This window comes from Phaenicophaeus curvirostris, chromosome 36 (genome assembly GCF_032191515.1).
Source record: "Phaenicophaeus curvirostris isolate KB17595 chromosome 36, BPBGC_Pcur_1.0, whole genome shotgun sequence".
Taxonomy (NCBI): Eukaryota; Metazoa; Chordata; class Aves; order Cuculiformes; family Cuculidae; genus Phaenicophaeus; species Phaenicophaeus curvirostris.
The window spans coordinates 580,072-720,991 of record NC_091427.1 but is presented as its reverse complement, the minus strand read 5'-3'; the positions used below and the strand labels follow the sequence as shown (position 1 = coordinate 720,991).

The 140,920-nt window shown below is 47.6% G+C and overlaps 3 protein-coding genes and 1 long non-coding RNA gene across 4 annotated transcripts; 3 read left to right on the top strand and 1 right to left on the bottom strand.

The window, feature by feature from the left end:
- Positions 1-27,183: 27,183 nt before the first annotated feature.
- On the top strand, positions 27,184-55,181 carry LOC138732721 (serine/threonine-protein kinase SIK3-like). Its single transcript, XM_069879377.1, is given in 20 exon segments — positions 27,184-27,280; positions 28,413-28,476; positions 32,729-32,890; positions 36,562-36,686; positions 37,126-37,249; positions 38,193-38,311; positions 38,638-38,748; positions 38,909-39,052; positions 39,975-40,055; positions 40,166-40,275; positions 40,843-40,987; positions 41,436-41,591; positions 42,172-42,242; positions 45,783-45,926; positions 49,477-49,627; positions 50,372-50,497; positions 50,787-50,872; positions 51,830-51,939; positions 52,452-52,800; positions 53,106-55,181. Coding segments are annotated over 20 exon segments (3,360 nt in total). The 5' UTR covers positions 27,184-27,238; the 3' UTR covers positions 54,046-55,181.
- A 681-nt stretch (positions 55,182-55,862) lies between these two features.
- LOC138732708 (zinc finger protein ZPR1-like) lies at positions 55,863-59,772 on the top strand. The gene is made up of 11 exons (XM_069879365.1): positions 55,863-55,950; positions 56,127-56,197; positions 56,369-56,455; positions 56,533-56,655; positions 56,763-56,816; positions 56,908-56,974; positions 57,235-57,305; positions 57,676-57,765; positions 57,856-57,966; positions 58,082-58,168; positions 59,606-59,772. Exons 1-11 carry the CDS (start codon positions 55,863-55,865, stop codon positions 59,738-59,740), a joined length of 984 nt encoding a protein of 327 aa, XP_069735466.1. The 3' UTR covers positions 59,741-59,772.
- A 225-nt stretch (positions 59,773-59,997) lies between these two features.
- Positions 59,998-66,283, top strand: LOC138732692 (BUD13 homolog). The gene is made up of 12 exons (XM_069879345.1): positions 59,998-60,123; positions 60,702-60,789; positions 61,092-61,176; positions 61,310-61,367; positions 61,638-61,877; positions 62,145-63,018; positions 63,579-63,641; positions 63,975-64,083; positions 64,511-64,649; positions 64,985-65,166; positions 65,508-65,589; positions 65,912-66,283. Exons 1-12 carry the CDS (start codon positions 60,005-60,007, stop codon positions 66,003-66,005), a joined length of 2,133 nt encoding a protein of 710 aa, XP_069735446.1. The 5' UTR covers positions 59,998-60,004; the 3' UTR covers positions 66,006-66,283.
- A 15,532-nt stretch (positions 66,284-81,815) lies between these two features.
- Positions 81,816-84,274, bottom strand: LOC138732731 (uncharacterized). The gene is made up of 3 exons (XR_011339314.1): positions 84,168-84,274; positions 82,629-82,719; positions 81,816-81,901 (listed from the first exon to the last, which is right to left on the bottom strand). It is a non-coding gene; the product is annotated as an uncharacterized lncRNA (long non-coding RNA).
- Positions 84,275-140,920: the final 56,646 nt, after the last annotated feature.

Here is a 140,920-nt window from a genome sequence, read left to right as displayed (position 1 = left end):
AAACTGAGAGAACTTGTGGGTTGTGATAGAGGCAGTTCAGTAGGTAAAGCAAAAGCTTCAAATGCCAGCAAAGCAAACCAAGGAATTAATTTTTCACTTTGCAGCAGCAGGCAGGTGTTCAGCCATGTCCAGGAAAGCAAGGATCCAAGCAATATTCTGAAAAGGATTTTGATAATTCCCAGAAAATGTCTGCTTGTGGTTATTGCCCTGTTCTTGATACTCGTTAGGCCATATCTGGAATGTTGTGTCTCGTTTTCTTCTCCTGGAGACTTGAAAGCAAGTGCAGTGGAGCTCTGCCAAGATTATCAGGAGGCTGAAGCGCTTGTGCTGTGAGGAGAGGCGAAGGTGAGAAAGGCTGGAGAAGAAATAGTGTCAGGGCAATCTAGTCGTACCCCTCAAATACCGTGGGAAAGGATTAAGAAGACAGAACCAGGCCCTTTGTGGAGGTGCTGGGCAGGAACATGAATTCAAACGGGGGAATTTCCTACTTGCCATAAGGAAGTTTTTCCCTGTGAGCAGTCAAGCGGTGGAGCAGGTTCTCGGGGAGGTGGGGGGAATCTACATTCATGTTTTTAAGACCCGTGTCGACAAACCCCTGTGCAATAGCATTCAGCATCAACTGTGTTTGGAACAGAAGGGTTGGCATCAGCCTCCTAAATTATTCTGTGATGCTCTCCATAATCATGTTAATAAGTTCTGAGATATAGATGCAAAAGTTGTTTTTCCTCCGATGATTATTAGCGGTGCTGGGTTTGGAAAGAGTTGCAGAGCATAAAGTGTGACCTCAGGAGATGCGTTTCCCTATTTTCTAGAAACAACATTATCCTGAAATTGCAGAATCTGATGAAGTTCAGGGTAAAGGCTCCGAACTGAACAGAAGAGTCAGGCAAGTTGCATTAACAGGTGAGAAGGAAGAAAACAAATGAAGGTACATTTATTTAAGAATTCCACAAGTTTTATGTTTATTTATGAAGGAATGCTTTGGATGGTAGGAAAATCTTGCTTTTTTAACCTTTATTACAAGTTGGTTTTGTCAACTTAATTTTTCCAGGGTTACTCTGGGCACAGTTTCCCATCGGTCACTCCCATCACAAGTGTTTCTTCTGTTTGAAATAATATTCATGCTACCTGAGTCTATAGACTATGACTCTAGAGTGTAAAAATAGCACAAAATAGCTGTATTAATATTGTATCAATTCCCAGCTGCTATATTTTACCAATTTTACTTTTGTAAGTAATTTTTATATTATTATGTATCATTATATATTGTTATATTTTATATTATTTATATTAATTTATATTATTACATTTTTATATATTATTAATTTTTTTTTACTGATTTACTCATTTTTAGGACTATATTTTGCACCTTTTTTTTTTTTTAGGCTCTACTGAAAGAATTAATTCTGGTAAAAAAAACTTGGGGATGACTGTCCTACTGAGTTTTTGAATATCCATGCAACAATTTACAAGTATGCGTTTAATGCTACTGGTCTAATATCCTTAAAAAAACCCCAAAACCAACCTATGGGATAATTTTATCTGCAGAATAGGTAACATAAATGGGATTTATGTTTCGGTTGTTACAGATGCTCCACTAACGAGGAGGCGATGGTGAGACTGTAGGTGTGCTCAGTGCCATGTAGATTGTACATTGCTAGTTCGGGTAAACTCCCTTTGCTGAATCGGCCTGATTCAAGGGTGTCAAATTCCAAGATCTGGTCAGTCGTGTGTGCTTGTGTTCTAAGCTGCATTTTGTGTGGTTTCTATGGACAATCTGATGGATGAACAAGTTCTTCCGTGGGCAACATAACTAGAAAGACCTGGTTTACGTGGCTTTGTTTTCTCTCCCTCTTTCTGTCCCAGTTCCCCTTGCTTCCCAGGGTCCTTGACCTCTGGTTTCTTTTTATCTGGTAAGTGCCGTGGTCTCTGCAGTGCCAGCTACTCGTGAGCATTCTGGGGACCTGGGCAGAAGCAGCTGGTTGGGGCTCCATGCACGTGTTGGGTTTGGAGTCCGGAAAGCCAGACGTGATTCTTGAAGTGCAGCTGTGGCTCTTACCTGTGGGAGAAAACATTCTATTTCACTTGCCCTTGATAGAGAATTGTGGGAACGTCGTATCTGTGAGGCTTCTCCACTCAGTTTAATCTTTCAAAGCTCATCGTAGTGCAGTATCACCCCGATGCACAGGTGGTGCAGTTGCCCGTCCCTTTAGGAAATGGTTAAAAATTGGCATCCTTCTCAGACCTGCATGAAAAATAGAGCTGATAAAAACTAATGTTCCTAATGTGTATTGGCACGTAACTGGTGTCTTAGGATAGCTCAATAGAGATAATTAGAACATTATTTCTCTAATGATCTAGATGAGCAGTGTAATATTCTGAAGAGGAGAGATACCAGTTTTGAATCTAGGAAAGCATTTTAAAATAAGTTGAATCCCATCCAGATTATCTTTATTGACTGTAACCTATTGGCTAATGTGTTAATTTTGCAAAGGGCCACGTGGCATGCCCCCGTATTTGTAATATTTGTATCTTTTAAGACATTGATGTATGTAATTATAACTAGGGTATGAAATATTTAAAACTTTGTTATAATTTGTGGTTCATATTTAATATGCCATCACATAATAATGCTTATGAATTATTCTTAATGTTTGTAACTGCTAGTGTGGAGAAACAGAGGTAGTTGTAACTGAAATGCAGTTTTAGAAGCCCTCTCTATCAAGATAATGTCCATTGTGCTACATTTCAAGCGTGTTTGTGTAGATCCTGATGCAGACGACAGCCCTTCAAAAGCTGAAGTTCAGTATGTGGATGCGTCGCTTAGTAATGAAGAAAAATCAGTTTGTAAAAACAAGGATGGAAAAATGCCAGATTCTTTTCAAGGTAAGAGAAAAACGGGGAGGTTTGATTTTTTTTTTTTTTTTTTTTTTTGGTAACTTTCAGCAGTACACAAATCATTTGCTCTCTATGTACGTGTTCAGAGTTCCCATAGTTGTGTTCTTCTATAGCAGGTGAATTTGTGCCGTGTGCGGATGCATTTGGGGTCTGTGGCAGCGGAAAGACTAATCCCAGCGTCTGCAAAGAAACCCACACGCTTTTGCTTAAACTTGCCAGGTGCTTCAGAACAGAAACAAGATGAGATTAATAATCTGAAATTCTTACTATGTGTATATTTGGGGCAAGGGGCACAGACTCTTTTTGGGCGTCTAAGCTGTTCTTTGGTGTCTGGAAAAGAAAAACTGGGAGCAGCTGCATGCCAGTCTGTCTGTTTAGAGCACAATAAGACTAAAAAGCAAATTGTTGGATTAGGTTGGGTTTTTTTGACATCTAAAATATGTGACTAATGCTTAGGTTCTTGAAAACAAACCCAGCATTAAATATAAAAATCAATGAAGTCCAAGTTTATGAGTCTTTGTGTTCATTTCCATGGCTTTCAAATAACTGTAACGGCTCTTCATCCGGACGTGATCTGGTTCATGAAAATTTCAAATAAAGGGAGCTGATGAAAGTCAGATATATACATCTGGAAATACTGCTATTTCTACCTGAGACTGACCCTCATTAGATGAAATAATCACAGCTTTTACTGCCAGTGTCAAACTTTTTCCTTAACTCTGGGGTTTAGAACTTATATAGCAACTAATCACACTAAACAAAACCCTCATAAATCATTTTAATGATGGTATCTGGGACTGCTGGGATTTCTGCAAAGAAATAATATGTGTCAGAGTGTGTCAGAGCTCCTGTAGTGGTGTGTGTGTGTCAGGAATTGAAACTGAGTGTCAGTTATCGACTGGCCGCGTGTTTTTGATAGATTAGCCAACCGCACACTGTCTGATTTATTTATTCATTCTGTCTTAAGGTGTGAGAACAGTAAACAGTCGCAGGAAGAAGACGAAGTTGAGGTGAAGATTTTTCTGGTAATGGGTTGCTCCAGTTTGGACTATCAGAGGATAGCAGTCTGTCTCGTGGACCAGGGAAGGAAGTTTTCTAGCTGCCTCCTTCCCTGATGCCCCCGGTAAGCAGCAGGCCTCTCTGTGGAGCGGGTGCGGTCTGCAGATGGGTCCCTCCGTTCCTTTCAGGAGGGAGTCCCCTACAACAATCACCCTCCTCTTCTTCTTAATGGAGGATGTTTTTATCTTTTTCTGAGGATGGTGCGGCGTAGGGAAAGATTCTAGGCTGTGGGAGCCATCATCCTCATCCTCAGGGTGGATTCCACCTGCAGCACCTGGTACTTGTTCACCAGGGGGATCTGGGGTTTTGGTGTCTGGGTGAGGGGAGCAGGTTTCTTTTGTCTGATAGGAACTTGGTGCCATTTGCCATCTCTTGTAAGCCCAACCTTGCAGTTTGCAGGGTCTTGAAGGGGCTCTAGAAGGGGTCTGGGGGGCTTCTAGAAAGGCTCAGGGGGTCTCTAGAAGGGTCTGGGGGCCATTTTAAGGGTTCTCTATGGCTCTAGAAGGGTCTTGGTGCCTTTAGAAGGGATGTGAGGGGCTCTAAAAGGGTCTCGCGGCCTTTAGAAGGGCCCTGGGGGAATCTAGAAGGGTCTGGGGGCCTTCAGAACAGTACAGAGTGGCTCTAGAAGGGTCTTGCGGCCTTTAGAAGGGGTCTGGGGGGCTCTGGAAGTGTCTGGGGGCATTGAGAAGGGCTCTGGGGGGGCTCTAGAAGGGTCTGGGGGTCCTTAGAAGGGTCTTGAGGGTCACTAGAAGGGTCTGGGGGCCTTTAGAAGGGTCGTGAGTGTCTCTAGAAGGGTCTGGGGGCCTTTAGAAGGGATCTGATGGGCTCTAGAAGGGTATGGGTGCCTTTGGAAGGGTCCTGGGGGTATCTAGAAGGGTCTGGGGTCCTTTACAAGGGCTCTGCGAGGCTCTAGAATATTCCGGGGTTCTTTAGAAGGGCTCTGGGGGACTCTAGAAGTGTTTGGGGTCATTTAGAAGGGCTCTGAGCAGCTCTAGAAGGGTTTGGGGGCCTTTAGAAGGGATCTGGGGGGCTCTAGAAGGGTCTGGGGGCCTTTAGAGTTGCCCTGGGGGGCTCTATAAGCGTCTGGGGTGATTTCAAAGGGTCTTGAGGGCCTCTAGAAGGGTCTGCGGGCCTTTAGAAGGGCTCTGTATGGCTCTCGAAGGCTGTGGGGTCCCTTAGATGGGTCCTGGGGGGCTCTAGAAGAGTCTGGAGGCCTTTAGAAGGGCTCAGGGGGGCTCTAGAAAGGTCTGGGAGCCTTTATAAGGGCCATGGAGTGCTCTATAAGGGTCTGGGGGCCTTTAGAAGGGACATGAGGGGCTGTAGATGGGTCTGGGGTCCTTTAGAATTGTCATGAGCGACTCTAGAAGTGTCTGGGGGCCTTTAGATGGGCCTTATTGTGCTGTAGAATGGTTTGGGGGCCTTTGGAAAGACTTTGAGGAGCTCGAGAAAGATCTGGGAGGCTTTAGATGGGCTCTGGTTGGGGCTCTAGAAGGGTCTGGGTGCTTTAGAAAGGACATAAAAGGCTGTAGAAAGGTCTGGGGGCCTTTAGAAGAGCCCTGGAGGCATCTAAAGGGGTCTGGGGGCTTTAAGAAGGGACATGAGGATCTCTAGAAGTGTCTGGGGTCCTTTAGAGGGGCTCTGGGGGGCTCTAGAAGGGTCGGGGGGCCGTTAGAAAGGGCGTGAGGGACTCTAGAATTGTCTGGGGTCCTTTAGCGGGGTCTTGTGGGTCTCTAGAAGGGTCTGGGTAAATTTAGAAGGGCTCTGTGGGGCTCTTGAAGAGTTTGGGGGCCTTTAGAAGGGCCCTGGGGGGCTGTAGAACGGTCTGCGTTCCTTTAGAAGGGTCCTGGGGGGTCTAGAGTAGTCTGGAAGCATTTAGAAGGGACATGAGTGGCTCTGGAAGGGTCTGTGTGCCTTTTGAAGGGCCCTGGGGGGCTCTAGAAGGTTGTAGGTTCCTATAGAAGGGCTCTAGGGGACTCTAGAAGTGTTTGGGGTCATTTAGAAAGGCTCTGAGCGGCTCTAGAAGGGTCTGGGGTCCTTTAGAAGTTCTCTGGGGTGCTCTAGAAGGGTCGGGGGGCCCTTAGAAGGGGGGTGAGGGACTCCAGAAGGGTCTGGGGGCCTTTGGAAGTGCTCTGGGGGACTCTGGAAGGGTTTTGGGGCCTTTATTATGGCCCTGGGGGGGCTGTAGAATGGTCTGGGGTCCTTTAGAAGGGCCCTGGGGGGCTCTAAAAGGTTCTACGTTGCTTTAGAAGGGCGCTGGGGGGCTCTAGAAGGGTCTGGGGGCCATAAAAAAGGTCCAGAGTGCCGCTAGAAGGGTTTGGGGTCCTTTAGAATGTCCCTGGGTAGCTCTAGAAGAGTCTGGGGGTCTTTACGTGCGCCCTGGGGGTCTCTAGAAGGATGTGGAGTCTTTTAGAAGGTCTCAGGGGAGCTCTAGAGGAGTCTGGGTTCCTTTAGAAGGGCTCTGGGGGTCTCTAGAAGGGTCTGGGGGCCTTTAGAATGGCCCTGGGGTGCTCTAGAAGGGTGTGGGGTCCCTTAGGAGGGTCCTGGGGGGCTGTAGAAGAGTCTGTAAGCCTTTAGAAGGGCTCTGTATGGCTCTCGAAGGCTGTGGGGTCCCTTAGATGGGTCCTGGAGGGCTCTAGAAAGGTCTGGGAGCCTTTATAAGGGGCCTGGAGTGCTCTATAAGGGTCTGGGGGCAATAAGAAGGGACATGAGTGGCTCTAGAAGGGTCTGGGTTTCTTCAGAAGGGTTCTGGGGGGCTCTAGAAGGGTCTGGGTTCCTTTAGAAGGGCTCTGGAGTGCTCTAGAAGGGTCTGGGGACCTTAAGAATGGACATAAAGGGCTCTAGAAGGGTCTGGGGGCCTTTAGAAGGGCTCTGTATAGCTCTAGAAGGGTGTGGGGTCCCTTAGATGGGTCCTGGGGGGCTGTAGAAGAGTCTGGAGACCTTTATAAGGGCTCTGGGGTGCTCTACGAAGGTGTGGGAGCCTTTATAAGGGCCCTGGAGTGCTGTATAAGGGTCTGTGGGTTTTAAGAATGGACATCAAGGGCTCTGGAAGGGTCTGGGTTCCTTTAGAAGGGCTGTGGGGCCTCTAGAAGGGTCTGGGGGCCTTTAGAAGGGACATGAGGGCCTCTAGAATGGTCCGGGGGCCTTTAGAGGGGCCGTGGGGGGCTTTGGAAGGGTCTAGGGGCTTTTAGAAGGGACATGAGGTGCTGTAGATGGGTCTGGGGGTTCTTAGAAGGGACGTGAGAGGTTCTAGATGGGTCTGGGGGTCCTTAGAAGGGACGTGAGAGGCTCTAGATGGGTCTGGGGGCTTTAAGAAGGGACATGACGGGCTCTAGAAGGGTCTGGGTTCCTTTAGAATGGCTCTGCATGGCTCTAGAAGGGTGTGGGGTCCCTTAGGAGGGTCTTGGGGGCTCTAGAAGAGTCTGGAGGCCTTTAGAAGGGCTCTGGGGTGCTCTACGAAGGTCTGGGAGCCTTTATAAGGGCTCTGGAGTGCTGTAGAAGGGTCTGGGGACCTTAAGAAGGGACATAAAGGGCTGTAGAAGGGACTGGGTTCCTTTAGAATGGCCCTGGGGGGCTCTAGAAGGGTCTGGGGGCCTTTCGAAGGGCCCTGGGGGGCTCTAGAAGGGTCTGGGTGTCTTTAGAATGGCCCTGGAGGGCTCTGGAAGGGTTTGGGGGCCTTTAGAGGGGCCCTGGGGGGCTTTAGAAGGGTCTGGGGTCCTTTTGAAGGGCCCTGGGTTGCTCTAGAAGTGTCTGGGGGCCTTTAGATGGGCCTTATTGTGCTCTAGAATGGTTATGGGCCTTTAGAAAGATTTTGAGGAGCTCAAGAAAGATCTGGGAGGCTTTAGATGGGCTCTGGGGGGGCTCTAGAAGGGTCTGGGTGCTTTAAAAAGGACGTAAAAGGCTGTAGAAGTGTCTGGGGGCCTTTAGAAGGGCTCTGGGGGCCTCTAGAAGTGTCTGTGGGCCTTTAGAAGGGCTCTGGGGGGCTCTAGAAGGGCATGGGAGCCTTTAGAAGGGCCCTGGGGGGCTCTAGAAGGGTCTGTGGGCCTTTAGAAGGGCTCTGTATGGCTCTCGAAGGCTGTGGGGTCCCTTAGATGGGTCCTGGGGGGCTCTAGAAGAGTCTGGAGGCCTTTAGAAGGGCTCAGGGGGGCTCTAGAAAGGTCTGGGATCCTTTATAAGGGGCCTGGAGTGCTCTATATGGGTCTGGGGGCAATAAGAAGGGACATGAGGGGCTCTAGAAGGGTCTGGGTTTCTTTAGAAGGGTTCTGGGAGGGCTCTAGAAGGGTCTGGGTTTCTTTAGAAGGGTTCTGGGAGGGCTCTAGAAGGGTCTGGGGGCCTTTAGAAGGGCTCTGGAGTGCTCTAGAAGGGTCTGGCGACCTTAAGAATGGACATAAAGGGCTCTAGAAGGGTCTGGGGGCCTTTAGAAGGGCTCTGTATGGCTCTAGAAGGGTGTGGGGTCCCTTAGATGGGTCCTGGGGGGCTGTAGAAGGGTCTGGAGACCTTTAGAAGGGCTCTGGGCTGCTCTACGAAGGTCTGGGAGCTTTTATAAGGGCCCTGGAGTGCTGTATAAGGGTCTGTGGGTTTTAAGAATGGACATCAGGGGCTCTAGAAGGGTCTGGGTTCCTTTAGAAGGGCTGTGGGGCCTCTAGAAGGGTCTGCGGTCCTTTAGAAGGGTCCTGGGGGGTCTAGAGTAGTCTGGAAGCATTTAGAAGGGACATGAGTGGCTCTGGAAGGGTCTGTGTGCCTTTTGAAGGGCCCTGGGGGGCTCTAGAAGGTTGTGGGTTCCTTTAGAAGGGCTCTAGGGGACCCTAGAAGTGTTTGGGGTCCTTTAGAAGGGCTCTGAGCGGCTCTAGAAGGGTCTGGGGACTTTAAGAATGGACATAAAGGGCTCTAGAATGGTCTGGGTTCCTTTAGAAGGGCTCTGTATGGCTCTAGAAGGGTGTGGGGTCCCTTAGATGGGTCCTGGGGGACTCTAGAATAGTCTGGAGGCTTTTAGAAGGGCTCTGGGGTGCTCTAGAAAGGTGTGGGAGCCTTTATAAGGGCTCTGGAGTGCTGTATAAGGGTCTGTGGGTTTTAAGAAGGGACATCAAGGGCTCTAGAAGCGTCTGGGTTCCTTTTAGAAGGGCTGTGGGACCTCTAGAAGGGTGTGGGGTCCCTTAGGAGGGTCCGGGGGGGCTGTAGAAGAGTCTGGAGGCCTTTAGAAGGGCTCTGGGCTGCTCTACGAGGGTATGGGAGCCTTTATAGGGGCCCTGGAGTGCTGTATAAGGGTCTGTGGGTTTTAAGAATGGACATCAAGGGCTCTGGAAGGGTCTGGGTTCCTTTAGAAGGGCTGTGGGGCCTCTAGAAGGGTCAGGGGGCCTTTAGAAGGGACATGAGGGCCTCTAGAATGGTCCGGGGGCCTTTAGAGGGGCCCTGGGGGGCTTTGGAAGGGTCTAGGGGCTTTTAGAAGGGACATGAGGGGCTGTAGGTGGGTCTGGGGGTTCTTAGAAGGGACGTGAGGGGCTCTAGAAGTGTCTGGGGGCCTTTAGATGGGCCTTATTGTGCTCTAGAATGGTTTGGGGGCCTTTAGAAAGATTTTGAGGAGCTCAAGAAAGATCTGGGAGGCTTTAGATGGGCTCTGGGGGGGCTCTAGAAGGGTCTGGGTGCTTTAAAAATGACATAAAAGGCTGTAGAAGTGTCTGGGGGCCTTTAGAAAGGCTCTGGGGGCCTCTAGAAAGGTCTGTGGGCCTTTAGAAGGGCATGGGAGCCTTTAGAAGGGCCCTGGGGGGCTCTAGAAGGGTCTGTGGGCCTTTAGAAGGGCTCTGTATGGCTCTCGAAGGCTGTGGGGTCCCTTAGATGGGTCCTGGGGGGCTCTAGAAGAGTCTGGAGGCCTTTAGAAGGGCTCGGGGGGGCTCTAGAAAGGTCTGGGAGCCTGTATAAGGGGCCTGGAGTGCTCTATATGGGTCTGGGGGCAATAAGAAGGGACATGAGGGGCTCTAGAAGGGTCTGGGTTTCTTTGGAAGGGTCCTGGGGGGCTCTAGAAGGGTCTGGGGGCCTTTAGAAGGGCTCTGGGGGCCTCTAGAAGGGTCTGTGGGCCTTTTTAACGGCCCTGGGTGGCTCTTGAAGGGTCTGGGTGTCTTTAGATGGTCCCTGGGAGGCTCTAGAAGGGTGTGGGTTTTTTTAGAAGGGACATGAGGGCCTCTAGGAGGGTGTGGGGTCCCTTAGGAGGGAAGTGAGGGGCACTAGAATGGCCTGAGGGCCTTTAGAAGGGTCAAGAGGTGCTCTAGAAGGGTCGGTGAGCCTTTAGAAGGGTTCAGGGGGGCTCTAGAAGGGTCTGGGGGCCTTTCGAAGGGCCCTGGGGGTCTCTAGAAGTGTTTGTTGGCCTTTAGAAGGGCTCTGGGGGGCTCTAGAAGGGTCGGGGGGCCGTTAGAAAGGGCGTGAGGGACTCTAGAATTGTCTGGGGTCCTTTAGCGGGGTCTTGTGGGTCTCTAGAAGGGTCTGGGTGACTTTAGAAGGGCTCTGTGGGGTTCTTGAAGAGTTTGGGGCCCTTTAGAAGGGCCCTGGGGGGCTGTAGAACGGTCTGCGTTCCTTTAGAAGGGTCCTGGGGGGTCTAGAGTAGTCTGGAAGCATTTAGAAGGGACATGAGTGGCTTTGGAAGGGTCAGTGTGCCTTTTGAAGTGCCCTGGGGGGCTCTAGAAGGTTGTGGGTTCCTATAGAAAGGCTCTAGGGGACTCTAGAAGTGTTTGGGGTCATTTAGAAGGGCTCTGAGCGGCTCTAGAAGGGTCTGGGGTCCTTTAGAAGTGCTCTGGGGGACTCTAGAAGGGTTTGGGACCCTTTATTAGGACCCTGGGGGGGCTGTAGAATGGTCTGGGATCCTTTAGAAGGGCCCTGGGGGGCTCTAAAAGGTTCTACGTTGCTTTAGAAGGTCTCAGGGGAGCTCTAGAAGGGTCTGGGTTCCTTTAGAAGGGCTCTGGGGGTCTCTAGAAGGGTCTGGGGCCTTCAGAAGGGCCCTGGGGGTCTCTAGAAGGGTCTGGGGACCTTAAGAAGGGACATAAAGGGCTCTAGAAGGGTCTGGGTTCCTTTAGAAGGGCTCTGTATGGCTCTAGAAGGGTGTGGGGTCTCTTAGGAGGGTCCTGGGGGACTGTAGACGAGTCTGGAGGCCTTTAGAAGGGCTCTGGGCTGCTCTACAAAGGTCTGGGAGCCTTTATAAGGGCCCTGGAGTGCTGTGTAAGGGTCTGTGGGTTTTAAGAAGGGACATCAAGGGCTCTGGAAGGGTCTGGGTTCCTTTAGAAGGGCTGTGGGGCCTCTAGAAGGGTCAGGGGGCCTTTAGAAGGGACATGAGGGCCTCTAGAAGGGTCCGGGGGCCTTTAGAGGGGCCCTGGGGGTCTCTAGAAGGGTCTGGGGCCCTCTAGAAGGGCCTTGGGGGTATCTAGAAGGGTCTGGGGACTTTTAGAGGGGCCCTGGGGGCCTCTAGAAGTGTTTGTTGGCCTTTAGAAGGGCTCTTGGGGCCTCTAGAAGGGTCTGGGGGCTTTTTAAGGGCCCTGGGAGGCTCTAGAAGGGTCTGGGGGTCTTTAGAGAGTCCCTGGGGGGCTCTAGAAGGGTGTGGGTGTTTTTAGAAGGGACATGAGGGCCTCTAGAAGGGTCTGGGGTCCCTTAGGAGGGACATGAGGGGCTCTAGAATGGTCTGAGGGCCTTTAGAAGGGTCAAGAGGCGCTCTAGAAGGTCGGGGGGCCTTTAGAAGGGTTCAGGGGGGCTCTAGAAGGGTCTGGCGGTCTTTAGAATGGCCCTGGGGGGCTCTAGAAGGGTCTGGGGGCCTTTAGAAGGGCCCTGGGGGGCTCTCGAAGGGTCTGGGGGTCTTTAGAATGGCCCTGGAGGGCTCTGGAAGGGTTTGGGGGCCTTTAGAGGGGCCCTGGGGGGCTTTAGAAGGGTCTGGGGTCCTTTAGAAGGGTCCTGGGTGGCTCTAGAAGTGTCTGGGGGCCTTTAGTTGGGCCTTATTGTGCTCTAGAATGGTTTGGGGGCCTTTAGAAAGATTTTGAGGAGCTCAAGAAAGATCTGGGAGGCTTTAGATGGGCTCTGGGGGGGCTCTAGAAGGGTCAGGGTGCTTTAAAAAGGACATGAAAGGCTGTAGAAGGGTCTGGGGGCCTTGAGAAGAGCCCTGGAGGCCTCTAAAGGGGTCTGGGGGCTTTAAGAAGGGACATGAGGGTCTCTAGAAGGGTCTGGGGTCCTTTAGAAGGGCTCTGGGGGGCTCTAGAAGGGTCTGGGGGCCATTAGAAAGGGCGTGAGGGACTCTAGAATTGTCTGGAGTCCTTTAGCGGGGTCTTGTGGGTCTCTAGAAGGGTCTGGGTGATGATGGCTGGGATGATGGCTGGGTCCATATGGCCATCCAAAATCATACAGCTTAGTTTTATTTCAGGCGCTGAGGCTCACAGTATTCATTTCTGTTGGAAACACAGTGCTATGGCGAGGCTGGTTATTTTGACTGAGGTTTTCCTTTATCTCCTATGCAACCCCCTTGATTTACTCCCTATTAATTACATCTCAGCTATGGGGACAGCGGGATTTTTTCCTGCGAGCATTCAGCCCTTAGAGCTTATTTCTGGCCCTGCTGTTGTGGAAAGAGATGTGAGTGGAGGGGAAGGATGTGGTAGAGGCTGTTTTACTCTGAAGCTTCAAGCACATCCCAGCTGTAGGATGCCCGAGAATTATTATTGTGTGCAATAAGTTACGTTCTACTTGCGAACAGCACAATGTTACTTGTCACAGCCCCTTCTTTTTCTTTTTTAAACCCTATAAGCATAAGCAAAGGAAATGCCAACAAATTGCTTTTGAACTAATTATAAGCAACCCAGTAACACCGGTACCTTATTCCTTTCTGAACAAATAGAATGAGATTAGACTATTGCTTTTTCAGGAGAGTGACTGGATACAGTGGCTTATTGAACCGTGAAAGATTCATTAAAACTACCTTGCAAGGGTTTTTGGAAGCTGTTTGATGCAGTTGTTTCTAAAAGGGTTGAAAAGCCGAAAGCGGTTACTTGCACGTATTTGCTTTTATTCCTTTTGTAACACTAGACAACATAATTTGTTCTTAATGAGCTCTGATGTTGTGAAGGCGGTTACGGCAAGATCCTCCCGGCTGAGCTGTAGCTCATTTGTTGGAGGCAGGGATTCGTAGCCAGAAGACTCTGCAGGCACTCGGGGATGTTGCACAGACAGACTGGAGCTGGTGGTGATGTCCAAAATCCCAGAGAATTTCCGTCCCCCCTGAGCCAAATGAAAAATCTGTCCTTTTTGTGTGACGTGGGCTTTGTGTTTTACATTGAGAGAGAAAGACCAGAGCTGTCTCAGGATGAGGTATAGAAGGTACTAAAAGGTAAATGATGGCATTTTTAATTGAAATGTCACAATATTTTGAGGCAGCTGGTTAGGGTCTGAGTTTATTTTCTTGGTCTGGTCTAGTGATGAAGTGTCTGAGTGAGAGGACTTGGTTGTGTCTTGTCCTCTGTGTTTTGTGTAGGATATTTCTGGGCACGGCGCTTGGAAGAGGCTGAGATATTTCCAATGAGTTGTACGAGTCTGAGTGCCGCCGTGCTCGCCTGTGTGTGGTGAGCACACAGTGCTCCCTGTGCACTGCCAGCTGTGTGGGTGTCCCCTCTTGTGCCCCGGGAGTCCATCAGGTGTGCTGATTCCTAAGGTGAAGTGAAAACTTCCATCTTTATCTATTATCCACAACCCACGTTCCTTCTCTTTCCTGGATTTTCTTTGCAGATGTCCATAGTGGCAGTGTCTCTGTACACCTTTTGTGAGACAATATCCCTCTCCCTGATAGGGCTTTAGGGCCACTGACTTGTATTGGTTTTACTCCACACTTGACAAAAGATTGTTACCTAAGTTAAGAACCCAAAGGGAACGTGACTTTCAGTAAGCAAGGGCTGCCTGGGAAGCAACTATCCATGTGCCTTTTCTACTGTACTCTGTTAGAATATGGCATCATTGTGTGTATTTTTATGGTAGCTCAAACCTTCTCAGCGTGAGATTTCTATCTTAAATATAGAGGTTATAAAATAGACCTCATCTGTTCTCTGACAAACAGATGACTTTTTATACACCAAACTTAGCGTAATAGCCTCCCATTTCAGTGGTCCCTAACTACCGTGAGTATCAAAGGGCAACTTAAAATGTGTCTATATAGTTGAAGTCGAATGGATGCGAAGCTGGTGGGTAAATGGAAATTGTGTACCCTTCAAGATAATATTTGGGTTTGATAAGTAAGCCTGTTTATAATTGTTGAAAACAAACAAAAAGCTCTTGTCTAATAATAAACATATCCATTCTGTATTTGTTTTATTAAAAAATGACCTTTTTTATTGAGCCAGCTGGTAGTGGGATAATAACACAGGTGTTATTTACTGTAGTGCTTGTGCTGCAGCCTGTTCTGCCAAAGCACGCTATTGGTAATGTAGGCAGGTGTGAGGTGTTGCATTATTTTATGTTGAGAAATTTAATAAGCTTTCTTTAGAGACTATCCGCAGCTCCCCCAGCCAGCGAGAGTGACAAGAATGACAGGGAAGCTGTGTCTGTCTGGGGAGGGTGGATTGAAAAATAAGTAAACCTGGATTTATCTGGTCTCATCTTCCCACTCATTTCAGCAAGCGATCTCATGTGGCAACTGGATAATCACCTGGGGAGGAACGCTGCTCTAATTAAAAGCCATTCCATGTCACGGATGGTCTCTGTGTGCTTGTTGGACACAGAGGTTGGGTTTGTGTTGAAGTATTGGAGAGGGATTCCACTCACGCCACTGGGTGGATGGAGCTTCATTATGCTCGAAATGTTTTGGCTTAAATCTTAAAACTGGATACGTACAACAGTATTTCTCAATGTACATGTTTTTCCTCTCCTTTGTTTATTTAAAATCCGACTTTTAAGGGTCTTTTTTCCCCCTGTGTGAGGCAGCCAAGTGTGCCTGTGGAGTCCTCCAGCTCAGAGGTCATTGTAGTTCCCTGGCTGCACCTGAGGATCCGTCATGGGTGTGTGTGGTGCCTGTGGGTGGGAGAGAGCTGGGAAATGGCATCTACAGGCTAACGAGGGAGGGGATGTGCTGCCTCTCGTGTTGAAGCTGGGGTTCTGTGTAAGAAGGGACGTCAGATTTGTATCATCAAAGCCTGAAAGCAAGCGGGAACATGATTTTGTAGCCTAGTGATGAGGGAACTCCCCTGGGAGGGGATAGGCATCAGCTTCCAGCTGTGCTTCAGGGACTGTTGATGTGTTTTGTGTTGAACTGCTGGATAAAGCAGGTCCAGAGCTGCCGTCTCACAAAGAAGCCAAGGAGTTTCTGGGTCGCAATCGTAGGGCACGTCTGGGTGGGTTTCACTGACATTGTCTTTGCAGGCAGTCAGGTTTTGGGCAGGGAGCTGGGTTGTTTGCAGCTGACTACACGCTGCTAAGTTACTGTACCTTGCTGAGTTAATCCCTCTCTACTTACCTGAGCCCTGCATCCAGCTCTAGAGTCCTCAGCACAGGAAGGACATGGATCTGTTGGAGCGAGTCCAGAGGAGGCCACGGAGGTGAACTGAGGACTGGAGCACCTCCTGTATGAGGACAGGCTGACAGAGCTGGGGTTGTTCAGCCTGGAGAAGAGAAAGCACCAGGGAGACCTTAGAGCAGCCTCCAGTACAGAAAGGGGCTCCAGGAAAGCTGAGGAGGGGCTCTTGATCAGGAAGGGCAGGGAGAGGACGAAGGGAACGGTTTTGAGCTGAAAGAAGGAAGATTGAGATGAGATTTTAGGAAGAAATGTTTTGCTGTGAGTGTGGGGAGGCCCTGGCCCAAGTTGCCTAGAGCAGGGGTGGCTGCCCCATCCCTGGAGGGGTTCAAGGCCAGGCTGGATGGGGCTTGGAGCCCCTGATGCAGTGGGAGGTGTCCCTGCCCATGGCAGGGGTGGAACCAGATGGGCTTTGAGGTCCTTTACAACCCAAACCATTCCATGGTTCTATAACTGCTGGTATTACCCACCCACAGGAGCACTGCTGGTCTCTGCCAGGGCAGTACAACACGTGTAATCTCCAGCCAGCCAAAGGTGTGAAGATCATGGTGTTAGACAGCTTGTGTCAGAAGCAGAGGTGGTTATCAGGAGCTGCAAGCTGGCAAAGGACCAGTGTTGTTTAGGTCTCATGAGTAAGAACCTTCCTTTCACTTCTGACTCGTAAGTATCCAAATCACTTAATGAGAAAGTGAATGATATGAAAAACTAGCTGGGTAGCGAACACTGTTTCCTGTAAAGCTTAAACCACCAGTTCATCAGAACCTTTTTCGGGGGAAATCCTACTGGATATTTATTGGTGCAGAAACCCAACCTGGAGGCGCAGCTCAGGAGAGAGAATATCCTTTAATTTGATATTGTTTTGATTTGGTGTTGTTTTAATTTGGCATTGGTTCGTAGAAGGTGGAGGGAGGAAGGCAGCTGGTGGCTGGGTGAGGTGTGCAGCCCTAACTGCTTGCTATCAGGAGTGGAAGCACTGAGGGCATTGTTGCCTAAAACAAGCCTGATCCTGTAACCTTTTGTTTAGATAAAAGATAGTGTTTGGCAGTGACCTGCAGTTACAGCACGTGGCGACTTAATGAGCCCTCGCCGTCTGGCTGCCCGGCTCGGCTGGGAAGGTGTGCGAGGGCAGGAGCGATGTGGCACCCTGAGGGCAGGAGAATCTGTCACCATAAAGGGATGTGTGCGTGGGTTTATGGCACATAAGCTTTGTTTCCAAGGTGTCCTTGTGGCTCGCTTCGAGCTGTAGGCTCCCTGGAGGCTTCCTCATCCCTAGGGCTGGTCCTCGCTCCTCATAGCCAGCCAGCTCCCGACGGAGACTTCGATCCTTGGCAGATGCTCTGCAGTCAGGCAGGTGCTGGCTGGGCGTCCAGCAGGCTGTTGGGCAGGGAACGTTTAGATGAAAGGGATCATCCTTGGCTATGGAAGGATGAAGGTTTTCCTAGCAGACACCAGGTCCTCATCAAGAAGACGATCAGTTCATGCAGGAGAGAAGGGTCTGAGCTTTATAAAACAGATCGGTCGGCTTGAAGGCTGCGGAAACAAATGTTACGCTTGAGCTAGAGGCCAATTACAGCGATCTATCTGCTGGCATTCAGTAGGAATTAGAACGGCTTCAGACCTGTCCATGTGCTCTCTTCATGGCAGTATTTTTCAACAGACCTGAATGCAGTTGAGGAGGGGCTCCAGGAGGGTGTGTGGCATGGGGAGGGTTCCAGCTTCCCTCCCACTGAGGTGGATTTGCTGCCTGTCTTCCTGACTCCCAGTGGAATGGCGATGCAGGGAGCTGCCTCTGCTTGTGCACTGTTATGTTTCAGGTCATAAAATGTGATGGGATCATAAAATCAAGTTGGAACAGGGAAGACACGAGCTCGTTCTGTAACCCTTAGTAAAGACCCACGTGTAGGATCACCGTGGAGCTCAGTCTTTGTAAATGAACATCCTTAAACCACCCCTGCACAGCTTGGTTCTAACAGGGCACCCGCACTCTTGGCTGCTGCTTTGGGAGCCTGGGACACACATGTGTGCAGTGCAGGGTTTGTGCTGTTTTCAGCCAAGACTGCGTTGTTTCCCTCTTTTCTTTGCAGGTGAAGAGCTGCAGCGCTCCAGCAGAGCCTCTGTCAGCTTCTGGTAACGCTTGCAGGAGCGTGCAAGTGCCGCTGTGACAGGCACGTCTGTGGATGCAGTGAGAGTGGGGCAGAGCTGCAAACCTGCCTCAAACGTGATCCTCTTTGAGGTTCAGTGGCTGGGAAGTGGCCCTGCTGCGCCAAGTTCTTGCGTCTGAGGTGGTTTGGGTCTTGCTTTATGCTTTTTATGGCTCTTACCTGGTCGTTTTGTACCACAGCTGATAACTTATTGATGCTGCTCCTCCTCCTTTCCCCACACCTCTGCAGTGAGGTGCAGCGGAACAGGATGAGTAATGCTTTTTCCAGAAGCGTTACTCTAACCTTTTATGCTGGATGTGTAGAGTGAATGCTTTAATCTCTAGGTTTTCCATTGCGTCGGGATGACTGTACATTCCTATCAAATGATTCACTCGATGAACATAACTTCTTCGTGAACTGAAATATCTCCTCAGCCCCTCAGAGCAAAGGGATGTAAAGCACAAGCCCAGCTGGGCTGTCAAATGCTCTGTGTTTTCTACAGCTGAGAGCTGCATTACAAACAGGTTGGAGGGTGAGGCTGTCCTTTCTCTCCCCCTACCAAGCGCCCTTGGTTCCCTTGCGTTCCATTCCAGTGACGTTGGAAAGCTTTTTTCTTCCATTCTCCCCAGAGGGACTGAGCAGAGCTGTTTACCCTCAGCTGGCCGGCTGCCCTGGACAGGCAAGAGCCAGGTTCTCACGTACAGCGGGAGGAGAGAGCGTGGCCAGGGACTGAGTTGGAGCTGGGATGTTGGATCCTCATCTTACGAGGTGCTGTGCTGCCGTTCATCTAGTGGAAGGTGTTCCTGCCCATGGCAGGGGGGTGGAACTGGGTGGGCTTTGAGGTTCCTTCCAACCTAAACCATTCCATGATTCTCTAAAATGAATGTGTTAGGGCTTGTGCAGGTCAGGGGCAGAGAGTGGGGATTTGGCAATGGAGAGAAGAACAGCGTGTTGCCTTGGAGGCTTCTTCACTGACCTGGCTGTTTCTCAGGGTGTTCTTTCTTCCCAAGAGGAGCTACTGCAGCCTCTCTGGGTTAGCTAGTGCCCAGCATTGGGGGCAGCACTGATCGTTAGCATTACCAGCCCTGCAGTTGGTAAATGAGCTGTTCTCATCCACATTTAAAGAGAGGAAAAATAACAATTGGCCTTGTGAGCCAGTGCCTTTGTTTTGTGTGGGTACAGTTGAAGTTAGTAGGAATTTCATGTATCTGCTCCTGGTAACAGCTGTCCCTGGAGAGCAAGGTCATCATGAGCAAGAGAAGTGAATGAACAGGGGAGATGGGAAATGTGAGCTGAAATTCCTGCCGGCTGGCTCATCCTGCACCCCTGGCCTGTCAGGGGAGACTGTATTTACGTCACCGGCCCTTACATAAGGATCTCTAACACGACAGCTCCTGGGGTCGGGTGGCTCTGGAAACCACCGAAAGGTCAGACGTTATCCCTGGGAGTTGGCACATACACAGGGTGCAGAGACTCTGCTGCTCCATGGATGAAATGGCAAAGCTTTTTTTCCCCTCTTGCCCTCGGAGTGGTGCTCGTGTGGGCAGGGTGCATCACGTGTGTGACAGAATTCCTGGAGCCGCTTCTTCTGCAGCCAGCATGGGACAGGTTTCATTTTCCTCTTGGCTTCCAGGGTGATGTTGTAAGGGGGACAAGCAGGGCAGGCTCTGCTCGGGGGCTCTGCTTGGAGAAGGAGCCAGGAAAAGGGAGGCTGTGACTCGGACTAGGCAGTGGTGACAGTGACCCGTTCCCTTTCCCTGTGCCTTTCTCTGCTGCCATTTCCAGTTACGAGCTCTTTAAGAAACCAGTCCTGTAAGGGGAATCGGATCCTGACTTGGCAGCCCATCCACCTCATCCTGGGCAGATGCAGATGTGCATCTTGGAACAATTTACTCCCGGTTGCGTTCAGGGCTACCAGAGCAACTGTTCCCACATCTGGAGCAGGGTTTCAGGAGGTAATTTAAACAAATGGGAGTGCCACTTGCAATTCCTCAGGCTTCTAGTTTGGGAGCCAAAACTGTTCTCCTGGCTCCAGCTTGCCCGCCCCAGTTGTATCAGTTCCCACATGGTCTGCCAAGTTTGCAGGGAACTCCCTGGAGTCCCTGTCCCCTTCTGAGGAGGCACAAATGCCTTCATCACTGGTGAGGCTGCAGCTCAGATCCTGGGTTCGGTTCTGGGCCACTCGTAAGGACATTGAGGGGCTGGAGCGCATCTGGAGAAGGGAATGGAGCTGGGAAAGGGTCTGGAGCCCAAGGGTTGTGGGAGCAGCTGAGGGACCTGGGGCTGCTCAGCCTGGAGAAGAGGGGGCTGAGGGAAGACCTCATGGCTCTCTGCAGCTCCTGGAGAGGAGGTTGTGGGGAGGTGGGTGCTGTTTTCTTCTCCCAGGTACAAGCGATAGGACGAGAGGAGATGGCCCCAAGTTGTACCTGGGGGGTGTTAGATTGGATATTGGGAAAAACTTCATTACTGACAGAGCAGTGAAGCCCTGGAAGAGGCTGCCCAGGGCAGTGGTGGAGTCTCCATCCCTGGCGGAGTTCAAAACGTGTAGATGTGGTACTTGGGGACCTCGTTTAGCAGGGACAGTGAGATTGAGCTGACAGTTGGAATGGATGAGCTTAGATGGCTTTTCCAGCCTTCGTGATTCTTCAGCTTCAGCTTCATTCAGCCGTGCATCAAAGGCAGGGCAGGTGTTGTGGCTCTGGGCAGTGGGACATATCCAGCCTGGGAGCTGACAGGGAAAGCCCTGTCCTGGTGGATGCACAGAGCTCATCTGCCTCAACTGAAGCTGCACGATTGTGCAAACTTCCAGCTGTGCCTTCCGCTTTTGTCATGGCTTGTTAGGTTTGTGTTGAAAGAGCAGTTTAGCTGTGTGAGGGCATTAATGCTGGGATGTGCTCGCAGAGGGAAGCTCAGTGCTTCTGGAGAGCACAGGATGCTGCTAAACAGCGTTTGTACCAGAAATGCCTGTTATCCGTGGGATACAGCCAGCGAGAACTCACGGGGAACACATGCCTCTGGGTTTTGTGGCTGTTTGAATGTGAGAGTTGCCGGAATACGGAGTTCCTTTGCTTTTTCCTGCATCCTGCTGTGCTATGAGATCTGGGATAAGAGCAATAATCCAAAAGCTGCTGTGGTTTGATCTTGGAAAGTCAATGTTTTCAGTCGACTGAAGTAAAAATCAAACTGTGTCGTCAGCTTCCCGGTGCAATGGGCGAGAAATGGGAAGACCACTGTGTGTTTAGACTGGAAGGGAGCAGTGTTTGCTGTGCAGCCTCTTCCCCAAAGACGTGCGTTGCAGTGATCATCATGGACCTCTTCCTCCGCATCACTATCCTGCCATGGTTCCTAGAGCTGGAAGTACTCTCTGCCCAGCCCTCAAGCTTCATACACAAGGGAAAGCTCGGCTCCTGCAAAGCTTTGCATTGCAGCCCTGGTTTAAGGTCCCAACTGGATCTGCAGATTGGCTTTATGTGTTTGGGTTTTGTTTTCCTGCAGTCTCTGTGAGTGTCAAAGAGGCTTTGTTCCCTGCTGGCCCCGCGTTTCACATGGACAAGGAGCGGCATTGAGCAAATTCCAGGCTGCGGCTCGGCTTCCCCGCACCCCTGCTGCATTTACCTGTGTTTAGCCCTGTCCCTGACTTGCTGTTTACTCCTCAGGATTTAAACATTCCCTAGAAATTAAATCCCTTCAGGACATAATTGCTCCCACCAAGTGCTCAGAGAAGCCCGTTTGTGCGGTGCCTGTGCTTGTGTATCAGCTGGTGCCTGGCTCCCTCGCAACAGGATTTACGGTGGCAAAGCAAAGCAGCAGCCACAATCAGAATTCCAGTACAGCAGCGCTGAATCTGCTTTCAAACAGCAGCGTCTTCCTGCTCCAACAGTGCTCCCCGTCCCTCGCTTTTGAAGCTGGGATGCAGCGATGGGTTTGTTACGGATGCGAGGACTGCTGAGCGCCTCCAGAACTCTCTGCGCACCCTGGGCCCTTGGTTCCTGCTGGTGTCTCTGTTTTCCAGCCAAAGCTGCTGGCTCGTTGGGATAGAGGAACAGAGCTGATATGCGTGGATGAAGTGGCAGTGGTGAGACTGTGACACCTTCACTGCCTGTGATGTTTGGCCTCGTGCCACACGCTGTCCCCAGCCTGGGGTTGACGGCTCTGCGTGGTGCTGGGAGAGCACGGGGCCGTGTGGGGAAGCTCTGGAATTGGCCTCTCCTCTGAAGAGCCGTGTTGTGCGTCAGCGTGCGCAGGAAGGTGGATCACGGACGCAAGATCCGACTTCCTGGCTGCTGGGATGGTTTAGTTTACTCTCACCAAGGGTTCAGGGGGATGACATTGCCCCGGCTTTGCAAGTTTAGCTGGAAGTAACATCTCTCCTCTGTCCTTGCCCAAGGCAGGGAGGTGGCGTTGAATGGGCTTTGAGAACCCTTCCAACCTGAATTATTCTGTGATTCAGTGGATGTTTTTCTGGGATCCAGGCTTTACTTGGCTTGGCTCCCTCATCAGTTGTTAACGTTAAGCCTTCAGGTGCTTGGATTTCTTTCTGGGGGAAGGGGATGAGTGATCTGGAGAAAAGAAATGTGTCATGGAAGGTAAGAAACACTCAGCCTGCATGCTGCTTTCACCTTGGTATTGCTGTTCCTTTCCCAGAGGTGGGCATCTTCTCTGAGCTGGTTGTGTTGAGGCACCAGTGCTCTGCTATCACTTGTGCTTTTTCCCCAAAGAGGAACGCTCTCGGAACGAACATTCTTATGGGCAGGAGCAGTCGCCCAGATTGAAGCAGATGTTGAAGGGATTGGCCGCTGCTGGGCATCCATGAATCCCGTTGGCATGGACAGGCTTGCAGAGCCATGGATATTCGCTGTACGTGCCCACGTGTGCTGCCCTCGGCACTGGGAGCGCGGAGGAGCCTGGGATCCTGCCTCTCTGGATGCTCCGCACGGATGGTGCGTTCCGTGCTGAGCCGTAAGGAAGCGCTGGTCACAGGGCAGCTTGTGACGGGGCTGCTGCGTAGTTGTTCCCGTAGAAACGGCCATCTGATCCCTGCTGCGGGAGTCGCAGTGGCGAAAAATTTCGGAATGCATCATCTGGAGCTGGCATTTTGCTTTATCTTTCACCTTCCTGTCAAAACCTTGGTCCTTTCCCACTCTGTAGCTCCAGATCCCACAGCATTTGGCACCTTTATAAACAATTACAGGAAGCAAGGTGATCTTCTCCCCTTCCAAGTGTGCTCTCGCAGGCAGCGGGTGAGGGAGCAGGGTTTATTCAAGTAGAGAAGCCAAGTGGGGAAGGAGCTTGTTCCTGGAGTGCCTCCCACCCTCCTTGTACGGATGAGTCTGGTGTCCGCATGCTCTGCTCTGCGCAGCCGTCCCTCCAATGTGCTCTCATCACAGCTGTGTTCCTGGTACAGTCCCTGCCGACTGCAAACTCCCAGTGCGTGTGGGCATGTTTCGTGCCTCTGAATCTTTAACTTCTACGGCAGTCCAGTTTTCCATGTGGATAGCTCACGGCTGCCTCAGGACGTGGCCTGGGAATATCACAGCCCAGCTCCCTTTTCTGCAATGCCTGTGACTTTTGGTTTGCTTTGAATATCCAAGCTGTTTCACTTCAGTGAAGAAAAGACCAAACTCTCTCAGCCTTAGGAAGATATCTACTCAAGTTTGCATTTCAGAGCCTGGAGTGCCATATTCCCAAATGGACTTGACGGCATAGGTAGCAGAATAGGGATTTGTTCCATCTTATCCATCACTGTCAATTTGCTCTGGTGCTGCTGTGATCCCAGTGTGGTGTTTAATGTCCTTGCAGCCTGTTTTAACACGGAGCTGTTGTGCCCCTGGCTGTAACTGCACATGGTGTAACTCCATCTTAAAAATCCGGTGCCTACTGCCGAAGCCGGCCTCCCTGGGCACGAGGGCCTAATCCGGTGCAGGGGCTCAGCACGGAGCCACTGCCGCTTTGGTTGGCAGGGCAGAGGGAGCAGCTGAGTGAAAGGGATTGTTATTCGGGATGATGGATCCCTCTGGAGGCTGGTGCTGTTTTTGGGAGGGAAGCCAAGGTATTGGTGCTTAATCTCTTCCAGAAGTCCCTGCTTTAACCCTTCAGGAGCCTGAGGAAATCTGTTGGAAGCCGTCACTGAGGCTTCCTGTGGCTCTGGTGCACGTCCTGGTGTGATGCCGGCTGGTTGCCCTGATTGCAGCCTAGGGCATGCTGGCAATGGGAATTCCGTGTCGGAGACTGAGGAGCCGAACCAGAGCTGCTCTTGTTAATCAGCTGGCTGCTCTTTCCGTACGGGGGAACCTGGTGCCGTGCACCGGTACTGGCTGCTCTATGCGTGTTTCCAACACGAGCAGGGTGATGGTGTTCCCTCCTCACACTGGAGATCCCTTGATCTGAGGAGAAATCTGTGCTTTGTAAGTATTGCTTGAAGATACCCAAGCCCAGAAGCACATCGTGTTTCTCAGCACTTTGCTTCCTGCGTGCTGGCTCTGTCTCCAGGCAACCCGACCTCCCGCAGGATCCGTGCCTGTGACGTCCTGGTGCTCTCTCCCTCCTCTCCTCGTCAGATGCTCAGCTCTTCCCATCGCTGCCGTGGTGCGGAGCGCATCTGAGCTGCTTTGTGTTTCTCCTCCTACACACAATGCTCAGCGGGTGTGGGAAACACGGCAAGATCATCCCGTGGTGTCATCTTGCTTTCCCAGACCTTTTTCCTCCATCCTGTTGATTTAACATGAGGTCGGTGCCATGTCCTGAGGGCCAGCGTTATGCAGACAGGTCCAGAACTTGCTGCCTGTGGACAGTAGTTCAGCTGCTTCATGGCTTTATGGGTGGAGGGCAATGAGGAAAACTGTGACTGCGGTGCCCTGAGGCGGAGGAAAACCCGTACAGAAAGGGACCCGAGCTGGGAATCACTTCTTGGCTTCTCCTGCATCCAGGCCGGAGTCTGGTCAGGTCTAAGAGGAATGCTGCATTTGCAGCCACTGGATCTGGAGCCTGCAGGAAAGCTCGGGAGGGTCTCTTGATCAGGCAGTGCAGGGATAGGATGAGGGGAGTGGTTTTCAGCTGAAAGAGTGGAGGTTTAGGTCAGATCTTGGGAAGAAATGTTTTCCTGTGAGGGCAATGAAGCAGTGTTGGCAGCTGGGACAACCTGCACCAGCAGGTTGGAGGATGGAGCAAAACCCGGGGCCTCTTTCCTGGTCAGGAGGGAGGCTGAATCATCCTTCAAGGGAAGGGAGACTATCAGCCAGCTGGGATATGCAGGAATGGAGAGACCAACTTGATCTGTTCTGGAAAGCCTTTTAATTCCTTCTTCCCTCTGGAAGAAAAGGCAGTCCTGAAGCCAAGTATGGAGCTGAGCTCTGACACAAACCCAGTGAAGTCCCTCTGCAGAGCCCCAGGTGAAATGCAAACCATCACCCCTGAAATTTCCTACTCTCACCAAAAGAGGTTCTTGAGGATGCTCTGAATTTCCTGAAGCTGGAGCCCAAGGTGCTTTCTCCAGGCTTTTTCGGGACGCTTTTACCTTTCACGTTCCCTCAGTTGCTGAGGCAGTGGCATGCAATGAAACTGTTTTGAAGAAACCCTTGGGAGATGTCATGTCCTTCCTGGCCATGGCTTTGAGGGGCTGAACTCACCGTAAGATCCTTCTCACGGAGAGCTCTGCTGGCTGGTATTTGCATCCATTTGCTGGTGATTCAGGTGCTGTGTGTGTTGTGGGTAGCGCTCTGGTCCTCCCTGCTCTGTGTTATCTAAGAGGAAAACGGAATGATCCAGGTCTTCTGTTTGATCCAGGCCTTCTGGCCAAGTTGTGTTCAATCAGAAGCTTTACAAACCTTGAGCTTGGCCAAGAGCATCAGCTCAAGCCATGTCATTAACCTGGGAAGTGGGATCTCCTTGGAGCAGAGCTGGGAAGTGAGTAAGGAGCTTGAAATACTCAGAGTTGTGTTTTCATTTACGTATTTGGGCCTGAAAATGACTCATGGCTCCTGGTAGACATCTTGGATCCCCTTGGCGAGGAGGCCGCTCTTGGCTTTTCCTATACAGATTGGTTTAAGCTTTACAAACGCTCATTCCTGCAGGGAAAATCCGTGGTGAAAAGCATGGAGAGAGTACTTTCCAACCCCTTCTGGCTCTCTTCACTTTTCCATGTGCTCCTGAGCGTTGCCCTTGAAACCACACGGTGCAGAGCTCCCGGAGCTGTAGCCGATGAAAGACGGGCTTCGCGCCTGTCTGCTGCTCAGCGAGAAACGAGCCGCCCCTGGGAGGCTGCCAGCCTGGAAGGGGACAGCAGCGCTTGTCCCCCGGTTAATCCCTGCCAGTCGGTGCCTGCAGCCTGGCTGAGTGGGCTCCGGTTCTGCCGTTTCAGCCCGTGTCCCGGCTGCAGCGCTGCTCCTGCCAGCAGTGCCGAGTGCCAGGCCTGGCTGCCGTTCAGTTTCTGTTCCGGGTGCAGGAAGCGTGCGCAGCAGCCGAGGAGTCTGGATTTGTTCCTGTGCTCGGAATTAAAGTGTTCAAATGAAAGGAACAGCTCATTGTACTCGGTGGTGCCTTTGTGGGATTCGACTTCCATGCGGGATGGTTGTTCCCCTGACAAGGACTTTATCATAAATTGTGGAGCTTAATCTTGATGTGCTCCCTTGGAGGCCCTAAGGATCCTTTTGTTTGTCTCTGAGCAGCACTGTGCCCGTTAGAGCATCGTTTAGGGCTTTGGCACTAGAGGAAAGGTACAGGCGCTGCAGATCGAGTGCGGTGCCACCGTGGTTTTCTGCCTGTAGCCAGGGCTCGGCTCTGTCTGCAGAATGCTCGTTCTCGTCTCCTGCAGGTGCTGGGGTCAGGTAAAAGCTGAGCTTTTAGGGAATTGGGCTTTGGGCTCCTGGTTGTGCATCATCAGCATTTCTCACCGCGGTGCTGCTTTACATGCCCTTCCCCGTGGCTTTGCATGATTCTGCACTCCTCCTTGGCAGCAGTTCTGTAAATTCTGCTGCAGCAAAGCCACCCGGAGAGGGTTTGTAGAAGCAGTTCTGTTCCCAGGGGAAGCACCATCTCCGAATGAGAGATCTGCCTGGGGGATGGTAACGCAGCCCATGAACATGGAGGGAGATTCCTCTCTCGCAGTGGATTCGAGGGGAGGTACTTTTTCACAGTGGGATGGGGTGGGATGCTTTGGTTTTGGTGCCTGCAAGGGCTGGGAACCGCCAGCGCCAGGGAAGATGGAAGAAGGAGAAGTGAGAAGGTTTAAACTGCATTAGTGTAGTGTTCTAGAGCCCTTCTGGTTTAAAATAGATAAATAAGTGCCTTGATTGTGAGAAGCCTGACCCCCTCTATTTCCCACTGCCTCTGGGAATGCTGCTGTCTTGACAGGTACTGTCTGTGGAGACAATTCCCTGAGAGTTGGGGAACCAAGCTTCCTCCTACCAGAACAGGATCCCAGGCTCTCCAAGGCTGGGACAGCGTATTGTGTTTCCGTACAGTGCTCAGCAGGCTCTGGTGCAATATTTGTGTTTTAAAAAAGCTTTCTCTAATGTGCCATTGGCTCAACTGCTCTTTGTTTCCACTCTGCCGGGTCGCTATCAAGATAATTGATAAAACACAACTAGATGAGGAGAACCTGAAGAAGATCTTCAGGGAAGTTCAGATCATGAAGATGCTTTGCCACCCCCATATCATCAGGTTGTACCAGGTAAGAGCACCCTGCAGTGGCTCCTCCATCCCTCTGCGCTGCGTGGCAGTGCTTCTTCTAGGGTTATTCCTCTGTTTCTCCTAGGTGAAACACTGGGAAGGTCCTTTATCTTTTCAAGGTCTCCAAGTACTTTGATTAGCAGGGCAGGAGGGGGAAAGTGTGGCTGATCCTTCTCTTTTCTGGAAGATGACGCTTCCGCTGTGGGCTGGCCTCTTGCCATTTGTTTATGGCTATTGTGTGCTGTGCAGTTTCCCAGTTGGAACCGGGTGCAGGCTTTCCTTCTCAGTTTAAGGGAGAGAGTAAGTGTGATCCGCCAGCAGGCCTGGAGGCGTGCGGCTCCCCGGCTCTCATCCACCTGCCCAGCTGCCCTATGGCCCTAAGGACTTGCTGGTCTGTTCCGTGCTTTCCTAGAAGAGGATCAATACCGGCAGTAGACACTCTATAGAAGCTGCTTTTCCCTAAAACCAGACCCTGTCCATTCATCCCAGCCTGCTTCTCCCCGTCCCTGACAACTAGAAGCAATTGTTTGGATTCCAAGGAGTTAAACCTGAACAGAAGCGGCAGAGGTTAATATTTAGCCAAGGCTGAGATGCGTAAGCAGGCACTGCAGAACTGTGGTGTTCTTAAAGTTCTCAGGGAATGCTTCTTTACAAGCTGACTCCTTATACTTTATTTTTGAGCCAAAAACCTGTTTGTACAACCTGTTTTATTCTATCTAAAGCTTTTGTTGTGATGCTGAGGAGGTGACACTTGTAGCTCGGCTTTGCTAGGGTGAGAAAAGAGAACCAACTGTGGAGCGTGTTTCATCTGGGTACTTTCAGTGGCATTTATTTTTAGATAAAAACTACTAAAGCCTGGTGTTGGGAATTCAGAGCCTTTCACAGCTTTTCGTCAGGAATCCAAGCTTAAAAATCCTGTTTTCCCTGAGCTTATAAAGCTTAAAAGGTGTAAGTGAAAAAGGAGAAAAGGGCCTATAATGATAATAGTCAGAAATTTGGTCTGGAATCAGAATCCCCTTGAGGATGATAAAAGCAGTTCCGGGTGTTGGAGAAGGAATAAAATTTCAGTGAGCTGCGTTTCTTTTCACACCCAGCAGCCTCCTTATCTGTCCCTTCTCTGTCCTTGTGCCCAGGTTATGGAGGCGGAGAGGATGATTCATCTGGTGACAGAGTATGCCAGTGGAGGGGAAATATTTGGTAAGTACAGTTCTTGCATTCTTTAATCAGGTAATGCACTTGGGCAGTGCCAATAAACTGAAAATAGCTGCTACCCGCTCCAGTTTCACTGAGAGGTGCCCTTCAGCCAGAGAGCTTTCCATTGACAAGAGGGGTAAAGAAATAAAGGACCCCATCCTGGTGGAAAAATGATTCCCATAACCTCCGCGTCTTCTTTGGGTTCCATTGGCAGGTGGTGCTGGTGCTCTTTTGTGCTGCCTTTGGGTTTAAAGAGGTTGGGAAGACTCATCTAGTTGGATTTTGAAGTGGTGCTGGATACATTGCCTTTCCATCGATCAACTGTAGTGGAAGTGTTGGTGTTCGTCAGCAGCCTTCCACGAGGGTGTCCAGTGCCCAGCCCTTCCACAGGAGTGTTGTGGGGATTTCCTGCAGGAATAGCTGTCACAGCACCTGTTCCTGGGCACTGGGGGATCCTTGGTGTTCAGTGAACTCCTGCTGCGTCCAGCAAGTTTCCTTTGATGCTTTACAAAGACTTTCAAAGGCTTAAACTGTAACTGTTCCATAGGCAGTGATACAGGATAGAGTTTTTAGCTGAAAGAATGTGAGTTTCTCTGTACGGCTGTGGTTCAAGCCACCTGATAAGGGCTGGACACTTGCCTTTCCAGTCGCTTGGTCCGAGCTCTGCAGGTTCCTCTGGGTTAGCACTGAGCGGGCCATCCCAGTGAGATTATCTGAATTTGCAGTAAATAGCTGGGAGCTCCAAGCTGTACCCTAAGTGTCCTTGATTCAGCTCTTACTGGAAACACTCAGATAGTTCCCCCAGACCGGGTAGGAGCCTCGCTTTGCTGTGGGCTTCGGCAGCAAAATGTAAATTGTTATTTCTGTCCCTGTACGTCTTTTGCCTGTGGTTGGGTCACTGGTTTGACGTTACGAACAAATGAATGTCTCACCTTAAACACAGGGTGCTCTTTGTTCCAGGTCCCTCCAGTGTCCTGTTTTTGAGGTCAAACAGTCTAAAAGTCTGTTTTGATTTCAGCTGCTTACCATGAATACCGTAAATGCTCCGCAGCCCTCACGGACAAGAACACGGGTGCTTGGTTTGTTAACAAACATTCTCAGAAGTAACAAAATCGTCATCTGGTTAATGCAGTTACTGACTCTGCCCCATCTCCCCGTACCCTGCCGCTTGTCCTGAGCTGGAGGCATGTGCTGAGCAACACGGTACCAGGCTCTGGAAGGTCAGGCTGTCTTTGAGATCACACGGTCACTTAAAGGGGCTCCAGGGAAGCTGGGGAGGGGCTCTTCATCAGGGAGTGCAGGGGTAGGATGAGAGGAATGGTTTGAAACTGAAAGAGGGGAGATTGAGATGAGATCTTAGGCAGAAATGTTTTGCTGGGAGGGTGGGGCAGCCCTGGCCCAGGTTGCCCAGAGCAGGGGTGGCTGCCCCATCCCTGGAGGGGTTCAAGGCCAGGCTGGATGGGGCTTGGAGCAATTGAATCGAGTGGGAGGTGTCCCTTCATAGGGAGATGGAACTGGCTGGGCTTTGAGGTCCCTTCTGACTCAAACCATTCCATGAGTCTATGACTGTGCTGGAAATCTGAGTTAGTCCCTCAGACGGAGATGGGACATTTAAGCAGCATTTGCTTTCTGGACAGAAACCAGCTTAAAAGCAGAGGTGACAAGTGTGATCTTGTGCATCAGCCCTGTCTCTCGACCAGCCAATACTTTCTCTTTGATGCAGGAATTTACTGTGTTAACAGAGAGAGCAGCATCAGGTGCTTTGTGTGCGTACGGAGAACAGGGACTGATGTTTTTAAGGACTGGGAATTGAAACCATGGATTCCTCCCTCTCTGGAAGGCCAGCATCGTGCACCTCTTAAGCTCTGACATGTGCACAGCGAGTCTGTGCTCGTGGGCTCGGTGCAATCGGGCCCAGCGTGCTGGCTCCCAGCTGGGCGTTTGGGTCAGCGCTGTGACCTCTGTCGCAGGATCGGTCTGTGCAGATGAAACTCGCAATGGTTCATTTTGGCGCACAGTTGCCCTCGGTGGTATGCGAAGTATTCTGTAGCTTCATTGTTCCTGCCCTTCCTCTGGAGCTTGTGCAGAAATGTCAGCGATCTCTGAGCGCTGCATCTACGTGCGGGGACCAGCCTCCACTGCCAGTTCTCTAGGAAAAGTGGAATTTCACGCCTAACCTACAGAGATATTTTTCCAGCCTGAGCAGGATGGGGCAGCGGAGCTTCCTGCACAAGCGGGCATCTGGCAGGACAGTGAAGTGTGTGGGACCCAACAGGACATGTCACTGCCGGGGGCCAGGGGAACCCAGTTTGGATACAGATAGACGTGGAAGGGCCTGGTAGAGACACCCTGCTGCAGCAGCTGGGTTTGGTTTCTTGCCTGCAGGAGACTCTCTTAATAGAAACACTTGCAAACATCATAGCATCATAGAATGGTTTGGGCTGTAAGGGACCTCGAAGTCCATCCAGTTCCAATGCTGTGAGGTCCCCACCTGGCCCCAGGTTGCCCTGAGCAGTGGTGGCTGCTGCATCCCTGGAGATGTTTAGGTCCAGGTTGGATGGGGTTTGGAGCCCCTGATCCAGTTGGAGGTGTCCTTCCCCTGGATTTCCTTCCCCAGCCCTGGTTCAGGTTGCTCCTGGAGTTGGTGTATCCGATGAATAAAACCTAACTGACAAGGTCTGTAGAAAACAACCTCGCTCTTGGCCAGCGCAAGTGGTCGACCATCGAGAAGCCGGTGTCTGCACAGTCGGGAGCCAGCAGAACTGCTTTGATGGATCTCGGTAATTAGTATTTACTACTAGTCAATTATGTCACAGGTATTTTAATTAATGAGTGAATGGGAAAAACACAAACCACCTGGTGAGAACCCTTCAGAAGTGATTTATTCTGATTATTTCCAGCACCAGGTATCTCTGCCGAGCCCTGGGGTTTTATGGAGCGTAGGGAGTGGGATGAACTGCTTCGGCCTGGCTTTAAATATATACTTCTCCTGGCAGGGTTTTGTTGCTGGTGCCTCACAGGCTGGGGGGTGCTGCTTCTCCTCCTTTCCCTGCCATTCCTACTGCCCGGCTCTGGCCTGTCCATCCCCGAGGAGTGGCTGCCCTAGGCCTGGTGCTTCCAGGTTTTAAGTGGGTGGATTTATGCTGGGATGCTGCTGCCCGCCTGCCTTTGGGATCTCTCAGAGGGACTTTTCCTGTTTGTGTGTGTGGTTATGGCTTCTGGGGGAAGCCTTGCTGGTACCTTTGAGTGAGAGGATGGATTTCCAACAACCTTCCAGAGCACTCAGGTTTCCACAGGAGAGGTTGGCTCTGTTTTTATCACGAAACGCATTGGTGAATGTTGTGTGTGTTTGCCCCAGACCCATAACGGGGACGCAGGGACCTGTTCTGAGCATCAGGAGCCCCTGGTTGTGCATTGAAGGGTGTGTGGTGACCCTTCTGTTGCGTTGCAGAAGTAAAACCATTCCTGAAGCCATGCTTTCATACGGAGTTGCAGAATTTCCAGGGGGAACTTGTGTGCTTGGGGCTGGCTTGCAGCCTGGCTGAGCCTTGCAGAGCACCCCGTGTCCAGCAAGGCGAGGAGCACGTGGGTTGGAGCTGCTGAGCCTCCTGCAGCAGAGCTGGCCGGTGCTGCGGAGCGTGGCGGAGTGTCGCTCCCATCCGCTCACGAGTGGCTCGCTCTTGGGAGAGGGGTGTAGGTAGTGGTCAGTGCTTCCTGCAGCTGGCAGGGATTTTGCTGGAACGCTGGTGGTGAGGAGCTGCCTGTCTCTAGCCAGGACTGCACCGTTTTGGTGCGTTCTCTTTGGTGCGGCTTGTCAGAGCACAGACAGATTTCCCGTGAAAAACCAGAGGGAAGGAGGATGATGTGTGGCCACAAACCTGTCCCTCGCTGGTCAGGTGCTGGGATGCAAGGTGTTGGACTGAAGGAGAAGGTTGAAGGTGTTTTATTTCTGTTTTGACGTAGAAAAAGATTTAAAACCTTTATGCTTTTCACAAACCAGTTGTGACTTTCCTGCTGACCCCATCAGCATCCTCTAAATCAAGGAGCGTTGGTCGTGTTTAGAGCCTTCCTCTCGGAGCAGCTCTGGTGAGGTAGCAGTGCCAGTGTCTCTTTCTGAGTACCTTCAGCTGTGATCCTGTCCGGTGCTGGACCCTGGAAAATATCCTGTGCTCCATCTCCATCCTCTGCGAGTGTGTGAGAATCCTCTGTCCAGCTCACGCTGTAACCACTTTGTCCTTCTCTTCATCCCTCACAGATCACTTGGTGGCCCACGGCCGCGTGGCGGAGAAGGAAGCCCGGAGAAAATTCAAGCAAATAGTGGCTGCCGTCAACTTCTGTCACTGTCGGAATATCGTCCACAGAGATCTGAAGGCAGAAAACCTCCTTCTAGATGCCAACCTCAACATCAAAATAGCAGGTGAGCTTGGGGCAGCGGCGTGGGAGGAAGGCAGCTGCGCTCAGGAGTTCATAAATGTAGGCATTGGCTGCTTCCAGGTATTCAGAACCAAGGAAGCGCAGTGCAGCTAAAGGAAGCTTCGGATTTCTGTGTGGCCCGCTGCCCAGAGCTGGAACTGCCAGGTTGTAGCTGGGAGATTTCTATCTCCCTTCGAATAGCACGTAATAAAAGGAGAATTAAAAAAGAGCAGGTTTGGCTCCACAGGCCGATATGCGGATCGAGATACCACAGCGTTCCGATGCATTGGGTGATGGGCCAGGCTGGTATGAAAAACTGACCTTGTTTTGAGTCCCGCTGCTGGTTGAGGACGTCTCCGAAGCAGGTCAGGCTGGGTGAGAGAGTGGAAAAACGAGGCTGAAGACGTTTATGGCAGAGCAGCAAAGGGGAAGCAGCACTTGGAATCATTTCCCTGCACTGTCTGCTCTGGATATTTTATTCCCTGCAAGGAGAGCAGCTGAAGTTACTGAATTAAAGGTCCTTGGAGTCCGTTCCAGTGCTTTGCTGGGCAGCAGGTATTTTTGTGAATAACTGCCCTTCCAAGCTTGCACCCCAGGCAGTTCCTGGCCTGACCTAACAGAGCCTGGCGTGTCTGTGATCCTCTCGCACACAGGATTGCGCCCTGGCTGTGGAGCACTCCCATGTACTGACTATAGGCTTGACTTTATTTAGCTTTGTGGGATTATGTAGCAAGCGATTGGAACAAGAGGATTTAACACTGCCCTGGTCATCTCATTTCATGGGCTTTGGAATTGGAAGAGCTCATCCTTAACGTTTAATTCTTATGTATAGCAGAGCATTTCTGGAAAGCACTTTGCCCCTGCTCTTAATCGACTTCCCTGGAGAGCTTGTCGGCTTTCACAAGGGTTTGAGACTTGATTTAAAGAGAAAAGTGCTTAAGGCTACAAAAGTTCTCAGTCTGGGAGCAGTTTCAATGCTGGGAGTTGGGGATGCTCTTCCAGCTTGGTGGCATCTTGGAGAGTGGGAACAGTCTGGTCCTGTTACTGTTCTCTTTAAGGCCATCCACAGGTGTCAGATCAGAGCTTAACATTTGATTTGGGGTAAAATGGTAAGTAAATGCTTAGGCGTCTCTCATCCTCACTTTGTGAGGATGGAATGGGGAAAGAATATAGGAAAGGGCTCCAGGAAAGCTGAGGAGGGGGCTCTTGATCAGTGAGTGCAGGGATAGGATGAGGGGAACAGTTTTAAGATGGAAGAGGGGAGGTTGAGATGAGATCTTAGCAGAAATGTTTTCCTGTGAGGGTGGGGAGGCCCTGGCCCAGGCTGCCCAGAGCAGGGGTGGCTGCCCCATCCCTGGAGGGGTTCAAGGCCAGGTTGGAGGGGGCTTGGAGCAACCTGATCCCATGCCAGGGGGTGGAACTGGATGGGTTTTGTGGTCGCTTCCAATGCAACCCATTCTGTGGTTCTGTGAGTAGAAAGGAACAAACCTGAAACTTCTCTGGGTGCTCAATGGGACAAACCATGTCCTCCGAGTGTGCTGACCTGCTCTCGCTGCTCTGGGAGCAGGCGCTGAGCAGGAGAGGCGTCACCATGGAATTACAAGTGGACCTGCTCCTGGAGTGGCTGGCCAGAGGTCCTTGCAAGCAGCACTCTCTAGTATTTGCTTTGTGCAGGATGATGATTTGAGGCCACCTTGTGTTTGTGGGGTGAAATCCGACCTGTTTGTGTGTATGGGGGTGCTTGGCAAATAAAAAGAAAGATCGAGCCACTTTGAAACTCAGCCAGGTAGGAACTGGAATGCAGCTGGGTTTCCTACAGCAGCGAGCGTGCTGACAAGCTCTATGGATGTCTGAAAATCATGGAATTTTTATCTCAGGGCGCTGGAAACTCTTTTCCTTCCAGAGCTCGGCTCCCAGAACAGCTCAGGAGATGGTTCCCACCCTGGGGGTGGTGTTTGGCTTGGCAGGAAGGTGGAGCAGTGATTTGAAAAGCTGCCTGGAAAAGCTGATTTCTCGTATAGGATTTTCCAAGTGTTTTGTCCCTATAGCTCATCAATCACAGCTTGACACTGATTCTTCCATTGTTTCAAGAGAAAGAAGCAGCGATAGCAGCTGATCTCTTTCACTCCCAGAACAAATACTGCAGCGATGCACAGGGTCAGCAGAAGCTTTGTTGCTGGACCCGTTAGCAGAGTCCGTCTCAAACCTTTATAATCATGTGTTTAAGATATGTCTTCCATCGGCTGAACGCCTAGGGGGTCGTCTGGGACATCTGGTCATGTTTTTTATGCCAGGCAGCAGCATGGATAGTCCTCATGACCTCCGTGCGTGCCACACAGGTGGGTTCTAGAAGCCGTTCCCACCCTTTGAGACAGAGCCACCTGGCCCCAGCTCCGAGATGAGCAGTGTGACTCACCTGGCAAGTGCATGGTAGAGCAGCAGCTCTCCATGAGGAGAAGCTTTTCATCCTGAAATCCAGGACGGCCCATGGGGTGACTGCAGGAGCTCCAGGACCTGCTAGCTGAACATTGACGTGCTCACAGCATCTCTGCCCTCCTCACCCATTTCTCCAAGAGGAGACTCCACAGAGCTGTGCGCACTGCCCACTCCACCATCAAGAGAAGCTGCAAACCCGTGGGTGAATTCCACCCCGATGTGAGAGAGGGGCAGAGTTTCAAAGCAAGCCAGGCGCCAGCAACTCCTCTGGGAAGCAGAGAAGGTTGCGGGAAGCAGCTGTGGTGTGTCTGTTTGGTGACGGCCACCAGCTGGCACGAGGCGGCTCTGTCCTGGCTGCAGGATCCACTGCCGCTCGCTCTGATCGGCGTGATGCGGTTTGTGGGTCAGAGCGGCAGCTCAGGGAACAGCTCCTTCCTCTGTCCTGTGCAGGGAGAGAGCCACCGCTTGGAAAATATGTTTGGTAACCAAAGCGCTGCAAAGCCCACTCGAGTACGTACAAGGATAAGTAAAAGGAACCAAACCAGAGCAATTTGCCCAAAATACATGAAGTACCAAAATTACAGCACATTCTTGCACAGTCAGAGTGCGTTTACATCTAAATTTGACTACAAACGCTTTGTTGTTAGGAGATGGAAAGGCGTTCAGTGCTGTAGTTTGTATCGCATGCTCTGGTAGCCGTAACTTAAGCACTTGTTCCACATTCTGCTCTAAATGGGAGCCAGAACAGCTCCAAAGCTGGCAGAGGCGGCAGAGACAACTGTGCAGCTGGGTACTGTTTCCCTGGAATCATCCTCTGAAGGCCGACTGCTCCTGTGTTTTGGAAATTCAGATGACTTCATTTCCAACAGTAACAACCGAGCGGGTGTTTGACTGCCATGTTTTGATTCTGTGACGCTTTAAAGTTCATCCTCTGTCCCTGTGCCCTGGTTTGGGGCTGGATATGAGCAGCACTGTCTGTACTCAAGCTATTTCCACGGGAACATGCAGTGCTTGGTGTTCCTCACGAGTGTAAACCATGCCCACACTGAGGGTTTAGTCCCTGGAGTGGGAAGAAGAAAAGTCTGGCTGTGTCCTCCTGGAGCTGAGTGCCCAGGGGTGCGCCAGCTATGCTGTGTGAGGTCTGCTGAGTTCCTTGGAAACAGGAGAGGGGAATCACCATGTGTTCAGGACCATTGGAGCGGTTCGTGTTCCTCTAACCAGTTCTCTTTGTTCTTTCAGATTTTGGGTTCAGTAACATCTTCACGCCTGGGCAGCTGCTTAAAACCTGGTGTGGGAGCCCTCCCTATGCTGCTCCAGAGCTCTTTGAAGGAAAAGAGTATGATGGGCCAAAGGTTGACATCTGGGTATGCGATGTACTCCTTTCTCTCTTACTTTCATCTCATTTTTGCTCTGTTTGTTGGGCTTTGCCTCCCGGGTGCTCAGTACGTGATACAGCAAAACATATTTGTCAAAAAGATACTGATACAGTTTTATTCTGGCTGCTCTGTCGCACATTTCCTTCACTAGGAGCACGGTGCTATTGTAATTAGTTCCCCAAAATACAATTCATTCCATTGCATCCCTGGAGGTGTTCAAGGACAGGATGGATGGGGCTTTGAGCCCCCTGGTCCAGTGGGTGGTATCCCTGCCTAGGGCAGGGAGTGGAACTGGGTGGGCTTTCCAGCCCATTCCATGATTCTATGATGATTGTTTTATTCTATGTATCCAACATTTACTGCGATTAACCGCGGCCTCCTGGTCTCTCCTCTCCTGCTGCTTTCACGGCTGCTGTTGGGGATGCAGAGCCTCGGCGTGGTGCTGTACGTGCTGGTCTGCGGTGCCCTGCCCTTCGACGGGAGCACGCTGCAGAACCTGCGGGCCAGGGTGCTCAGCGGCAAATTCCGCATTCCGTTCTTCATGTCCACAGGTAAGAGGTGCATGTGCTGCAACATCTCTGTGCACAGGTCCTTCAGAGCACTGGAATTATAGCATTCCAGTTGATTTTGATGCCAGGGAAGCGGTATGCTGGCAAGCTTATCCGCTGCATGGTGATTTGTAACATGAAGCTAAAATGAGCTCTGAATCTAAGACTTAGAAGCCAACATACTTGTATTTAAACCCTCAGCTTTCATGCATAGAACTACGCAAACTATAGGAAAATGTTAGCAAATATTTACTCTTAAATGTTAGGAAATCCAGAAGCTAAAAATGGAACAGTGATTTAGAAACACACAGGCTTCTGCTGTACCTGTTCTAGACAAGAAGCCCTTCACAGCATTACAGCACAGGAATGTCCAGCCACAGCCCCATCAGAGATGAACGTCTGTGTCCAGTGTCTGCAGAAATGCTTCTGTTATGAATATTCTATCTGAAAAGTGGGGTTAAAATCTCTGATCAACTCAGCTTTGCTCAAGAATGAGTTGTGTGTCTTGCTTGCCTGCTCTCAGATTAAGGAATCATTTTGCATGGTTTTATGGAGTTTCTTGGCTGAAAGCATCGTTGCTTGGCACCTTATTCAGGGAAGAGGTTCTCTTCCTACGGAAAACACTTATTACAACGCGTGTTGCTTTTAAAGCAAGTGTGGATCCCACTACACAGGAAGGAAAGCCTCATCAGTCCGCCACGGTTACAGCACACACATAATACGATGGAGGAGTCCCTCACAGTGAATTATTGCTGAGTGGAGAATGTCCACTTTGATGAACGTGATGCTTTTCCCTTCAGCCTCCAGAAGCTGGTTGTGTCCTGAGCCAGAGCTGGCAAGGCAGGGAGGGACACGATGACGGCTTTTGCCCTTGTGATGTGAGGCTGCCTCCAGCAGAAGCCGTGTCCCTCCTGATGTAATACCCAGCCCCTCTCTTCCCTTTCAGAATGTGAACACCTGATCCGCCACATGCTGGTCCTGGACCCCAGCAAGCGGCTCTCCATGGAGCAGATCTGCAAGCACAAGTGGATGAAGGTCGGGGAGGCAGACGCCGAGTTCGACAGGGTGAGAGGCAGGAGCAAGCTGGTGTGCGAGTGGGGCTCTGCTGGGCTGCAAACAGTCTCTGTACTTCTGTAGTGTTCGTTTCAGCTGCCGTGTTCATTTCAGCTGTTTGAGAACTCTCATTCTGAGTGCTGGCGAGCAGCCTTTCTGCTTTCTGTGTCTCCTGGGCTTGCTTTCTGGTCACCCCTCACCTGCATATCCTTCCCCTTGGCGCTGAGTCCTAAGGCACCACACTTTGAACTGTGTGCCATCAGCATTCAGAGCTCGCAGTCTGCGCCTGGTGCTTTGGTGGGGAGCGCCTGCCCTGAAGTCTGTCTCTGCCCCCCCAGCTGATAGCAGAGTGCCAGCACCTGAAGACAGAAAGGCAGATGGAGCCGCTGAACGAGGACGTGCTGCTGGCGATGGCGGACATGGGCCTGGACAAGGAGCGCACGATCCAGGTAAGACCATGCAGCTCCCAGTTGTGTTCTGCCCGTTCCCCCAGAAGAACAAATGGCTGTGTTTGTTGCCCATCACCTCTGGAGGCTGAGCAGCCTCAGTACAGCATGGAGAGTTACGGCTTGACCAAAACAACTGACCGCTTCCCTTTTCCTCTTTCAGTCGCTAAGAGCCGATGCTTACGATCACTACAGTGCAATCTACAGCCTGCTCTGCGACCGCCTGAAGAGACACAAGAATCTGCGTATCGCATCGTCTCCAAGTATACCACGCACCATGACCTTCCCCACCTTGGCCAACATCCAGGTAGGTCCTGCTCGCACAGTCTGCTTCCAGCCCTGGAAGGGCAGCCAGCCCTGCACTTGCTAAATTTGCTTGTGGGTGTCTTTATCCTGGCAGAAGCATCAAAACATCCCTCATCCGAGAAGAGAAGGCTGCGGGGAGACCTTAGAGCAGCCTTTCAGTACCGAAAGGGGCTCCAGGAAAGCTGGGGAGGGGCTCTGGATCAGGGAGGGCAGGAGTAGGATGAGAGGGAACAGTTTGAAGCTGCAAGAAGGGAGATTGAGGTGAGGTCTTAGGAAGAAATGTTTTATTGTGAGTGTGGGGAGACCTTGGCCCAGGCTGGCCAGAGCAGTGGTGGCTGCTCCATCCCTAGAAGTGTCCAAGGCCAGTTTGGATGGGGCTTGGAGCCCCTGATCCAGTGGGAGGTGTCCCTCCCCATGGCAGGAGTGGAACTGGATGGGTTTTGAGGTCCCTTCCAGCCCTAACCATTCCATGATTCTGTGATTTAGGATGCCATAATCCCAAGGTTAGAAACAGTTTCTTCACTGGCTGAGGGTTTAGCTGATGCCCTTTGAGCCAAGTTTTGTGTTCGGTTAGTGACAGGGGAGGAGGCGATGGAAGTTGAGAGTTGGAGTCTGCAGGCCAGGACTGCTCTGTGATACTTCTTTCTCACCTTGTGCTGCTATACAAGAAATTAATATTTGCTTTAAGAGAGGCCAGGTTGTAAAGGAAGCACAAGAGATGCTGACCCTGCTTTAGCAGGAGCAAGGAGGGGAATGAGGCAGCCTCTAGGGAATAAAGAATAAACAGGTCTGCTGTTTTCTGGGTAGCCTCCCTCTTCCCAGGTGGTTAGATCTGTGTGCTGGTGCTAGTCCAGCACTGTTTGTAAAGGGGTTGTAAGAGATGCTACAGCTTCATGACTTCCAATCTCATTCTCTCTGCTCAGCTGACAGAACAGACGGGCAATACCATGAGCATCAACGTGCCGCAAGTCCAGCTTATCAACCCTGAAAACCAAATCGTTGAGGTAACGTACTCCACTTGATGACCCTGCAAGTTCTTTACCTGGGCCTGCAGTGAAGCATTTTGATCCTTGCATTATATTTCAACTTCTCCAATGTTTTTTTTTCTACCCAGACTGATGGAACAATGAACTTGGACAGTGATGAAGGGGAAGAGCCATCACCGGAAGCTCTGGTCCGTTACCTTTCGATGCGAAGGCATACAGTTGGAGTGGCTGACCCACGGTTAGTGTTGGACTTAACTCCCTGAGGGAGGGTTTAAGGAATTGTAGATTCACTCCTAGCACCACACGAGTTTGGCTCTCCTGAGATGTCACAGGTTTATCCATGTCCTGTGTGGATTTGTTTTCCTGCTCCAGCTCTGAGTGGCCTGGAGTTATTTTTGCGAACTTGATTTTCCCAGACAAAGAAAGACATCCAGAGCATCTCCATTCTTTTAAACGTCCTGGTCCCGTTGCACAACCTGGTTAATATTTCAGCTGAGGATGGGATTCTTTCCTTCTCCTGTATAAGGTCTCTGTTAGCTATACTGGTGTTAACTGGTGCACAAGCCAGTTCTCACCTGAGCAGCACCACTGTTATGTCCCACCTCAAGTTCTTTGTGGTACAGGTGGTTTAGGTTAATGCAAAGAGTGAAATTGGGCAAATCTCAGCTTGGAGGGGGAAAAAAAGGACAAATTAAAACCACGCAGTGCCTGTGACCATTTTCCAGAGCTGAAAGGGAAGCTGGGCCAGTGCGCAGTTCTCTTTGCATCACTGCTAACTCACCTCTCTCTAAATGTGATTGCGCAGCACGGAAGTCATGGATGATCTGCAGAAGCTCCTGCCTGGTTTCCCCCGTGTCACTCCTCAGGCTCCGTTCCTGCAGGTGACCCCGAATGTGAACTTCATGCAGAATGTGCTGCCTCGGCAGCCCACGGGGCAGCTGGAGTACAAGGTACTGAGCGACACAGCGCTCCCTGCCGCGGTCTGTGCCTCACCGGTGTGCAGGGGGGCGTCTGTGTCATGTTTGCTCTCTGTTTTCCAATCTATAAGCTTCAAGGTTTACCCTCTTTAGGTATGATTCTAGTTGGTTACTTTAAAAGCTGAATAATGACAGAATGCTGCAATTTGAAATGAATTCCTGGGCTGGGGAGAAGCAGGACTGTGCTGCCTGGCTTTGGAGCTGACAATTGTGGCCTGCTGAGTGCAGGGAAGAGGGATGTTAAATGCTTCTTTTCCCCTGATGCTGCCTCTCTCTGCCCCGCTTCAGCTCAGAGATGTCAGTGATATTCCTTCATCTCTCCTAAGCCCAGAAGCCACATCTTCTGGGTTTGTGACTGGGGAGCTCAGGTGCCGGAAGGCTCTGGCGCGGGGTTGATAACGGCGCTGTCTGTGCTTCCCAGGAGCAGTCCCTGCTGCAGCCGCCCACCCTTCAGCTCCTGAACGGCACGGGCCCTCTGGGGCGCAGAGCTTCCGACGGCGGAGCCAACATCCAGCTTCACGCGCAGCAGCTGCTGAAACGTCCGCGGGGCCCGTCTCCGCTCGTCACTATGACGCCAGTAAGTGGCTGAAGGGAAGAGGGAATTGGTGGCGTGGTTATAAATATCTTCTCCTGCAGGCAGAGGGGGCTGCCTCCAGGTCGTAGAAGATGGAGCTAGAGGCTTGGTCTGTGGTGCTCTGGAAGCACTGTGGGGATTGTTGCCTGCTTGCTTCTAAAGGTTCCTTGCTCTGGAGTGGCGAGGTGCTTTGGTCCCATGTGGGAGAGCAGCTGTGCTCTCCTGTAGCCAGCAGCAGAGATGGCTTTTTCTCTCTGGATTAGCAAAGTGTTTAGGAGCTGGTTTTAAGGGTCGCTTTTCTCCTTTGCTGATCAAACAGAGAAAACTAAACTGTCCATCTTGAGTATTGGTCGTGTTCTTTCCTCCTTGATGCACCCATGTCAGTGAGTTCTGGCAGCACCAAAAGAAGCAGCAGCCTTGTGCAGCTGTATTTGGGGAAGGAATGTTGGAAGGCGCCCTTGGTGCTGCAGAGGAGCTGGCAAATGTCCTCGTGGAAGCCGGTTTGGGAAGGTCAGGTGTCCGCTGTGCGGATGGGGCTGTGCTTGCTGCCTTCGGGAACTTATGGCTTCTCTCCTCTCCACAGGCTGTTCCTGCCGTCACCCCTGTGGATGAGGAGAGCTCCGATGGAGAGCCAGACCAGGAAGCTGTGCAGAGGTAACCCCTAGTCTGTTAACGTTTGCCCTTATCACCCTTTAAGAGTGTTCTGCAGCTGAATTAAAACACGGGCAACCTCGTCACAGGTAGCAGTGTTGAGTACAGCAAAGGCTCAACACTTCCTTTGTTTTTGTGGGTGTTGATTACCATTGGCAATGGCTCCTCTGACACTGCTGGGTGCTTGCAGAGCTCGATTTCCCCTGCAGTGGTTCACTCTTTGAGCAGTAGGTTCTCCAGAAACTCTGAGACCGCTAAATTCCTTTGCTTAGTGTGCACCAGCATGCGATCCACACTAACCTGCCAAATGAGTGCTGAGGGATCCTCCCCTCCCTGCTGGGTCGTGGAGACAGGAGGATCTCATCTGTGGCCTTGGGTGTCGACGCAGCTTTTGTATCAAGACGTGCAGTAAACATCCAACTCTGATGCCTTAAACAAAGTGAGCTTGCTGGAAATCCGGGTACCTCTAGCTTCTAATGTACTCTAGCAGTAGGCTGAAAAGATTCTGCTCCAATAAGGGGAATCATTAGGTGTCGGGCTGGAAACCTCTGTTCCCTTTGTCTGCTCCACACATAGTGGGAAGCGGGTGGAATATGCTTTTACTTCCTCAGTCCGTGAACACACTAACCAAGTCCTTGCTAACATCTTCTTAGTAGCTTTTGCGTAGTTTCTGCTCTGCTAACCAGCTGGTGCTCTCCGTGTGGTGGGTGCAGTTATGGAGTTGCTCCTCCTTCCTACCTCCAACTTGGAAAGCTTTCCGGACTCCCCCCAGCCTGTACAGGCCACCGCCTCGAGCCAGGTAGTGATTCCGCAGGGGCTGTGCTCAGGAGAAAGATTCCAGCTGGGGGTTGGATGCAGGCAGAGAAACCCTGGGGTGGGTGGAGGTGGCACTCCAGAGCTTTGCCTGCTCCTCTCCTGTCAGTGCTCCAGAGCGGAGGGGGGATTTGGCCGGTGGGTGACAAATTGTGCAGAGTGTGCGCTGAGACCCCTTTTGCCTTCCTGAGCTTAGAAGAAAGGCAAAGCTGGTACACTTGAAAACTCGCTTCCAGCTCTGCCTTAGTGTCCACCTAGCCCTTCAGCAGAGCACGCCTCATGTTTTCTGCGCAGCCTTACTCTCCAGTTCTTCACCACCCTTGTCTTTGTGCTCTTTCGCCCAGTATTTCCCAGCTTCCCGAGCTGCTGTTCATCCACTGAGCCACAGTATGGGGATGGTACCTGCTCGTGACCTGCCTCAGCTGCAAGGCAGTGCCATGAGAGAAATGAGGTTGAGTTGTAGAACTGAGCAGACAAAGCACCTGCATCTCCAGGCTCTGGGGGCTGTTTGGCCCCTCTTAAGCTGCTGTGCCCTACCTGAGCAGGGCTCAGGAACTGACTCCCTACGCAGATGAGCTGCCTAGAGAGCTATTGGAATTGTAATGTAAGGCCCGTGATGTCCTCTGATGGCACCTCACGTGGTAGGGTAGAGAGTCTGGCTGTGCAAACTGGATAAATCCGATTCCTGGCCTGGATGTCTTACCTGGGCGGATTTGCACCTCTCCTATTCAAAACTCTAAGCTTTCAGTTGAGTCGAAGTTAAAACATTCGCTCATCTAGAAGCCTTCTGAATCCCCATGCAGTATTCTGTAGGTTGCAAGCCACCAGAATGTTCAGATCCCACTGAAAGGCAAATCTCCTTGGACCCGTAAGTTGCTCTGCGGCTCTGTACGGCGCTGCCCTTGGTCCTCTCGTACCTGATGTTCTTCTTCCACCAGGTGGCCCAGAAAAAGCCCCAGCCAGGCTGTGAGTTAACTCGCTCTCCACCCCCTTATGTCGCAACATGCCAGCAGCCATCAGAGAAGGGTAAATAGCGTTAGCATCAGGGACAGATGCAAATATTTAGCTTCTCAGGACACCACTCTGGACACCCTGTATGCAGCCACCAGGGAGCAATTTTTGCCCTCCTTAATCTGACCTTGAAACGAGAGCAGAGTCTTTGCTCTGCTCCAGGGAACGGTCACATCGCTGAGCTTTGGGAAACTTTCTTCCAGCCAAAGTGCTGTTACAGCTCGGGATCAGATTGTTCCCTGGAGGTCTGAAATAAAACGATCTTAGCAAACCACAGCTGTAAAGCTCTTTGGGAAACTTTCCCTGCCTGCATCAAACGATTCTTAAACAGCTAGTGGCACAGCCTTTGGCAAGTTACCACTACGCTAAGCACTCTCCATTCTGTTAACTTGCTGTCTTCTGCTTAAGTGGCTTCGGGAGCTGGCAAGGAGAGACTGGGCTTGGAGAAGGCAACGACTTTATTGCTTGCTGCTCTTCTCTGCTTCCCCAGCTGCAGTCGCAGGGAGCCTTAGCAGGGAACAGAGCGAGGGTGAGAAATCCCTGTTAGTATCCCCAGTGTCTCTGGCCAAGTGATCTTTGTCACCGTTACCACAGCTGCTCCCTTGCTGCTGGTTCACGAGAGTTGAGTTCATGAGGAGGCGTTCATCCTGCCTGGCCTTCAGTGGGCAATGTGCTGCCTCCCCTGCTTGCCACAAGCCCGGGTGTCCTGGGTAGGCGCCCCGTTTGCTCTGTCTTCTGGCCCCGTGCCCCGGCTGCTCTGAGCATCGCTGCAGTGTTCGGGACAGCAGCTGCCAGATCCACACGGCCCTTCGGCACATCCCTGCCAGGCCCGCGCTCTCCCCTCATCTTAGACGGTTTGGAAAAGAGCTGAGGTCTCTTAATTCCAATGCAGAGGGGCTTTAATTGAAGCTGCTGCCCCAGGCTCTGCAGTTAGCGGCAGCCCAGCCTTGGTGCTGGTGGCTCTGTGCCCAGAGGAAGGGACCCTGCTTGCTTTCCCGTGCAGGATTTTCCCTGCAGATCCATTTCCCTCTTCCCAGAGAGCGGAGCAGGGACTGGATGGCGCCCTCAGACCGGCTGGCCAGCAGCCCTTCCTCAGCCCAACGCCCTTCCCCACGCTCGGCAGCAGCTGTAGGCTCTGTGCACCCTGCCCTTGCTGCTTCAAGCCGGCCGCTGCTGGCGGCCTGGCCACGGTGGGTCTGAAGTGCAAAGGCCGCCCCACAAGGGTGCAGCCAAGTGGCAGCTCTGCTCCACGCCCGGGCTGCGGCCAGCTCTTGCTCAGATTATTCGTGCCTCGTCTCTTGGCTCCGTGCAGGCAGTGGGGTTCCCCGTGGCTCGGCCCGAGGAGAGGGAGCCAGACCTGCTGTAGCGGGGTGAATCCACGTGGAGGGCAGGCATTCCCCTGGGTATTCCCAAAGGGATATACCAGCGTTCCCCTCAAGGCGAAACGTGCCTTTTCTGCTGGGACGAGCCCACGGCTGCTCTCTCCTGCTGAGGCTGGCGGCAGCGCACAGGCAGCTGAACCCACACTTGTCCCCTAAGCACTGAAGAGCCAGTGATGTGAGTGTCATGGGCGACGTGTCCATGGTTTGCTTCTCCCCCATCAGGTCTGAGCACTGCAGCAGGCCTTCTTCCTCCCTGTTTACTCTGGGTTATCTAACGCTCCCTGGTTTTGGGGTACTCCCGTCAGTCTCTTATAAAATGTGCTCCTGCTTGTTGCAGATCCTTGGCAAATAGGTGAAAAAGGCACACTCTGGCAATGACCAACCCTACAGCTGAAATCCCTCCCGACTTGCAGAGGCAGCTAGGACAGCAGTCCTTCCGACCCCGGGCATGGGCTCCACACCTGGTACCCGATCAGCACCGGTGAGTAACGGCACCGGCCCTTCGGGCAGCTTTGCGCCACGAATCCTGCTCCCACGTCGTCTGGAATGGAGCGCTGAGGACATCCCGCTTGGCAGGGAGGGGTGAGAAGGAGGAACAGGGACAAAGAGCTGGTCTGCAGAGCAGAGGGTGTCCAGCCACGCTGGGGAACCTGGAGTTGTGTGCCGGCACGGGCTCTGTGCCTGCGGATGGAAGCAGCACCGGGGCAGGAATCAACAGGCTCTTCCCCTGCAGCCCTGTTTGTGTGGCTGGAGGGGATCTGCCAGTGTGGCTGCTCTCACTGAAGGGCTGGGGATAAGCTGTACATCCTAGAGGAAGATTTCCTCTGTGGTAACAGTAGGTGTCCAGCTAGGAACAGATAGCAGGCTTTCCGCAGAACGCTTTTGAGGCAGATGCCAGCAAAAGACTGCACCGAGTCATCTGTGCCAGGCTGAAAACCCTCACTGTTCCGCACCAGAGTTGTGTGTTTTGACTGCAAAGTCTCTTTGCAAAGCTCCTCCAGAGTCATTTCATTTCTGATACGAACCCCTGATGGGAATGACGTGGGGAAAGGGAGCTGGACTGTGAAGGGAAAAATCGCAGTGTCTGGGAAAGAGGGGACCTCTGCAGATTGGGTCGAAACACACTCAAAATGGGGGTCACTCCTGGTGGAGAGAGGTGTTGATGTGACATGGAGTCCTTGGCACAGCAGCAAACCGGAGACGCTAATGCCACAGAGGAAGCTTAAAAACCAGCGCTCTGAGACTGCAAACCAGCTGCAATCTGCAGTTTGCTGCCTGTTGGTCTCGACTGCGTGGAAAACAGTTGTCGACCAGGCTAGGCCGGTGCTTGTGTTCGGTCTTTCAAGCCAGCTCACACTGGGAAGCTTGACAAAGTGCTTTTTATGGCAGCCAGATCCCTGCTGAGCTGAGCACTGATGTAATCAGCAGGGACAGGTGAACTCTGAGCAGACCGAGACAGCGCTAGTGCCACGCTGGAACTCCGGAAAGCCGAGATAAGCACCTCTGTACCCTGGAGTTACTCCTTTGGAGACACTCGGGGGGTGGGAGGAGCAGGAGGGGAAAGATTTCTAGGGTCACAGGAAAGCTTGATAGGATGAGAAGTGCAGCTTGCAAAACACCCAGAATGTGCTGTGTCCTGCTTTAAGGATTGCTTCAAACCGTACAGGTAAGCTGGGTCACTCAAACGCAGCAGGAATTGATTCTTTATAAGGCTGTTAAAACACACTTACCCTGTAAATATGCTGGTGTCACCGCTGCCTCTTGGCTCCCGAGTCCTGAGGCTGTTTTGTTGCATCACGAACAGGGTGGTATCTGCTCATTCCACCCTCAGTGTTGTAACACGCTGTGAGCCTGCCTCGTGTTTCGCCTGCAGAATCACAGAAAGTTTACCTGGCCATGGCCTAAACAGATTGTCCTGAGTTGTGTCCAAGACAAAACGGGACAGAAACCGTTAGCAGTCTTATGTCATCGTGTGAACAGATCTCAGTCACTGAATGGCAGCTGGGTTTTATTTTAGCACGTAATGTATTTTGAGCCATCTTAAGAATCATAGAATCCTGGAATTGTTAAGGTTGGAAAAGGTGAAACTCATCCAGTCCAACTGTCAGCCCAACCCCACCGTGTCTGCTCAACTGTGTCCCCAGGTGCCACAGCCACATGGTTTTTGAGCCCCTCCGGGGGTGAAGGCTCCACCACTGCCCTGGGCAGCCTCAGCCAGGGCTTCATCACTCTTTTGTTAAAGAAACTGTTCCTAATATCCACTCTGAACCTCCCTTGGCACAATGTGAGGCCATCTCCTCTCAGCCTGTTGCTTGTCATTTGGGAGAAGAGCCCAGCACCCACCTCACCACAACCTCCTTTCAGATGAGCTGCAGAGAGCAAGGAGGTCTCCCCTCAGCCTCCTCTTCTCCAGGCTGAACAGCCCCAGAACCCTCAGCTGATCCCAGAATCCCTGGGCTCCAGACCCTTCCCCAGCTCTGTTTCTCTTCTTATTTAGCACTGAGTTTTGGTCGTGATCACTTGATATCTGAGAGCAGAATGGTACAGAAAGTACAGCAGAAAATACAGCAATGGTACAGGGCACTGCAGCTGTTCTGCTAGGGCTGAATGGGTTAGAGACACGGTTTAGTGGTGGAGTTGGCACTGTAAAGCTTGTGGTTGTGCTTGGTAATCTTAGAGGTCATTTCCAACCCAAACAACTCTCTGATTCTGTGATTCTGTTTTCCATCAATACAACAGGAGATGGAAAGGATCAGAGTAATGGAAGGGATGGCATCAAAAGGCAGGGGCAGGGCTTTGTCCTTGGAAGAAAGCCGTGTGTAATCCATAGGAACTGCAGTACCTCTGGCTATGGCAGGGCAGGTGCCAGGAGCTGAACGTGGTGTGCTGGAGATGGTCCAGCATCAGTCACCTCCTGATAAGGAGGAGTCTCCCCAGGAGAAATAGCTTACTTCTTGGAAGAGGCTTCAGTGGAGCCCTGTTCCGAGTGGCCCCATGGTGGGATCCTGCTGGGTGGAGTGCCAGGATGGCAGAGGGTCTGTAAAGACCGGGTCTCCATGACCTACTGACAGACAAAGAAGCCTGCACTGGGTTTTATAGATCGTATTTGCACAGAAACCATTTGGGCAGACAGATAAACCCAATTCGATTTGTGTAAGGCGCGATTTGACACGTGTGTGCACAGATATGTTTGTTAGCGATAATCCAGGTTGCACAGAATGGCAGGGCAGGGGCTCAGTGCTTGGCTTTGATAATGGGGAGCCCCAACTTGGCGAGAAAACAGCTCTAGGAAAATAATCTGGCTCCCTCTGATGGTGGAGAAGCAGCCTTGTGAAAGGAGAGTGCCTTGGGCACGGCTGCCTCGATACTGGCTGTGTCTGTTTTGCAAGCATACCTGTCCTGATTGCCTAGTGCCAAGTGTCCAGGCAACTGGGAGACTCTAGATGTGCACAGACAGCGTGGTTAGTGTGTTAGAAAGATTTCCCTGCTGTGCAGAGGTCCCTGCTCTCTGTTTTTAACTCAGTGCATCCCCAAGCACAATGCCAGCCCCTTTCTCCGAGGCTGCGCCACACGCCAGGCTCCATTCTCCGTGTGCCCCTCCTGTTTTCCGCAGGAATCAGGTGTAGCCAGGGGCCCTGGGGAGCTGGAAGGCTCAGGAAGTGGCCATTGAAGAGGTTAATTTAAATTTTTAAACTGCTGAATGGTTTCTGTTCACCTTTTCAGTCTGCAAGACATATGAATTTGTACAGATGGACAATGAGTCACTGCCCCTCTGGGGTCTGGTTTGTGGCTGAGTCGTCTCCATCCTTAAAGCACGTTGATCTGCCCAGGCACTGAGGGTGCCGGCTCATCCCGTGTCCTTTTCACAGAGACAGTAGCACCTTGTTTCTTGCTCTAAACCATGATTTATTCTGGGTGAGCAGGCAGGTAGGACTTGATGTGGCTGATGTAAATGAAATATCTCTGTCTGAAGGACTTTCAGAAGCTTCGTTTCTCACTGGCATCGCTAACCCGCTTCCCTCTGTGTTCAGTTCTATTTACAAGGACTCCAATACTCTGCACCTCCCCACCGAAGGCTTCTCCCCGGTTCGGCGCTTCTCTGACGGTGCTGCCAGCATCCAGGCTTTCAAAGCCCACCTGGAGAAGATGGGCAATAACAGCAGCATCAAACAGCTTCAGCAGGTAACGGAGAGGGGTGGGGGTCTCAAAAGAGCCTCCGTGAGGGCTTTCTACTCTCTTAGCCTTCCTCCTTCCTGAAGTGAAAGGTGAAATCTTACTGCTAATGGCTGAGGACGTGCAGTGCCTTCTCCAAGGAGCTGGTCCCCTCTGTGTCTGCTGAGTGCCCTCCAAATGTGCTGCTCACCTGCGGGCTGGGAGCCTTGGGGGCTTCCCCTCACTTTATCCGGAGAGCAAACCCCATTCCGAGCCCACACGTGGGCTGTTCTGCCTGCCCTTGTGGCTCTAATCCAGCGCTTCTGGAGCTGCTGCTCTCCCACATCTGTGGCAGCAAAGTTCTGGGGCTGTTCCAGTTTGTGCTGGGAAGAGGACAGGCAGTTCCTACCGGCGGAGGCTGGAGTGCACTGTGGGCTATTCCCTACGCAGCCGGCGCATGACTTGGGTCAGATCTGGGCCCAGGACAAGACTTTTACCTTGCAACATGGTTGAAACACGAGATGCTCTTTTCCCCTTGAAGTTACCGTCCCTAGAGCTTTGTGCTTGTGTTTTTAAGGGAACGCGATGGTGCCACCGTGGTGTCGCATGCATCCATTCCTTTTCCGTTGTCTAAGGCTTGAGCTAGTTGTCAAATTAAATGGGTTAGGCTTTCTTTACTCGCTTTTTCAGTCTGGTGGGCTTCAGAGAGTGCTTTTTTGCACAGTATGGGTTGCACAAACAGGTCACTTAGAGAGTGTGCTGGCTTTGTTACAGGAGTGTGAACAGCTGCAGAAGATGTATGGTGGGCATATGGACGAGTGGACGCTGGAGAAGACGCAGCAGCAGCACATGCTGTACCAGCAGGAGCAGCACCACCAGATTCTTCATCAGCAGATCCAGGTACTGGGGCCCGAGCCAGACCTCCTGAAGGCTCAGCTGTGTTTTCCTGCATTGCTGCGGATACAACTGCTGAGCGGGTCCTGGGGGGACCGGGGAGGGCGGATTGCTCAGCTTGCTGGAATGAGAAGCCAGCCTGAAGGAATCGAGTAGTGATGTTTGCACAGCTGCTGTGAAAGCCAGAGCTGCAGAATCTGGACGTGTCCTGCTTCACCCATCAGCATTGCTAAATTTGCTAGTTATTATTGACTATTGATTGCAAACCCTTCTTGTTTTCTGGTGCCTGGTTCAGGACTGCATCCGGCCGCCCCAGCCTTCTCCACCCTTGCAGGCTCCATGTGAAAACCAGCCAGCTCTGCTCACTCACCAGCTTCAGAGGTAAAGAAACGGCTTTAGTAACGCTTTGGGGAATGGGTTTTACTCTCGCTCAAGCCCAGTGATGAGGACAATCCAGGGCCCCATTGGAAGTGTGTGAAGTTAGAGCGGCAGAGCCAGTTCCCAGGTGACTGTGCCTGGTCCTGTTGGCTGGATTCTGTCTGAAGGACTTTCAGAAGCAGAGAAACGTGATTCAAAGGCACAAACCCACTTTGGACAGACGAGTGATGGTTCTGCCTCATAACTGGCCTGAACGCATATTACCTTCTGTTGCCAGTTTCTTTCACGTTTTTCACTCAAAGCTGCTGCTGGACATCTCACACCTTCCCAGGCTTCTGCTTAGGGAACCGTCTCTGCCTTCAGCCTCCTGACTTGGGTGAGGCCCTGGCCCAGGTTGCCCAGAGCAGTGGTGGCTGCCCCATCCCTGGAGGGGTTCAAGGCCAGGCTGGATGGGGCTTGGAGCCCCTGATCCAGTGGGAGGTGTCCCTGCCCACGGCAGGGGTGGGACTGGATGGGCTGTGAGGTCCCTTCTGACCTAAGTGACTCCACAATTCTATGAGTTGTAGACGGGGCTGAACTATAGCAAAGGAGATCAGAAGGTTTCTTACAGTCCACGGTGAGTCAGGAGGCAACTGCGGTGTCCTTGTCCCTGGGTTTACGTTGTAGCCACTGGGCTATGTTCACTCTGGCAAGTTATGTGGCTCCAAAGAAAGGCCAAGCTGTAAAGAGCTTGGGATCCCAAACAAGGGAGGGGAGACTTCATCCCTCTCTACAACTACCTGAAAGGAGGATGGACTCGATGATCTTAAAAGGTCTTTTCCAACCAAAACCACTCTGTGATTCTGTGAAGGGCTTTGTGGTGTTTATTTAAAGCAAGAGCAACACAGCATTTGGCATCAGTTGAAAAGGTGTCTTAGTGAGGAGCAGGCATGGTGACAAGGTGCTTGTTTCGCTGTGCAGGTTACGGATCCAGCCATCCAGCCCACCCCCAAACCACCCTAACAACCACCTCTTCAGGCAGCCGAACAGCAGCCCGCCCCCGGTGAGCAGCAGCGTGCTCCAGACCCACGGTAAGCGATGAACCTTCTGCTCCACTGGGCTGGGACCACTTGGCACAACTGTACGATCCCACCAACCTCCAGGAAAACAGCGCGTGGGTATGGTGGGACCTGCGGTTCCCCGCCGTGGCCTCGTCCTTGCGTGGTTTGCTGATGGTGCAAAAGATTCTCCATCTGGCAGCAAGAGCTGGTGTTACCGAGAGCGTGCGAGGAGCTGCCAGCTGGAATGTGCTGTCGGGTTTCTTGTCATGAGATCCTTACTTATCGCTCCCGGGGGTGGGGAGGAAGGGCTGATGTTCTTGGGTTTATGCAAATCACTGTCAACTCCGCTTTGTTTCTCTTTCTGTGCATGGGGCTCGAGGTGCGACCTTTGCACGCTGGGCGCAGTGTGATGGAGCGGTTGGGAGCGGCGCTTCTCTTGCTTACTGGTGCTCCCAGTATGGCCCGCTATCTCGCGGGGCAGATGGCGCTTCCAAGCCTTGCTACAGGCCAGCACGGCTACTGAGGGTCTTTGTTCCTTGGAGGTGCTGCTTCCCAGTCCCAGTTCCAAGGGATGCCATCCCACAGCACAATCTTCCCGCAGTCTGGTAACTGTTCCCTGTCCCCCGCCATGGGGCTGACGTGCCTGGGCCTGCAGCAGCAGTCGCAGCCTCAGCAGGTCACTATTCAAGTGCAGGAGCCCAGCGATATGGTCAGCAACAACCTCCTGCAAGGTTCCGGGCAGGGAATGTCCTCCCACGCGCGGGGAATGCCCATCAGCCCCAGTGCCAACCAGATCCAGATGCGGCACCGTGCGAACCTGATGGCCTCTCTCACCTACGGCCACCGGCAGCTGTCCAAGCAGCTCAGTGCCGACAGTGCCGAGTCGCACAGGTAAGGCCGCTGGTTGTCTCCACACCGCTTCCCCGAGCCAGGAGCCGGGAGAAAGAGCTGGGGGGGCCATATCTCAGGGTGACGCATGGTTTCCTTGCCGTGCTGCCCTTGTTTTGGGGAGTGAGCTGTCTCCTTGTCTCTGAGTGTTGGTTCCTGAGACTCTGAGAAGCTGCTGTATCGCGTGCCACAGGGAGCACCTTCTGCCCAGGAGCAGCTCTGTCTGCCTCCTGACTGGAGAAGGCAGCCTGGCACGCTGAGCTGGAGTTGTTGCAGTACAATCACTCGTTCTTTTCCGTTCTTTGCAGCCTGAATGTGAACAGGTTTCCCCCCACCAGCTACGACCAGGTGCACTTACACCCCCACCTCTTCCCAGAGCAGCCGCGCGTCTCCCCCAGCAACTACAGCCCGTCAGGAGGAGTTGGCTTTCCTCCAGCTCAGCAAGCTCTGAAAGTCCCCCAGCTTGAGCAGTATCCCAGTTTCCCTCAAAATGCACATCAGCAACAGCAGCACGACACCGCATCGGCACTACAGCAAGCACTGTTGTCCCCAACGCCTCCCGCCTACAGCCGACACCAGCAGGTACCGCACATCCTCCAGGGACGGCTTTCCCCCTGGCACTCGCTCACGGGGCACACGGACACGCGGCTGCCCCAGGCAGAATTTGCACAGCTCATCAAACGGCGGCAGCAACAGCAGCAGCAAGAATTCCAAGAGTTGTTCAGGCGTATGAGTCAAGGGGATGCTGGGAACATGGGCGCCAGCGTGGGACAGAACCTCTCGGAGCGCCAGTCGTTGTCATTGCCTTATCAGAGTGCTGACACCTACCACCCGCAGAACAGCCCCCAGCATTTCTTAAAAATCAGGGCGCAGGAGTGTATCCAGCAGGTACCGGCGCCGCACCGATACGTACACCAGCCGGCCCTGTTCCATTCGGAGAGCATGGAGGAGGACTGCGCCTGCGAGGGGGCCAGGGACAGCTTTCCAGACAGGAAGAGTTCAAACACATTGACCAAAGGTTGCCACGAGACCCCTCTGCTTGTCAACGCAGGAGGGCACGGGGACCCGGAATCTTTGCTAGGAACTGCTAATCACGCGCAGGAGCTGGGGACGCATCAGTACAGACATCAGCCCGCTGCTGCGTTCAGTAGGAATAAGGTGCCCAGCAGAGGTAAGGCTCGTGTGGAACCAAACGCTCTTCCGTGCATGCCGTGTGCCTCCCTGCCGGAGGACGCCAGGTCTTCGTGACATGCTTTGCATAGCACGGGATTACCTGGATTCTTGTTGGCTTTTGTGGCCTTAAGTAAATTGCAGGCAGAGTCTGTCTAATAAACAGTGTTAAATAAGAAGGGAACCCAACCGGCTGCCTCTCCTTGGAATGTGACCTGCTTCTGCAGGCAGGTACAGGCCAGATCCCAGGGTGCTGCTGCCTTTTCAGGGATGCTTCGTGCTGGTGATGGATTTATTCCTGGTGGTGATGTTCTCCATCCCATGTAAACCACAGGCTGGAAGCAGTGAAGTCACCAGGGTACCCCTGACTGCAGCTGTGTTTCCTTCTCTTCCAAAGACCTTCGAGTCCAGGCTTTGCTAATGTTTCCATAGACATGGAAGAGTGGTCATAAATGTGGCTAAGGCCACCTCACAGCCTCTCCTCCAGCATGTTGGGAAGCAGCGGCAGGACTAGCCCTGCCTGAACTCAAAAGGGTTGATTCCAAAGAAAGCAAGTTTAGACTGGCTGTTAGCACTGGGAGACCTTTCCTGCTGGTTGGAAGCGGCTGCGCCTTTGCTCCTGGGTGGCTGTGTTGGCAGTGGAACGCTGTAAGAGAAATTCCTGCTGGAGCTGTAATTATAGCTTCTCTGTATGGAAAACACCATCCCAGCCCCTTGCTAAGAGGGCTTTGAAGAGAGGCTTTCCAGGCTGAGCCAGGCGGATCAGTATTCACTGTGGCACTGAGTTGTGCTGGTCTGAAGCCACCAGCTTGCCCTTGGCACAGGGAACCCTATTGCAGAGGAGCAGTGGCCCAGGCACAGGGGGCCCGGCTTTGTTTGGGGACACAGCACGGGTTTGTTGGGAAAGTTCTGGGTTGGAACAGGCTGGCTGAGAGGGCAGAGCGGGCACGCCAAGCCCCGGGCCCCCAGAGCGCGGCCAGGGGCAGGGACACGGCATGGCTGCTCTGGAGTTGTCCTTAATTTTAGGAGACTGGTGTGTTTTCCTCCTGGACCTTGGTTTCCCAGATGGAACTGGATGGGCTTCAAGGTCCCTTCCAACCCAACCTATTCCATGATTCCCTGTGGTGCTGGAAGTAGGAGGGAGAAGAATTGCTCTGGGTTAAGTGGAGATGGGAAGTTGTGGAGGGTCATTCTGTACTGAATCAGGAATTTGCATCTTAGGTGAACAAAGAAGTGTAAAGAAACCAGGAGCTGAATTTCTGCCCCAGTCCTGATGGCACTGGGACCAGTTACACAAGGGAAGGGGACTTCAGACTGCAAGGCTTTGTAAATGAGTACAAGCAAGTAAATGTTTACAAATAGTGTTGTGCAAGCCGTGCTTGGAGGATTCAGGGAGTAAACGATGTCCTGAGATGTGGCTGCTCGCACTGTTTTCCTCCCAGTTCCAATAACCCACTTGGAATCAGGCCTGTGCTGCCGCGGTTCCGGGCGGAGCAGGGTCTGAGCCACTCGGGTACCCTTATCTCCTGTTAAATCCCATAAAATCTCGGCATACAAACCACTGCTGCACTGGTGTTGGGCTCGCATCTAACGCAGCTGAGCATTCCCAGGCACACGGTGCCCGGAGAGACTCATCCCAGCCAAGCGTGGCTGCTCTTCCCGAGCGCTGGCCGCTCTCAGCCATGGCTATAGCCTTTCCCACTCTTTTCTTTGTGCTGTGTTGCAAAGCCACAGCCTCTCCCGAGACAGGGAGTATCCCCACCAAATGTGCTTTCCCCTAGAGCTGTGTGTAACTTCCCAGTGCTTCTGGAGCATTTTTAGCTTCCCAGGGAGTGCATTGACCCTGATTGAAAGGCCCTGGCTGCTCTGCGGAGCATCCTGCCCCTGTGCAGGACATGAACAGGGAGGTGGTGAAGACCGACTGTGCCACGGCTCGAATCCCAGAGCTGGACTTTGAGATCCCTGCTTTCACGCAGAAAGGAGGTGGGTGCGTGGGCTGTGCCCCTTGCCATGCCAGAGGCGCTGGTCAAGGACCTGGTCTCCGCTCCAGGAGGTCAAACGCGCCTGACGGGGCTGGTGTGAGGATGCTGTTAGGGCCAGCAGCCCCACGGCGGTGTATTTATCGACGCCGTCACTTCTGTTCTCTTTCCTTTCCCAAGTCCTTACCACCATCGAAGGGATAATTGACAGAGCCATTGCGGGCCTGGAGCAGGACCAGCCCGTCCGCAGGGTAAGGAAAGGGGAGGCTCCTCAGAGATGTTGGCTTGGCAGATGCTGGTTTTGCTCATCCTCTGGCTGTTGGTGTTGCACGGTGTTACTGGCTCCGGTTTGCTCTGTTGGCAGCGTTGCCTTCGCCTCTGGGCTGCCCCGACGTAGCTCCCATCCATGTCCTCTCTTGCAGGCAACAGACAAAGAGGTGGCAAATAAAATCGAGGAGTTCATTGATAAACTGAAGCAGCTGAAAGAAGTGCATTTCCCCTTCACCTTTGTGAGTGCCGTGGGAGCACAGCCCCTTTCCACACAGGGACTCCTGGGCTGTTTTCCTCAGGTTTCCTTCTCCCGCAGATCCTCGATGATCCCTCAGGGAACAGCTTCGTGGAGAACCCTCGCGCGCCGCAGAAGGACGATGCTCTGGTGGTGACGCGGTACCGGCGGACTGCGGAGCAGGCTGCCATGCTGGGGCTGGAGGTGAGGGGAGCGGCTTGGGAAGTGGCGCTGCTCCGTCCCCTCGTGCTCTGGGTCACTCAGAATTTGGGAACAGAACTTAATGCTGCTCCTCGTGCCCTCTCATGCAGGGAGAGGAGCTGGATGAGAAGCCGGCTGATTCCGCAGAGGATCTGAGGAACGAGGTGGGTGGCTTTGCAGTGCAGCGGTGGCCGTGCCTGGGTGGCTGAATCCAGGTCAGGCTTCCCGGTTCTCCTCTCCGTTCCTGTGACGCAGGTGCTGCAGTTCAACACCAACTGCCCTGAGTGCAACGCGCCAGCGAGCACGAATATGAAGTTAGTGCGTATCCTTGGAGTGTGGGTGTGGATCGAGGCCCTCCACGGGGTCTGCACAGAGGCTGGGGATGGGGGAAGAGTCTCTCCTCTTCCTGCTTCATCCATAAGGCAGGAGTAAATCACATCCAGCAGAGCCTGCCTCGGCGCTGGTCACAGCTTGCCAGTGAGCTTTTACTGTACCTCGGGAAGGATGGAAGCTGTGAGGAGAGCACAGGCTGCTCCTCCGAGAGTTCTCTTCCATCGAGTTTTCCTTGACTGGCTGCTCCAGAAATCCCACACTTCAAGGAAGTGATTATCATGGCCACAAACTGTGACTCCTGCGGGCACAGGACAAACGAGGTGAGCTGTGAAGCTTCGGACCCTTTTTTGGGAGGGGAAGCAGTGTTGTGTGTGTCGGTGGGCAGGTGTCCTCAGGGCCCCTTCCCTCTGCTGTGTGGGAGGGAGGCTGGATTTACAGGCAGCGTTGTGAGAGGAGCTTCCTTGCTTGGGTCCGAGTGGGAGCCAGAGCCTTTGCGAGGCCAGGTTGGGTCCAGCTTCCCTTCCCGAACAAGGGAAGGGGGAGAATGTGGTTTGAATAGCTCTCTTTGGTGCACATTTGCCATCTCCACGATGTTGGGACACTGTCTTCAGGTTGGAAGCAGCCTTTGAGCTGCCAGGGAAAACCCTCTGAAGTGTAAAATCCAGAAAGCTGACTGCTGGCTGTTCCCAGGTCAAGTCTGGAGGAGCAATCGAACCACAAGGCACCAGGATTACTCTTCGGATTACAGACCCTTCCGACACGACGAGGGATATCCTAAAGGTACGGTGCCTTCAGAGAGCTGCCTTCTCTTCTTGGGGTGGGTGTCCGTCTGTCCATCCCTGGAGGCTCACGGGGTGCTTGCCCTTGCAGTCGGAGACCTGCAGTGTGGAGATCCCCGAGCTGGAGTTTGAGCTGGGGATGGGAGCACTGGGTGGGAAGTTCACCACGCTGGAAGGGCTGCTGAAGGACATCAGGGAGTTGGTGAGTGATCCTGTGCCGCTTTCTAATGGAGTTCTGACCCTTCTGCATCCATACCAGGCCTGGCGGTGGGGCTGGCGTGTCCCAGCAGGCTGAGGGAGTGGGTCTGATCTTCCAGGTGGAGAGAAACCCCTTCACTCTGGGGGACAGTTCCGTGCCCAGCAAGATGAAAAAGCTGCAGGAGTTCCTTGGGAAGCTGCAGGAGGTGAGCATGGCCCTTATTTTCTGTGCTCTGCAGTGTGGATTCATTCCTGTTGCTGCAACGCACGAGTCTAACAACTCCCTGACACAGCTGCTGGACCTTTTTTGGCTGTTCAGCACTTGCCTCAGCATTTTTTCCTAATGTCCAGCCTAAACCTCCCCTGGCGGAGCTTGAGGCCATTCCCTCTTGTCCTGTCCCCTGTCACTTGGGAGAAGAGCCCAGCTCCCTCCTCTCTACAACCTCCTTTCAGGTAGTTGTAGAGAGCAATGAGGTCTCCCCTCAGCCTCCTCTTCTCCAGGCTAAACACCCCATCTCTCTCAGCCGCTCCTCATAAGACCTGCTCTCCAGCCCCCTCACCAGCTTTGTTGCTCTTCTCTGGACTCGCTCCAGAGCCTCAACATCCTTCTTGTGGTGAGGGGCCCAGAACTGACCCCAGGATTCGAGGAGCGGTCTCACCAGTGCCGAGTCCAGAGGGAGAAGAACCTCCCTGGACCTGCTGGCCACGCCGTGTCTGATCCAAGCCAAGATGCCATTGGCCTTTTTGGCCACCTGGGCCACTGCTGGCTCATGTTCAGTCGGCTGTCAACCAAGACCCCCAGGTCCCTCTCCTCCAGGCAGCTTTCTAGACAGACTTCTCCCAGTCTGTAGCACTGCTCAGGGTTGTTGTGCCCCAAGTGCAGGACCCGGCATTTGGCCTTGTTAAACCTCATCCCATTGGTCTCAGCCCATGGATCCAGCCTGTTCAGATCCCTCTGGAGCCTCCCGACCCTCCAGCAGATCGACACTTCCACCCAGCTTAGTGTCGTCTGCAAACTTGCTAAGGGTGCACTCGATGCCTTCATCCAGGTCATTGATGAAGACACTGAACAGGGCTGGACCCAGCACTGAGCCCTGGGGACACCACTTGTCCCTGGCCTCCAGCTGGAGTTAACTCCATCTCCCACCACTCTCTGGGCCCTCCAGCCAACCAGTTTTCCACCCAGGAGAGTGTGCGCCTGTCCAGGCCAGAGGTGACAGTTTCTCAAGCAGAATGCTGGGAGAGACTGTGTCAAAGGCTTTACTGAAGTCCAGGAAGATCCATCCACAGCCTTTCCCTCATCCAGCAGCCGAGTCACTTTGTCATAGAAGGCAATGAGTTCCCTGAAGGCGCCGGAGTTAGTTTTCCTTTATTCTTTGATCGAAGTTGGTGGGCAATGAGTCCAGGGAAAGGAAATGTTGTGGGAGAGGGAACAAAGGTGGCTTTGTGGGGAGGGAGAAGGGAGTGGTGTCTGCCTCCTGGGCTTTGGGGCTGGGAAGGAAGAGGGGAGCAGCGTCTGCTCGCTGGGCTTTGGGGCTGGTGGTCTGGCCGTGCTCTGCTTGGGTGACGGACAATTCCTGCTGGTGGGAAGTGAATCCCATCGCAATCCCTGTGCCTTCACCGGGCACCGTCTCTCCCTGCAGAACGTGTACGCCCCGGAGGACGACCCGGAGCTGCGAGTGGAGCGCTACCAGCGCACGTTTGAGCAGAACGAGGAGCTGGGGCTGAACGACATGAGGACGGAGGGCTACGAGCCAGAAGGCGCCCCGGGCCGGTAGCCCGGACCCTGCTGGCCTCTTTCCCTGCTGGATCTGGGCCCAGGACGGGGTCGGGAGGGGAGCAGGGGGCTGCGCTTCCCCAATAAAAGGTGTGAAGAGAGGGGCGGTGTCTGCGCTGCCCCAGGCCACGCCCCCTCCCCGAGGCCACGCCCCCTCACGAGGCCCTTTCTCGAAGCCCCGCCCCCTGTGCTAGCCCCGCCCACCCGCCCCTATATAAAGCCCGCGCCCCCTCCCCTTGTGACGCCAGTTGCGGCCCGCGTCACCATGGCGGCGCAGGGCCTGTCGATGGCTGAGTACCTGCAGCGCTACCTGAGCGGCCCCGAGGCCGCCCAGCCCCGCCGGCGCCGCGAGAAGAAGCCGGCAGGATCCGCCGGCAGAGGCGGGTGAGCAGCAGAGGGGAGCGGGGAGGCCGCGGGCTGCGCGCGGCGCCGCTTCTTCGCGTTAGGCCCGGTCCCCCCCCCGCGCTGGGCCTGGGCTCGGGCTGTCTGGACCCCCGAGCCCCTCACGGTGTTAGGAGCCGCCCTGAGGCCCCTTCTCGCTCTCCCGTGCGACCGGGACCGGGACTTTCACCCTGCCCGGAGCACCCACATCGCTCCCGTGGCTCGGGGCCCGGAGCGGAAGCTTGCCCGCCCCCACCCGGTCGCCCCCCCCCGGTCGCCCCCCCCGTCGCTCCCCCGGTTGCCCCCCCGTCGCCCGGGCGGCCGTTGCGTGTGGTCAGGACCGGGACCCTCCCCGGGGGCGGGCTGCTCTCACTGTTGCAAGGCTGGGACTCTCCTTGGAAAAGCCCCTTAATCCCCATCGTATTGGACTTGGACTGAACCCTTCCCGGGGCCCCCTTCTCCCCATCCCTCGGGGCCAGGACGCTTCCCAGGGCCCCCTCCTCCCCTCTGCAGGCAGCAGCTGGGGCTGTTCCCTCTCTTGGTGAAGGGCTGATGGCACGACCCCTGTCCCCCTCTCCCAGGATGCGGATTGTGGATGACGATGTCAGCTGGTATAGCATTACTGCTACACAGGAGGAGGAGGAGGAGGACGATGGGGACATGCCTGTGGTGAGTAGGGGGTCGCAAGGATGGGTGCATTGTTTTTATTAGAGGGAAAATCATACATTTGTGGTATGGTTTGGGTTAGAAAGGATCTCAAAGCCCATCCAGTTCCACCCCTGCCGTGGGCAGGGACACCTCCCACTGGATCAGGGGCTCCAAGCCCCATCCAGCCTGGCCTTGAACCCCTCAAGGGATGGGGCAGCCACCCCTGCTCTGGGCAGTCTGGGCCAGGGCCTCCCCACTCTCACAGAAAAACATTTCTTCCTAAGATTTGCTGTTGACTCTGTTTGTTTTTTTTTTATCATCAGGTCTCAGAATTTATTGACGAGCGTCCAGATGTAGTGAAGCTCATGGAGGCATTCCGGACAAATACAAAGTGGAAACTTCTAGGAGGTGAGCCCAGACCTTTGTTTTTGATGTTAAACTGCTCCAAACAATGATCTTGCAGGTTAAAATTAATACTGGCTAAATATCCTGAACTGCTGAGAACCCAAATGATGGTAACTTTCTGCTTGTTTCTTTTTAGACCGGAATGGAGACTCGCAGAGTTCAGATGTTTTAGCAGCCTATCGTTCTACTGTGAGGTATGAGGCTTATCTAGAAACTCTTCTGTTGGTTAACTTTGGTTTGCTGGCATCGTCCATCTCGGTCTGCAATTTTAGCAATACACTTTGGGAAATCTGTGGTTCAGTGATGCAGGTCACTACCCAGAGGCTCAAAATCAAGTGTGAATCCATGTTCAGAAAGTTGTTTCCATTGTGGACTGCTAACGCTTTACAGGTCTCGCTCGGGATTTGTCTCCAGGCATAAGGCAGCAAAACAAACAAATCTAACTTTCAATTTCACCCTCCCAGGCGGCGCCGCCACGACACCCCGGAGCCCACACCACCGGAAAATGTGTGGTTCAATTCCTTGAATTATTCTACTCCAAGGCGACAGCGCCATGACACCCCAGATCCGTCCCCTCCCAGGCGAGAGGGAAATTATTCTCCCTACTCCTTGCTTCCTAAGCGACAGCGTCACGACTCCCCAGACATATCACCTCCCAGGCGGCAGCGTCACGACACTCCAGAGCTCTCGCCTCCAAGCTGGAAGCGTTACAACTCTCGGTATATCTCGCTGCTGAGACGGAAGCGTTACGACTCTCAGTATATCTCGCTGCTGAGATGGAAGCGTCATGACAACCCAGACCTGTCACCTCCGAGGCGGCAGCGTCACGACACTCCAGAGCTCTCGCCTCCAAGCTGGAAGCGTTACAACTCTCCGTATATCTCGCTGCTGAGACGGAAGCGTTACGACTCTCGGTATATCTCGCTGCTGAGACGGAAGCGTTACGACTCTCGGTATATCTCGCTGCTGAGATGGAAGCGTCATGACACCCCAGACCTGTTACCTCCAAGGCGGCAGCGTCATGACACTCCAGAGCTCTCGCCTCCAAGACGGAAGCGTTACGACTCTCCGTATATCTCGCTGCTGAGATGGAAGCGTCAGAACACCCCAGACCTGTCAACTCCTAAGCGAAAGCGACATGATTCCCCAGACTTATCACCACCAAAACGGAAATGGCATGACACCCCAGACCTGTCACCTGCTAAGCAAAAGCATCGTGACTTGCTGGACCTTTCACCTCCGCGGCGCCAGCGCCACGACACCCCGGAGCCGTCACCTCCGCGGCGCCAGCGCCACGACACCCCGGAGCCGACACCTCCGGTGCGCCAGCGCCACGACACCCCGGAGCCGTCACCTCTGGTGCGCCAGCGCCACGACACCCCGGAGCCGACACCTCCGGTGCGCCAGCGCCACGACACCCCGGAGCCGTCACCTCCGCGGCGCCACGACACCCCGGAGCCATTACCTCTGGTGCGCCAGCGCCACGACACCCCGGAGCCGTCGCCTCCGCGGCGCCAGCACCACGACACCCCGGAGCCGACCCCTCCACGGTGCCACGACACCCCGGAGCCGTCACCTCCGCGGCGCCACGACACCCCGGAGCCGTCACCTCCGCGGCGCCACGACACCCCGGAGCCGTCAACTCCGGTGCGCCAGCGCCACGACACCCCGGAGCCGACACCTCCGCGGTGCCAGCGCCACGACACCCCAGATCTCTCGCCCCCAAGATGGAGGCGTTGTGACTCCCCGGATGCCAGTTCAGCGCTGGGGAAAAAGAGCTGTAAAGCCCCAGAGAAGTCGCAGTTATGGGGAGCCCAGGGAGAGCAATCTCGGCTCTGGCCTGGTGTCTCCGCGAAGTCGACGTCGCGCCTGAAGCGTCAGGCCACTCCAGATCTGTCTCCTCCACGGAAGAAGAGGTACAATTCCGACTCAGATTCATCACCGCCTTGGAGGAAGAGAGCTGCTTCACTGAGTCTGAAAAAGCAGAGCAGAACAAAAGGTGAGTGTGTGGAGTTTGTTCCTTCTGTCTGGTTCTTTGCCCACCTTGTGGTCATGTTTGCTCTGGAGAGGTGAGTGGCATGGAATTTGTGGTCTCCCGTCATGGTATGGTAGCAGATAGGTTGTTGCTTCTGTTGGTAAAGCTAGTTCTCATAATTGTCTTTTTTCATTCAAATGGATTAGAATTAGATTAGCGTTGGTGTAAAGTTAGGTGACTAAGTCTTAAATGCGTTTGAAAGGAAAGTTTAAGTACTGTCTCCAGGTGGCACATGTTCAGGAAGAAAAGAATTCACGGGCTGTTACCCTATACTTGTCTTTTGCCTATGGTTTGTCATCTCTTAAGGTCTTGATTCTGTCTAATTCTGCATTTTTTACTTAACTATTTCTTTACTGCAGGGGGTTTCCAGAACACCTCCGATGCTGACCTCTCGCCTCCCCGCAACCGTGAGGCTAGAGGGTCTCCCAAGAAGGTGAGTGTTTTGTCTTCCTATTTAAGCTGTGGATTACTTCCTCTTGATAGAAAACCAGGGAAATCCAATGATTTACAAAGCGTGTAGTAGGAATTTAATCTAACTCGTGCATGCTGCTGTGCCAGACCCTCTGCTTGAGATAAGAAGGAGCATGAGGTAGGCGCTAGGCATAGGAGAGGAGCTCTGCCTCAGTCCTCTCAATTTTGAGGATCAAGGGAAGTTATTCCTGGGAATGGCAGCAGAAAGTCTCTGTAACATGGTTGTCTCTTCCTGCCTCTGGATTGCTGCGCAGCTTTCAGCCAGCAGTAAGTGTGAGTTGTGTTTGATTTGCAGGCAAATGTGATGTTTTCCGGGGTGAAAGCTGGCTTGGTGTCGGCTGATGTGCTGCGGAGGGAGCAGCAGGAGCTCCGGAGGAATGAGAGGAATACCAAGCACTTGGAAGGTAGGGGTGTAAAACCGCTGAACAGGGCCAGTTCGCTTTCTTTTTCCCTGCTCTCAGGTGGCTCTGGATGCTTTATCGAGCCCTGGAGAGCATCCTTGTGGAACAGCGTCGAGCTGTGCTGATGGATGCCTTGGCTAGGGTCACTGAGCTCGTGAAATAAAAGATTTGTAGAATTTGATTTCAGAGCAAAGGCGCTGAAATCACAGGGAAGGGGAGAGGTTTTTTCTCTGTCTGCACCAGCTGCTCTAAGGTCTCTCCAGAGCCTTCTCTTCTCCAGGTTGAACGAGCCCAACTCTTTCAGCCCGTCCTCGTATGGGAGGTGCTCTAGCCCTCGGATCATTTCTGTGGCCTCCTCTGGACTCACTCTAGCAGATTCGTGTCTAAAAATGTTTCAAAACGCCTGACTTGAGGCATCTGTCCCCTCCAGAGGAATCCCGACATGCTGAGACCGTCTATCGAGACAAGTCCGGCTGTAAGAGAGACCTGATGCGGGAGTGGCTGGAGCAGAGGCAGAAAGCCGAAGCACAGTCCAAGAGAGATGCACAGTACGCCAAGTGGGGAAAAGGGTAAGGTTCTCCAGAGCTCCCAGCCCAGTCCTGGGCCCTTGTGTTACACCTTCGGACTCTCTGCTCCCTGCTTTTTAGCCCAGTTACAGTACTGTTCCTAGTGGTGGTGTAGGTGGAATGTCACTTCACAGGGGTGGGTGCTGAAGCTCACTTACGCTCTGGGTTTGAGCCTGGGACGCTGAAAGTGTGGGTTCCATGTGTCTTAGAGACCACTCTCTGTTGCTGGATGTGCATTGGGAATGCTGTACCAGTGCTGGAAGTTCAGGACTGTGAGCTATCCTGCAAATTGAGCAAATGTTTGCTTGGTTAAGGGGTGAAGCCGTGTGTGTTTTCAGGCTGGTGCAGGAGAGGCAACAGCAGCAGAATGTGGAAGATGCGATAAAGGAGATGCAGAAGCCGTTGGCCCGTTATATCGATGATGAGGATCTGGATCGGATGCTGCGGGAGCGAGAGAGAGAAGGGGACCCCATGGCTGACCTCATCAAGAAAAGGAAGGCCAAGGAAAACAAAGAAAAAGGTTTGGCTGTTGAGTTACACTGGGTCGTGGTTTATGGCCCTGACATCATAGAAATACAACTACTGTTAAATAAGTGGCCTAAGACTACTGGGATGGCTCAGCCCTAAAGGGGTTCTGCTCTGGAGCCAGCGTAGCAGTACCATTTGCTGTTATTAACAGTTCCTGTTATTTGTTTGCTTAAGGAGCAGGGTCTGGTGGGGTAAAACTCAACAGATTTGGTTTTCTGAGGGAGTTTCTTCTTTGCTGGCTGAGTGGCAGCCTCTGCGCTATGCCTGTGCAATGGGGTGACCGCATGATTCCGCTGCAGCAACTAACTGCTGTGTTGCTCTTTCTGTTCCTAGAAAAACCCAGGTACAAGGGACCAGCACCTCCGCTCAACAGGTTTAACATATGGCCTGGGCATTGCTGGGACGGTGTGGACAGGTACGTGTTCCTGGTGCTGGGATGTGGGAGAATCAAATGAGCTTTTGCTTCAGAGAGTTCACAGTTTTAAGATTTGCAGATAGCAGGTGAGGGAGGTTAAGTTATAGCTGGGTGATGGATGCAGGGCAGAAGGGAGCGAGGATGGCGCTGTCAGTGAGGGTGTGAAGAGTTTCAGTGATGCTCACTGCTGCTGACCACAGACTGTGGCGGAATCCGAGCTGGAGTAAAAGCAGTGGAGAGCTTGTTATGTCCCTGAAAATTTATCTTGCCTCAGAAAAGCTTCGGCGCAGCAGCCCACCATCTTCTTGCTGTCACTTTATAGGTCCAATGGATTTGAGCAGCAGCGCTTTGCCAGGATCGCCAACAAGAAGGCAGTTCAGGAGCTCGCCTACAAGTGGAGCGTTGAAGACATGTAGATGTGATGAAGAACCACACAAAGTATCAAGGAGAAACAGAATTTCACCTCCTGCTGCTGCCACGGCTTGAGGAATGGCTGCCCAGCCCCATCCTGTGCTTGGTGTCCAACATCCCAGGGGACAGGAGGCAAGGCTGAATTTGGAGGAGAGCTTCCCAAGGAGGATTTTCTTGTTGCACAGGGAGAACAAGTGCAGAGAATGGCAGCAGCGCTTCCTGGAGCAGTGCAGCAGCTGAGCATGGAGGGGGAGCCATGATGGCTGATGTCTGCCAGCACACGCTGGCTCTCAGGGGCTGCCCTGAGAGGTGCTGTGGGGTTCTGGTCACTTTGTCTTCAACAAACTTTAAAAGTTGTGTGCTTGTTTGATGCCAAATGATTTGTCCTCTGAGGGCAGCTCACAAGTCTTCAGGTGTCAGGTTTTTCTGGAAGTCTGCTGAGCACTCGGTCACTGGAGCGTGAGCCTCATCCCGTGGGTTCCTGAGCTCCGCTGCAGTTCCAGTTGTGTTTGAATTCTTCCAGAGAGCAGCAATACCCTAGAACTACTTAGTGTAGGGAGTTATCCACCTCTGGGTTGGTGTTGGATCCACCTCGTGTCCTTCCCAATGCACCCAGAGGGCTTCCTTTGAGTCTGTGTGGTCACCTCTGGTCCACAGAGTCGCTGATTGGCAGTGACTTTTGGGAAGCTTGGCTCCTGGCCCTGTCTGAGCAGGAAGCAGCTGGCTGCCTGCCCCTGGTGCCCTCCTACAGGAGGCTGGGAGCCCAGCAGGCAGCGCTGTGTTTGACAGCAACACCTCAAGGAACCCCGCAACTCCTTGGGGGACAGTTTCCTGTGGAAATACACGTGTAGAGGGGATTTAAGTGGCTGGTTATCTCGGAGGAGCTCCTGGGGGCAGATTGGTCCCCCCCAGCCTTCTCTCCGGACAGTGGTGCCGATAGCTTGGCACTTCCCAGCGCCGCTGCCTGGAAGTCAGCGTGAAGTAACTGCTCTCTTGTCGTCACCTTTGTCAGGCTCTGAGCTGGAGGCCAGGCAGAGCTTCCCGCTTGTGAGAAACCACGTGTGGAACAAATACAGTCGTTCCTGAGGGCATCCCAGGGTGCAGGTATGAAACGCAGGCAGTGGTTTCCATGGAGATTCCTTCTCTTCTGTAGCGGTCAAGGGCCAGTTGTTGGAATCGCTCTTGGCTGTGCTTGAGCATGGGGAGGGCTGTGATGGGAAGTCGAAGGACAAAGCCTTCTCTGGAGGGGAAGCGCTTTTGGGAATTCCTTCCCTGCTTTTTTATTCCCTGCGTTGTGCTCCTGGAATCTCTGTACATTTTTAAATAACACTCTTCTTTTTTCACTTGGTTCAGCGTGGTGGTGGTTTTTCCACCACGGCAGGGACAAGAATTGCTGGCAGAAGGTTCACTGTGTCCTTGTGTTCGCTGCGACCATCGCCGTCTCCCACTGACTCTGCCAAGCAAATTGTGCTTTTCCTGATACCTTTTCTGAAGTCTCTAGGCTACAAGTGGGAACTTTTGGACCCCGCCTGTGTTCGTGAATGAGCTTTTCCAACCTTAATGATTCCACCCTGCTCGAGTGAGCTGCTCTGACAGCAGCAGGAGCTGCTGCAGCTCCCTGAGGGCTTAGACACAGTGGGAGAGGGAGAGGGGAGGTGAGGATGGGTGCTGTATCCTTGTGTCTGGCTCTGGCAGCTGCTGTGGTGGTGTTGGAAGGCTGTGCTGTTCCCAGAGGAGCATGGACAAGGTCAGATTCCAGTCCAAGGTGGGAGAAACCACTTCTTCCCACACATCCATGCATGGGAGGTGGGTTTGTCCTGGTACCCTTGGTCTTTATCCTACCTCCTCACAGCTCTCCTGTCCCAACTGTGCCTGCGGCTGAGTGGCTCTGGCAGCAGAGCGATTGGAAAATGCTGCAGGGGATCCTCTGGGATGAGAAGGGCGATGGAGATAAAGGGAGGGACACCGGGAAGCGGATCTCTTTATTAGTGCTCCTGGAAGGGCAGCAGCCTCGGTCTTGGCACCGAGCAGCACCTTTGATTAGCTCGAACCACAAAAAATGAATATTAAAATCTTAATTTAATTTAAAACACTGTCATTCACAGTCGTGGCAAACACTGAGCAGAGTAATTATTATGCAAATTAGGCAGATAGAAAAATGATTAATAACTGTGCAAATTAAAAATTATTGTAAACATCCTGTGAGGGGTGATAAGTCGGGGAGGAGAGCTTGCGCAGGAGGCAGCTGTGCTCAGCTGCATGCCTCCTCCATCCCGATTTCCTCATTAGTAGCTGGATTTAATGAGCAAAGGATGCGAAGGAGCCGCCAGGGGAGGTCGAGGGCCAGTGCTTGGTTTTGAATGAGGGGAGAGGGGTGGATGCCACCCAGGCAGGGATGGATGAAGGAGAGGACTGGCTTCAACACTGAGTCCTGCTCCCAGCTGTGAGCTTGTGGCTTTGTGGAGAAGTGGATGTCTCTGTTTTGGAATAACATTCGGAGTGGATGTCTCTGTTTTGGAATAACTGCACTGCCAGGATGGTCACACTCTGGTCAATGTGGGGATCCTGTCCCTCCAGGCATGGGTGAGCTTCACCCTGGAGCAGCCGCCAGCTGGGGATGGCTAAGGAGCAGCAGAGCTCGCTCCCTCTAACGATTAACGAGCTTATTTGTCTGGTGGTTTGCTGCTAATTGCACAACATTATTTCCCCCCCCCAGCCCCGTTCCACTGTTTTACTTTTATACTTTTGACAGTGAGCACGATAATAACAATAATAGGCTTACAGCGGCTAATAGGCTTACGCTGTGCATTATTCATGTCAAGGACAAGCAATTAAGCTCGGCCTCACACATCATAATTAGATTTTTGTTGATGAGCTTATCGGGAATGGTTTTAGTTAAGATTAAGGGGTGAATTCCTCATGCGTGACCCCTGCCCAGGGGGTGGGAGGGTTGCTGGTGCCAGGGGGTGCACGGGGGCTGCTGGAGTGCGATCTCTTGGGAGCGGGATGAGGAAGGGCTGGGGTAGTGGCAGCCCTGGGAGTGACGTGGTGAAGGGTTGGCGGAACAGGAGCGTTGGAGCAGGGTGGCAAAGGGCTGATGGAGTGGGATCCCTTGGAGTGGGATCTCTCGGGGTGGGATGGTGAAGGGCTGATGGAGCTGGATCCCTCTGCGTGGGATGGTGAAGGACTCGGAGCGGGATCCTTTGGGCTTGGAGTTCTATGCTCTGAGTTCTATCCTGGCAAGGGTAAATGTGGCTTTTCCTGCGCCTCCCTCATGGTTGGGTTTTCCCAGTAGCTCCCACCAAGCAGGCTCTGGCAGGTGAGCCTTTACCGTTGCCTACTGACATCTTCTATTTTTTAATTAAAGAGAGCCCAAGACATGCAATTTTTATTTCCTTCTAAGCAGTAATGGCTCTGGGGTGTGGGTGCTCCGGGCTTTGAGTGAGGAGCGCTGGAGGCCAGGGACATCGAGGGGTCCCCTGGCAGCTCCGATCCACCCAGGGGAAAATCCCTTTCCCCTCCCGGTGTTTCCAGTGTGGCTGGGAAGGCAAATCCCCGAGACTGACAGGTTAGTGATTGTATACGCATATGTGCGCTTTCCCTAATTATTCCATAATTAGGGACACGCAGAGATAAAAATTACTAATAATATTTACTCTAGACTCTATTTTTTTAAATAACCTCTCTCTCTCTCTCCTGCTCATTCTCCGAGTCTTGGTGGAAATAACTTTGCAGATCCCAGTTAATGAATATTTGTAAATGCAAGAATGTTCGGCGCCGGAATATCCAGAGGGCATCCTCGCTCTGCCTTGTAATTCTTTCTTCGCTAGATATTTAATATTTATGGTTCCGCAGCCTGGTGAGTAAAGAGCCGCCCGCAAGCCCCGGGAGCGCGGCGCCGGGGATATTTATGGCGCTGCCTCTTTCCCTTTTCAATTACGAAGACACCTCACATAATTAAGTGCTAATAACCTTGTTAATCTCAAATTGATACTCTTTTCTCTTGGCCATCTCTTAATAGAATTAAAAACAGATTAATAATCAAGGGTAGGACAACTCCGGGTGTAACTTGAGGCCCCTTTCCCTTGTCCTCATACTGGTAACTTAAGAGTAGAGATCAGCATCTACCTCACCACAACCTTCTTTCCAGGAGCCTAGGAGAGTGATAATGTCCCTCCTCAGATTCCGCTCCTCACAATTACACACAATTTGGGACATTTACACCAAATTTGGGGAAAATTACAAGGAATTTGGGGACAATTACTCAAAATTCTGAGTAAATGATGCAGAATTTGGGGACAATTTCCCAAAAATTGGCGAATATTACCGAGAATTTTGGACAGTTACTAAAAACTTTGGGTAATTACTCAAAATTTGGGAACAATCACCCAGAATTTGGGGACAATTACTCAAAATTTGGGGACAATTACTCAAAATTCTGAGTAAATGATGCAGAATTTGGGGACAATTTCCCTAAATTTGGTGAATATTACGGAGAATTTTGGACCAAATTCTGGGTAATTTTCTCAGATGTTTGACTAATTATCACCAAATTTTGAGTATTTACCCCAAATTTTGAGTAATTGTCCAAAATTCTCAGTAATATTCGCAAAATTTTGTCTGATTGTCTCAAAATCTTGGGTAACTGCCTCTAAATTTTGAGTAATTGTTCCAAAATTTTATGTAATTTTCTTCAGAATTTGTGCAACTGTTCCAAATTTTGGGTCAGTTGCCAGAAATTTTGAGATATTGTCTCCAAATTTTGAGCAATTGTCTCCAAATTTTTGGTACTTGTCCCCAAATTTTGAGTAATTGTCCAAAAATCGTGGGTAATTGTCTCTTAATTTTGAGTAATTGTCCAAAATTCTCCGTAATATTCACCAAATTTAGGGAAATTGTCCCCAAATTCTGCATCATTTACTCAGAATTTTGAGTAATTACCCAAAATTTTTAGTAACTGTCCAAAATTCTCGGTAATATTCGCCAATTTTTGGGAAATTGTCCCCAAATTCTGCATCATTTACTCAGAATTTTGAGTAATTGTCCCCAAATTCCTTGTAATTTTCCCCAAATTTGGTGTAAATGTCCCAAATTTTGTGTAATTTTCCTCAAATTTTGTGTAACTGTCCGAAATCTGGGGTAATTGTCCCCAGATTTTGAGTAATTGTCCTCAAATTTTAAGTAATTGTCACAAAATTTCATATAATTTTCCTCAAATTTTGGGTCATTTTCCTGAAATTTAGAGTAATTGTCCGCAAATTTTGGGTAATTGCCCTCAAATTTGGGGTAATTGTCTCAAAATTTTGGTAAACTGTCCCCAAATTTTGAGTAATTGTCCCCAGATTTTGAGTAATTACCCAAAATTTGGATTAATTGTCCAAAATTCTCAGTCATGTTTGTCAATTTTTGGGTTATTGCCCCCAAATTCTGGGTAATTTTCTCAGAATTTTGAGTAATTGTCCCCAGATTTTTGGTAAATGTCCCCAAATTTTGGGAAATTGTCCACAAATTCTGGGCAATTTTCTTAGAATTTTGAGTAATTGTCCCCAAAGTTCTTGTAATTTTCCCCAAATTTGGTGTAAATGTCCCAAATTTTGTGTAATTTTCCTCAGATTTTGTGTAACTGTCCCAAATTTGGGGTAATTGTCCCTAGATTTTGAGTAATTGTCCTCAAATTTTGAGTAATTGTCACAAAATTTCTTATAATTTTCCTCAAATTTTGTGCAATTGTCCCAAATTTTGGGTCATTTTCCTGAAATTTAGAGTAATTGCCCGCATATATTGGGTAATTGCCCGCAAATGTTTGGTAATTGTCTCAAAAACTTGGGTAATTGTCTCCAAATAGTAAGTAATGTTCCCAAATCCTCGGTAACAGTCAACAAATTTAGGGTAATTGTACCCGAATTGTGGGGAATTTTCTCAGAATTTTGAGTAATTGTCCCCAAATTTCTTGAAATTTTCCCCAAATTTGGTATAAATGTCGCAAATTTTGTGTAATTTTCCTCAGATTTTTTTAAACTGTCCCTAATTTTGGTTAATTGTCCCCAGATTTTGAGTAATTGTCCTCAAATTTTAAGCAATTGTCACAAAATTTCTTACAATTTTCCTCAAATTTTGTGTCATTTTCCTGAAATCTAGATTAATTGCTGGCAAATTTTGGGTAATTGTCTCAAAATCTGGTGTAATTGTCTTCTAATTTTTGTTAATTGTCTCCAAATTTTGAGTAATTCACCCCAAATCATGAGTATTTTTCGCAAATTTGGTGTAAATGTCCAAAATTTTGTGTAATTTTCCTCCGATTTTTTGTAACTTTTTCGAATGTGGAGTAATTGTCCCCAGATTTTGAGAAATTGTCCCCAAATTTTGGGTAATTTTCTCAGAAGTTTGAGTAATTGTCCCCAAATTTCTTGTAATTTTCTGCAGATTTGGTGTAAATGCCCCAAATTTTGGGTAATTTCTGTCAAATTATGGGTAATTGTCTCCAAATTTTGGTCTCCTCAGATTTTAGTCTGAAAATAATAAATAATTTAAAACCCCAGAAACTAGAAATGTGAGTAAACTGTGTGTTCCGGCACTGACAGAGTCACCAGGAGAGTTCTGGAACAAGCTGCGCCCTTGAAGACATTCACAGACAATCTGGAAAACTGAAATAGAAGTAGAGTGAGAAAGTTTATTAATGACAAATACCTTTTTCAACATGGGAGCAACAAGGTTCTACTGTGAAAAAACCAGAAGAGTCTTATAACAGGGAGTGGCTGGCAGATGAAAAGTGATGTAGATAAATATTAAATAATGCACAAGGCAAAAATAATTATAACTCCACACATAAAATGATGCATCTATGGGTCTTGGTAAATGCACAGCCCTTGTATTTTTTTTTAAAATCTGAAGAAAGATTAAAGAAACTATAAATAAGGAAATCTCACTGGTAAGAGTAAATAACTGTTTATTCACAGATCCTGACTGAAAAGACACTAGCACAAAAATAAAAACCAGAAATAGAGGAGACTGTTAATATTAAGTTAATTTTGGTTTGGTTCCACTTCTGCTAATATTTCTGTTGGGTTCCCACTACTGTTCACTTTAACTGAGAGCAGCTTCTGTCTAAAGGAAGGACTTGATAGAATCATAGAATAACCAGGTTGGAAGAGACCCACGGGATCATCGAGTCCAACCATTCCTACCAATAACCTGCCCAACATCACCTTATATCGAAGCTCTCTCGTCTGTTGTTGTGAAACACAAGCTGTCAGTAAAATTCAGTGAAATGAAAAACAATATGCTTGATGCCAACTCAAAGTTCAACATTTGCTTTAGTATCAAAGGAAACGGCATTCTTTCATGTAATACTTTTTTCAAGAAATGTTTCAGAATGCAGATGTGACAGAATAAACAAGATTTATTCTGCTTATATTCCAGTCCACTAATCATGTTTCAAAAGAAAAACACACATTTCTTCATGAATTACAGATCTCGAGAACGATACTAAAAAAACCTAAAATGCATTTTAGACTAGTCTAATGTTATTCATTCTAAATGGGGATCTCTAATGGAATTTCCAAACTATTCTTTCCTCTCTTTATCCCCATCAGTGCCTATTTGGTAGACATTTTTATTAGGTAAATAAAAATACGCTTGAATTACTCCTATGGATATACTGAGCTTCCATAAAAAGGTTATAGCTAAGTTTAGAGAGTTGGATTTATTATTTCAATAAAAGGCTTACTAGCATATTAATTCTTTCAAGATTTTGCACGCTATTTTGTGAAAAAAACCACGCTTGAATCCGGTGACCATGTGGCAGCTGCAAAAAACCCCAAATTTTGTCATTTTGATACTAATTTTCATGTGTTTTTATTTAAATTAAACATTTTTGTCCTAAGGAAGATGAGTCACAGCAATGCGGGATCCAGTAGGTCTTTTCCAAGCTGGTGATTTATGATCCTATGACTCCATTCTATGTTTAACTTTACTGTAAAGTAGCCTAGGAGATTTTATGAGCACTTTGTTCATAAATCAAATTGTATGCGAAAAAAATTTGAAATTAATCTATTTCTTTTGGTTTTACACAAGCTGTATTTTCTGTTTGCTGAAATCTAGGCCTTTTTTGTTCTTTTAATTGTTTCTGACTACAGTTAGAGTGGTACACGGAGCACTTGTTTCTTAGAAGCAGGTTTTTTGCTTTAAAGAGATCTAAGCTCAGGTCTCTTCAGATTTTAGTCTGCTATTAAAGCCTATAAAGATGTTAAATATCTGAAGTGAAATTTTGAAATGGACAGTTTTCTTTGACAGTACAGGAATTTGAAGCCTCAAGTATGTAAATAAATAGCACATATCAAAACTACAAAATTACATAGATATCTCATGACAATAAACTTCCACGGAAAGCATTTGAAGTTCTGTACTTACACATACAACGCTGTTCTGGAATCATCAACTCAGCCAGCACCTCCAACAGTAAGAGCATCACAGCCTCTTTCCAGTTCAAACTCGTCAAAAGCAGCTTTATGACCTATTCAAATGAAACGTCAGTTATTTCCTAATATACCCACAGCTTACCTGATCTGACCCAATCTTAAAAGAAATTACTTGGGGACCATAAATCAAGTCACAGAGCACTCATCATTTCAATTGTCTTATTTGGTTTGAGAAAGAGACATAGAAAAAAGCAGAAGTGGGGAAACTTTCTATAGTGTGTTTGAAGTATCATTTACTAAAGACACCTGCAACTGGTGATAATTGTTCTTATTATTGAAAAGTTATTATAGACATCAGTAAAACTTTTTTTCCTTTTTTACTAGAGTAACTATATAAAAATCAGGCAGCACAATATCGGAAGTACAGGAAGTTAAAAGCTTGTCTCTTGAATTATAGAATAACAAGATGGCAAGTATGAACAATCAATTCATAAGAAGGTGGAGAAGTGTTATGCACGGAAATACAGATGTAGAAATTTCCTTACAGAAATTACTAACCTTAAACTCTCATTTCGCTCAATGTTTAATCATTAATTGGCCAGAAAAATGAAAAAAAAAATAAATTATTGTTTGTAGAAGTATTTATAATTAACTGAAAAGTGTAATTTTATAAGAGAAAAGTGTGAAAATGGATTTTTCATCCATGTCATCCAACAGCACTTCTAAGACAAGCACTTTTCAGAGGTCTGTTCGGGTGAGAAGTAGTTGCAGGTGGCACGTGTGTGTACTCACGTACACCGTATCTTGGTTTTATTTTGACACTGAGGTTTCTGTTTATAAATATTTAAAGGGCAGGTGCCAGGAGGATGGGGTCAGATTCTTCTCCGCAGTGCCCAGTAACAGGACAAGGGGCAGGAGGTACAGGCTGGAGCACAGGAAGTTCCACCTCAACATGAGAAAAAACATCTTCACTGCGAGGTTGATGGAGCCCTGGAGCAAGCTGCCCAGAGAGGCTGTGAAGACTCCTTCTCTGGAGATATTCAAAACCCGCCTGCTCTAGGTTAACCTGCTTGAGCAGGTTTAGATGATCTCCAGAGGTCCCTTGAAACACCTGCCATTCTGCGATTCTCTATGTTTTAAAGTGGAGTTAATACTGACATGAGGGTCATTAGAAGGGAAAAGAGTAGGAGGTTTCAAGAAAAGCTGAATGATCCCAGGATATTCATAGCTATAAACCAACATATTTATCACAAAGATCTGTATATGATTTTGGCAGTGGGTCAGAGATTTTGTTTAGTGATCTAACACAGGTCCTCTGCAGACCTGCCAGGTTTTGAGGTAAAGTCTCCTGCATTATCTACATTATGTTTCAATAACGACAAGAATCGCAGGCAATATGCTGTAGATAAAATAACGTCACATCTGCAGCCACAAAATTCACTGGCACAATAATGTGTCTTGAGGGCCATGTTAAACAGTTTTTCAGTACACCAAAATGCTTCCAAAGGCATTTTAGCCAGCGGCGACTGTTGGGGTGGTGCTGTCCCCCTCTTTCTTTCCCTTTCCTCCCAGAGCCAGCTCGTTCCATTCTAAGAGCTGAACAGAAGCTACACCAGCACAAACACACGAGCTGGTGCAGATTTCCTTATAGACAGGCACGGATTAATTGCACACCAGCACTGACAAATCTCTTCAGCACAATCTATATTCTCAAGACTTACGGGAATACGCTATTTGGATGTGAAGAAATTCTTAAACAGGGAGAGGACACAGCTGGGACAGCTGATTGCAAATTATCAAAAAGATATCCCATACCATGTGATGTTGTTCTGATCTATAGAAGTTGAGAGAACAAAGAGGAAAGGGGAGACATTCATACTTACGGTGTTTGTTTTTCCCAGTAAGCACTATGTGTGATGGAGCCTTGCATTCCTGGAGATGGCTGACCACTTGCCTGCAGATAGAAAGCAGTGAATGAATTCCTCAATTTGCTTTGCTTACACATGCAGCTTCTGCTTTAGTTATCAAACTGTCTTCATCTCAACCCACGAGGTTTCTTGCTTTTACCCTTCCAAGTCTTTCTCCTCGCCCGCTGGAGGGAAGCAAGCAAGCGAATGTGTGGAGCTGAGCTGACTGCCACGTCTAACCCACAACGCTGCCTCGTACAGTGCCAAGCTTGTTCTTGCACCGTGTGTTTCCCATTGCCTGTAACTCCCCGTATAGGCCTTTCCATTTCTACTCACATTAAAAGAAAGTAAATGTCCACAAAGAAATTCAGAGGTTTTCTTGTTTGGTTTGCCTGTCAGCAGCTTCATGCAGAAATTAGGTAGCCATGGCACAAAAGGTCTTTCTGAGGAAAAAAAAAAAAAATGAAAACCGCAGAAACTAGAAATATGAGTAAACTGTTTGTTCCAGCACTGACAGAGTCACCAGGAGAGTTCTGGAACAAGCTGCGCCCTTGAAGACATTCACAGACAATCTGGAAAACTGAAATAGAAGTAGAGTGAGAAAGTTTATTAATGACAAATACCTTTTTCAACATGGGAGCAACAAGGTTCTACTGTGAAAAAAACAGAAGAGTCTTATAACATGGAGTGGCTGGCAGATGAAAGTTGATGTAGATAAACATTAAATAATGCACAAGTTATCTCTCCAGTTCAAACTCATCAAAACCAAGCTAGAGACCTTAATAACTTTAATTCTGAACTTCACCAATGATACCTTAACCCCCTAAGATGAAAGACATTGGTGCAGCAAATGAAAAATAAAGGTCTTTAAATTTACATTTAAATACGCACATTTACCTAGGGCACAATTTTCATTTTTCCACTGTGTGGAGAATGAAAGAGCATCCCAAACTGTGCTTGCAAGATATCACGCAAAATACTCTTTTCAAGGAGTCCTTAGTATATTGGTGTGATCTAGAATGATGTACTAGTGAGCCAACACTAAATTCACAATAGCCTTTTCCTCCCCTCCATTAAACCCATCCTCATGGGCTTATGGAATAGACAGAATTCAACAAATCATTGGCATGAGCCTCTGTAGTGCCAAGAACATAAAAACGCGCAGTGAAAGGAGTCCTTAGATCTACGTTTTTTTGGTAAACAAGATCCCTGCAGCACAAAACTCTGTGGTACAGAAGTGAGGATAAATTCTACAGATTAAAAAAAAAAAATCAATGCCCTGTCACAGCACGGGCTGCAGGCGCTGCAGGGTGAGACACACCGTGCTGAGCAAGAGCCCCCTGCCCTGTCACAGCACGGGCTGCAGGCGCTGTAGGGTGAGACGTGCTGACAAACACCCTTGTACTCGTGGCAGGGAGCTCTGAGCAACCCCTCAGAGGGAGAGGGGCTCTGTTTGTAACGAAGCCTTGAAGCAACAGCCTTTTTGTGGACATACTTTCTCAAAACCACTGTAGTATTGAAGTGTAACACAACAACGCCATCCAACAGGGGGAAATCTGCCTATGGAAACAAAGGGTTTGAATTTGTTGTGGAGCACCATAAACGCATAAACTACTTACGCGGAAGTAAGAATCTGAGGAAGACATGGATGTCAAGAAAGGATAAGATCTGAGCCACCACAAACTTTGACCCAGTCCAAGAATCAGCAAGATAACCTCATTAAAAAACAAAGAAGAAGAAATCTTAGAAATTCTTAGAAGAAATCTTAGAAGAAATTATCTCAAAATCACTCAAGCAAACACTGTGCAAACTAAGTACCGTTGCTGAAACGACAGCAACCCTTGCCCTCCTACAGACACGGGAGTTGGAAACCGGAGCCCTTGCACCTAGCAATATTGCCCTAAAACAGTGAAAGCAGCAGGAACTCCAGGGCAGTGAGTCGTATGAAAACCCCACAGCCTAGAGAACGAAGCAAACCAGCAAGGGATAGAGGCACGTTTAGAACATGCTGAAGAGATTGTAACAGCAAGAAGGAGGTAAAGACAACAGACCAGTGAGACCTCGGCAGAGCAGCCCAAAGCGACTGATCCTAAAAAGCTGAGAAAGTGCACAGCCGAGCAACTGAGCCAATGTAAGGTTACCAAGAATTACAGCATGTACCTGTCAGAGAGGCAGAAGAGCACCATAACGTTGTATTTGCAAATGCTAAAAGTCTAATAAATGACTCAGTAGGACGCTGATCAGAAGCTGCCGTAGCGGGACCCAGAGGAAACAGATGTTAGAAGAAAATCAACTCTTCCAAACAAGCAGAGCATTAACCTTCCAACAGTCGCAGAAGCAAGCTTAACTTAGACTTTTGTGCTGCTTAGAAAAAGTCAAATGAATGTTAGAAAAACACTTAACTAACGACAATCTTCATATACTTGATTCAAACCTGGAACTACGGTCCTGCCCCGCAGGAGGCTGAAATGTGTTTTCAGTTTGAATTCACACTAAAAATCTCGCCCCGTCAGCACCAGAATGCAAATCTGGAAAATGTTATGGACCTTTTTAAAAAACTTTAAAAAAATATTCTTTAAAGTATTCCAGCACGTCATGTTCCACATTTCATGCAAGGGCACCTTTTTACTACACTATGTTATCTAAACCTCACTGAACGTTACATTAAGAGGGAACAGGGAACACTGTCTTATCTTGCACAATACTCTGCATAAACTAATCTGAAGAAGGACACAAGGTCACTACTAAAATCAAAAATATTTAAAATACACAGTAACGACACTTCATGAACTGTCTACCTTCTCAGAAAAGAAAATCACACAGACCCATTTCAGCATTCCGATTTTTTTTTTTTCAAATCTGAGGGGCAAAAAGGTAGGCTCCTCAATCTGATCTTAAAATCAGACACTCAACACACAGATCTGTTTTCAAGAGTTCTGTCACTCGTAACTCCAACAAAAGTCACAGGTGAAAATCTGCACAACATTCAGCAAATCTTAACATCAAATCCTGACTTTGGAAACCTGGAAATTATTTTTGCAATGGATTTTCTTAAAGTTCACAGGTTTGTGAACTAGGTAGAAAGATACTTTTCTTTATAAAGAAGTAAGAAAAATGTTCTATTTCAGTCAGGCTGCCTCCAAAGTAAAAGTATTTCCCAACATATCTTTTAGTGTCCAAAAGGATGTGTTAAATATAGTTCCAGCTGTTTGGGGATAGAAGTCCCAGTATCAAATCTGTATCGATACCCACCGATGCAGATAATGTGACGCTTACGTGAAAGCAACTTGAGGATACCGTAGGCCTTGAACAAAGCCAATTTTAAGACTTCACACTCACAGTTGTCATGGGCCTAAACTCAACCCCCATCCTTCCTAGATACATGACGTTTAGAAAAGAATCTTCCTTTGTTGCACTGCTAGACAAACCCACGTTTAATAACAAGACAAATCATTCCCTATCGCCTGCTCTGCCCGGAACTGAAAGACTTCAAAGGTCCCAGTGTTGTTCTTACATGTAATTATCAACATGTTTGTCAGCAAATCTCTTTACCTTCCGCCCAGCTGGATGTAACAGTGTCTATTTTTTTCTGGATGAAAGCTCCAGGACACGTACTCACACCTCTCCGTTTGGAACACAACACAAGAGTTTCTGTCTGGGCGTACAACTCCCTCAGTGCATTCTCGTGACTGATAAGCTGTCGAGCTGCCACAGACTGCTGCTTACGAGCGCCTTTTCCGTTCAGCGAACAAAGCAGTAAGCTAATCCACACCAACCTCCTTGAGACCTACCCTACTAACATCCTAAACCCATTGTGGAAGAGACATTGTGGAGAATGAACAGAACTTGCGGTTGTTGCAGTAGATTAAGGTTCAGTGATTTTCAGAAATGAACAAAGTCTGAATCTCCATAGCAAAAACAGACGGTGCAGTTTAATAAACAGCACTGCTCCATCAGCAGCACTTTGCATATTATTAGGGTTAAACTTTCTTGCAATCAGCCAGGAGATTATCATTCTCATTTTATTATAAATACGAAAATCAGTGCTTAACTGAAATTCTTGAAAAAGGAAGAAAAATTAAAAAAGAAAGATTAATGGAATAGTTCTGAAAAAAGAAATCATTAAAATGTCAAGACTCTCTTACATTAGCAGTCATTTCACATATTTTCTTTTGTATGCACAATTAAGTTTTTTCGTATAAAACTACACTGCATTTTGCAGAACCAAAGAGACTACATATTACTGAACATAAATCTGAGCTGATGCATTTGTCAAACATCTTTCATATTTTAAATGCTAATCTCTATTTAAAAATTGAAAGTGATTTAATACTTTCTATAAAATGTAATGTCTCTAAAGTCAAAGATCATTCACTGACAAATGACCACTTCTAATTTGAATACTAAATAAATTATAACAGTTGAGTTTGGAACTAAATAAAGACCTTTCTGTTCAGTGAAATCTTTCAGAATGCAGTAACCTTTGTGCTTTTGCGGTTGCTTTTTTTCTTGAATACATATATTTTCTGAGGCAATAAATCCTCTTTAAAACAAAGAGGACTTGATTTTGCAAAGAAAATATTTACATGACAACAATAAGCTATGAAAGCATGCAGTAAAACAACCTTTGCTGCTGCTAAGCATTTGTATTAATTTATGGTGAGATAAAGTTAGATATTTTTCCTCAACCTTAATAAAGTCAAGAATTCAGCCCTCCCAAAACTTGCGTAGGAAATACATTATGTACTTGTGAAAGTACATATAGATTGTAAGTTCCTCAACTTACTCTAACTAATTTATTCAGCATTTCACTGCAGAAAAGTAAAATAAGGGGAAGATTTTCTTATTTCATTTTCTTTTCCTACAGGTAGGGGTTGTCTCTGTCCTTTAGTGAGTAAATTCATTTTACAGAAACACAAGTAAAAATGCATCTCAATACACTGCATTCTAATAAGAATACTTGATCGCGCTTACTGGTTTATGTATAATTATTTATAGGTATGGATTTAGAATCATTATGGGAAAACAGTGGATTGATAAGAGAAGATAGCTAAGTAGAAAACACCTAACAAGATCAGACAAAGTACTTAGATGTGTGGTTTTTATGCTAAGATGCAGTAAGTATTAAGATACAAATTGAAATATACACTATCAACTCATTTAGCAGTGTGGGACTCCAAATATGATTTTCTGTATTTCATTAAAAAAATTATTTATAACTTAGAAACTCTAAGGCCTATTACACTGAGTGGTCATTTTCACAGCTATTAAAAACTTACGGCTTCTTTCTAGTGCCCAATATCTGTTCTTAACATCTCTACTCTGGTAATTTTTTTATTTAAACGAACATACGCACTCGCACGTGTTCATACATTTACACAAATAGGTATGAAATAATTTTAAGACAGACCCAAAATTGTACAAGTTGAACTGAGAAACATAGAAAAAGCAAACCTGCTCTGGGTCAGTTGGTATAATGACCCACACGCAACGGGCGTTGTCTTCATATTGAACCCGCTTAGTTTGGTGATGTAATAATCCCACTTGGTCCACGTAAATTAGAACCACATGTTCCAGCTAAAATGATAAACAATAGATAAGACGGCTTTTGATCAGTTGCTCTCTTTAAATTAAACATTAAAAAAACTGCCGTAGCATTAATAACAACTTGCTGTGGAATTCTTATTCTATAGCAATCTGCCTTTGAAGATGTTTCAGCTGGTCAAAAAAATCCTGAAAAATATCCTACAGAGAAAGGAAGCCAGGACTTTTCAATTAATCAGCCCAACATTTATATTACTGTATTCTTACTTTATGTAAATTATTTCTAAGGATTATCATATCAATATTCTGTTTAGAAAGAGATTGATCCTCTCCAAGGGGATGGAATGAGCCTTCTTTGTATGAGTGCAAGAAGGTTTGGTGCGTGTTCTCTTCCACTTCTCCATGGTTTGGAGGAAAACAAAACCGTATCACAGCATTTGACTCTTTGTAACAGTATATACTTAACCTAAACCTCCTAAACTTTAAATTCTGCGTTGCCTTAGCACTTAAAACTGAGGAAATAAAATCAGGAGGGAAAAAAAAAGACATCAAGTGGTTCTAGGCAGTAGCCTTACTTTTGTAAAGCACAAATTTAAACGTGAAACCATCACAATCCCTTTGGCACACTTAGCAAACCTAGATAATTAATTTCAGAAATAAATTACTTTAAAAGTTATTTTCCAAAGAACATCTAGATTTCCTAAAATATTCAAACTTCTCAAAATATCTGAAAGTGTTTAAAAAAAATACTTAGACATACCATTTCCAGGCACATCAAATAGGGTTACAAAACTTGAAGCATTTTAGAATTCCATCTCTGGTGTCCGGCACTACAGCTCTTTGGCACCATGCTAAAACAGAGAGGCTAGATCATACCATCTGTAAGTATTTAAATACCGTAAGTCTTCAAATACCTGAATCTCAGAACTTATCTACGTAACTTCCATTAACTTCCACATAACCTAGCTCCTCCACTTGCTCAATTTTCAGTACTGGCAAGAGGAATGAATACGTTCCTTAAAAACTCGGTCATTCTGGTTTTGGAATATTGAAATACCAAACATACACCTGGCACTCTGGGAAACCTTACTTTTCATCTTTGTCTGTGACTGCCTCCTTTCTGAAGAGGCTGGGAGTGGGCAAGAAGATGGGAGCAAACACAGCTGGGAGAGCTGACACCCGGTCACTGAAGGGATGTCCCACACCATAGAACAACAGGGTCAGCAATATATAAGTGCAATTACGCTTTAGATCATCCTTGAACTAGCAAAAGCTTTGGTTCAGGTGTTGCGATTCCTTCCCTCCACAGTCTATCATCTGCTGCCCCGGTAACTGCCATTCAGCATAGGAGCTTCTGAGTAGAAGAAATATTCCTTTCATCTATCTCAAAATGGAAAATAAAGTATATAAAAAAAATTGTATGCATTTTTTGTTGTTTTTTTTCTTTGGATTGTTTATGTTTTCGGTTGGTTAGTTGGTTGGTTGGTTTTTGTAATTAATGGTGGTGGGTTTACTTGTTTTCTAGTGCCTGTTCTGGCTAGATGATTTGGTTCTAGGAGGGCCTAAGGCAAGCGCTTTTCTAGAATCAAGAATGCCATTAAGATGTACAATCCAAATCTGCAGCTCAATTTTTCTACTAAGGAAAACAAAAACTTCTGTACATAGATAGATACTCTTTAATTTTTCCTATATACTTCAGTTTTGGACTACTTTGACAGGATTTACATATTTTTCTCTGCTTTTATTTTAGACTGTAGGTTGTAATGCAAAGAAACCAACCAAACAAATAAAAAGCCACCTTCCCCTCTACTCCATAAAAGCAAGGGGAGGAACTTATTAATTAGTTCAGAGCATAATGAGAAAACAATTAGAAAAGAAGTCAGAAGGTTAGGTAATAACCTATGTAAGGTTGCACAAAACAGAACTAGAAGGGAATTCACCACACAATGAGGAATATGGACATATCTGGAACTGACAGAAATGCAATATGATAGTGAGGAGCTCTTCTTTAGGAATTTAATTAGAAAAAATTAACTGAAACCTAGCTAACTAGGTTAAAAAGAAGAAAAGCTGTTAAAAGGAAATGAGCTCCCTGAATTGATACTGTTTCTGCATCTTTACTTGCATGCTTCAAACTACAGAAAGATGTTTGGATATACATAATTGCTTATATGCACACACATATATAGGGTATAGACATTTTTTGCTTTGTTTTGAATAGAATTTCATTGTATTGTGAAGCAGAAATTATAAATTACCCGTTTAAACTTCAGGAAAAAGTTCAAAGAATAATACCTACCTCTGCAAACTGGCCCGTGGTCACCCCAGGCAGGCAGCACATCCGCCAGCGTATCTCTGACAAGTGATGCTTTTACCACCTTACAGCACAGAATTGTCTTCACATGGAAGCTGTACGCTTGCACCACGCTCGGAAAAAAAATGAGAGGAAGGAGAAAAGAATTATAACATACTTTAAATATCTCTCCGCAAAAATGAACATAAATGCCACCAAATGACAATATTTCTAGGTCCAAACAAAAAATTAAGGGTACTTAATCCTGCTCCATCATTACTATATTCATAAGAAACAATTGATACTATAAAGAAGAGGTCTACCATTTAGTTTGCCCACCTTTTAAAGAAGTAAAACCAGGAATATAACGCAACGGTGAAACAAAGTTTCATCCTTCAAACTAGGACTTCAATAAATGCATGTTGCGATATATTTTTTAAGAGAATATAAAACCGCTATTCTTTCAGGCAACAAAATTTACTTCATGAATAATTTCAATCCCTCCCTAAAGGCCTAATTGAGAAAATAAGTAGTTAGATACTATAATTTGCCCACATGTACAACTAAGAAATACTAATTTCAGTAAATTGTAATAATTCATTAAATATTCCTGACCTTTTTGAAATTTCCTGTTAAAACACATGCTAAATGATAACTATTATTAGAATGGATATTGAGCGTTACACTTATAACTTTGAAATGTGCCTCTTTCAAATGATTGGTAACCTTTTTATAAATGATAATTTTTTTCTGAACAACGTTGATCAATATTTATGAGATTACTTGCCTTTTTTTCATCTGTGTCCCCTCGAGGAGCCGAGCAGGGAGCCCAGATGAGCTCAGCTAACGCAGGGGTCGCCAGCACCGCGGGTGAGAGTCCTCCTTGTTGGTAACATGGCCCCGTGTGCTGCATCTCAGTGACAGAGGCTGACAGTGCCGGCTCTTCCGCATCACAGCCACCTTTCCGCCTGGGTGCCGTCAGGTGCCTTAGCGAACGGCAACGAGAGTTACTGCCTCCATAACCGGGAAACCACCACCCCTCCTTAACCACTACTGCACAGCCTAAAGAGGAAAATTTGTGTGCCTACTACCTATCCAAATAAGGTATTCGGAAAATAACTAAAAGCCTTATCAGTCACCTTGAGGTGATCACAGTGCTGCTCTCATCGTGCACCTCTCACAGCAGCTGTTGGTGTATTATTTCCCACACCATCCTCTTGCGGAAGTAAGCCATGTGACTCTGGAAAGAAAAGGAAAAATCCTTTAAACACAGTAAGTCGAGGCAGAAAATAGGCACAAACACCTAAGAGTGGGAAACCCACTTCTCCAGAAGACATAAGGGCCAGGTATCCCAAACCCACCGGCTGCGGCATCTCGTGTAGGGAAGTAGGAAGCAGACACCAGATGTAAGGATGGAGAACACAGCTCTGCCCTTCCGAGGCCACTGTGGAGCTCCAACCCCACCAGCCACGCACCAACCCCAGAGCGAGGGATAGAACCTCCATCCCTGCTCCAGGCACAATCGGCAGCTGCTGCGGAACTCGGACCCGATGGAATGGCAGGAAGATGCCAGGGGAGCGTGAGGTTGAGCACGAGAAGGTTCTTCCCCCAGAGGGTGGCGGAGCCCTGGAACAGCTCCCAGGGAAGCAGTCACAGCCTGACGATGTTCCAGAAGGGTTTGGCCAACGCCCTCAGCCCCACCGTGGGAATGTTGGGGTGTCCTGTGCAGGGACAGGACTTGGACTCAAGAAGCCTTGTGGGTCCCTTCCAGCTCAGGACAGTCTAGGATTCTGTAACTTTCCCTGGCTCTTGTATCTGAGCAAAGGCGTCTGGAGCCAGTTTTAACTCCCACTCACCTGTGTAAATGTTAATGGTTTGCCTCTTGCAATATAGTCTGCATACTTGCAGACAAACACTCCACAGTCATCTCCATTCTGCTGCTGAGGGATTTCCTAAGGAATGCAAAGAAGCAGAATTTTCCAACACCGTAAAAGAGAGGCAGTTTGGAAGCAGCACGTTACCCATCCTAACGGACGCTCGGGACAATCCATTCACCATCACACAACTCAAAGAACAGACCTGAATGACCACACATCATCTCTTCACTCCCTTCACCTGGGTGTTACAATCAAAGTCCTTGTTACGCTGAGAAGGGAGAGCAGCCTCCTAAGAGAGACGCCCTCCCTGAGAAGTTTATTTGTGGTTGCGGTTCCTAAATTGAGTCTTTAGGCAGTGCCCTTTGCTACTAACTCACAATCATCGAATGGTTTGGGTTGGAAAGGGCCTCAAAGCCCATCCAGTGCCACCCCTGCCATGGGCAGGGACACCTCCCACTGGATCAGGGGCTCCAATCCCCATCCAGCCTGGCCTTGAACACCCCCAGGGACGGGGCAGCCACCACTGCTCTGGGCAACCTGGTCCAAGGCCTCACTGCTCTCACCGTGAGGAATTTGGATTGGACATTTGGACAAAAATCTTCCCCCTTCCCCCATCCATGCCTATCGCTCCATGCCCTTGGTAAGCCCCTCCCCAGCTTTCCTGGAACCCAGCTCTGGGAAACACCCACTCAACCCTCTGCTTTTTCACACACCTGGACTTGTGCTCCCAACAAGAATAATTATCCCAAATTCCAAACCCATTTCCAAAGCCTGTGTTCTCCAACAAGAGCTAAACAGATTAAGTTTGTCTCGGGAAGCGGGGGCAAAGTCAGATTCACCTGAGCATGGCAGACTAAACAGAAAAAATGAAGCATGCAGCCAGCAAGGAGAAGTCATGCTGGAAGATTTCATCCCAGCATGGTTAAGACCAGGTTGGATGGTGCTTTGAGTAAGCTGGTGTGGAAGGTGTCCCTGCCCCTGGCAGGGGCTGGAACTGGATGGGATTTAAGGTCCCTTCTGACCCAAACCACGCTGCGATTCCATGGTTTCCTGGGTCAGCTGCGGCCTAAGGTGGCACCGAAAGAACATGAGATGCTTACAGCTCTTTTCTAAAAGCTTGGACTTAGAGAGCGTCAAGACCTCTAAAGAGGAGGAGTTGAGAGTTCACATTTCGCATCCCAGTAGTGCTCACGTACATTTGCCCTCATGCTGTGAATCGTCCACTCTGAACAAGCTAGCTTCCGTTGCCTTTTCTCCAAGCTTTCTTCTTCCAGGTATTTCCTGTTGAAAACAAAACAAAATCACTCTTTGCCTCTAAAATGTAGGTCAACAAAGCAGAGCTGCTGAAGGATCACGGGGAGCTGAGCAGCAGGCCAGCAAAGCATCAGAGCATCCTTACAGCGGCTGATTTAAGGCTTTCAGAGGAAAAATCCAAGTCTTAAATTTACAGACATAATGAGAGGCTGAGAGGTAACGTTTACAGGTCAGGAATGAGACCAGCGATTCCAGCAGAGGCTTCCACAAAAGCGTAAGCTCGCTCCTTAAAGCCCGGGTGTTTCATCCCTAGCAGGGGCAGTACAAGTGCCACCAGGCTACCGTGTATTTGGCAGCGAGGCTGTGTGTGTGTGTGGTGGGAAGGTGGCGGAGCCCAGGTACCCAAGGCCCTGACTGGAGGGGCCTGTGTCAAACGATTAAGTAGCCAATGTCACACGACTCACAGCAAGGCAAAGATTCCTGCTTCGTTATCTAAAAGAAACGTGGAAACTTGCAGTTGTGGCCCAGGGACAAGTTCGGACAAGGTCCAAAAGCCTTCTCATAATTCACAAGGTGAATGCAGCGCCCAAGCGGTTACTTACAACAGAGTTTCACAGATATTGTCCCCGCTCCTAACCGCCACAGAGTCAAAATATTTGATGGCCTTCTCTCTCATGTCGATGACCTGTGATTACAAGGGGACTGTCAGACAAAGCACAAACTTCTGCTGCACACATATCAAAATCGATACAGATTTTCTCACCAGTTTTCTCTCCCGATCCAATTCCAAACGAAAAGCCAGTTTGACTCACCGCAAGAGTAAGATGGAAGTTCTGGTAGACAGGGACGAGGACAACATCATGCTCAAAGAGATCGACCCCTGTCGTCCATCTCTTTGCTGCTGCGTGGCCCTGAGAACTCAGTTCAGAATAGAATGAAACATCCAAGGCGTGAACGGCTGGATATCCTTTTTTCTTGCTTCTTTCCATCAACAGGTTCATGTAAAAATTAACCATCTGTACCATAAAGAGTAAGCTTGAGATGTAAAACAAGACACTAGCTTACCAAAAGAATGATACAGCAACAAGGGCCGTGAGGCTTCACGCCAAACGAGGATATCGTCATGCTGCAGCCAGTTTTACCTGAGAACTGAGCCAGCAACCTTCCTGCAGCCTGCAGATGTCATGGCGAGAGATGTTGATACTGAAAGCGCTGATGATGATGTCAGTTTGCTCACCACGACAAAAAGCAGCCTTGACCTCTCTCTCCATGGCCTAAACCAAACAATTAAATGGGGAAGGACTCATGAAATGGAGTAATGAACATGCGAACAAGCTTTCAGCTGCAAGAAAGCCTGCAATGAAGCTCAGGTACCAGCTTTTTTGCTAAATTAGTAACAGCACTTCGTTGTCGGTCCAGCACCCCAACTTTCAACTTCAAAGCCCACTTTGCCCCAGTTTGTTTTCACAAAAGGAAGCCGCCATACTGAGGGTTCAGTAAGGGAAACTGAGGCAGCTACATTGGAGTCGTGCAACCACGAGTCCAGCCTCTGCATCCGACTGGTTACAAGACCGATGTTGCCATCTAAGTCTGCGTAAGGAGTGCAAATAAACCACTAGGTCCCCTTCTTGGTTGAATCAGGGCTGGCAAATTCAGCACAATACCTGGTTTTCCTTCTCCTGAGCAGACTCTGTAAACCCTTGCAAAGGACAAGTTAGCCTCTGCCTTTCTCCTCAACAGACAAAACCAGACGTGGTCAATTAGATCAGCACGACCGTGACTCCAAAGAATAAAAGCAGCCAAAATTCAGGTGAGCAGGGGAACCTGGACTCCCACTCCCCGTTGAAGAGTGTAACTAAGTTAACTCCTCCAGCCACTGCAACGCTCAGCACGCACACAGGGCTCTGAAGGGTCCTGAGGGCCCACGCGCAGCTCTGTGGGACTCTAAGGATGCACACAAGGTGCTCAGCTGCCCCCCAAGCAATGCAGCGCTATGGATCAGCCAAAGCTTATTTTTCAGGTTCCACCACCACAGTAGGACAGGACAAAATCCTTTGAAGAGGCTCTGCCTCTTAACCAAGATAATCAGGTTAGCACTGCTGTGTTCTTAAGCCTGGCCTAAGTTTTGTTCTTTTAGCACAAGCCTCACAAACTCTTAGGTGAGCTCAACCGAAGGAGCACGTGAGCATATTAAATCCTTAAAAATCAGCTTTACTGCCGACACTTGCACCGTGTCCTGTCTAACAAACCGTCAGCTATGGTACCTCTGTGATTGGAGGAAAGTCGTCTTCTATTTCGCCTGATTCCGGGCATTTGTTTCCTTCCACAACTTCCTCCTGATGCTCAAAGACAGCGTCATCTAAAAAACAAAAGCAGGCAACATAACAACATGATTTAAAAGAGGATTAGGATTTCTACGTGCGTTAGAGCCCATCTCCTTATTCCACCTAACGCAGCGTAACCCACTGCAAGTCACACACCCTTCCACAACAGCAGTCGGCGGTGACATCAGCTGGGGAGGGGCTCTTGATCAGGGAAGGCAGGCATAGGACGAGGGGGAACAGCTTTAAGCTGAAAGAGGGGAGATTGAAATGAGATCTTAGGGAGAAATGTTTTGCTGTGAGGGAGGGGAGGCCCTGGCCCAGGTTACCCAGTGGGACTGGAACTGGCTACACAGGTAGCCACAAGGAAAGAAGCGCTCTAAAAGCTACTGTTTCAGTGATAACACCGAAGTACATAAGCCAGAGTTCCCTGCAGTACAGGAACCTAAGGAAAATGGGGCACATTCAACCCTCGTGTCACATGCAGTACCTCTTCTTGCCTTCTTTGCCGGTGGCTCGTCGGGGTCCGGCGGAGCGCTGAGGAAAGAACACAGACAGTTTCACAACTGCACATGAGCTTCCAGGAGGCTGACTGCCCTCCACAGCGCCGCTGCCAAAGCAAGGTTCCGTATGGCCCAGCTCTCCCCTCTCCGTGTGCCCCTGAGCATCCCAGACACACCCACACTGCTGCCACACCGAGGCTCTCCCATCCACACCCTCTGCTCACGGGGAGCCGCTTAACGCACTAAAGCATATCAGGCCTCTTTTTCTCCTTCTCTTAAGGCTTCTTAAGGTTCTGTATTTGCTCCTATCGCCAGTTGTGAGGTTCACGCGGGAAGCTTTCCTCTTTCCTCAAGGAAAGCAGCGTGCCAGAGGTCACTGCGCCACAGAGGTGGGCGGCAAAGAAAACTCTAAGTACGACAGAACTATAAAGTGGGAAAGCGACTCCTGCCTGCACCTGCCCCCTGAAAGAACTCCCTGCTAAGCCAGTGCCCATCAATGAGCTCTCAAAATCACTCTCTCTTACAAAGCGCACGTCCCAGAGTTGCACCAGTGGGAAGCAAGGATAGAACCCTGTAAAACTCCTTTCGGTACAGAGCGCAAAGCTTGCTCCTGGATTTATTTGTTCAAGAACATGAGGACGTACAGCAAGGATTGTTTGAAGAATCCTTTGGTCTGTTTTACACCTCTAACACTTCCAGAAGCTTGTCCTAGGCAAGCCTGAAACTATCCCTCTCCCCCAGCAGCCACTGGTACAAATTCTCCCGCCGCCCCCGGAGCACGGCTAGTGGCTCGGCGGGCACGGCCTCGCCCCGACCTGCCGCCCGCTCCGCTCCTTTTTCCTCCCAGTCCCCTCCCGGCCCAGCCCCATTCCGGCAGGAGCTGCGGAGCTGCAGCCTGGACGGTCCCCGCACTTACCCAGCGCTCCGTGGGCGCTTCCTACCCCGCCTCGGGACCACTAACAAAAGAGCTGCCGCCCAAGCGTAGCAGAAACTGAGAAGAAGCTGCCACACAACCTGCAACAGAAGCTGAGTAGAAGCTGATCAGAAACTGCACCCCACCCCCCCTCTGCGCACCCGAGACCCCCCAGGTGTGGGAACGGGGCACCTGCGCCTCAGCGGGCAGACCCCGAGCGTTAGTTTCGGGCCCCATTCTGTTTCTGTTGGGCAAAGGACATTAAGTGAGCCAGGAAACACACATTTTTGCTAGGTGATAGTGCAGAAAATCTTGCAGACGTATAAAACTGGAAGGGATTTGTACACACATCCAGCCAGCAAACTGCAAAGCTACTTTTTATTGGGGAGTGCATTCCAGCCGTGCAGCGCTGCCCTCAAAGCTAAGCAGAGGAAGGAGAGGCACGAAGTCAATTTGGCATTAAGAACCCCAGCCGAGCCTCTGCATGTGCATATCAAATCGAGATTAATAGCTCCGATTTCCACGATTAAAACTGTGTGATCTCAATCCCAAGCAGAGGTGAAAGTCAGAAGTGTACAGCCAACCTCACAAAGCAAGCCAGGACTAAAGATACCGCAGCCCAGCTTTGCAGGAAGACTAAGTCAGAGTGCAAAAATTTTAAGCTGTGCCCAACACGGTAAGTGGGGAGAAGAGAAAGAGCACAGCGCTGTGCGCTTGTCATAGTCCAGAAACAAACGGCAGCGGGCAACCCTTGGCGATAGCACTACTTCTCACACAACATCCCCGCTTTCCCTGAGCAAACCAACCACCACAAACTCATTATGCACTCAGAAAACCTCTGTGGGATCTCTAACAAATACGCCTTTTGGGTTTTGGTAGTTTGATTTTTTTTTTTAATAACAGCTCCCATACGTGTAGTGATTAAAAGAACACAAGCTTGTGGCTGTCCCCTCCCCGGGGGTGTTCAGGGCCAGGCTGGATGGGGCTTTGATGCAGTGGGAGGTGTCCCTGCCCATGGCAGGTGGTTGCAGCTGGACGAGCTTTAAGGTCCCTTCCAACCCAAACCATTCTAGGATTCTTACTGCCGAGGTCTCCTCCTAAACACGCCAAAGTGTTTAGGCAGTTTAGCCCTTGAAGTATGTTTTATATAAATAGGAGTTAACGACTCTTTCAGGAACAAACAATTAGAGGGTGACAGTTTATTCCTCTCATGGGGCAATAAGCAAAGCAACGCTACACCTTTGAACCAGACTAGAGCCAAGCAGTTCATGACTCAGTTTTACAAATCCAAAGTCCTACAGGACTCCTCTCCCAGACTGGTGGATAACCACCCAGCAGAAAGAGGTTTAATCAGAGGAAGCATCCTCCAGTTGTTCTTGTACTGTAATGTATTTTACTTACCTAACTACAAGCTGCAAGTGCTAGAGCAGAGCAGGCAAACCTGACTAAAGCAAACCCCGCACGCAAGAGCTGCCGGCTACAAATGGGAAAGAACCTACAGCCATACAGGCTCAGAGCAGGCCCAGCTTCACGATACATTAGGCAGAGCTGCCTCCTCTTTCCTCTTGCACGGATCCTACCTATGCCCCAAACCCTTGCTCACCTCTGCTGCGGGCTCTGCAATGGCAGTGGCGTCGCTGACTGAAGCCTGCTGGCCTTCATCTGTTGCCTTGGATGGCAACCCCTCCGCAGCAACACCTTCGTCAACTTCCTCCTGATGCTCAAAGACAGCGTCATCTAAAAAACAAAAGCAGGCAACATAACAACATGATTTAAAAGAGGATTAGGATTTCTACGTGCGTTAGAGCCCATCTCCTTATTCCACCTAACGCAGCGTAACCCACTGCAAGTCACACACCCTTCCACAACAGCAGTCGGCGGTGACATCAGCTGGGGAGGGGCTCTTGATCAGGGAAGGCAGGCATAGGACGAGGGGGAACAGCTTTAAGCTGAAAGAGGGGAGATTGAAATGAGATCTTAGGGAGAAATGTTTTGCTGTGAGGGAGGGGAGGCCCTGGCCCAGGTTACCCAGTGGGACTGGAACTGGCTACACAGGTAGCCACAAGGAAAGAAGCGCTCTAAAAGCTACTGTTTCAGTGATAACACCGAAGTACAAAAGCCAGAGTTCCCTGCAGTACAGGAACCTAAGGAAAATGGGGCACATTCAACCCTCGTGTCACACGCAGTACCTCTTCTTGCCTTCTTTGCCGGTGGCTCGTCGGGGTCCGGCGGAGCGCTGAGGAAAGAACACAGACAGTTTCACAACTGCACATGAGCTTCCAGGAGGCTGACTGCCCTCCACAGCGCCGCTGCCAAAGCAAGGTTCCGTATGGCCCAGCTCTCCCCTCTCCGTGTGCCCCTGAGCATCCCAGACACACCCTCACTGCTGCCACACCGAGGCTCTCCCATCCACACCCTCTGCTCACGGGGAGCCGCTTAACGCACTAAAGCATATCAGGCCTCTTTTTCTCCTTCTCTTAAGGCTTCTTAAGGTTCTGTATTTGCTCCTATCGCCAGTTGTGAGGTTCACGTGGGAAGCTTTCCTCTTTCCTCAAGGAAAGCAGCGTGCCAGAGGTCACCGCGCCACAGAGGTGGGCGGCAAAGAAAACTCTAAGTACGACAGAACTATAAAGTGGGAAAGCGACTCCTGCCTGCACCTGCCCCCTGAAAGAACTCCCTGCTAAGCCAGCGCCCGTCAATGAGCTCTCAAAATCACTGCCAGCTGCACTCTCTCTTACAAAGCGCACGTCCCAGAGTTGCACCAGTGGGAAGCAAGGATAGAACCCTGTAAAACTCCTTTGGGTACAGAGCGCAAAGCTTGCTCCTGGATTTATGTGTTCGAGAACACGAGGACGTACAGCAGGGATGGTTTGCAGAACCCTTTGGTGTGTTTAGGCACAATGTCACCCCTTACCCCACCGACCCCCCCCGAGGCCGGCCCCGGGCAGCCCGAGCCCCTGCCCTCCCCCCCAGCCCCCGGCACAGACGCTCACCCGGCGCCTCGCGGCGCGCGCCGCTTCCTGCCCCGCATCTGGAGCTGCGGGAGCCGCCCCCGAGCGGAGCGGGCGCCGGGAGGGACCCGGCCAGGAGCCGCAGCACCAACTGCAAAACGAGCTGGGCCGGAGCCGAGCACAAACCGCAACGGGAGCACAAGCCGCGCACGGAGAGTCGAAGCGTCGGGCTGGTCAGCCAGGAGCTAGAGACTCAAAAGCCGTTGGGAACCGTCGCGCTCGAGACATCGATATGTCTCTGATACTTTAAACCACATCAATTAGCAGTAGTCATTTAATTGTGGGCATCTACTGAGCCATCGCTGCCTAAGCTACCTAGATACCTAAGGCACCTTTGGACACAAACAGGTGTTTCAGACCTTATTTCCTCTATTTCACCGTATGAAATTCCCTAAGGAATCCTCCCTGGCCTCCAGCTGCTGCTTCAGAAAACTGGGGACCTCTCGCAGATCCTGTAACTTCAGGCAATGTGCAGGGTTTACTTTCTACTTTCACATAACACTAGCCGAGTATTTAGATTTGTGCTGGATTCCATCCTCAGTACTGATTTCTGAAACAAGGTTCTTTTTACTTATAATTTTTATTCTTTTTTTTTTCTCTAAAAATGAGGTAGAAGAATCCTGATGCAGATGGTTCGGGTGTTTCTGTGCAGTACCCTGAGTTTGAGCAGAATTCAGACAATTGAGAAACACGCTTGGTCATTTTTACTTGCTTTCTTTGTTTTCAGTTATGACTTTGACCCCCCGGACATGCTAAGTGTATCTCTTGGTTGCTGTTTCAAAGACATCCACTGAAAAATTATCTTCTAAAGTTCTATGTTCACTTAAGCTTTGAAACATTTTCTATTTATTTATCTTAAGTTGGTTAGAGACTGTGTTTTCAGCATAATTGCTTTTAATCCATGTTCTTTTAATTAGGCCAATAAAAATACAGTTCCTGAACTGAACTTACAATTATGTGACAAAATATTGAGGGAGGCGGTATCCTGCCTTTAGGCACTACTTTTGTGATAGTTTAACGTAACCACTTCAGGTAAGACAGACTTTGTAATCTAGTTGTACCTGCTCCGAGTGAGATAGTTTGGCCAGATGACTTCCAGGGGTCGCTTACAAACTAAATGATTCACGACTTAGCAAAGTTAATATAAACACTGAGAATATTCTGTGTTCATATTTGCATTTCACCAATTGCTCTTGTATTAGACATCTGTTTCCATTCCAACAAAGATTAGAATTATCAAGTTTATGTTGACGTCATTTTAGCTACAGCAGCGTGATCACAAATTAAAGAATTTACAGCTTTTCATATAAGCCCTGCACAATGCTAATAATTATTTCTAATGGTATTTGATTATACAGATTTTTACAAGAAAAGGGAAAAAAGTATTTTATGCAACTTTAAGAAGATGTTTTACAACAAAGATATGGTATTATGCAGAATTTTAATGCTCACCTGTTAATATCTCACTAAGCTCAGTTTGCCACTACAATTTGGACTTCAATGTGCCTGGTTATCTCTCTGTTCAAACACTTAAGAAATGAGCATGTAAAAATTGAGAATATCTTCAACATCTTAAATTAGTATTTTTTCCTAGAAGCCTTTATAGAAATATTTAAATAATTTATTTTTTTAAAAACCAATCACCAAATTACGTTGTCAGGATCTTTTCAAAATTATATGATAGCTTTGATAGATATTAGTATTTAGATATATGATTTAAATTTTTTATTATTGTCTTCAACTTTTATTTTCACTTCAACATAGACAGTTTTTTCATATGGGGTCTGAAGACTCGCACAGTGTATTTTGACCCTTACAGTGTTGTTGCAGTATGTTGTTTAATCATAAATAGCTACACATCAGTTTGAAACAGAATTAATTCAGATCACCTTCAAGAACTACCCTTTCTTCTTACTCTTCTTGAATAAGAAACTTAGGGGAAATTTGCAGTAGTAAATCTGAAATAGCTTTAAAAAATTAGGGTAGTGTTACTCTTACTCTTGTTGTTGCTATCGTTATTGTTATTATTATTGTGTTTATTCATGGAGCTCTGTGAGTATTAGAAGCTAAAAACTGTAAAAATTATGCAGATCGATTGTATTTTTGGTTCCCTACCACTGTGCATACATTGGGATTCAGAGAATCTGTACTCAGTTTCACAAATTATTCTTCTAAATTCTAAAAGCCTGAGGAAATCTTAAGTTCCTAGTTAGAATCCTAGAATCATAGAATAACCAGGTTGGAAGCGACCCAATGGATCATCGAGTCCAACCATTCCTATCAAACACTAAACCATGTCCTTCAGCACCTCGTCCACCCGTGCCTTAAACCCCTCCAGGGAAGGGGACTCAACCCCCTCCCTGGGCAGCCTCTGCCAGTGCCCAATGACCCTTTCCGTGAAAAATTTTTTCCTAATGTCCAGCCTAAACCTCCCCTGGCGGAGCTTGAGGCCATTCCCTCTCGTCCTGTCCCCTGTCCCTTGGGAGAAGAGCCCAGCTCCCTCCTCTCCAAAACCTCCTCTCAGGCAGTTGTAGAGAGCAATGAGGTCTCCCCTCAGCCTCCTCTTCTCCAGGCTGAACACCCCCAGCTCTCTCAGCCATTCCTCATAAGGCCTGTTCTCCAGCCCCTTCCCCAGCTTTGTTGCTCTTCTCTGGACTCGCTCCAGAGCCTCAACATCCTTCTTGTGGTGAGGGGCCCAGAACTGACCCCAGGATTCGAGGAGCGGGTGTCACCAGTGCCGAGTCCAGAGGGAGAAGAACCTCCCTGGACCTGCTGGCCACGCCGTGTCTGATCCAAGCCAAGATGCCACTGGCCTTCTTGGCCACCCGGGCACACTGCTTATTATTTCTGCTTATTCCACATTATTAAAATATTTCTGCTTATTCCACAGCTGGCTCCAATCCAAAGGGAAATCAGCAGATGCATTAGAAACAGCCGTGATTCCATTTCTATGTCACATTATGATGTGCTGCTCTGCTCTGAAGGATTTAGTAGAGGTTCACGGAAACTGACATAAAAGACGACAAATTGAAGGCAAAGGGAACTTGAAGATTCCTTGAAAGGTGGACAGAATTTCATTCTGTGTGTTGGAAACAAACTAGCTCTCCCCATAGTTTTCCTTTCTAAAAGACCCACTGTCTTGCCAGCTTAAGTACTTCAATTAATTACATCCAAGCTGTTGGACAAGTGACCGTTTGCCAAAACTTGTTTACTCAGCTCTTCTTCCAGCGCACTTCACCTTGACCCTGACAAGCAGACATGTAGAGTGTTCACTCAAGCACACGGCATTCTTTTTATTCTCATTTGTTCTTTTATATTTTTAAATTTGTCGGCAGGAATTAAATGCTCCAGTTCTAATATCTGGCTCTGAATCTGCTACAGTCCAACACTAATACATTCAACCCACAGATGTCACAATTCACTCTCATTCAAACCCCACTGCTAAATCCTCAAAATAACAATGCCTTCTATATTTGAAAGGTTACAATTTTTCCTTTAGTAATGCTCTCTAATTACTGAAAAGTATCAAGACATATAGACAAGTAAAATTCAGGCTCTGAACTTCAGTACGTTCTAGGATATTATCTTTACCATTCCATGAGAAATCACTGCGGCTGGAAATACACGTTTCCCCACTTAACGGTCGATCAGAACATTTTTGTGAGCTACTTACTTGTGTAGGTGAGCCGAGATCCTTGGGCAGTATCAGGTCTGTTGGTGTTAAACTCCATCCACAAACGGTTAGAGGTGCTATTCAGGATAACTCCCATCAAGTCATTTTTGGTGAAGGCTCCCAGAGAGTGCGCAGAACTGTCTTTTCCATCATACACCTTGTGGAAAACAAATACTAGCATTGAACTGGACATCTTATCTAAATATCTGAAAAACATGAGTTTATCCTTATACAACACTTCCAAAGGCAGCTCTGTACGGCCAATAGTTTCTCCAAAAGCATCACTGTTTCCATTGTGCCAGGTACATACGGCTTGGTTAAGCAGTTCAGTGAAATATAAAATATTCTGTCACTGTTCAGATGGTTTTCAGTCTTTTTTCCTTTTCAGTTTTGTGAGGTCATTTTGAATGGAATCACTATTTATAAGCAAGCCCACCTTCTGAGGTTTCATAAAATCAGATTATTTTTCATGATTAGTCACAAAGGCTGACAGCAGCATGACCTCTGAAATCACCACTGAAGGAAGTAACTGCTCAGTTTTCTAGTGTCTGGAGAGATTAACATCAGAGCTGAGGGAGATGTATTAAAGTCAATCTGCAACCTCTTATTTCAGGTTCTAAACCTGCAGCAACTTTTTGTCTTACTAAAGGTTTTAATAAAGAAAGAAAGGTCTTCATAAAGGTTTGAGTCTATTTCCAGCCTAAGTGTAGAGATGATCTTCTTTACTTATGTTATTAAAAACTTTCAATGAGAGACAAAATCAACACTATTAACCTCCAGTCACAGAATGAATAAGAGTTTCTTTACATCGTTCACCAGTACGGGACAAGCACAAAGAATTGGCTAGGGCTTGAAAATTTAGTTTGGCTTATCGCAAAACCTTGAAAACCATAAAGTACCGAAACAGTCTTCTATGGGTTCTTCTGCTTGTTCGGGTTTGGTTTTTGTTTTTTTCAATCAAAATGAATTAAAAAAAAAAAAAAAGATAACTTCTTTAAATTAACTAAATCACCTGTACTTTATCATGGAAAAATAAACAAATATGAAGTGTGTTTCATAATTCCAGGCATATACCATGCATCACGGGAATGCTAAGTAAAAGCAAACAATGAATCCAAACAGCTTTCTTCTAATACGAAGTAAAAGATAATTTACCCTGATCTCATACATCCGAGTGACTGCAGATAACTAGTATCAAAGACACAATCACCGTAAGTATCTTAAGCTCTGGATCTTCCTCTCTCCATTCCCAGACCTTGTGGTACAGTGAGGATTCACACTGATTCCAGCCAGAAGCAGGCAGCGACCCATTTAACAACCTAAATTGCTGCATTTGAGTCGCAGACACTTCTTTCCATGTGAACGTCCAACGCATCTTTTGCAGAGCACTGCAACCACATTTATGGACGACGACCAACAGTGAGAAGCAGAGCTAGTTTCTCAGTGGAGAAAATACCATCTCACCCTCAAGAGAGGTGAATGTCATTCATTTCAAGTGCTGGCATTAGCAAAATGAACTAATGAAGCCAGCGTGCACAGAGATTTTTTAAGGTAAAAGCCTAAATTTAGTTTAATAATCGTAAACAAATATAAAAAGTTACCTTCCATAAAAGAATCTTTTGCAAAATAATAGATGATGCTGGCCATTAATAGAACAATGCATTCTGTCTTTATCACGAAGGAAAGATTGTCTTGTACCAGGCCACATGGATGAGCTCTCAGAAGAGACAATCACTTGCATTTAAGATTTGTGCCAGCAGTAACGCATATTTAGTGTCTACCTGCCGGCAGAAATATGACTTTAAGCTGTGCTAAGAGCATCTGAAAAAATGCTTCCAAGCTTCTACCATTGTCGTGGGCCAGAACTACTGATCTTTCATGGATCGATCACACTTCATTTATCAGAACTGTAAATCCATTGTACAAAATAAATAAGCATTTGTCCATCACAAGATTTATTTTTTAGTAACATTCTGGTCGCACATATTATGCAAAACCACAGAGAAAATTTACTTGGATTGAGAGATGGAGTAATCTATTTTTAATAGTCATTAATAAAAAAATCACAACTATGTTAAAAATGTGATTTTTATTCACCTTAACATAAAAAAGACAAACCCCCCAAATCAGCTGATGCCTAAAACTGTTCCTCAGACATCCTGTTCCAACAGTTTTCTAACACTGCATCTCTCAAGGTGAATCCAGACACAAATAAAAACATTGGTTTATGAAGTAAAAATGAGATAAGATGTATCACGTGAAAGTAGACGCAAAAAAAGTGACATTTTTTAACTGGGGACACTCGTCCAGTTGTTGTTAACATCACAGAGATAAGGAAGTACATGTCTAGTCTAGTAATTGAAATAATATTGCATTGAATCTCCACCATCTAAACTGATAATAGCTTGAATCACCCCTGGGAAAGAAAAACTTTTTCCCTACTAATTCTTGATCAGGGCTTGGTAATTAACGTGGGCCAAGGGACATTCCCAACAGACAGCTTGTAGGCAGCGTTCTGTTCTGCCTTATGTGACTGCCGAGAGAATTAGAGAACACATTGAACATATTAATCTAGACATTATCACTATTAGATCGTACGTCGCGCACATTTTTAACTCATTTAGGAGGATCCATCTGACATTCACATGTTACGATTACTATTTTCTCTGTCATGACCACAAAGAGAAGGTCTATATGGCCAAAGAGATGAAAGACATGGAATAACATCCTGGTTTTCCTCTTACCTGTGACAAATTCACAGCGATTGCATTATAAAGATTCCACTGTAAGTGGCCGCTTTAAAGAATTATGAAATTTCAAGTGGAAGCACTGAAGTGTTAGTGATGAGAAAGGATAAGGTTCAAAATAAACAGATAATCCAGGTACTCAGTTTTGCCACATGCCTCAAAATGGTGATTCTGTTTCTATTTCTTTACTCGAGTTCAAATTTCTTCCCTGCTAATTCAAGTTCAGACTTTGCCACAGCTGCAGAAAACTTTGCCTGCCACTCAGTCATTAACCTGCATGAATTCTCCTTGAAAACATCAGTTCTGACCCCCCCTTCACATTCTCACTGAGGTCAGAAACGCCCTTGCAAATGTTCTGTTATCCTTTACGCCCCACGGCCCCAATATCTAGCCCCAGTACGACCCCTCGTGCCTACAGAAAACCTGGTTGAATATATACAGCTGAGGCGGTTTGTGGTTTTCAAAGCAAGCAAACGGTGCCAGAGTCCGTGTCCAGCCACCACACCTTGATTGTCTACACAGGGTTTATCGTCAGTACATCCTTGCCACACACTTAATGCAGACTTACTAACACTCTCACAAATCTTTCTTGAGAAAGCGTTAGCCCAGGAGCTGCATAGGTCAGGGACTGTTTCTGAGAGACACTGAATGAGCCACCTTGTTTCGCAAGACTGGAGAGTTTAATGTGATGGATGGAGTCCAACCCTGGAAGCCTCGACGGCAGCGAGAAAAGATCACAGCACTGCTGAGAGCACAGGGATAAATGTAGCCAGAGCAGTCAGGGACACCCCACCTCACCTCAACATTTTGGATGAACGGAAAGGGAAGTGCTCGCTCTGCTGCTGGGATTGAAATACGTAGGCAAGAGGACGGTGCTACAATTATTCCCGAGGCGAAGAACTGCAGTAACGGTGCCAATTTATCTGCATCCGCCATGGGAATGTAAGAACGCACACTCACCTGAAGGAGAGGGAACGGCTGGCTAGATTTTCTTCCATGCCAGTTTCTCCTTCTGACAGTAAAGAGAAATTACTTACACATAAACTTTTCCATTTTCTTTGATTGCAGAGATTTTAATGGCATAAAATCATCCCAAAGGGAAATGTATTTTAAAAGCATACTGCTTTTATGGTTTGAGGGATAATTCCTGTCTATATTCCAAAATCTCTTAATTACATCCTTATGGAATTCTTAGCGAATCATAAGACATTCATGTTGAGTTGACCTTGGCGTTATCAAGATTTTTTCCTCACGCTTCTCTCCTTCACTCCACTTTCTCATACCCTGTTGCACAGCTTTTCTTCCCTTTTACAAACCCACTTTTCCCACGGCACCACCACCTTGGCTATGGGGCTCAGCCACCCCAGCGGAAGGTTGGGCACCCGCACCCAATGCGCAACTACATATGGACCTATTTTCTTTCAAAACAGAGTAAGCTACTCGGGTGGGAAAATGCCCTGCATTTCAGCAGAGGTTTTATAAATATTCTTCAGCCTTAGTGCATCCCTTGCAAGTTGCCTGCAAGGTCACCTTGGGACTTTCCCCTGTGCAGACACAAGACAGAAAACTGGGGTTTAGAACATATTCTGCTCGTATTTAGGATACAAATAGGTAAGAAAGAAAACTTCAGAACTCCACAGCTCTCCTAAAAGGGAGGGGAGGGTTATGTTATGTTAGTCGAGAGTGAACTCGTTCTTCTTGCTGAAAAACTAGGCGCTGTAGTCCGCTAAGACCTTTTCCTGTTTCCTAACTGATATTTAAAAGGCTGCTTTCTTTGCAAAAAAATTTAAAAAACAAAATGGAAAAGGAATGCAATAGTGACTTCTGATACATTATTGAAGAAGAAAAACATATGACCTTGTATGAAGGAGAAAACATCAATTCACACGTGTATAAACAAAATTGACAATTAGTCCTAAAGATGATTTAGCCCTGAAATATGAGAGTTTGTAGAGGAACGAGGTTTAAAAACAAAACGGTGGGCATTTCTTTGCCCCCATTTATTGCCTTTTAGTGCCTATTTCTTGAGTCTTCTGTCTGTGCAAGTGTGGAAGAACAGAGCAGAGCTGTAGAAATCACAGACACGGGCAATTGTTGAGGGGTTTATGTTTTAGAAGCAGAGATTCGGTTTGGATAAGAGAAGGCCAAGAAGAGATATGAAGAGAAATCATGAAGTTACTGGAGAGCTTGCAAACCTATTCATCAAACCAGTATTGTTAGAGCAAAGGGCTACTTAATGAAACTTGATGTTTCATTAATCAGTTAAGAATGGTGATTTCAAAGAGATGGAAAAAACCTACTTCTTCATGCAGTACATAGCGAACTTCCACGATTTGATGGCATAGAGCAAGTTTCTAGCAGCATTAATTAATTGAAAGGACTAGCAGATTTCAAAGACAACACGTTAGGAGCAGGCGGAAGAGACGGCAAAGCGCTGCTTAACTTAACCCACCAGGAGCCTGAGGGACCGTAGGGGCGATGGAGCACAGACAGCGGCCAAGCTTGCGTGACCTCAATAAATTACAAATTCCATTTGGGGTGTTTATTATCAACAATTTTGTGGGTAAAGATGGAGAAAATGCTGTTCTTTTGACTGTAACTTTCTAATCCCATAGGCGATCCTTAAAGGTTTGCTTATTTCATGGTGTAATTCAGTCTTCTTAAAAAGAACAGGTATAACAACAAAGTTAGGAATGTCTAGATTAATAAAGTCAATACTCAAAGAGATTTAGACTTATAGAGAGGGGTCTTATTTTTTTTTTCCTTCCCACCTGCACTATAAGGAAACTTAAAACTTCAAATTGAATTTTCACACTGATCTACATAAAGCGTCTCTTAAGATAACAAAAAGGATAAAAATAGGGCTACCAAAACTTGATTCATAAAACTTGGTATTTTTTCCAGCCCCAGGGTTTTTCCCAGAAAAGAACTATTCGCTGACCCAGAGCTGACTTTTAACAACAATACATTATTTTTAAATATTGTAGTTCACGATGCTGTATTACAGGCTTTAAAATGTAAACAAAACAAGCCAAATCAAACCAAGCCAGTTAAAAGAATGAAAACACAGTAGGAAAAAAGGACCCTTAAAATCAGCCCAGGGACTCTAGAAAAGGCTGTTTTCACCTGAAAGCTCTAAAGAGTCTTGCTTGACACTGAAAGACAAAGTATGAACTTTGTATCTTAACTATGGCAAACATACAGCTTAATAGTTAGATTTACATTTTATCTCAGAAAACATTCTGATCTTAGTTTCTGTCGTAGCTCTAACTATTCCTCTTTATTACTTTTGTTCTCTCACTAGTAGAAGAGACGTGCATCACTTGGATCTTGCACCAACTTTCAAGTTTGTACAGCTTGGGGATCGGTCCTTTCAACCCAAGAACTCTGTTCTCTGCCCAGTATTCTGACCCACGCCAGGTGCTATTAAGGATTTGATGAATGAAATGAAAGCACGTGAGCACCTACCACACACCTGGGCAGAGGTGCACTCCACACACGCCGACCACCTCCCAGGCAGGTAAGTTCATTAGCACCTTCCAGGCGATATCCAGGGAAACAAGAAAAGATCAATGAATCTCCAACACCAAAATGAAAACCAAATCTCCTACTGAAGGCAGGAACACCAGGATCATCCCACGGCTCCAGATCATATTCTGCAGACAGTAAAACATAAGGTATAAATAAATGGAACAAGTTATCCACGTGGAAAAATAAAGCTTACCAAATCCCTTGTGTTGTGTCAATATGGAACCCTTGGAAAATGTGTATTTCAGAGCTGTCTTCTCTACTGATGCCCAGTACTGTTTCTGTATGGCTGTTATGGCTACATCTACGGTAATTAGCCGTCTATTGTGTCCCACCAACATTGCATTTATTTTCTCAATTTCAAGGGCCGCAATCAGCTTGTACTGTAAAAGTTTTAATATTTTATCATTTTCTTTAATTATTTATAACCCTTGTACATAACTCGTGATTCATTTCAACCCCCAAACAGATTTAGAAGCGCGAGAGTTAAAAAACCATAAAATATACATGAAGAAAAATGTAACAAAAAGTCAAATAAAGGGTCGGGTGAATGAAAAGATCTATGACCACATTTTCAGAAACTGTGCTTGAGTTTCCATAATAAGGTGACAGTCTTAAACTGGCAACGTTTATTTGAGTTAGCACAACACTCCTCTGCAACTCCTTCATACACCCTTTAGCAAAACAGCGCCAGTTTTGTTCTGAAGCAATGCTTCCTGTCTTTGTACTTATTTTTCTCTTAGTCTTCCTCCAAACTTCTTTTTCACAGTTCGCATGGTTCTCTGTGAACAAGGAAAACTTCTCCTTAAAAGAGTCATAACAAACATTCTCGTCACTCTGTTCGCCACCCTACAAACCTTGGCCCGTTTTCTACAACAAGGACTATACAACTTATATTGCTCTTTTTTCCCCCTGGTGCTTCATAATGTTTTTGCCATCTACAACTAAAAATACCCAAAACCAGTTTCTAGACATCTAGCAGAATGGAATTTCTTACCTGAAAATGTTATGCTGAAGCCTTCACAAGGAATTGAAAAATCAGATCTAAATCAAAGCTGTGCAGTAAAATTTCCAAAAAGGCACCTTTAATTGTCGGGGGTAAGACCGAGGCAGTTAATCTGCCTGCTGGTTCTGTGGAGCTGCCGTCTTCAGTAATGAGCAAATAATCATCACAGCTCTCGAGGTGAGAGGTGGCAAAAAACAGCTGGACACCTTTAGAAATATTAAAAACGGGAAAAGACAAGCATTAAAAGGGAAGGTTTTTTCTCTTCCTTTGTACACAGGTGACACAGAAAGAAAAACTTTAGAGTTTATGGAAAGAGTTTTAGAAAAAGTCACACATGGAATCGAAACATGACACGCAGAAAAGTGAATTTGGTGAAATTTTTAGTGAAATTTTTAGTGAAAAGTGAATTGAAAATAATAGAATATTATTCAAAATTGCAGATTCTTACAGTGGCTTTCCTCAACTCGTTGAAGCAAAGCAAACAAGCAGAAGGAATCCATAAGAACAACGTCAGAACACTAAAAATGTTTTGCTCATTTTAAAAGTACACCTTGTAGGAAGATTTGTGCCTCTCAATTTATCAACGATGCCAGGAACGTACAGTCTAACATCTCATCACAAGCCCGCAGGGTCGATCTGCGCTGTGAATGGGACATCAGGGGGCTCTGTAGCCATGAAGAGCTGTTAACGACACAGCCGCTTCTGCTGACTTATACACAGACGCCTGAGGGACAGCGAGCGCTCAGATTTAACAAACCCATTTACAACAGGGGCAGAAACTAAAACACTTTTATCAGTCTCAGTTTCTCCGGCAAGTCGGGGTTCGGGGCCCACAAGGGGCGTTCTGGCTCTGGGGGGTCCCGGGGGGGGCGGGTCTCACCCCCCTGGGGGCGGCTGAGGCAGAGCCGGGTCTGGGGCGGCTCCCGCAGCCCCGCGGGGGGGTCCCGGCCAGCCCGGAGCGAGCCCTGCGGAGGGCAGCGCCTCAGACCCCCCCTGCCACCCCCTTCTCTGACCCCCCAGCCCCGTAACTCCCTGCCCTGCCCCCCACATACCCCCAGACCCCCTTTCTGCCCCCCAGCACCCTCCCTTTGACCCCCCAGCATCTAGAAAATCCCCCTTTTGCCCCCCCCCGGCCCCTGTAACACCTCCCCTGCCCCCAAATACCCCCGGGGGGAGGGCAGCGGGGGGGGCACCCAGCAGCTCCCCAGGCACCGCGACACCCCCTCCGCCGTCACCCCCAGCTTGTAGCCTCCCCGGGGGCGGCAGCACCCCCAAGGTGGGGGGGACACCAGGCTCCCCCCAGCGGGTCCCCCCGCCCCACATCGAACCCCACCGACAACAGGACCAGAAAACTGGGGGGAGCGGGATGCCCCCCACTGCCCCCAACCCCCTTATTCCCCCCCGGCCACACTTCCTCCTCCTTTTGCCCCCCAGCTCCCACTTTTTGACCCCAGGACCCATTTTCCCCTTCGATTCATTCCCCCCCCGCTGTCCCCCATCTCCCCCCCCGCCCCCCATGTCCTCCCCCTTTTGCCCCCCAGGGCCCCCTCCCCCCTGTAAAGTCAGACCACGTTCATCTCCTCACCTTAACCCTTCAGTGCGGGGCCGGCGGCCCCAGCCCGGCTGCGCGGCCGAGGCTCAGGGGGCGGCGCAGGCCCCGCTCTCCCTCGCTGGGGTGAAGCCCCCCAGGTGGCTCTGGCGGGGGGAGGGGATGCGGCCGCTGCTGCCGCCCCCGCTGCCCCCCCCGCGGCTCCCGGGGCTCCAAAGAGAAGCCGCTGATGGGCGGCGCTCTGGCCTTGCAAAGGGCTCTGGGGGAGCCAGGGGCGGGTCTCGCTCTCCCCTCCGTGCTCGCTCTTCCTCACGGCTTCGACCGGAGCAGCAGGGACACGTGTTCCCGAGAGCAGCTGCTGCCTTCCAGGTGGGGATTTCTTTCCTCCTCCCCCAGACCCATTTCCTCCCCCATTTCCCCTCCCTTTTGCCCTCAACCCCCCATCCTCCCCCTAGAACCCCATTTCTCCCCACTCTTTTGCCCCCCAGCCCCCAAAATGCCATTGTGTGTCCCGTCCCCCCCCCAGTTGCCCCCCTCACCCCCCAAATCGCCCCCAGGAACCCGAATTCCCCCCTACTCCCCCCAAATCCCTCCAGGAAATCCAATTCCCCCCCCACAAATGCCCCACAGCCTTCCAAAAAAGCCTTTTCCTCCCCCTAAGTCGCTCCCCTCACTCACCAGTTACCCCCCAGAAACCACAATTGCCCCCCCTTGTCCCACAATTGCACCTCAAGTACCCCAACTGCCCACCCAATTCCCCCCCGGAACCTGAACTCCCCCACTAATTGACCCCCAGCCCCCCCAAACACCCTTGTTCCCCCTAAAATTGCCCCCCCTCACCCTCCAGTTGCCCCTCAAGAACCCAAATTAACCCCCAAATCCCCCTTCAGGAACCCAAATTGCCCCCCAGGTACCCCAGTTACCCAGCAATTGGTCCCAGCCCCTCCATATGCTCCAGTTGCCCCCCTCACTGCCCAATTGCCCCCCAGGAACCCCAAATCCTGCCTCTTGCCCCCCAGTTACCCACCAGGAACCCCAATTGCAGCCCCTAATTCCCTCCAGGAACGACTTTCTTTACAATTACAGACTGAGGCAAAGAAGGCATTAAGTGCCTCAGCCTTTTCCTCATCCCCTGTCACTGCTGTTCCTCTGCATCCAGTAGGGACTGTATGGTCTCCCTAGTCCTCCTTTTAGTGTTAATGTATTTATAGAGAGATTTTTCATTGTCTTCCACAGACTTTGCCAATCTGATTTCTAGTTGGGCCTTAGCCCTCCTGATTTTTATCCTGCTCGATCTCGCTTCCTCCCTGTAGTCCATCCAAGACACCTGTCCCTTCTTCCAAAGCTCATGAACATTTCTCTTCTTTTTGATATCTGTCATGATCTCCCTGTTCAACCAAGCTGTTTTTTTTCTCTTGTGACTGCTTTCCTCATTTTAATTTTTTTTTTTAACTGAGATGCTTATCAAGTGCAGTATGAGAGGAACAGAATTTGTGTTGGAGCTTTTTCCAAAGACATATAAGTGAAGCTGTTTGCTTTTTAGGTGTATGGGATTCAAAGGTTTGGTAGGAGCTTTTGGCCTATTGTTGCCCTGTGAAAGAAAAACTTGATTGATTTACTGCAAGGTTCAGGATTGATGTTTTGATCTTGATGTTAGTTATCTTCACCTATGTGGGCCAGCAGCTTAAGCACCTCAAGTTCAGAGGATTTAAACTGAATTGCTGTGATGCATTGGACTAACGTAGCCCTGAAATACCTGAAATGAAATTTTGTTCATTGTAGAATAAAAAATATTGCCACGGGAGAGAGTCAGTCAGGCGTTTCCCTTGTTGCAGGTTGTCTTTTAAATAAGCTAAATTGCAGCCATAATTACCTGCAATTTAAGGCACTGTTTAATAATTTAATTTTGTGATGTGTGTTTGAAACTACGTTGTGTGCTAACTCCTGGCTTGATTGCTTGTCTTCTCTTCCTGCTTGGTTGTATTGTCTGAGGTTAAATAACTTTGTTTGGATTAAATGTTTGTGGTCCATTTTTTTAAAAGAAAGATCTTACGCCATGTTCAAAACTAAACATAATTTTTTTTTTCATGTCAACAAAAACTCAAGGAGTTCTCCTTTAAAAAAAATCCATTATCATATCAAATTGGTTTCTGTACTTATAATTTTATTTCTGTTTCTGGTTTTGTGTTTTTTAGTTAAAGCAGCAAGTGTCTCAGGGGAAGAAGTAACTTCCCAATTACGGTAAGAGAGTTTAATGCAAAAGAAAGTGTAAAAAAGAAAAAAGTTGTGGGGTACAGTGTTAGAAGTGACGCCTAGACCTTAGCAGGTCATTGGGAATTCTTTTCTGTTCATTGCATTTTCCATCTGCAGTAATATTTTGTAATACTACTTAGGAATTATATTTGCAAAGAAAATTCTGTAAAAAGGGTGAAAATAGGATTGAAGGGGGATCTTGTTTCTCAGTAACTGACTCAATTTGTGGTGTGGAGCTGTGTATGAGCAGGGATTCACCTGAATGTGAATTTCTTGGCATATTTTCTATTTTCTCTAGGCCAAAGGTTGAACTCAGCAGTTCATTTCATTCTGAAGGATTTTTGTGACGTCACTTGAGACCATGAAGACGGTGTGAGATTAAATAATTTACACTCCCATTTACATCTCTATTTTATTATTCCATTTATTTACACTCCCATTTTACACTCCCATTTACATCTCTATTTTATTATTCCAGTTTTTGACCTGTTTTCTGGAGAATGCTTTCCTGGGTGCTTGCAAGAGACAAATTCATCAGGTTTTTGGTTGGTTTTTTTTTTGTTTTTTTTTTAAAAACTCTGACCCTGCCTTGTTAGAGTGTTAGCAGGAAAGATCAAGTTCTTGTGTTCCATGAAGTGTTGTGTGGCTGATGAAGGAAAAGCAGTGGGTACATCATACTGGGGTTCTGCTTTTGTATTCTCTTGTTGTGGTGGTTTTGCCCTCCCCTGACAGAAAGGGGACGGGGCAGTTCACACTGAGTGTCCTGGGAAATGCGTGTCCACAAGAACGTGAGCAGGTAAACGTGCTGTTTGTGTCCTGACATGCACCAATACAGTGACAGGAGGAAATTAAAGTGCTAAAACGCTTTAAAATGATTTAATGATACAATTCACTCTGTCATTTAGCTTTTATGGGGAAAACTCTTACACTGAAGTTTGAGGATGGAATCCAAATCCTTAGCAATTTTAGAATAGCTTTTCTGGTGACTTTTTTTAAGCCTTATCAGGTTCAGTATTTTTGATTCAGCAATGTTGATTTGCTAAGCCTTATGTATGGTATTTCTAAAGCACGGCTTCCTTTAAGAACTGTTTCTAAGACTTTTTCTGTTTGTGAGGCTGGTGCTTAACCAGGGTTGGGATGTTTGTTCAGCTAACAAATCTGTTTTGCTGGCTGGTCTCAATTGCCCTGACTGATTGTCATGATGCGGTAACACCGATTCAGGGGAGCCTTGTATGATGGGGTGCTTGCTGTCGTGTGGGGCTGCTGATGGAACGCTGCAGTGAAGCCTGGCCGTGGTGTCAGGCATGTCACCGAGAGCAAACACTTAGGTCACAGCTTTTTATGATCCAAGGGGAGTTATTTTTCCTTTAAGTGCCCAATCTCACTTTAAAAGTGACTTAAGCACCTAGAAGGCCAAGTCCAATCAAAAGTCACAGGACCTAGAACTGCAGCAAGACCAAGTTCGTTTGAAAGTTAAGTTCTTGTGTGGTGCTGAAATTAGCAGTTGTACACTTAAGAATGCTCCTCTTTTGCTTTATTTTTCAATGTTTTGGAAACTGTTCTCGTTTGCCCCTTTAGCCCACACCACATGGTATTTTGTGCACTCTGTACTTCTGCTGTTACTCTCCTGTTAATTCTGTTGTACCTGGCGAAAGAGAGCATTCAGCTGTCAGCAGTAATTTCCAGAACAAATAGTCTGTACAAAGAATATCTTTGAAAGGCCTCTCTGAAAGTAGGTGTTGAAAATATTTTGGGGGACCTTACATTCCAAGTAGTCATTTTCCAAGCTATTTTAAAAACTCATTGTTTCAAATGCTGTTGTAGTGAATGTTTATTATGGAGGCACATCCAGCAAATTCCCTGGGTAGAAGTGCTAACACTTCTTGGTTTTCTGTGTTTTCCTTTCCTACTAATGCTCCTGTTGTTGAAACTAGAGGCAAATGGCTTACAGATAAAATGGTCTCTGTTATAGAACTGCTGCAGTGGGGGGAGATTCCAGGGTAGCTCCAGTTTGGAGGCAGAGGTTTGACTGCCTACAAGCCCAAATGAAGTGTGTGACCCACACGATGCAGCCGGTGATGGGTCTCGGTAACTGCGTAGCTGTTCTCCCAGCAGAGAGGGCTCTGGCAGCAGGACTGCAGCACCTCCTCGGTGCTGATTTCCTACAGGGGCGTGTTTATGTTGGAGACTGTGCGCAAGCTGCTGTGTAGACATCAAACTATTCTATTGGTTTGAGGATTAATGAGGTTAAATTAGCTCAGTCGTTTACTGCACATTTTATCGAGGTTCAAGCTGTTCAGGCTGTTGCAGTTAATATGAGTAGCCCAGAATGTTGCCAGTTAAATGTGAGTTACTCCTCAGGGATCCAGAGTTCATTATTGGAAGGAAGAGGACAACTTCACTGGATGATAAAGTTGAACTTGCTGGAAATGCTCACTTCCCCATGTTATTTGAGAGGCAGAAGTGGAGAAAGATTCATTGACAATAGCACAGCATGATGCCTCAGTAATACATTTAGGGGCATGTTTTGCTCTCTTTATACCCGTTCTACATGTGGAAGGATTGGTGATAAAAGACTCCTTCAGGCCTTTGATTTGCATAAATATGGTCTCTTGTTCATTAATGAAAAAAACCTCCTTAGAATCTAAAGAGGAAAGTAAAGAGCACTGAAGTTTATCTCTGCTAAAAAAATAACATGCTGCAGAGCAGAATTGCTGTGGAGAGACCTGTGGTGCCTTTGCTTCCTCTTAAATCAGAGGCTGATGCACACAGAGTGGTCTGTAGCGGAGAGGTTTTCTGAGGGTCTCATGAGTCTTGGGTGTGGGTTCTATGTTTAAATGTGCTTCAGGGGCTATAGAGAAGTTTGAAAGAAGTTTGGTTCCAGTGCAAGGGAAGACAAGACTGCTGTAAGGTGGGGAGTTGGCAGCACCATGATCCCCAGGTCAGATGTGGGACCTGGCAGTTAAATGCTTGGTTTGTTAACGTTCCTGCTGTTGGTTCTCTCCTGAACCGAAGTATATGATTTACCTACATTTTATAGCTGCTAGGTGGTTCAGGAAACAAAATCAGGTAATATGTATTTAAACACCTGGTGTCTTTTATTGAAGAAAATCATATTTGTAGTAGTACTGAAACAACTTGGTTTCATTGTGGAGCATAAATTTTAGCATCGCCAACGTGACGTTTACAGTAAAATTGATGAAAGTGAAGAAAGAGCATGGAATCTATTGTTCTGAAGCAGGAATGGTGTAATCAACTGAGAGATTGGCTGCAGCCTGTTGCTTGGAGCATCTTGGGTGATAAATCTGCCAGTCTGAGGCACTTGGCAAGAGGGTTTCGCTCATAGACGGGTCCATCTAAGTGTCATGTGGAATAAGTAAAAATAGGCATTGTCTCCTGTTATTGTATAAAATGATATGTAACTGTATATGTTGTATGATATATTATATAGTCCCATAGTTTGGGAATCCAGCATAGATGGCTTTTATAGTAAATGTGGATTGCAGATTTAGTCAGGGAATTTCTGGCAGCTGTTGAATGTAGGTGCCCTGGAGGCTCCTCTGAAGTGTGCTAGGAGTGATGCTGTCTGCCTGCTGCTTCTCCTTTCTTCTTCACTTCTGTCCAGAGTTCTTGATGGGGAAGAACCTTCTTGTGGCAACTGGATCCCCCTTTTCACATCTCTTATATAAGAAGCAAGAACTCAAGCTTTATCCTAGTCCTGGTGTGTCTGAACTAGGCTTAGAGGCTGTATTTATCTTGTAACTCCTTTCTGCGTGCTGTAACCTTTCCTCTCCAGATTGGAACAGTTTTTAACCTGTTTCATCCCAGCTGCTTTATTGCTGTGTGTTAGGGAAAATATTAACAGAAAGTGGGTTTTAGTTTTTTAAAGAAGTATTGTCTTTGTAAAATCCAGACCAGATAAAATTAAGTAAGTATTCCCTTCCTTAGCATATACTCATTGTTGCTTTCGCAGGAGATTGAGATGTGAGAAAGGAGAGGGGTTTTGACTCCAAGGTGTGTCTTGTTCGTCTTCCTGACAGTTTGATCTGGATACAGCAGGGTTTCTAGAGAAATCCCAGTTAAGCTAATATGGGATGACTGATTAAAATCCCCAAACAGAGTAATAAAATCAGCAGAAGCTGTAAAATCCTTATCATAGCGTGTCTGCCCAGGGGAGCGTTTGCATTTTGCTTATAAGCAGTTTGGGTATTGGCAGAACTTGTTGGACTCAGCCGTGTCTCGCGTAGGGGCAATGGTAACATGTGGTGAAAAGCGGGGATGCTTTAGAGGAATCTGACTATTTATTTATCTTTAGTGTGGAATATAATCCTGAAGGACTTTATTTTCTTAGTTATGCTTTGATTTACATTTCAGTTCTCTGTTTCTCTCAGATAAAGCCGGGGAGATCTCTGAGGCAATCGATAACACAGTTCTTGGATGCTCTAGGCAGCGTCATTTTCTTGCCTTGAGGGAGACCAGGGAAAGGGGCGAGGCGTGGGGTTATAAAGCAGATTAGGCTCATCCTTACCCACAGACTTTAAAACATTAAATCAAACCCAAAGCTATATTTCCAGTTGGTATTTTTCACTGATTTCTATCGTTTTCTGTGATTCAGTGTAATTTGATCACATCATCCTAAATCCTTCTGCATGTAACAGTGAGTTCTGCTGTGCTGAAAGAACCCACAGCGCAGGGTTGGTCCCAGAGGGGCCTGTGCAGTACCCGACATGGGTCTGACTATCAAAATGATGCTGAGGTGCTGGGGTGTCTCAAGTTCCTGCACTAAACGAGATGGGAATACTTCTGTTTCCATCGCTGCCTGTCCCTACACCCGCACTCGATGGGCGTCGGGGGAGGCACAGAGGCAGCAGATGGTCTGTGTGGTTCCCTCAAGCATAAAACAACAGCGCTGTACTTGTTGTCAGGACCTTAAATTGCACACTGTTCTCTTTGATTATTTCCAAACTCAGGATCGGCCACAGGGGCTCAGAGGGAGAACATTTGCATATTGCAAAGTGGGAGCAAGGGCTGAATTGAAGTGGCAAGCAACTGGATTGAAAACTAAATTCCAAGTAGAAGCCGTATGCGCTCATTCTTGACTGGGTTTGATTTTATTGTTTTTGTCGAAAGCAGTGACCTCTACCAAAATGTAATGAGGCGCAGGTTGTGTATGGTAAAATTCAATTTGCTGTGCAGGAATGTTCCCAGGATACATTATCTAATGTCAGGTTTAAACCTGTGCGCGAGCGGGCAGAGCTCTGCGTGTGCAGATGGAGCTGAGCAAAGCCAAAGGGAAGGTTCTCCTAAGCCCACTGGGTGTAAGCTAACTTGTTTAACTTATGTTTTCCTCCTATCTCCAGTTGTCAACAGCCGTGACTGCTTGCATATGCAAAGGTGTTTTGGAAGCGTTTGATGTATGGAAAGTGGCAATGCTGCTTGAACAAAGGGGTTGTTATTTCAAGGTGGGAGTAAAGTGATGGAGCAGCTCTTTTGCAAATGGTGCAAACCCGTGTGAGACCTGGCTGTGCAAGTGCAAGGTTTGAGTTCGTTACCAACTGAATTCAGTCTCACTAATTATTTTCCTCTGAGCAGGAATCCATACCGGGTCAAATAGCTTGTGCTTTCCAATTCATTCTTGCCTTGCAGGAGGAAATCAGAGTAATGAAATGCAGGACCTGTGCGTCTTCCTTGGGTTTGGTACATTATGGCTGTTTAGACACCTTGCTTTTTTTATTATTTTGCCAACAGAAGAGATGGCAATAAATTTGATTTCAGATTTTTTTTTTATAGGTCATAGCTGCATTATTGGCGACTGGTGAGTGTTAATTGGTGTTAGAAGAAGTTTCTTGTGTTGTAGTAACTCCCCGGATCCGTGCAGCGAGTGTATTTAGAAAGCGCTCTGGCTGAGAGCTGCTGGGGCCCTGCTGGTAGTGGTCAGGTACTCCTAAGAGCTTTCTCAACTGCTGCTGCTGCCTGTGCATCCTCCTGCTGCCACAACACAAGGAATTGATGAATAAACAGACAAGGTAATTAACTGCAGAGATTTGCAGTGCTCTGGTGGGTGCGTATAGACAGCGTGCATTTGGGTTTCTGCAGACACTGTCGAGAAGCGAGAGTGGAGTCTGTACCTTGACAGCAGAAACCAATTCCTCTGCATTGTAAAACTGATTCCTTAAGGAGTTAAAAAAAAAAATTTGGCCTTCATGGAGGGGGTTAAAGTGGTACAAAAAGCATTTTTGGTGGGTTTTGTTTGCATTAACTCCTACAGATCATCCTGCATCTTGCTAGCTCATCATAGCTTTCCATAATTCTTCAGCATTTCAGCATAGTTGGGTGTGAAGCCCCTCAACATTTTGTCTTCCCTTTTCTTTTTTGAGCTCTGCTCCTATGCTACTTCAGCTTCACGTGTTTAACACGTCTTTTTGTGAGTGCTAAGATCGCATGTGACTCGAACATGAAATAGAGTGGTTGCTGCCGGTGCTGCTGCCTGGGTGCCGGCTCCAGGAGCAGAGGCTTTCCGTGGTGCCTGGGAGCCTTGGGCAAGTTCCGTGGGGTTCTTTCAGTACTGTTGATTTCTTCAGTCTTGGTGGGATCTGGGTGGCTTATGTTGCTAGATGCATTTAACTGCGTTGATGCTCTCTGGTTGGAACGATTAGGCTTCGAGAATCCCAGGTGGCCACCGATGTTGGTTACTGTACTTGGAGCACTAACACTACTGTCTGCTTCAGGTCCACGGCGAAGGATACAGGAACTAGAAAGTTTAAGGTTGTTTCCATTCCCATTTCTGTCCATTGCAGATGTTTTCTGCAGGTTTTGACAAGTTTTGCAGTGTTTTGGAGAGGCCAGAAAGCTGCATTTCCACACCCTCCCCTCCCCGTGTTTGTGGTTGTTTTTGTTATAAGCTATTGGTTTGATTATTTGCATTGCTAATGGTTTAGCCAGAGGCAGAACTATCCTCAATATATCAATTTCATTGCTTACATTAACATTGTTCCACAGGAATTTGCTTGGTAAATTAACTTTGTGTTCTGTTCTAATTCAGAAGAAATGATAAAGTTGAATTTAGTGATACTGAAGGAGGAGGATTTGCCTAATGCAGTCCCCTTCTTAAAATGGTTCTTATTTGCCATGGCATTTTGAAGAGTTTTCTGGATAAAGCGTGTGGTACCATGGGGGAAGCATGGCACTGTCCGTGGCAGCGTCACAAAGCCACAACCCAAAATCTAAAGGTGAGAGAAACAGACTGAAATAGCAGGCAGGCTGAAAGAGCAAAGTTTGTCATGTACCTGTTGATCTCCCCGCAGTCAGATAGGGTTTTCCATGTACGCCGTTAGTACCAGGCGTTTGCTTCAGCTAAGTAAAATTTAGTTCTTGGCAATGGTGGCAACCTGGTGTGGTGAAGTAAGAATGGTAATAACTGCTCTGGCTCAAAAAAGGGCCGTGTGAGAAATAACCTTTGTGTTCCTTTACTAAAGTGTCTTTGTTGGCAGCGTGGATGCTTTGCTCTGAGGTCTGACCGTTCCTGTGAGCAGCTTTCTGAAATGTTTCTGGTGTGATGTGCCCAGTGAGGCTGGCAGTGGAAATGCGTGTTTAAAATACTGCTAAGATGGCAGCTTCTGGAATACGTCTTTGAAAGCGTCCGATTCTGTTCGCTGACACTTTCTGATTTTAACAGCTCTTTGTACTGTATTTTTTTCCTTTTTAGTCTCTTTATTTCCCAGTGCTGTAAAGCCTTTAGAAAGCGTTCAGTATCGTTCAGTAGCTGTTAGCGTTCCTCAAATGTCACAGTGTCTGTGTAGGAAGCAAGAAAAGAAAAGGCTTAACTGTAGCTAACTCGTCTAGCAAGATTCTATGACTCTAATACACAGCACATCTCCAGCTCGGTGTGTATCCATCAGGTACTTTGCTCACTTTTGTTCTTCCCATGCTGCCAGTTGTGCAGCTGTGCTGTGGCCAAACTCTGCTTTTGTTTAGAGGTAACCTGGTTGCCCGCATCAAAGCATTTCTCTCGTATTTTGGCTTTTGTTTTCAATATGTGAAACGCCCAGCAGTGCGCTAGTCACACAGAACAAGCGGCTTTGCAACAGTGTTGAGTCCCAATCGTGGACATAGACATAAGCACACAATTCCAGCTCCTTTCATTCTGAGACGTTGGTTATGTGGGGGGTTCTGCCCAGTGAGCAAATGGTTAAGTAAAGTTAAGAACTTTTTATATAAAGATACACTTTTCAAAATTTGAGTTAATGCCCTGATGGAGAAGAGTGCAATGAAAGGTTATTTTTGTAATTAGTGAAATACTTGTTTTCTTAAAACCTTCTCCTTCATAAAAGTAATATCTAATTACTTTTAGGTGTCTATTCCAGACCTCGAGTCTGTAGTCTCCCAATGATGTCAAAATTGATGTGTATCTCTAGAATGCAGTGAAATAAACTAAAAAAGTATAAAAATAAAATCAATAGAAATATCTCTAACCGCCCCATAATGGATGTGCACACAAGCTGTAGCTCCTCGCGCAGCTGTTCCTCACGTGGGCGGTTGTGTCGATTATTGGAATTGAGCAAAGCTGCTTCTGTGCTCTGGAGAGGGTATCCAGCATGAAATAAAACAGCATATGGAAGGTGATTAAACTCTGTTTTCTGGGACGGTTGGCAACTTAATACTTTAAAAGTTCATTAGCAGTTGTGCTCTGCGGTCAGACCTCCCTTCCTGTGCGTGTTCCACGATGCCGTTGCCCTCCTGTAAGCGGCAAGGCTGCTGTTGATGGCCTTTGCCATCTGTTGGCTGGAGATGTTCCCTCCGTCCTCCCTTCTGCCTGGGCTCCAAAGAGCGTTCTGGGGGAAGGAGTTCTAGGCTTAAGTTTTTGTTAATGAGGAACTTCTGACTTTTTGTTAAGTTTTATTTCAGGGGGTTTTTTTTAACTTTGTCTAACTACATCTTTGTGTTTTTACATGTATATTCCTATATATTTTTCCACACAAACAATATTGTACTTGTTATAGTTGCATGGAACCTACATACCAAGTTGTCAATGTCTTTGTTTTGGCAGATAATTCTCAGAAAACTGCTCTCTGTGGGCCACATCAAAGAGAAGGCTTTGTATTTATGAAGACAAATAAGGGTCTAATTGCCAGAGAGCGCGTGCAATCTATTGGTTACACTGCGTAACGAATTTCCACAATGCCTTTGCGACAGTGGTAAAGTTAATTACTTGATTATCTACTATCAAATTATTAGGACATTTTTAAGTGGCTACTCAAGTGTTTTGTTCTATAATTTCTTAAATGTTGGCTGATAGTGTCGAGTGTGGAGTAACATTGGAGTATGTGCCGGCTGCTGTGTCCTGGCTGCTGGACGAGGTAATTTTACAGCGTAGAAGACAATGGTGATTGTGATGATCTAATACAGAGTAATTAGATGTAAAAAGCTGTTAGAAGCAGTATTAGAAATGGAGAAAACAAACTTCTTCTTGTTCTTACAATTTACTACTTAGAATACCGTTTTCCGTTCAGGCTTCGTGTGATAACAGTGGGACAGTGTTTCAGACTGTGCAGGGCAGTCCTTTAGAACTGAAGAATCAGCAAACAGCTGACTTCTGTAGTCTTATGGTTGCAGAGTTTCCTCCTTGCAGAGTATTTCTGCCCTCTCTCTATTTGCCCTCTCCTCCGTCTCTTTCAAGGCTCTTTGACCAGGTGGTTGCTTTGTCGCACCACTAGAAGAACTGTACGAATCTACCTTAAATGTACAGACTTAGGCGATGTTCGCTTTTCAGAAGAGCTGTCACTGGAACTGTTACTTGTGTTGGGAAGTTTCATTGTATCTATAGCTCTTGGTAAACTGGGCATCTGATAGTGAAAGGGAGGTGATCTGCATTCTGTTTTAGAGTCCCAGCCTAAGGAGAACTTCAGCAATCGATTGTTATACCCATCAAGGAAGCTTAAAAGCCACAAGGGTGAGTGTTTGGGTGCAATTACTGCCTTTGTATGTGTTGTAGCCCAACACGAGCATGTTTCATTCTATGTACCTGCTTATTTAACAAGGGTTAGTTGTCTTCTGTGTAGATTCAAAAAGCTGTACATTTTATAATAAAGCGTAGTAAAAGGTGGCTTTGGAAATGCAGTTTCCCTGCATCCAAGATACTTCTTGGACTGTTCTGGAAGCTCTGGTAATCTTTCCAGCCCTGTGTGCAGGTGAGCGGTGGGACTGGCTGGGGGGATGGTGGTGCAGCCACAGTGCAGTGTAGATCTTGCGTTGAGCTGTGCTGGAGTGCTTGGCTCTGCCTGTTTGGCCTGCGTGGGCTCTGCTGTCAGAGGCGTCGCCGTTTTCAACTCTATCATCTTGATAGGAGTGCATGGAGTAGTTTCCCTTCTTCAGAGATACGAGGTGTTAGGATTCAGATAAAACTGAATAGTTCTTTTCCTTACTCTTGCTGCTGTTGCCCTTGAGTGCACCGTGAGTTCTGCTTGCGAATGCTGCTGGAAGGCTCTGCAGCAGCTCGCGAGTTCTGGGCTCTGCAGCCTGCTGGTTATCGTGGGGACAGCCTGGAGGGTCTCAGAAGAACTCCTTGGCAGCAAGCAGATTTGGGAGGGGCTTGTGGCGAGGAAACCCTGTTTTGTTTTGTTAGGCAACTTTGTGAGGTATTATTTAACTTAGTTTGTCTAACGTAATTAGATCAGTAAGTGTTGTAGAGAAGTAGCCGAAGATACTTAAGAAGAAAGGATTGACAATCACAGAACGTTTAATTTTTATGCACCCTGATACAAGACTTGCCTTAGCTGCAAATGATTTCAGACGATAGTGTGAGTTCTGGAAGGCTGGAGGCACTGTTGTCATAGGCAAAAAATTATTGCATCTGCCCCGCCTTTATTTTTCTGTATGCCAAACTTGTTACTTAGATGAAACTTCTGATCAATTCTTTCAGTCTCATCCACAGCATGCTTTAGGGGAACAAAAACTTTCTTGACTAAACTCACAGTGGTGGGGAGCATTTGAGCTTGGAACAAATTGATCTGACCTATGGCAAGAGATGTCAAATTCAATACTGAAATCTGCTAAAAAGTGGCCATAAGTTCTGTTACTCTAATGTGGTGCCAAAGATGTCTGAGTGATGTTATTTCAGCAGTGGTTGCAGTTTCTTGGGGTAGTGGAGTTTGTATGGTTATGGCCCATGTGAAATAAATCATTGAACAAACTAAAAACATAAAGGAATTTAACCAGGTTCGTCCTGTGTAACTCGTTATAATTTGACACATAGTGGAAATATTGATTTTTCAGACATAGTGAATTAACAAAGAAAATTAAATTGTATGGGTTCTAGCCATAAGAAGAGAAACAAGAGACTCTTAGGAAAACAGATGATGTGCCTCAGAGTGGCACGTGATCGTGGCAGAAACGCTAGAGGAAATAATTCCCCCTTCTGCTTGGAAAAAATTATAATAAAGCAACCAGCATTTCACCTGAATTGCTCACTATGGGAACATGTTTTGAACATCACCTAACCTAAGTAACCAGATGTATTCTCACTTCTGAGACATCCATCTCGCTCATCTTCTAAGAAGGAGAGGAGATTGATGGTCTCATTACTTACATGTTTACTCATTTTTTCCATTAGATGACTTTGAAGCTGGCTGCCTCCATACCCTTCCTGCCACAGCAGATTTAATATTTCATTAAAAGAGCATTAATGAGAACATTCCTCCGCTTTTTCCCTTCAGACAGCCTGCAGAGCTACAGCAGTTCCTGAAGAAATGGTCTGTGTGTTAACAACGTTGTATGTTACGTTCGCAGGTGCAGTCACGCACTCCGCGTCCGCTGCTCTAGCTCTGAGGGTGGATGTGCAGAATTAAATGAGATGTGGTTGGTTTTTTAATTGCAATGGCACAAATCTGATAAAAAGCTGTCGATGCAGGATTTATACCAAATGCAAGTTTTGTTGAACTTCCCATTCCTATTGGGGATGTTTATTATACATAATTACTACATAAAAATCAGATTTTGCTTGTGAGCCATGCCAGTTGATTTCCCATTATCTAAAAGAAAATCATGTGCAGCAATCTTAATGGTGTGGATGCATTTCTGGCTTCGCTTCTCGTTTGCTGTGCTTATGCTGTCTCTTCTCCCTTACCTGAATGGACTCTTGTTTTGGGAAATGGAATGTGTTTATGCATCCTCTAAATTAATACAGATTTTTCTGCATGAGCTGAATCTTCTCACTACTGAAGACTTTTGACAACAGCAAATTATAGTATAACCGAACTGGCAGTTCTTTTGCACCTGAGCTGGAGAAGCACAAGTCTTGTGTACTTTGAAATTAGTCCTGTCTCTTTACAGAAATAAGTTTTATAATCCATTTTCCTGATTTTTAACTTAAATTCCTGGAACTAGAGGAGTCTGAAATTTGTGATCAGAGTTGGAGCACTCTGTATTGACATGTTGGGGTGTGTCTCTGTGGGTGTAGTTCATCCAGCTTTAAATTATCCGCCTTGGTTGTCAATAATTCTGTAGCTGTGCACAGTGGTGAAGCTGTATTGCAATTTTCAGGTATCGCTGTGGTTCCTCAGCCCAGCTGTGCCGCTTGTTGCTGTGACAGCATCTGACAGCTTGGTCCTTGTAGAGCTGCTGTAAAAGTAATTTCCATGTTTTGCATAAGCTGTAGCCACCTTTTGGCTGGTGCCTGTAAGTATTGCTCAGGGAAGTTATCCAAAGCCTGATGATCGTTGCGACTTTGCAAATTACACAATAATGAGACTAATCTTTGTCGATGGCTGCAATATTTAATTTGGACAGGTTTTGTAGTGTTACTGAGACAGGTTCTCAAACTGTGATACGGTTTCTAGTTAAAAAACCCGCACAAGCTCCCAGCTTTAGCCTAATGAGCAGCAGTGTCCCTGGCTCCCTGTGCTGGTGCTCAGCTCAGCCTTTGGGTGGATGTTTCCGCCCATGGGGCTGCCACTGGTTTTCCAATAACTTGACTGTGTGCAGGCTGTAACAGGCAAGTGCCTGCACAGAGCGAAGTTGTGGTCATCATAGTATGTTAATTTTGCTGCACGTGGTTAAAATTCCCGAGAGCTTCCCTGCTCTCAGTGCAGTGCTGACTGCAACAGTACGAACGCTTCCAGAACCTGTGTGAGCTGCAGGAGAGGGGGCACGGAGTAAAGCAGGCAGCACGGGCTTTGGGGAGTCGTAGCAGGAGCCGAGCACATCCAGAGCTGGGAAGCCAGGAACCACTTCTGGATTTCCAACTACGTAATGAATGTATCCAACAGTTGCATCATATTTTATGAGAACTTGTTAAAAATAGAAGAATCCTCAGAATACCTGTGGCAGGTATGCGGCTCCTCAGAGCGACTAAGGGCAACTCTTGCTTTGCATACAAAGCTGATTTTTTTTGTCATCTGAGGACACTGAGAAAGGAATTGGATGTTTTGAAGCTGTGAAGGCATCTGTTCAATTACCCAGTCTCCCTAGGAAAGCCCTTCACAGGTTGTGTGTTCTTCCTCTCTGTATGTTTTAAAGTGTAGAACAATTCAATCTTTGCTTTCAAAATCCTTCCAACTTACCCTAGTGCGAGTGTAATTACAAATAAATGCCATTGATAAGGGAGTGTCTTTGATTGCTTTGGCACTGAACTATAGGTGGTTGATAGATGCGAGAACGCTGGAAGTTGGCTGGGCTGTGATATCCAACCGCTTGGTTTAAGGTGCCATATAGTTAAAAACTAATTCTTTTAGTCTTTTTATGTCGAATCGTGTTTCCTGGAGGAAAAAGGAGGGGTGATGCGATGGGGGATCTTTTTGAGATCCAAACTGTAGTGATTCCAGTATTGTTAACTTCTCTTCAGGTAAATCATTGAAGGACAGGAATAGTGAAGCAGAAGGCAGATAACTGCGAGCTGGTTTTATTAGTTGTGCTTCCCTTGATCCAGCTCTGTGCGATGGCAGAGATGGATTCCTAGTAACAGCATTAGAGAACATGGTGTATGCCAAGTGGTATCAGTTGTAAGGATTCTGTTTTATCTTTCATTACGTAGTCAGGAATGCTGTTCTCAAAGATTTGACGTTGTCTGGTTTTGCTTAATTGGTGAAAATCTGTTTTAAAAAGCATAGATACCAGCTCAATAGATCTGATACCGGATTTTACTTGACAGTATTGTATAATAAATACTGTTGAACCTAGGCAGAGAACTGTAAGGAGCCTCAGTCTTTGGTTCTTTAAGTTTTGCTTTAAATATTGCAAATATCTGACTAGTAACTTGACTAACTGGCAGCTTTAAAACTTGCTGCCCATAATAGTGGCTAAGTGATCCATGACAGATAATACAGCATCCTCTGGTAAAGAAAAACACTGTATTACTGTGTTCAAGATGATTTGATTTTGATGTTTAATAGAGCTCTCACCTCCGCAGTGCTAATTTACAGTCGTTGTCTGTGGCGAAATAGAAAGTCATCAGGGACATGAAGTACAGCATATGGTTCTGTGTAATAAAATCCATGTTGCGCTCTACCCTTTAGCCTCTACCATACGGTTTTGATGTAATTTGGAGCCGTTTGTTATGCCAGATAAGAAAGTTAAGTAGTGATGTAGTCTGAGAAGCGCCAGAACCGCCTCCCCCTGTGTGCCCGGGGCTGTTAAGAGCGCTGTTCTCGTCCACCGTCCTCCCTTGCTTTGCACGCGGGCCACAGAACGCTGAAGTGGACTTCTGGGTTTGCCTACTGGCTGGGAAAAGATTCTGTTAATGGTGCTACTGGGGAAAACAGGTGTGTAGTTTAACTAGGGAAGGTGAAGCTGGCATAGGAAACTTCAGCTTTGATTGCTGTGACAGGATGAAAGGAGAAATTAAAATTTGAGCTTCAATTTTTCTAACTTTCAAGCCAAACATTTTTTATTCCAACAATGGGTCAAAACTAGGCAAGTCTTGAAGCTGAACTCTTAAGTGAATTTTAGCTTTGCTCTAATAAGGTGTTTAATACCCTGGAAACCAACTTATGAATAGACAGCAGAGCAAATTCCTTTCTGTAACTGTGGGTGGATTCTGCAGGAGTGCTTGTATCGTGATGTGTTCTGTCGCTCTAGGGATCTTGCATTTGGGTATTTGAAGTTGTGTGTAAATGTGTAGAGAGGTGCTTTGAGACCAACATTAATTGTCCACTTTTAACTGCACGGTCATCACAGATATTAATCCAGTGCTTTGAACAGATGGCACCGAGCTTCAGTGTCTGTGCGAACTCGGGCAGCGCTCGCCTGTGCGCCTGGGGCCAAATCGCAGCTTTACACTTTGTATACGTGCATTTAGTGTTTTGCTCTCCGTAATGCATTTGAAAGTTGATTTGCCTGCTGAGTGCATCCAGGTGTATTTTTGTTTTAATTTTAAGGTAGATCTCCTGGTGGGAATTGAGAAAAAAATGTAATGGAAAAGGCTTTCTTCAAATAAATTAATAAGTGCATGACAAGCTCTTACGTTTGATAGAAAAGTGACACCGGTCGGCTGTGCCAAATCATTCTCCATGTGCAGCAAATGACTGTGTGGAAGTGTTCTCCGTTAAATGCTGGGCAGGGATTTCATTCGGTGAAGGCGAGATTCAGGGCAGCTCAATGGTTGGCACTCACTACAAGTGGAAATAGTGAAAACTACTTGGCACCTTTGAAGAGAATATTGAGATGGTGTGACTTCTTCCCTAAGTTTGTAGGTGAACGTGCCCCAACACCCGAAGGGGTGATTAAATGATGGGGGTGAAGGGTGGAACTGCACACTGTGTGAGGGGATCATTTTCAAACGCAGTGGTTACCCCTGTCTGAACAGGTGCAGGGTTCAGCCACATCTGCTTCATTTGCTCATGGAACAATAAAATGCTCCCCATAGTATTCATATAGTGCAACTTCATCAGTTTGGGTTTGATCTTTACATGTTTCACCTTCACTATTTTAGCAACAGAGATTGTTGTATAGATTCCCTGCCAGCTTCAGATTGTAGAGGCTGAAATTTTGCCTCTGCTTGTAGCCAACGAGCACTTGCATGACAGTGCTGCTTCAGCCCCTCTGCAGAGGAGCTTTAATTAACGCTTTAGGTGACACTTGAGGAGTGTGAACTTTGTCAACTTCTTGAACTTCAAGTACTTTAAACACATCTGTACTGACTTGTGCTTTCAAAAATCACACTTTAAATGTAGTAAAATCTAACAATCTGAGAAGCCAAGGTGAGGATCGATAGTGGTGAAGTAATTTTAATAGGCGGGAGTATTTATGTAGCAGCAAAGCTGGGGGCTGAGCAGTCACACTGATGTGTAGTGAAACCCTCATTTCCTAACATATCAGATAATGTTCAGAAGTTGACTGTCCTGAAATCTGTTCTGGAATGCAGAAGGGAGGTATCTAGCAGAGTCCTTTGTGTAGAGGAGACAGTCCTTAAAATTCAAATTGAAGTTGCATCTAGTTCTTATTTGGTGAAAAGTGTGAGCAAAACTGTTTTATTTCATATTGGATGACTCTAAAAATGTAACTGAAACCTCAAACACCTGTTATGGGAAATTAGGCAGGGATAGAAGAGCACAAGTGTTGAAGATTTTAATTCCTTAGCTTTTGGCGGTGTTGCTTTCAATCACTTTCTAGGCATTGATTGGTAGCTCCGTGACCTTTCTGCGTACTCAAATGTACTGTCTTCCCATTTAACGTGGCAGTGGAATTTTCTAGGGAGCAGAGATTGTTAGAGAAAGCTGGAATTCTCTGCTAGTGTTGGGCAAGGGAAGCTGTTGAAAAGAACAGGTTGTTTCTGTCTGAGGTTCTGTTTTCATGGAGTGAAGCTAGGAAAGACCCTGAAATGGTGAAGACTGTGCATGAGGAGGAACCAAGGGAGTTAAATGGCTGTGTTAGCACTGGTTGTGTTCCAGATCTTTGCTGCATTACCAGCAGTGTCAGTGCATTTCCCTGTTCACTTTGATTGTTTGGAAGCCAGTTGCCCTGTGGCTTAGTGGTATGGTTGATAAGATGGACCTGTAGTTCTCCTTGGAAGCAATACTGCTCTGAAGTGAATACTGTAACCAGCCTGTAACTCAATTTTACATGTGTTTGCTGGTAGTGAAGAGCAAGAGCCGTGACCAGAAGGCTGGTGATGTATTTTCAAGACACAAAATGCCCAGTCTGAGGCAGACCATCATTAATCTGGTGTCTATTCTTTTGCTTTGGGTTTTGTTTTCCTTCCCCTTTGATCCACCTAAGAGACACGCAGTCAATTTTTGCTAGTAAACACTTCTCCATGTCTCCGTTAAGGTACGTGTCAAGTGGTTTCACGAGTACGGTGCTGGTTTTCTGTTTCCTTACTCCCAGGTTAGGCTTGTTTGTACAAAATATTCTGTTCTGAGGGGCTCTGGAGTCAAGAGTCTTCAGCAATTTTCTTCTCTCTGGGAAGTATTGATAATGGAAGTGCATAAGATGAAGCAGATATCAAGTTCCCCTGGGTCCCATGGTATCTCTGTAACCCTTAATTGCGTGACTGGCACAAAATCTCCTTTTCTCTTTTCAAATCAGGAGTCGTGTTTTTGGAGGTGCATGGTCCTGCCTGGGGAGATGCTGCTCACAGTCAAGCTCTTCATCGTAACTAGGGGTGGAACAGGTCTCTCTTTCCTCAAAGTCTGCCATGGCAAAGCTTTATTATTAGAAGAATACAAGGAAAATTGAAGCTACAATGAAAACTTTTCTAGAAGAAACAGCTTATATGAAGTTCAGATTTTAAAATCATTCAAATGACAGGAATGAACCATGTAACAGATCCTCTTCTGACGCATGAATGTGCTCTTGCAGTGATATGAATTCAAATCATATTCCTGCTTGGGCAAAGGAGGGCCCGGCATAGGCTGTGTGTAGCAGCCGGAATGTCAGAGAGAACAGGCACAGTACATTTATTGTTTAATTAGAGGCTGTTTTATTAAATCAATTCTTAACACTTTTAGAGTTAAAAGTGGAGATTTAGCAGTACAGTGTTTAATTCAATTTGTTATCTAATGGTGCTGTAACAAACAATTCGCATGAACTTTGGAAATGAAGGTTCAAATCTGACCAAAGAAAACTACTCTTATTCTGTTTGTGTGACCATCACCTAATGATGATCTTAACTGCCATGGAAGGGAGCGTGAGCCTAATTTGCTGCTGCTCGTTTACTTAAACAGATCTTTGTCTCCTTCTGTACACGCCATTGGGACAGAGGAACACTTGAATTAAAGACACTGAATTTAAAATGAATCCGTTAAGTTCTGCTTTGCTGAACACAGTGTATGCTTATTATTCGTAAAGTCAAGGCAGACGTGGGTCTCAGGTATCTGGGCTGTTTGGCTTTTAGTGAAGTGCTGCCATCACAGTTCTGAGAGGTTCTGCACACTAGTAATAAGCCACTTATTTCATGGTGTCTTAATATGTGACTTAACAGCCAGGTATTTAAAAAATATGATTAATTTTTACTTGTAATAAGCTGAAAAAAATCTACCATTAACGTACTTGGGACAAGCTGCTTTAATGCTGCTTTTCTACAGTGTGTGGTCATAGTTACTTGCAAACCAAGTAGAGAATGTAGAGCAAGCCCCCTTTTTGGCATAGGAATGTTGAGTTTAAGTTTATTTTATTGACTTATTCTGTGACAGCATCAAGAAAATGATTTTTTTTTTTTTTTTTTTTTTTAGAAAAAGCAATTACTGCCAAGTTCAAGGTCGCTTCAGGACATCATCTGCTCCCTTTTCAATACTTTACTTAGTAGGCACCTCACTCAAAAGCGATTCACTTCTTTTCATCTTGTATTTGGGGGATCTTCCAATGACCTGCACTTTCAGGGGACTAAAATACATACTGTGGGTAAAGTTACTATGTGAAAGTTGCAAAATGTATAGGAAGCTGGTATTTTGGCCATTGGGTCTGAAATGGAAAACCGTGGGCATCTGCCTTCCTCTTAATTTCCTGAAAGCTTTCACAGGACATTAGGGTCTCAGAATTGGGAGGTTGCAGCTGACCTGAACAGTCATGAACACAGGCAAAGAGCTGCAGTTTCCTAATCGGCTGTGGTATCAGAAGTGTTGTAACTGAACATATCTGTTGTGTGTCCATCTGAGTAATAATTATATATACCTGTGTCTTATTAGAGAATCGGAATACTGTAAGAAGTGTTTAGAAACTAGCAAATTGTGCTAGGTTTAAACTTTAAACCAAAACCTTTACTGGATTCATTCATCAGTTCATTTATTTTCTGTAGGAGCTGTGAATGTACAACACCACAGCCAGCGCAGGTGGCCCTGGTCCTTATTGGTTCTGTCGCTGAAATCAAGGCAATGACACTTGAGCACTTTTATAAGAGAAGGTGCATATGAAACGAGGTTGTTTTCAACTTGGCATATTGAGGTTTTGTGCTGTTTATGGCTCCTGAGAGGGAGTTCAGTGTTCCTGCTGATGCTTACTATGAGAATGAAAAAGATGTGGAGGAAGGTGACGCTCTTTCAGAGTGCTCAGTGCAGTCTGAACGACTTTTGAAAGGTGTTTCCTGAACTGAGAGTTGAAACAGTTTTAGTTGAATGAACGCTCAGCAGTGTTCATGCCTTTACTGCCACAAACTAGAGTGATCCTAACGTGCAGGGCTGGGTTTTCAGCATGTGCTGTGGGGCAGCGGTGCTCTGTTAGCTCTGTTCAGCAGAAGATGTGTTGTGAATTCCTTAGCAGGAGTTTCCCCATTCCATGTCACTTAGTTCCAGCATTTACAGGTACAGTATAGGTAGTACTGAATCTCTTGTCAAAAAAAAAAGAAAAAGCTCACAAACCCAACAAATCTCAAACTTTTAATCGAGGTGTTATTTTTAAGTCTTAAGATGTGAAAACTTGGCTACTAAATCGTCTTCATTATGTAATATTCCACTACTAGGTGACTTAAAATGAATTATTTAGCTGATGCTCCAGCCTCCGTCTTTCAACTGACTTTAGAATATTCAAGCATTTAAATTTTTATTTGCTAGAAGTAACTGAAATAGAAATTGTGCGCATCACACCTTGGTGAGAAATGGATGTTAGGAGTGGGCACTGGATGGCACGAGCCATGGAACTGAATGTTGTCATACGTTAATGCTTTTAACTTGGGTAGCTGCCTTAGTGCTTTGTGTACTTTGGAAAGGCAAGTGCAAGGAAGAAGGGTTATGCTTCTAAAATCAATTAAATCAATTAAAGGCTCAGAGGTCTCATGGCAGTTCACTCATAGATATGAACAAATTTTACTTTGATAACAGAAATGATAAAGCTAATCAAAATAGCCTGTAAATATAGGAAACAACCAGCCCCTTCCATACAACTGGAAACAAGCCAGAACTGGGCAGTTCTGGACTCAGTTGGAAGACGAACGCCTTTCATATCGTTCTGTCAACTCATTTGAAAAGGTGTTTTGTAGCTTGCAGGGAAGACAGACTTGAGTATCTCATAAGGAGCTCATGGGAAAATAATGTCTACTTTTTGTAGCCACTCTAATACTATGTGTTTGTAGCCTGTTGTACTCATTAAAGTTGGTGGGTGATGCCCTGCAGCAATTCCCTGATGCGTTCCTCTGCGGAGACTAACGCTAGGGAGACTATTCCAACAGCTTTGTGGTCCCCTGCCAGCTCGTTAATTTGAAGAGTGAGCTTCCCAAGCTTGCTGCAAGCAAGAGGAGTTTCTCATCAATACCAAAACTAAGGCAGTGGCCGTCTACCTGCTGGTATCTCTGACAGCTTGGTTGGTAAATTGCAGGCATTTGTTCAGCTGTTGTTTAAGATCTTCAAGAGAGAGAGATAATCTTGTTTAGTTAATTGTATTGGTGATGGCAGATGAAGACTGCAGCATAGTTCATCGAGCCTGAGAACAGGTCAGATTTCTCAGCAATAAGGTGTAATAAAAGTGTGCTCTAGTGCCTCATCTCAGCAGCAGCTGATAAATGATTGAACAACTTCCCTTCTGTAATGCCTCTGGAGCTCGGTGCTGGAGATGGGGTGTTCTGTGACTGACAGCTCGGAAGGTCTCTCAGCGAACTGTACCAAAAAATGTGCTGGATAATGTATGATTGTGGCAAAAAAAGCCTAGTAAGAGTAATGACTTATTTATTTTAGTGGAGGTGTCGTCTCATTTCTGACCTGAGTGCATCTTGCGTGGTATGGAATGATGTTCTGAGAGAGCTGGAGTAACTGCTTTCTTTGCCAGCACTGTGTGCTCACTTGTTATCGCTGCATCTGTGCCTGTGGAAAGGCTGGGGAAGAGGGGGAAGGAAGGAAAGGGTCTTGGAGCTTATAAAAGGCATATATTTTTAAGCAAGAGACAAAGCTTCTAGTGAATTGCGGTTAAATTAGAGCACTTCAATGTATGTAACGTATGGCTTCCCTGAGGTGCCATGTATTCCGTAGCAACATAATGATAGTCCTAAATACAGACAGTAATACAATTACATGGGATGTGCAAGAAACAGTATAAAATGTATACTATGGCCCTAGAGTAACAAACAAATATGCACAAGGGTGTTATTGAAAAGTGATGATTAATAGATGAGGAAAAAAAAAGTGTATACATAGATATTTAAATAAATATACAGCTGTGTTTACTGGAAGGGGAAAAACACATGAGGAGCTGTAAAACTAGGGTGGAGCTACAGCTAAGACAAAATTCCTCCGGAACTGGAAGCTGAGTTGAACAAATAGCACAAGTTATGACACTAAACAGAGGAAAACGAGAAGGGTATCTACACATGCAGATTTCAACTTGATTCCTGGTTAAACTTTTCTGATATTATCTATGGCGTAAGAGCAGTGGTTGAATGTCTTATAAGTGCAGCATTGCCTTGGGGTCCGGGTGGGCAACACCACACAGGGCCCCATAGCACTGGCTTTGGGGAGAAACAGTTGAGTTCTCACCACTGTCTGTTCAGATCGGTCACCAGCGACTCCGCTTTGTGTCAGCGTCTGTGCAGGAGGTAAAGAATCTGTTTCTGATCATCTGGGCTGATTCACATACATTCTTATTCACACTGGTAGCAGGGAAAATTAAATTAAACTTGTAAATGTGTGTAAGCCGCTTCTGAAGTTTAAGGTAGTTGCTCTGGTAACTTTATTATTATTTTATCAATCCATTAAACTGTTTGCAAGTGATGGTGAGGATTAACTGAAGGATTAGTGCATGCCTCGTACAGATGCAGCACCTGATGTTTGTTTGTCTTGTTTTAGAAACAATTAACTGAAATGGGGGAGTAGGACAGTAGGAGAAAAATCCCTGCCTAATCCTTTGCAGTCAATAACAAGCGTTACTGTCCTCCCCCAGTGCTGTTATTTGGTTCATTGTTTCCATGCATCTTATTTCCTTCTATTTTCTCCTGAATGCCAACTGACGGGCTGGAATAATAACTAGGCAAGCAGATTACACAGGAGAAATATTCTCGTTACAAGATCTTGGTTAACTCCAAACAACAGTTCATATCATGGAAACTTAGCCAGTAAGAGGAGCTAATTCAGTTCGCCTCTAGATAAGGACATAATATAAATGCTAGGGGCTTTTCTTGGCACAGAAAGTCAAGTATGAACAATGGGGAGACAAATTATTTGTCTGGCGGGTTTGGAATGATGTAAATGGTACAGGCAAAAGAGGTGTTGGGCATGATCCTCTTCCACCTTAGTGTTTGCCTTTTCCTCATGCTTACGACATGCAGGGCAGGGTTTGGCGTTTTGATCGGTGGGGGGTGCGGATAAAGCTCCCGCTGCTGCCGCCGCCTGCCTGCGGCGATCTGTCTGCGGGTCGGCTGGAGGATGTTTGTGTGTTTTCTGCAGCGTAATCAGTTGCTGGTGGCGTGTTGACAACACTTCACCACAGGTATTTAAGCGTGTTAGTGGTTCTGTCCGTGCTGGCAAAGGTGAACTGAGTCTGGGGTACAAGTACCCAGGGTTTAACTGGGGTACAGCCGGTGTGCAAACACCTGCTTCGTCCACGTCCCACTGAGTTGTGATGCTCAAACCCCTTTATACATACGTGGATCTTGAGGGTGTGAAGCACCTTATGTCCAAGTGCCATCATGCTTCAACATCTGTACAAATGTAAATATATGTTAGAGTGTGTCATAGGTATAAATAGGTGCTTCTAAAAGTGGGGAGAGAGGCAAGGGAGGAGAAGTGCAAATACTCCTGGTGTTTGCCCCTGCTTTGAATGGGAAGTTGGGGAATAATGTGTTTAAAAAGAGCTTGGACGCAGAGTGCTTTGCAGTTCAGATGAGAAGGACCCTCAGGCATTGCCTGGCTTCTTGCATTTCCCTGCGGCTGTTTCGAACTTTGGCTGAGCTAAACTGAATTCATGATTGGAAAATACCAAACGGTCCCCACCCACAATCCCCCCCACTTTCTGAGCTGCGAGCTGGACTGCGAGTGCTCCTCGTGAGAACAGCAGAATTTCATCTGCTGTTTTGCTGCTCTGTCAGAATTTATAAATATATCTCTTGCTGTTGGTGAGGGATGCTGCGCCTTTCCCTCACATTTGAGGGAAGCACAGGAAAAAACTTCTCTGAAGACTGAAAGCTCCAAGATCGGAGAATTTTAAGGCTCATTGAGTGGCTTGTAGACTTTTTTTTCTTTCTTAAAAAAAAAAACCCCAAACAATCTAATGGTTTTACTTAAATTCAGTGGGGGTGCGGAATCTGAGTTTTGTGTTCTTTGGGACTTGGGAGAGGTACTTAATTCACTTTGTTTTTTAAGTTACACTTGCTGTTTGTGTAAGGACATAACAAATAAGATGATTTTTCATTCTGTGTTGGAAACATTCTTTGAAATGAACGTTTGAATGAAGTCTGTAATGAAAACTGTTGCTGAAATCAAGAGTGAATAAGCAGCTCGCTGTGTCTGTTTGAAATGAATTCTTGCCATTTGTGATTGTGTGGATTAATAGAAATATGTGAGAGCATTATGAGAACATAATGAACCCAAGATCCCAGCAGTAATAAACCAGTGGTTCTGTTTAAAGAATAATTGCATAGTTTATAGAGAGAGCCTGCCAGTGTGAACAATTGCATCGAGCTGTGTTCATTTCCCTGCTGGCTGAATCCAAGCTGCGAGCATTAATTAGTCACCCATGTTTTGAAAGGGGAGAGTAATATTTAGTTTATTACTAAATTATTTTGACTGTAGAATTAAATCCTGAAGCACAGTGCCAGATTTTCACTGTCATGTGAAATTAGTACTGAAAGAATCCCACTAGTAAATGAGTTTGAGGAGTGTTAATTGCCACAGGCTTTCCCTGAGCACCAGGTTTCCCTAAACGTGCCGTATTACTGGAGTGAGGGCTGAACCTGGGATGAGGTTGATTTCCCCACACCTAAACTAAGCGAAGTGTGTGTGAACAGTCCTCTTATTGCGCTGGTTTGGAAAACTGGATAATATACACCAATGGGGCAGTGCAGGATTGAAATCCAGTGTAAATAACTGCCCAAGCAAACCCAACTCCTCCTTTAGAGGCCCTTTGGAGATCGATTTATGGGCCCTTGGACAAGGATAAGGTATTTTCCACTTTTCTACTCACAGATGAAAATATTTTCCTGGCCACAAGCACCTGGACTGATACTCTGCTCCTGCCGCGCACTCTGTGCTGGAACAGCCCATGCTCTGTAGCCTACAGGAGAATGTCAGGGCACCGGAAAAACACAGAACTAACTTAAAAATGCCATCGTGACTCATTAGAAAGATTAGAGCTGTTTATATTCAGTATTATGGAGCTTTAAAATAAGATACGAGCCATGAGATAAAACCTGAACGGTGCAAAAGGGCAAATGGAGCTGCCGTGACTGTCGTTACTGAATCAGAACAGCAGCGTTTGGTACCTGAGGAAACTGGGAGCGATTTCCCAGGCTGTGATTTCAGCATGCTAAGCAGTAGCTTCCAGCCAAAGGCTTTGAAGCGTGTGGTAATCCTGTTAAAGTGTTGATGAAAACTTGTGTGGTCTGAGGGTGGATTTTTGTCTCCTGTGTCGGGCAGGTGATGCTTTTGCACACAGTGAGTGTCGTGGCTCCAGGTGTCCTTTTAACCAGGCTTGGCACAGCCTGGTATGTCGGAGCGTGGTTGCAAGGTGTGATGTCCGTGTACCGCCTTGCAGATCTGTGTCTGCACGCGTGGTAGCCCAGGGGTCTGCGAGGGTCCTAAGGTTTGGGGAAACAACCACCTGGGGAGACCGCCCAAGAACCACTGAGCTGCTGGAATGCGTGACCTCTTTGGGAGTGCGTTCTTTGTGTGGTATTTACAATTAAGTTCTTTTTATGATACAGCTCTAAATAAATCCAGAATACTTTTTAGCTCTTTGTTTTGTTGACTTGAAATGCTAGAAAACTATTTTCGTAGTATATAGTTTGAAATCAAACATGTTATTTATTTGTACAATCCAAAGGAATCGAGCATGGAAGGCACTGGGAAAGCAAAGACTCTTCTCTTACATGATCTCACGGCTGTACAGGCGAGTGCCTCGCGGGGCATTGGTCGGGGAGCAGCACAGCCCTTCGAGACAGGGATCTGAAATCAATCCTCATCTACAAAACTGGGTTCTGTAGCCTGCTATAACATTCTCTACAGCAATGCAAGTTCTCTAACTGGTATGGTTGGTACCTTAGCATTTCTGTTCCTCTTCCTGTACAAGCTCGGTGTCACAATACTGCTGGCATTCTCTCCGCTGTGGTGCCGTAGCTGTGGCTCTAAGCTGTGTGGAAATGCCGTATCTCGCAGGCTGTCAGCTGTGGTCGATGGAACACCTTGGTTAGTTTCTCTGGGTTAAACTGTAAGGAATGTCTCTGCAGATTCAGGTGTTGGAGGCGAGAGCTCTCCTATACTACTGACTCAGAATTCTCTATGGTGCTTTGTGCTATGTCAAAAAACATTAGCGTGTTTTGTGCTGAATAGCAGCACACTGAGCAGCTTCTTCAAGGTTGGAAGCTGTTTCACGTTTGGGGGGTATAAACGTGCTTTTAATGTTTGCAGATTTGTGAAAACTCAATATAAACATTTTCTCTTAGCTAGGAGGAATGTTGCACCCTGTTATCATAAGTAATCTTAGGTTGGAAAATAGTTCAGTCCTCTGATGTTCTAGGACTGCCAGAATCTGGTGGGATTTTGACTTCCATCACGCTCATTTTGAGGGTAACTTGGATGTGTTCTAAAATTATGCACTGATGGTATATCCAGGCCAACAATGACACGACTGTGATTGTACGTGGGGGGTCAGTATATGGATTTTTCCTTATATTTATATACACACCTTTTTAAAGAAGGGAACGTGCGAGTTGTATTTTCTGTGAATCCACGCATAAATTCAGAAGTAAGAGTCTAAAGGGCTCAGCTGATTGCCTGGTGAGCAGAGCTTGATGCACTTTGTGGTTTACACCTAGTCTGCCGTTAGTCCCAGTGATGGGCACAGCTCAGGACCGTGCCCTCCGCGTGACAGAGTTTCTCAGGTCTTTCGTGTTACAGCATTCCTAAGTTCAATAATGTTGTACTGCTCGTGCCGTGCTTGCCTGTGCTCAGACATGGGTTCAGTGTTTACTAGTTCAATTATTACTGAAATGCTTATTAAAAAATAGCATTATTGCTTTCTAAATTAAGCCAGTGCCTTACGCTATTAATGAATACTGGCATCTCTTATTAATTAAAAAAAATGTTTCTTGGCTTTTGTTGGTTTTATGGGGGTTTTGTTCAGTTGGTTAACTCGCTGGCTTTGACCTTCCAGCGTTACCAAGACAGATGAAGGTGTGTTCATCTCCCCCTCCCCGTCCTTGTCTCTGTCTTCCTCATGTGTCCCTTGCTAAAATGTTAAATGGTGCCCAAACCCCAGAGCTGTTAATTTCCCACTCACCAATGGCAACAGTGAATTTTCAAATGAGCTTTAAAAGTCTAATTGCTTTCAGTATTTCCAATTATTCTGTTTCTTGCTCTATTTCATTTAGATTTGTTTGCTTTGGTACCTAATTTTCAAGAGCGTTTGCACGTGGTGTTGTCCTGAATAATCTTCAGAGCAATTTTGTGTTTAAGTCACACAGTTAACCTAAGAAACGGAAAGAAAAATCTTTGCATGTGCACATGGCCACCTATGGACCCTTTCTCCTTTTCTTGATGGGTTTGTTGTATATTTTTATCAGTGTCTGTCATAGCTCTTACATGAAAAGTATTTTGTCTATGGGCTCAAGTACTTTTAAGTGTGAATTTAAAGGGACTAAATAGGTTAACTAAATCGAGATGACTGGGCAGTTTTGTTGCAGAAGATAGTCCTGTTCAGTTTAAATATCAGTGTGTGATATAAACTGTAGTGTCTTGGAAGTTGAGGAAATGGTAGATAAATCATTCCCTTCAATGAAGGAACTCCTAAAGACAGAGTATCAACCGCGTCTTGCTGTGCCCTTTCCTGTGAAGGTCTGTGTGTGACATCGCCGGGATGGGCAATACAAGTCTCTGGTGCGTCATTTTATTGAGCGTGTACTGAAATCCTTCCTGAAGTACATTTGTGTTGCCTTCCTGGGATCCAAGAGTTTTAAACAAGGAAGAGGAAGGGGAAGAATTTTCTATGAAACCTCTCTGAACGGGACTTAGAGGAATACAAACAAAAATACTGTTTCGGGTATTTATTTCTCCATATGTAGCCAACTAATTCATTTCAATATAGGAAAAAAAAAAAGAGGAGAAAAAAGCTAGAGCCAGGATGCAGGTGTTCTATCTGGTAACCTCAGTTTATTTGGGAGTGTAGACACAGTTGCACTCATTGTAGGAGGTAGGTAGTAGAAAGTATGAGGTAGAGAGTTTTGGTGACATTCTCCATTATGTTCTCCTAGTCCGCAAGAATCTGCAGCTCAGGGTGGTCCTGAGGAACAGCAAGATGACATTTGAACATATACAGGGATTTTTGTGCTCTCATCTCTAAATTATTTCCTGAAGTGGTGAAGATCAGATTTGAGATGTTAGTAGAGCTTGTGACAGAGTATTCTGGTACCAAAGCCATGCCAATTGCGGGAATGTGTTGGCGTTTTCTTTAGCAAGCAGGAAGAAGGAGAATTTGCTCTTCTCCAGCTGATCCATGAACAAAGCAAGTTCAAAGGGCCAGGGAGGGGGAGATTTTTCTGGCACAGAATGCTGCTGTGGGGCCAGCCCTGGGAGGTCGATCAGGTTTGTTGCACTTAATTTGTTTTGTTAATGTGAAAGACAAGGGTTGTCCTCAGTTGCAATTTCAGCTGCGAGTGCTGACAGCCCTGCAGGTGGGCTGAAATTGTGTGACCAAGGACTAATAGTAAAGAGCAGACTTTTCAATTCTTAAATCCTTCTCAGCAAGGGGTGAAACAGTATATGGTGACTAACCTGAGCAGGTCAAGTCTTACTGCTGATAGCTGGTGCTTTCCAATTCTATTGAGTGTGTCTGAGATGTCTTCTCAATGGTTTAGGAAGGGTTTTTTAAGGCTTGTACTGTTCCAGTGTGATGGATGTATCCGCATCGTAGACGCTGTTGACAATTGCCTAAACAATAAACCCAGAATATCTGTGATAGTGATTTTGTCAACAATGAGGATAATGGGGGCCGTTCCAAATAACAAATGTTGGTTTTTCTTGTAGACTTGTCCATATCTTCCTGTCGGGATTATTCCTAACTTTATAGCTTGGGCTGTTCCTGCTGTACAGCGAGTTTTGTCAGAGCAGGCTGCTGTGCTGAAGAGGTGCAAGCACTGGTTATCAAATCATACGCTGAGCATTGTCGCGCGCTCTCAACACCCTCAGTCCTACTGCTTAGAGGTGCCAAGCCCTTGCAGATCCTAGAGGGCCTCACTGAGGTTTACGGAAGGCTTTTTCCGTTGTTTTCTGTGGATTGTCAGTTGGACTGGAAATGCTGGTGGGTCTCAAAGGGGTCAATATTTTCAGCAGGCTCTAGTCTAACAAGTCGTGACCAGAAATAAAATCAAAAAGGAAGGAAGAGCTTTGTGGGCTAAATGCAGGAAAACTTAATATGCTTTTCAACTTCCAGCTTGCTTCAATTTCACATCAAGATTTTGGAAGCACACATCCCTACTGTCGCCTTGAGGCGCGTTTTCCTCAGCCTTGGCTAGCGCACTGACTGAATACGCATGGTTTAATTTAAAATTGATTGCCTTTAACAACAGAATTTTTCAAAGCCTTTAGTAATGTCATAATGATGGATAGCATTTAATTGAGTTAAGAGTGACCTGGTAGTGTTATCTGTAATTTTACTTTAGCAGTGTTCAGCTTACAGTAAATGAAATTAATTTTTCAATTTTATGCTCTTAACATTTAAAAAGCAAACCTCCCTTTAAAATCAATTTGCATTGTTTTAAAGACTGGATCTTTAATGTTAACCTCCTATTAAATCCTTGTTTTCTCTCCGGAGTGGTTGCTTTAGGTTTTTTTGCAATGTGTTTGTGGAATGTTTATTTTTTTAAGCAGTATCTGCATGTGTGTCTGACTTGAGGAACTCCATTTATTGACTATCAATCAATTCTGTTGAATATAACACTGTAAGAACGAGACTTAAAACAACTGGTCTTGCAGTACAGACCAGGAGAGATGGTTGTTGTTTCCTCTTCCGTGTCCAAGAAGCACCCATGGCTGTAGGCACCTAATTTGTAATGACAGCATTGCCTTGTCTGGTTTTAATTGCTCTGGGGTTTTTTTTAAGAACATTAAGTTATAGGCTTATCCTGTTTTTGAAGAAATATGTCGCACACCTGTGATTTGCTTTTGTCAGTATGGCTTTAGGTAGCAGGTGGTGCTAGAAAGCTGGAGGACAAGACCAAGGATAAAGGCTAAAGAGTGTTGGAGTAGACCCAAACAGCTGAAGGTTGTGACTAGGGTGGAAGTCCTCTCTGAGGTCTCAGTGCTCCATCATGGGTGTTCTTGGTGAACCATTCTGTGAGGCTGTGCTATGGTTTTGATGCAGATATGCAAAAATGCACGAGTAAATTTGGACCCCAGAGCATAAGGGAGTGGACGTTTCCCATGAGTAAATTCAAGCGTAGCTGTCACAAATGGGCTGCTTGGAGAAGTAGCCTTAGCTTTCCATTCGGTGTTCCTGATGGTTAAATCTGTAACCTCTTTGAGTCAAGCTGATTCATGGTTCTAACAAAAACATGATTTTTCCCAACCTCGCCTGTCACCTGTGCGTTCGTGGGCTGTACCTCCCACCAGGGTCTCGTGTCCAGGCTTTGTGGTTGCAAGCGCGTCTTTCACTGGTGCCGTTTCCTGTCATTCTGGAGGGTATTGGAAAGAAGGATATAAGCAGGTATAGGAAGTTGCAGTTCTTACCTATAGACTTGGTTTACTTGCCTGCAGTTTTCTATTTAAGGGAGGATGTCAGATACAACCTGTCTAATCAAAATGTTGTACAAAGCATGGCTTTAGACCAAGCCTGTGGCAATCTGCGGGTGCCCCACCTCTAGGAACGTGAGTTGCATCTCTGCTGTATAACATGTTCTCTTGGTTTCCGCGTTCCTAATGTTTCCAATGTGTCTCATTGGGATCTTGCTAAGGGAACACTAAGATTTGGATTGCATTTACATTTTCCTTGATGCAGTTGTTCATGCCGTATTTTCATGCTCTTGTCATTGCTTTCTACTCCAGAGGCCAAATCTTGGTTCTGTTGAATAAATGCCAGAAGGCTTTTCTACTGCAGCAGGATTAGGTTGTTCAATACAACCACTCCTCTGTCGTTACAATGCAGGGTCCATAGTTAGAATCCCTAACAGATGTGTGATTTGCCAAACTCCTTACCTTTCAAAAGCAGCTAAACAGACAATGTAGCCTCGCTTGAATTCCAGTCCTCCTGAAGTAAGTGTCAAACCCCCACTACTGAGCTGGACCTAGCTTTTGCCCACAGGTTATGTTGGTGAAATTAGCTTTAGGTTTTAATGAATTAAAATATTTTATATTAGATATCTAGCCATTAATTTGATGAAGGGCAACTAGAAGTACGGGGGGATCAACAGGACCTTGGCTGCTGTAACGCACCGTGACTTCAAGGGACTGAGAGGGGTGCCCCACTAAACAGTGCTAAAGAGTTAAGTGATTGGCGTAAAAAAATGAAAGATAATTTTAGAATTATCATGTGAGGAAATGGAATATAATCAAAACAAAATTAGAATTGCTTCTGTACAAGGGAACTTGTATATCCATGTGTGCGGTAGCTGTGTTAACAAAAGCATCAGTGCTGCAGCTGAGAGATGTCATGGCAAAATTAGTTCTTGTTTTTATTTAATTGTGCAGAACTTGTGAAAATTGAAAGGGGATAAACCCCAGCAAGCGTACCACACCACTCGTCTTATCTGTTGGTTTTGAGATGGTTGATGAGATTGGGGTTCTCCTGCTGGTGGCAGGTGCCCTTGTTCAGCCAAAGAATCCAGAGCAAGTAATTAGCTGGGGCACTGCCGGTTGCTCCAGGCAGTTTGCTGGGTAACAGTGTGTGTTATATACTTAATGGAATTGCTTTATTAGATGTTTGCACCAATTAATTTCACATAGACTCTCCTTCTCTCAATTTTTGACATGCAAAGACCATAATTGTGTTGCAAACTGGCAGTGTTTGGAGTATTTAAATCTACAGTTAAAGCTAACTGCTTTGCAGCTCCCCTTCCATGGAAAACAGAGGTTGGATAACTTCATCACGTTAACTCAGGAAACTGGATTGCAAGGTTCTGACTTACAGTTGTTTTATAAGGAGGGAAGATGTTACGGCATACAAGATTCATGTATTATAGTGCAGGTGGGGTAGCACGTACACCTCGGCCAGTTAAAAACTTCTGTTTGCTGCTTTTGCTGGGGCTCGCTGGATCTGCTTATAGAAGAGATGGACCCTTTTTACCAATGGGGCATTGGTTTGTGTACCCGCCAGGGCACAGGGGCAGTCACTGCTTTGGTGCAGGTGAATTGCTGGGCAAATTCAAAGTACTGGGTGCATCTGTAAGAACAGTCCTGTGTGGCTGTAGTAGCTTGGAAATGCGATGGGTGGATGTGGTGAGGCCGAGCACCCGCATGGATCCAACAATTCCGTGCCGTTTGTTCAGCACAGGCAGGGTTTGGCGTTAGGGGCAAGGGAACCACATGTAGGGGAAAGCAGTTGGCTCTCGGGGGCTGATCTCCCGCTCTGTGC

Excerpts from the sequence above, each read along its gene's own strand:
- LOC138732708 (XM_069879365.1), top strand. The coding sequence starts at position 55,863 with ATGAACAGGGAGGTGGTGAAGACCGACTGTGCCACGGCTCGAATCCCA. Across the intron at positions 55,951-56,126 it reads TGCTTTCACGCAGAAAGGAG|TCCTTACCACCATCGAAGGG; the intron begins GTGGGTGCGTGG and ends TCCTTTCCCAAG. Across the intron at positions 58,169-59,605 it reads TCCTTGGGAAGCTGCAGGAG|AACGTGTACGCCCCGGAGGA; the intron begins GTGAGCATGGCC and ends CTCTCCCTGCAG.
- LOC138732692 (XM_069879345.1), top strand. The coding sequence starts at position 60,005 with ATGGCGGCGCAGGGCCTGTCGATGGCTGAGTACCTGCAGCGCTACCTG. Across the intron at positions 63,019-63,578 it reads AATCTCGGCTCTGGCCTGGT|AACACCTCCGATGCTGACCT; the intron begins GTCTCCGCGAAG and ends GGGGGTTTCCAG. Across the intron at positions 64,650-64,984 it reads TACGCCAAGTGGGGAAAAGG|GCTGGTGCAGGAGAGGCAAC; the intron begins GTAAGGTTCTCC and ends GTGTGTTTTCAG.